Genomic DNA, 121,534 nt, shown 5'->3' with positions numbered 1-121,534 from the left:
ATGTATACTTGACAAAGACTCATCGCAAGTCGAAACGTCGTATTGCTTGTGAGCACAATAAAAGTTTGAAGACTCTTTAGAAGATTGGATGCTGTTGGACTTTCTTGTTTTTTCCGTTTATACACCCACCTACTGAGATAGTGGGCTCCAGCGTGCATCCACACATCGTGCCTATCTAGAGGGATCGTCTAGTGCTTCTGGATCTCCATTGATTGCTGAATACCTTAGGTATGTGTCACAACTGAGAGAAGAGTTGAAGAGCGCTTACCAGCTGGCTGAACAGGCCTCAAATCGCTCAGGCCAAAGGAACAAAGCTCGGTATGATAGAAGAGTTCGAGAGCACATTTTGCAGCCTGGAGACAGAGTCCTCATTCAACAATTGGGTCTGCATGGGAAACACAAATTAGCGGATCGATGGCGCTCAGAACCCTTTATTGTAGTGGAGAAATTGTCAGGCATCCCTGCTTATCGAGTGAAACCAGAGCGAAATAAAGGGACTACCAAGACTTACCACCGCCAGCATCTGTTACCTATTGGAGAAAATGTCTGTTTCAGAAGTCCTGTGACTGAGGAAGTACGGGGTAAAGCTAAGCCTCCAAGAAGGAGTAATCGGCTGTGTCAACCAGTCAGCCCGGTGATAAACCCTGAGGACAGTGAAAGTGAGTCTACTGATGACTGGGGACTGGATTACAGCTGGGTCGATGGCCCTTCTACTGTTGTGGAAGATGCTGAAGATTGGTCACCAGATGGGGATGAACCAATGGAATACTCCCCTGACTGTTCCCATCTTACATTGGGGGAGACTGTGGAAGAAAGGTTGCCTGATGAAGAAGCCACTGAAGTAGAACTTGACCCACAGCACGAAGTCCAAGAGTCAGGGGTGGGGGAAGGGACCCCCACAGTACACACTCGCCCCAAGAGAGATATTAGACCCCCCATGATGCTAACTTATGATGATATGGGTCATGCTATCGAGGTCCCTAGAATTATATCATTACACTCAAATAGCATAGGGTCCAACTGCAACCATGTGTGGCGTGGCAGTGATTGGGGTGTGCCTGAGTGTAGAGTTGGTCAGGACGCTTTAACTCTATTTCACTTTTCAGGTGGTGAGCCAACTTTTAGTGCTTCTGCACCCACGCTGGCTCCCCAGGGGGAGGATGTAACCCCTGGAGAGGATTTAGGGAGAACAGCAGGTGCAGCTTATAAGAGAGGCACACAAACTACATTTCCCATCTCTCCCTGGGACAGTGAGCTGAGGGGAGCAGGAAGTGATGCTGCGCTGGGAGGAAGAGGGAAAAAGACAGAGAGAGACAGTGCATGGTGGGCAGCATGGTCTGAGGAGAGGAGACCACCTCCTGTGCTGTGTCAGGGGTAACAGAGAGAGACCTGACAGCTAAGAGAGGAAGGACTGAGCCCAGACAGGACCCCCCAGCTCCTGTGTGTCCAGTGAGGAGAATCCTGCCACCCCCCCACTCCCTCTGTGAGATCCTTCCTAAATGCTGCTGCTCCATGTTGGAAACCTGGACTGAGCCTGGTGTGTAGATCAGCAGCAAAAGAGTGAGTAACCCTTTGTGTCCTGGCTGGTGAAGCTGTGGCTGGACAGTGACAATTAAAGAATCACAGCTTAGACCTTGTTGGAATCTGTTCTGTTCACAAGAGCTGTGACCTGGTGGATTGTTCAAGTTGCAACTCCTTTGTTATTAAGTGCACCAACAACTTCTAAAGCGCGCCAACGTCCGCGGCAACTGGGCCCCAGCGTATAGACATTTATCTTACTATATGGCTGCAGCCTGACTTATTACATATAGTCAGTGTGGATGTATGTGCCGGCCTGGTGTGCAGTGACTGTGTGTGATAAATTGTCAGAGTGCTCACACTAGTCACCCTGTTTACCGAACAACCCCCCTTCCTGCTGCTGAAGTGTTTCACTTTCAGGGGGAGAGTTCTGTGTTGCCACATTTATTTTTATATCATATCCATTCCCTGTTTATTCATACCCCATTGTCAAGCCCAGTATTGATTTTACCAAGCATTAAATTGGTTCCTGTTTCCATGTTACTTCTCTCTGTGAGTATATCACTTATAGTGTATTGAGTGTGTACCGAGCTAGGTGGGGGTTTCCTGAGTCAACCCCTGGCAGAAGAGTGACAACCTCCTGCATACCAAGCAAGCTCTTGTCAAGACTCAGGTGGAGGCACTGCGCTGAGTGAGAAGGTGAAACAAACCAAAAACCCCCTCCTTACACTGGAAGCTCCATTAGGGGGTGTTACATGTGCGTTCCAGCAGTCGGATCCAAAGTCTCAAACCCTAACAGGAAAATCTGTGAAAAACATTTATCTATAGATATCTGCCCGGCTGATGCCCCTGCTGTCTGTAATACCCCCCTGTGCCCCCGCAGCTCTCTAGACTGAACCGTCAGGAAAGGAGATTTTCTAATAATTTATTACAAAAGGAGAAGATGCAAATTCAGATGTGAGAGGCGAGGAATCCGTCGTGTTCATCCCATAGATAATATACAGGTCCCAGTGTGTATATTATATACAGGTCCCAGTGTGTATATTATATACAGGTCCCAGTGTATATATTATATACAGGTCCCAGTGTATATATTATATACAGGTCCCAGTGTGTATATTATATACAGGTCCCAGTGTGTATATTATATACAGGTCCCAGTGTGTATATTATATACAGGTCCCAGTGTATATATTATATACAGGTCCCAGTGTATATATTATATACAGGTCCCAGTGTATATATTATATACAGGTCCCAGTGTATATATTATATACAGGTCCCAGTGTGTATATTATACAGGTCCCAGTGTACATATTATATACAGGTCTCAGTGTACATATTATATACAGGTCCCAGTGTGTATATTATACAGGTCCCAGTGTACATATTATATACAGGTCTCAGTGTACATATTATATACAGGTCCCAGTGTGTATATTATATACAGGTCCCAGTGTATATATTATATACAGGTCCCAGTGTGTATATTATACAGGTCCCAGTGTACATATTATATACAGGTCCCAGTGTGTATAGTATACAGGTCCCAGTGTACATATCATATACAGGTCCCAGTGTACATATTATATACAGGTCCCAGTGTGTATATTATATACAGGTCCCAGTGTACATGTTATATACAGGTCCCAGTGTACATGTTATATACAGGTCCCAGTGTGTATATTATATACAGGTCCCAGTGTGTATATTATATACAGGTCCCAGTGTGTATATTATATACAGGTCCCAGTGTACATATCAGATACAGGTCCCAGTGTACATATCATATACAGGTCCCAGTGTACATATTATATACAGGTCCCAGTGTACATGTTATATACAGGTCCCAGTGTACATATCATATACAGGTCTCAGTATATATATTATACAGGTCCCAGTGTACATATCATATACAGGTCCCAGTGTACATATTATACAGGTCCCAGTGTACATATCATATACAGGTCTCAGTGTACATATCATATACAGGTCCCAGTGTACATATCATATACAGGTCCCAGTGTACATATTATACAGGTCCCAGTGTACATGTTATATACAGGTCTCAGTGTACATATTATATACAGGTCTCAGTGTACATATTATATACAGGTCCCAGTGTACATATCATATACAGGTCTCAGTGTACATATTATATACAGGTCTCAGTGTACATATTATATACAGGTCCCAGTGTGTATATTATATACAGGTCCCAGTGTGTATATTATATACAGGTCCCAGTGTACATATTATATACAGGTCCCAGTGTATATATTATATACAGGTCCCAGTGTACATATTATACAGGTCCCAGTGTGTCCAGTCATGTCCTTGGTTCAGAGCATTGGAGAATCCTTCTTGGGGTCCTGGTTGGCTTCGGGATCAGATTTCGGGGTGTCCGTCTTTGTGTTATTGGCCGGCAGGTTTTGCAGAAGGTTGAGGTTCATCAGGTCATAAGGGAACGGCACCAGGAAGGTTGCGGGTTTCTCAGACGTCATACATTGTAATGTGTGGAGATAGCGGAGCTGGACGGCGGTGGGCGACCCCGATAGACTCTCCGCCGCCACCTTCAGAGATTCTGACACCGTCTTCTCACATTCTGCTGCAAGAATCTGCACAAGATGAAAACATCCCGATATAATATGAAGTGTGTTATAATCTCCAGCATATAACGGTAGGAATGACCCCCACGCCCGCACCTTCACTTTGGCATGTCTCTGCGCCTCCGCTTCTGCCGCCATCAACTGCTTCACTTCTTCAGGGAGTTTAATATCCTTACTAAGGAGACAGCAAGGAGCACATGGTTACAGGAAAATATATATATATATATACCCACTGTATATACAATGTATAACAACTCACTAGTGAGGAATCAGGCGACATTGGAGGGGGGGGGGGGGGGCTGAAGCATTTACCCCATTATTCTGTCACACAGGAGAGGGTTTTGCTATAAGTCAGATTCCGGTCTCCTTATTACTTGTGACAAAAGTGGGCGGGGTTGTCGTGAGGGGGTGTGGCCTCTATGGACCAACCGATTTATTATAACATGCCATAAATTGGTGTAAACTGCTCAGATCACACCTACAGTTACCCCACATGCTACATATACACCTACAGTTACCCCACATGCTACATATACACCTACAGTTACCCCACATGCTACATATACACCTACAGTTACCCCACATGCTACATATACACCTACAGTTACCCCACATGCTACATATACACCTACAGTTACCCCACATGCTACATATACACCTACAGTTACCCCACATGCTACATATACACCTACAGTTACCCCACATGCTACATATACACCTACAGTTACCCCACATGCTGCATATACACCTACAGTTACCCCACATGCTACATATACACCTACAGTTACCCCACATGATGCATATACACCTACAGTTACCCCACATGCTGCATATAAACCTACAGTTACCCCACATGCTACATATACACCTACAGTTACCCCACATGCTGCATTCACACCTACAGTTACCCCACATGCTGCATATACACCTACAGTTACCCCACATGCTACATATACACCTACAGTTACCCCACATGCTACATATACACCTGCAGTTACCCCACATGCTACATATACACCTACAGTTACCCCACATGCTGCATATACACCTACAGTTACCCCACATGCTACATATACACCTACAGTTACCCTACATGCTACATATACACCTACAGTTACCCCACATGCTACATATACACCTACAGTTACCCCACATGCTACATATACACCTACAGTTACCCCACATGCTACATATACACCTACAGTTACCCCACATGCTGCATTCACACCTACAGTTACCCCACATGCTGCATATACACCTACAGTTACCCTACATGCTACATATACACCTACAGTTACCCCACATGCTACATATACACCTACAGTTACCCCACATGCTACATATACACCTACAGTTACCCCACATGCTACATATACACCTACAGTTACCCCACATGCTGCATATACACCTACAGTTACCCCACATGCTACATATACACCTACAGTTACCCCACATGCTACATATATACCTACAGTTACCCCATGTGCTTTATTAACACTTACATTTCTGTTCTTTCCACTTTAATTCCCCACTGACAGGTCACAGCGTCCAGCGCCACCTGGAAATAGGGGAAATCACATTTGCAACAAATATCCATCAGATACCAAGATTTTCCTGGTAATACTGTATATTTAATATGAGCTATAGGTGAGGATATAGTTAGTATCAGCTATAGGTAAGGATATAGTTAGTATCACTATCAGCTATAGGTGAGGATATAGTTAGTATGAGCTATAGGTGAGGATATAGTTAGTATCAGCTATAGGTGAGGATATGGTTAGTATCAGCTATAGGTGAGGATATAGTATGAGCAATAGGTGAGGATATAGTATGAGCTATAGGTGAGGATATAGTATGAGCTATAGGTGAGGATATAGTATCAGCTATAGGTGAGGATATAGTTAGTATCAGCTATAGGTGAGGAGATATTATCAGCTATAGGTGAGGATATAGTTAGTATCAGCTATAGGTGAGGATATAGTTAGTATCAGCTATAGGTGAGGAGATAGTATCAGCTATAGGTGAGGATATAGTTAGAATCAGCTATAGGTGAGGATATAGTATGAGCTATAGGTGAGGATATAGTATGAGCTATAGGTGAGGATATAGTATGAGCTATAGGTGAGGATATAGTTAGTATGAGCTATAGGTGAGGATATAGTTAGTATCAGCTATAGGTGAGGATATAGTTAGTATCAGCTATAGGTGAGGATATAGTTAGTATCAGCTATAGGTGAGGATATAGTATGAGCTATAGGTGAGGAGAGAGTATCAGATATAGGTGAGGATATAGTTAGTATCACTATCAGCTATAGGTGAGGATATAGTTAGTATCAGCTATAGGTGAGGATATAGTTAGTATCAGCAATAGGTGAGGATATAGTTAGTATCAGCTATAGGTGAGGATATAGTTAGTATCAGCTATAGGTGAGGATATAGTTAGTATCAGCTATAGGTGAGGATATAGTTAGTATCAGCTATAGGTGAGGATATAGTTAGTATGAGCTATAGGTGAGGATATAGTTAGTATCAGCTATAGGTGAGGATATAGTTAGTATCAGCTATAGGTGAGGATATAGTTAGTATCAGCTATAGGTGAGGCTCTGACCTTTACTTCCTCTCCGATGCTCTTCCTTTCTAGCAGGATATCTAGGAAGGATCTGTGTGCCAGAAGACGCTTGGTTGTACTCTGGATCAGCAGCTGTAGGGCACTGGAGACGTTGCTGACGCTGGTTAGGAATAAAGCGGCGTTCTCTAGGCGGTAGTAACAGATCGCATCCACCTCCAAGGTAACTAGATCTTTGGTGACAATCTAATAAAAGAAAGGAGAAAGCATTATGTGGGTGACCTGTAGGGGGCGAGCTGGGGAGTATCAGGGATATCTGTATTTATGCCTAATATAATGGCTGAGGTGATATCCTTAGTCCTGGTGGGCTGGTAGATAGTTGTAGTGGGATCTCTACAGTTGCCTGGATAGTTAGGCCTGTAGTGTGGCCTAGACGGGTCTGGGTTGTAGGCTTGGATGGAACAGTCTTAGAAGTATTGGAAGGAATATTGAAGGAGGTGGTGAGGACTATCCTGTAGCTGTGTTCAGGCGTCAGTGGAACGTTCAGAAACATCCAGAGACGTTAGTGCGGGCGCCTATATACCTGGTGGAAAGGAACCTCGAACGTCTTTATACGGAAGTCTAGTTTGATACATTTGTCCAGAACCGGGAGATAGAAGAAGATTCCTGCAAACAGAGAGAGATGATAGTGATATTACACAATAATGGAGGAAAGGGTTAATAGTGAGGAGATATAACAATGGCTGCCCATCACTGGTATCTGTATGGCCTCGTTCACACTCTCTCCCCCCCCTTAAGTGTGTCACATTCTGCAGTGATACATTCTGAGCCTCCAGAATTTGGCGCATCGGTTGTTTACAGATACATGTTGACAATACATGTAATGGTCGCCATCACTCGTCATCATCACTAGTTGTCGCCATCACTTGTCACCATCACTAGTTGTCGCCATCATTAGTTGTCACCATCACTAGTTGTCACCATCACTCATCATCATCACTAGTTGTCACCATCACTAGTTGTCACCATCACTAGTTGTCGCCATCACTCATCACTATCGCTAGTTGTCACCATCACTAGTTGTCGCCATCACTAGTTGTCACCATCACTAGTTGTCGCCATCACTAGTTGTCACCATCACTAGTTGTCGCCATCACTCGTCATCATCACTAGTTGTCGCCATCACTTGTCACCATCACTAGTTGTCGCCATCATTAGTTGTCACCATCACTAGTTGTCACCATCACTCATCATCATCACTAGTTGTCACCATCACTAGTTGTCACCATCACTAGTTGTCGCCATCACTCATCACTATCGCTAGTTGTCACCATCACTAGTTGTCGCCATCACTAGTTGTCACCATCACTAGTTGTCGCCATCAGTAGTTGTCACCATCACTAGTTGTCACCATCACTAGTTGTCGCCATCACTAGTTGTCACCATCACTAGTTGTCACCATCACTAGTTGTCGCCATCACTAGTTGTCACCATCACTAGTTGTCACCATCACTAGTTGTCGCCATCACTAGTTGTCGCCATCACTAGTTGTCGCCATCACTAGTTGTCACCATCACTAGTTGTCGCCATCAGTAGTTGTCACCATCACTAGTTGTCACCATCACTAGTTGTCACGATCACTAGTTGTCGCCATCACTAGTTGTCACCATCACTAGTTGTCGCCATCACTAGTTGTCACCATCACTTGTCACCATCACTAGTTGTCGCCATCACTAGTTGTCACCATCACTCATCATCATCATCACTAGTTGTCACCATCACTCATCATCATCACTAGCTGTCACCATCACTAGTTGTCACCATCACTAGTTGTCGCCATCACTCATCACTATCGCTAGTTGTCACCATCACTAGTTGTCGCCATCACTAGTTGTCACCATCACTTGTCACCATCACTAGTTGTCGCCATCACTAGTTGTCACCATCACTCATCATCATCACTAGTTGTCACCATCACTAGTTGTCACCATCACTAGTTGTCGCCATCACTCATCACTATCGCTAGTTGTCACCATCACTAGTTGTCGTCATCACTAGTTGTCACCATCACTAGTTTTCGCCATCACTAGTTGTCACCATCACTCATCATCATCACTAGTTGTCACAATCACTAGTTGTCGCCATCACTCATCACTATCGCTAGTTGTCACCATCACTAGTTGTCGCCATCACTAGTTGTCACCATCACTTGTCACCATCACTAGTTGTCGCCATCACTAGTTGTCACCATCACTCATCATCATCACTAGTTGTCACCATCACTAGTTGTCACCATCACTAGTTGTCGCCATCACTCATCACTATCGCTAGTTGTCACCATCACTAGTTGTCGTCATCACTAGTTGTCACCATCACTAGTTTTCGCCATCACTAGTTGTCACCATCACTCATCATCATCACTAGTTGTCACAATCACTAGTTGTCGCCATCACTCATCACTATCGCTAGTTGTCACCATCACTAGTTGTCGCCATCACTAGTTGTCACCATCACTAGTTGTCGCCATCACTAGTTGTCACCATCACTAGTTGTCGCTATCACTAGTTGTCACCATCACTAGTTGTCGCCATCACTCATCACTATCGCTAGTTGTCACCATCACTAGTTGTCGCCATCACTAGTTGTCACCATCACTTGTCACCATCACTAGTTGTCACAATCACTAGTTGTCACCATCACTAGTTGTCGCCATCACTCATCACTATCGCTAGTTGTCACCATCACTAGTTGTCGTCATCACTAGTTGTCACCATCACTAGTTGTCGCCATCACTAGTTGTCGCCATCACTAGTTGTCGCCATCACTAGTTGTCACCATCACTAGTTATCTCCATCACTAGTTGTCACCATCACTAGTTGTCACCATCACTAGTTGTCGCCATCACTAATTGTCGCCATCACTCGTCATCATCACTAGTTGTCACCATCACTAGTTGTCACCATCACTCGTCATCATCACTAGTTGTCACCATCACTAGTTGTCACCATCACTTGTCACCATCACTAGTTGTCACCATCACTCATCATCATCACTAGTTGTCACCATCACTAGTTGTCACCATCACTCATCACTATCGCTAGTTGTCACCATCACTAGTTGTCGCCATCACTAGTTGTCGCCATCACTCGTCATCATCACTAGTTGTCACCATCACTAGTTGTCACCATCACTCGTCATCATCACTAGTTGTCACCATCACTAGTTGTCACCATCACTCGTCAACATCACTAGTTGTCACCATCACTAGTTGTCACCATCACTCGTCATCATCACTAGTTGTCGCCATCACTACTCGTCATCATCACTAGTTGTCAACATCACTAGTTGTCGCCATCACTCGTCACCATCACTACTTGTCACCATCACTAGTTGTCGCCATCACTTGTCACCATCACTACTTGTCACCATCACTAGTTGTCGCCATCACTCGTCACCATCACTACTTGTCACCATCACTAGTTGTCGCCATCACTAGTTGTCGCCATCACTCGTCACCATCACTAGTTGTCACCATCACTAGTTGTCACCATCACTCATCATCATCACTAGTTGTCACCATCACTAGTTGTCATCATCACTAGTTGTCACCATCACTAGTTGTCACCATCACTCATCACTATCGCTAGTTGTCACCATCACTAGTTGTCGCCATCACTAGTTGTCGCCATCACTCGTCATCATCACTAGTTGTCACCATCACTAGTTGTCACCATCACTCGTCATCATCACTAGTTGTCACCATCACTAGTTGTCACCATCACTCGTCAACATCACTAGTTGTCACCATCACTAGTTGTCACCATCACTCGTCATCATCACTAGTTGTCGCCATCACTACTCGTCATCATCACTAGTTGTCACCATCACTAGTTGTCGCCATCACTCGTCACCATCACTACTTGTCACCATCACTAGTTGTCGCCATCACTTGTCACCATCACTACTTGTCACCATCACTAGTTGTCGCCATCACTCGTCACCATCACTACTTGTCACCATCACTAGTTGTCGCCATCACTAGTTGTCGCCATCACTTGTCACCATCACTACTTGTCACCATCACTAGTTGTCGCCATCACTCGTCACCATCACTACTTGTCACCATCACTACTTGTCACCATCACTAGTTGTCGCCATCACTCGTCACCATCACTACTTGTCACCATCACTAGTTGTCGCCATCACTCGTCACCATCGCTAGTTGTCACCATCACTCGTCACCATCACTACTTGTCACCATCACTAGTTGTCGCCATCACTCGTCACCATCACTACTTGTCACCATCACTAGTTGTCGCCATCACTAGTTGTCGCCATCACTCGTCACCATCACTAGTTGTCACCATCACTAGTTGTCGCCATCACTTGTCACCATCACTAGTTGTCGCCATCACTCGTCACCATCACTAGTTGTCTTCATCACTAGTTGTTGCCATCACTAGTTGTCGCCATCACTCGTCACTATCGCTACTTGTCACCATCACTAGTTGTCGCCATCACTCGTCACTATCGCTACTTGTCACCATCACTAGTTGTCGCTATCACTAGTTGTCGCCATAACTCATCAATATCGCTAGTTGTCACCATCACTAGTTGTCGCCATCACTAGTTGTCGCCATCACTAGTTGTCGCCATCACTCGTCACTATTGCTAGTTGTCACCATCACTAGTTGTCGCCATCACTAGTTGTCGCCATCACTCGTCACTATTGCTAGTTGTCACCATCACTAGTTGTCGCCATCACTAGTTGTCACCATCACTAGTTGTCGCCATCACTAGTTGCCATTTGTTTTCTATTAGAGCTACATGGCGGCTCTGGTGCACAGATGACATGACTACTGTTACACTGCCGCCCTACATACAGACATATAACACATATAATATATATGACAGTAAGTACCCGGCCCTCGTGCCCGTCCCCGCAGTAAGCGTCCCAGGCGGAATATAACAGCGCGTTCGTATTCCCTCAGAATCTGTAAGGAGAGAACAGAGAAGCGTCAATGAATCCTGACCAGCCTGTGGGATCTGAACCAGGCCAAGACACAGCGCCACCCCTGTCCTCAGGTTGTGTGGGGTATTTCAATTCAGTTTCATTCTCTTATATAGAATTGAGCTGCAATACCGCACACAAACTGAGGATCGGAGTGGCGCAGTTCTTGGGAGAAATCAGCTGTGTTGTTTTAATACTAGAGACCAGACACAGCCATAACATAACAAGTGGCGCTGTGTCTGGTAAGCAATGAAGGGGTGAGGTGTCATCCATCTGCTGGGAGCTGCGTACCTTACCCAGAACTCTTACCTTAATGCAGAACCAGATGGAGATGGGGAAGGTGAGGAGGGCGAGGAGCGTGCAGAAGATGGTGAGGAGGAGCTCACATAGCCTCAGGCTCGGAGACTTCATCGCTGGAGACACAAGAGAAGGAGAGCGGGGTCAGTATATAGGAAATATACACCGCAGCCGGAGCGCCTCCTACAGGGAAGAAGTATTATACACTGCGTTACTGCTCGACTGTTGTCTCATCCATTATTAGTTGTGGCTGCAGAATGTGAACAATAGTGGTGAATGGAGTGATGAGGAAACATCTGATCTCACTATCACTATTATTACACTGATCTCTGTCACTATCACTATTATTACACTGATCTCTGTCACTATCACTAATATTACACTGATCTCTGTCACTATTACTAATATTACACTGATCTCTGTCACTATCACTAATATTACACTGATTTCTGTCACTATCACTGTTCTTTGTCACTATTATTACACTGATCTGTCACTATCACTATTATTACACTGATCTCTGTCACTATAACTATTATTACACTGATCTCTGCCACTATCACTAATATTACACTAATCTCTGTCACTATCACTGTTCTTTGTCACTATTATTACACTGATCTCTGTCACTATCACTAATATTACACTGATCTGTCACTATCACTATTATTACACTGATCTGTCACCATAACTATTATTACACTGATTTCTGTCACTATCACTATTGTTACACTGATCTATGTTACTATCACTATTATTACACTGATCTCTGTTACTATCACTATTATTACACTGATCTGTCACTATCACTATTATAACACTGATTTCTGTCACTATCACTATTGTTACACTGATCTATGTTACTATCACTAATATTACACTGATCTGTCACTATCACTATTATTACACTGATCTTTGTCACTATCACTATTATTACACTCATCTCTGTCACTGTTATTACACTGATCTCTGTCACTATCACTATTATTACACTCATCTCTGTCACTGTTATTACACTGATCTCTGTCACTATCACTATTATTACACTGATATCTGTCAGTATCACTATTATTACATTGATCTGTCACTATCACTATTATAACACTGATTTCTGTCACTATCACTATTGATACACTGATCTATGTTACTATCACTAATATTACACTGATCTCTGTCACTATTATTACACTGATCTCTGTCACTATCACTTTTGATACACTGATCTATGTCACTATCATTAATAATACACTGATCTGTCACTGTTATTACACTGATCTGTCACTATCACTATTATTACACTGATCTCTGTCACTATTATTACACTGATCTCTGTCACTATCACTATGGTTACACTGATCTCTGTCACTATCACTATGGTTACACTGATCTCTGTCACTATCGCTAATATTACATTCATCCCTGTCACTGTTATTACACTGATCTCTGTCACTATCACTATTATTACACTCATCTGTCACTATCACTTATAACACTGATTTCTGTCACTATCACTATTGTTACACTGATCTATGTTACTATCACTAATATTACACTGATCTCTGTCACTATTATTACACTGATCTCTGTCACTATCACTTTTGATACACTGATCTATGTCACTATCATTAATAATACACTGATCTGTCACTGTTATTACACTGATCTGTCACTATCACTATTATTACACTGATCTCTGTCACTATTATTACACTGATCTCTGTCACTATCACTATGGTTACACTGATCTCTGTCACTATCACTAATATTACAGTCATCCCTGTCACTGTTATTACACTGATCTCTGTCACTATCACTATTAATACACTGATCTGTCACTATCACTAATATTACACTGATCTCTGTAACTATCACTAATATTACACTCATACCTGTCACTGTTATTACACTGATCTGTCACTATCACTATTATTACACTGATCTCTGTCACTATCACTAATATTACACTCATCCCTCACTGTTATTACACTGATCTGTCACTATCACTATTATTACACTGATTTGTCACTATCACTAATATTACACTGATCTGTCACTATCACTAATATTACACTTATCTGTCACTATCACTATTATTACACTAAACTCTATCACTATCATTACACTGATCTCTGTCACTATCACTAATATTACACTCATCCCTGTCACTGTTATTACACTGATCTGTCACTATAACTGTTATTACACTGATCTGTCACTATCACTATTATTACACTGATCTGTCACTATCACTGTTATTACACTGATCTGTCACTATCACTATTATTACACTGATCTGTCACTATCACTATTATTACACTGATCTGTCACTATCACTAATATTACACTGATCTGTCACTATCACTAATATTACACTGATCTGTCACTATCACTATTATTACACTTAACTCTCTCACTATCATTACACTGATCTCTGTCACTATCACTGTCATTACACTGATCTCTGTCACTATTATTACACTGATCTGTCACCTACAATTCTATCACTATTATCACATATCAGCATAATTACACTAGCAGAATAAGGCTGGGTTCACACTGCGTTTTTTGCAAAAATGAAATAAAAGGTCAACCACATTTCTGTAGACGCTAAAAAATAAAACAGAAACGGTTTCAATGTTTTTTAAGGCTTAGATTCACACTACGTATATTTCAGTCAGTATTGTGGTCCTCATATTGCAACCAAAACCAGGAGTGGATTGAAAACACAGAAAGGATCTGTTCACACAATGGTGAAATTGAGTGGATGGCCGCCATTTAATGGCAAATATTTACTGCTGTTATATTAAAATAATGGCCGTTATTTACTGTTATATGGCGGCCATCCACTCAATTTCACCATTGTGTGGACAGATCCTTTCTGTGTTTTTAATCCACTCCTGGTTTTGGTTGCAATATGAGGACCACAATACTGACTGAAATATATGTAGTGTGAACCCAGCTATAAGTAAATGGAAAACGGATCCTAAAAGATGGCATACAGCATAAAACGGACATGGCTTTGTTAAACGGACAGCAAAATCGCAGTGTGAACCCGGCCTAACATGCAATGATCAGCAGGTCTGGGTATTAGTGTTGCATGTCGCATTGCCTTTACATCATTCCCGTTACTTGGGATGGGCTGGGACCACCAAGACAGGACGTCCTGCCTCCTTACCGTCATCCTTCTGCTCGCCCTCCAGAAGAGCCATAACCTCAGTTTCCTCCTCTGAAGCCGCCACATCGTCCACATTCACCACAGCCGATACCTTTGTGTCATTCTTTATGGGGTCCCTCACCCTTCGGGGTCTCCCTGGATTCCCATTCTTTTCCCTCGGCTTGTGAGGAGGGTCTCTGGAGGAGCTGCGGGATCTTCTCTCAGTCATGGTGTGATAGCCGGGGAGGGGGGAGCGCTGTACTTATGGGCAGCTGACAGCTGGGATATGTCACCGACAGCAGGGAGTGACAGGCAAGGACGACGCATTCCAGGTTCTGCTTACAGGACATCACCATCCCGAGGGATAACACGGGGGTCCTCTATCCTGAGGGATAAAACGGGGGTCCTCTACCCTGAGGGATAACACGGGAGTCCTCTACCCTGAGGGATAACACGGGGGTCTATCCTGAGGGTTAAAATGGGGGTCCTCTATCCTGAGGGATAACACGGGGGTCCTCTATCCTGAAGTGATAACACGGGGGTCCTCTATCCTGAGGAATAACACAGGGGTCCTCTATCCTGAAGTGATAACACGGGGGTCCTCTATCCTGTGGGATAACACGGGGGTCCTCTATCCTGTGGGATAACACGGGGGTCCTCTATCCTGGGGGATAACATGGGGGTCCTCTATCCTGAGGGATAACATGGGGGTCCTCTATCCTTATGGATAACACCGGGGTCCTCTATCCTGCGGGATAACACGGGGGTCCTCTATCCTAAGGAATAACACGGGGGTCCTCTATCCTGAGGGATAACACGGGGGTCCTCTATCCTGAGGGATAACACGGGGGTCCTCTATCCTGAGGGATAACACGGGGGTCCTCTATCCTGTGGGATAACACGGGGGTCCTCTATCCTGAGGGATAACACTGGGTCCTCTATCCTGAGGGATAACACGGGGGTCCTCTATCCTGAGAAATAACATGGGGGTCCTCTATCCTGAGGAATAACACAGGGGTCCTCTATCCTAAAGGGATAACATGGGGGTCCTCTATCCTAAAGGGATAACACGGGGGTCCTCTATCCTGAGGGATAACACGGGGGTCCTCTATCCTGAGGGATAACACGGGGGTCCTCTATCCTGTGGGATAACACGGGGGTCCTCTATCCTGAGGGATAACACGGGGGTCCTCTATCCTGAAGTGATAACATGGGGGTCCTCTATCCTGAAGTGATAACACGGGGGTCCTCTATCCTGAGGGATAACACGGGGGTCCTCTATCCTGTGGGATAACACGGGGGTCCTCTATCCTGAGGGATAACACGGGGGTCCTCTATCCTGAGGGATAACAGGGGGGTCCTCTATCCTGAAGTGATAACACGGGGGTCCTCTAGCCTGAGGGATAACACAGGGGTCCTCTATCCTGAGGGATAACACGGGGGTCCTCTATCCTGAGGGATAACATGGGGGTCCTCTATCCTTATGGATAACACCGGGGTCCTCTATCCTGCGGGATAACATGGGGGTCCTCTATCCTGAGGGATAACATGGGGGTCCTCTATCCTGAGGGATAACAAGGGGGTCCTCTACCCTGAGGGATAACACGGGGGTCCTCTATCCTGAGGGATAACACGGGGGTCCTCTATTCTGAGGGATAACACGGGGGTCCTCTATCCTGAGGGATAACACGGGGGTCCTCTATCCTGAGGGATAACACGGGGGTCCTCTATCCTGAGGGATAACACAGGGGTCCTCTATCCTGAGGGATAACACGGGGGTCCTCTATCCTGAGGGATAACACGGGGGTCCTCTATCCTGAGGGATAACACGGGGGTCCTCTATCCTGAGGGATAACACGGGGGTCCTCTATCCTGAGGGATAACATGGGGGTCCTCTATCCTGTGGGATAACACGGGGGTCCTCTATCCTGAGGGATAACATGGGGGTCCTCTATCCTGCGGGATAACATGGGGGTCCTCTACCCTGAGGGATAACACGGGGGTCCTCTATCCTGAGGGATAACATGGGGGTCCTCTATCCTGAGGGATAACACGGGGGTCCTCTATCCTGAGGGATAACATGGGGGTCCTCTATCCTGTGGGATAACACGGGGGTCCTCTATCCTGAGGGATAACATGGGGGTCCTCTATCCTGCGGGATAACATGGGGGTCCTCTACCCTGAGGGATAACACGGGGGTCCTCTATCCTGGGGGATAACACAGGGGTCTATCCTGAGGGATAACATGGGGGTCCTCTATCCTGAGGGATAACACGGGGGTCCTCTATCCTGAGGGATAACATGGGGGTCTTCTATCCTGAGGGATAACACGGGGGTCCTCTATCCTGAGGGATAACACGGGGGTCCTCTATCCTGGGGGATAACACGGGGGTCCTCTATCCTGAGGGATAACACGGGGGTCCTCTATCCTGAGGGATAACACGGGGGTCCTCTATCCTGGGGGATAACACGGGGGTCCTCTATCCTGAGGGATAACACGGGGGTCCTCTATCCTGAGGGATAATACGGGGGTCCTCTATCCTGGGGGATAACACAGGGGTCCTCTATCCTGAGGGATAACATGGGGGTCCTCTATCCTGAGGGATAACACAGGGTCCTCTATCCTGAGGGATAACAAGGGGGGCCTCTATCCTGAAGGATAACATGGGGGTCCTCTATCCTGAGGGATAACACGGGGGTCCTCTATCCTGAAGGATAACATGGGGGTCCTCTATCCTGAGGGATAACAAGGGGGGCCTCTATCCTGAAGGATAACATGGGGGTCCTCTATCCTGAGGGATAACACCGGGGGCCTCTATCCTGAAGTGATAACACGGGGGTCCTCTATCCTGTGTGATAACAAGGGGGGCCTCTATCCTGAAGGATAACATGGGGGTCCTCTATCCTGAGGGATAACATGGGGGTCCTCTATCCTTATGGATAACACCGGGGTCCTCTATCCTGCGGGATAACATGGGGGTCCTCTATCCTGAGGGATAACATGGGGGTCCTCTATCCTGAGGGATAACATGGGGGTCCTCTATCCTTATGGATAACACCGGGGTCCTCTATCCTGCGGGATAACATGGGGGTCATAACTTGTGTACATAGGAAATGGCACCAGGATGCACTATGGGAAGGAGACAAGATGGTGGGGGCAGTGTGATGGGCAGTGTTCTGCAGGAGATCCTGTGGATGTTACTGTGACACCGACTACCTACCTGACCATTCTACACACCAAGTCCCTCCTTCATGGCAGCGGACCCCCTAATGGCAGCGGTCAGCAGTACGTAATAAAGAACTTATATTTACTGCTCCCCACGCCCGCGCTGCACTGCGTCCTGTTACAGGGGCACCTGTCGGCACTCTCCGGCTCTCCCCTCTTCCATGTCGTCCTGGTTGATGGGGCGGACACCACAGCAGTCACTGATTGGCTGATAAGGCATCTATCAGCCGGGTCACGCATTTCCCCCCTCCTTCTGGCGGGAGTCCGGGACCTTCTGGCACAACGACTCGCAGGCATGGGGGGAAGTCAGTAGTTGTTCCCCCAGCCGGATTATAAAATAAAAAATAAAAAAAACATGCTGGCCTTCTCCTTTAAGCAAAAGCCCCTCCCCCCCCCAAAAAAAAAAAAATTTACAGGAGAAAAAAATCGGGTAATTGTCGAAAAGAAATTGAACCTCACACACGGTGCAAACACAAAACCGAACGCAGCAAGTATATCCTGACGGGATTCAGGACGTGTAGTCGCTGCTATTCAAACAAAAACATGAAAAATAATAACCGTTTTCTGGTGTTTTTGTACTTTTTTTTATTTTTTTGGGGGGTTAAATAACACTGAATCCTGGCAGGGACTTGGTGGCGTCTTCGCTGCTTCCGATGCATTTCCCGGCTCAGGGCCGCTATATAACCTTTAGCTTTGGCTGTCCAGGCATGAAGGGAGTTGTAGTTTTGCGCCAGCTGAAGGGCCAAAGGTTCCCTGCCCCTGTACAGATGATGTGAGAAGATGGCGGATTCCTCATATTGGAGGCGCTGACCCGGCACAATGTCTTCACGTCTCATTACTCCTGGAGTCAGTGTTTGTCTATGGGGGAGGGGTGCGGGGGTCCGGCTGTGGGGGGCGAGTGATGTAAATTGCTGTGATGTGGAATCCATCCTCCTCCATCCTGACAGCGACATCAGCACAATCCGCTCATCTTCTCGGACAGTGACGTGGATTACAGGAGTCTCTGCCCCTCTACGAGGGAGAGATCAGACTCTGCGCACGGAGCAGTTACCATAGCAACCAATCACACTTTCAGAGCTGGGATCTGAGGGGTTGCTATGGTAACAGCTCCTCCACACAAGGTCTTATAGATCTCACCGTGTGTCTCAGCACCAGTTTTAGGCCCCGTTCCCACTGAGCAAAGGTAGCGGAATTACGCGACGGAATTGTCCGCCGCGGAATGCCGTTAGCCTCCCGCTCATAATGGGAGTCTATGGGAGGCGCGCGCTCCTGCTCTGTATGCGCTGAAGAATGAACATGTTCATTCTTCAGCGCGGACAGGGCAGGAGCGCGCGCCTCCCATAGACTCCCATTTTGATCGGGAGGCTAACGGCATTCCGCGGCGGACAATTCCGTCGCGGAATTCCGCTATCTTTGCTCAGTGGGAACGGGGCCTTAGAATACAGGCGCCGACTTCACATAGTTGTTTAGTGGATTTCGGTGATGACCTTCGACATAGATTTTGAGGACATAAAGGCCGGTTTCACACTACATAAAAAACACAACCGTATTTCATAAAAACGGCCGTGTTTGCACAAACAACTGCAGTTATTTGCAAAATAACGGCCGTTGTTCGAGCAAATACGGCCATTTTATGAAATACGGCCGTGTTTTTTGCGTAGTATGAACATAGCCTAACCCCTTAAGGATCGGGCCAACTTTTGCGGTTTCGTTTTTTCCTCCTCGTCTTCTAAGACCCATTACTCTTTTATTTTTCCCCCTACAGGGCCAGGTGAGGGCTTGTTTTTTTCAGGAGCAGGTGCACTTTGTACCTCTTTCAATCTGCCATAAAATGAATGATGGAACCCCCAAAATATCATTTATGGGGTGAATCTGGGTCAAAAAATGTGATCCCACGATTTTTTGGGGGGGATCCCTGTTTAGGTAACGCGCTTTACGGTAAAACTGGCATATATTTTCGTTATTCGACAGGTCGGTCTGAATACAGTGATGTGCATGGTTACTAGGTTTTCAAACGTTTTACTATTTTTATTAGCAGCAAAACTTTTTTTTGCAAATAAGTATATTTAAAATTTATTTTTTCACGTACAGGGTTGTATGGGGCATCATTTTTTGCGCCATGATCTCTAGTTTTTATCACTATTAATTTTTTTTGTACATAAAATGTAATTTAAAAAAAAGCAATCTCTGCGTATTTTTGTTCACGCCGTTCTCTGTGTGGAAATAGTAATGTTTTCTTTCATAAGATCCGAAGATTACGCATGCTACAGTATATTATATGTTAATCAACTTTATTATTTTTATGTGTTTATAAAATGAAAAGGGGGTGATTTTAACTTTTATTGGGGGAGGGGCTATGGGGCATTTTTTTAAACTTTAATTGATTTTTTTTTTACACTCTTTAGGTCCCCTTTTACATTACTACATTAGATTCAACACACTGATCACTGCTATGCCATAGCATAGTAGGGATCAGTGTAATCTGTGATCTTCTAGGACTTATCAACTGCTGTTTGTCCTGACTGCTCTCTGCTGCCACCTCTGTCCATGTCAGGAACTGTCCAGAGCAGCAGCAAATCCCCATAGAAAACCTCTCCTACTCTGGACAGTTCCTGACATGGACAGAGGTGGCAGCAGAGAGCACAGTGTCAGACTGGAGAGAATACACCACTTCCTGCAGGACACACAGCAGCTAATAAGTACTAGAAGACCGGAGATTTATTTATTTTTTAAATAAATCTCTGGCTCTTTCTGATTTAAAAGACAATTTTTTTGGTGAACATAATTTAATACTGTCATGTGACCATAGACAAAGCGAAATCTACTTACAGGGCAATCAGAATCTGCCACAAATCTGCAGCAGTGTGAACAGAGGCTGAGCTGGGACAGACACTGTGGCATTGGATTAATCAGCTTTATGTGAACACGGCTTAATGCACATCTGTACGGCCATGTTCAGACAGGCTGGATTTTCTTCCATTTTTCTTCACAATTTTGCATGTGGAAAATCTGTGAGTACAGATCTGTGAGTCTGTGAGAAAATCTGTGAGTACAGCAACACCAATATGAATGACCCCTATTATAGGCAGCAAGAATCGGAAAACGAGAACCAGAGAGTGAGAATCAGCGAGAATCAGAGAGCAAGAAAGAGTGCAAATCAGTGAGAGAGAACCAGAGAGCGAGAGAACCAGAGAGAGAGAGAACCAGAGAGCGAGAACCAGAGAGCGAGAATCAGAGAGAGAGAACCAGAGAGCGAGAGAACCAGAGAGAGAGAGAACCAGAGAGAGAGAGAACCAGAGAGCGAGAATCAGAGAGAGAGAACCAGAGAGCGAGAGAACCAGAGAGAGAACCAGAGAGTGAGAATCAGCGAGAATCAGAGAGCAAGAAAGAGTGCAAATCAGTGAGAGAGAACCAGAGAGAGAGAGAACCAGAGAGCGAGAACCAGAGAGCGAGAATCAGAGAGCGAGAGAACCAGAGAGAGAGAACCAGAGAGTGAGAATCAGCGAGAATCAGAGAGCAAGAAAGAGTGCAAATCAGTGAGAGAGAACCAGAGAGCGAGAGAACCAGAGAGAGAGAGAACCAGAGAGAGAGAACCAGAGAGAACCAGAGAGAGAGAACCAGAGAGAGAGAGAACCAGAGAGAGAGAGAACCAGAGAGTGAGAATCAGAGAGAATCAGAGAGCAAGAAAGAGTGCAAATCAGTGAGAGAGAACCAGAGAGCGAGAGAACCAGAGAGAGACAGAACCAGAGAGAGAGAACCAGAGAGAAACAGAGAGAGAGAACCAGATAGCGAGAATCAGAGAGAGAATCAGAGAGAGAGAACCAGAGAGAGAGAACCAGAGAGAGAACTAGATTGAGAACCAGAGTGAGAACCAGAGAGAGTCAGAGAGCGAAAACCAAGAGTGAGAATCGGAGAGAGAACCAGAGAGAGAGAACCAGACAGTCAGAACCAGAGAGAGAGAACCAGAGAGAGAGAACCAGAGAGAGAGAGAGAGAACCAGAGAGTGAGTCAGAGAGCGAGAATCAGAGAATGAGAATCAGAGAACGAGAACCAGAGAGAACCAGAGAGCGAGAATCAGAGAGAGAGAGAACCAGAGAGCGAGAATCAGAGAGAGAACCAGAGAGTGAGAACCAGAGAGAGAGAATCAGAGAGAGAGAGAACCAGAGAGCGAGAACCAGAGAGCGAATCAGAGAGCGAAAATCAGAGATAGAGAACCAGAGAGAGAGAACCAGAGAGTGAGTCAGAGAGCGAGAATCAGAGAGAGAACCAGAGAGAGAGAACCAGAGAGAGAATAAGACAGTGAGAACCAGAGTCAGAACCAGAGAGAGAGAACCAGAGAGTGAGTCAGAGAGCGAGAATCAGAGAACGAGAATCAGAGAACCAGAACCAGAGAGCGAGAATCAGAGAGAGAGAGAACCAGAGAGCGAGAATCAGAGAGAGAACCAGAGTGAGAACCAGAGAGAGAATCAGAGAGAGAGAAAAAGAGAGAACCAGAGAGCGAGAACCAGAGAGAGAATCAGAGAGAGAGAGAGAGAGAACCAGAGAGAGAGAATCAGAGAATGAGAATCAGAGAGAGAGAACCAGAGTCAGAACCAGAGACAGACAACCAGAGAGAGAAAACCAGAGACAGAGAGAACCAGAGAGAGAGAACCAGACAGTGAGAACCAGAGTCAGAACCAGAGAGAGAGTCAGAGAACGAGAATCAGAGAGCGAGAATCAGAGAGGGAGAGAACCAGAGAGTGAGAACCAGAGAGAGAAAATCACAGAGAGAGAGAGAGAACCAGAGAGCGAGAACCAGAGAGAGAATCAGAGAGCGAGAGAGAACCAGAGAGTGAGAATCAGAGAATAAGAATCAGAGAGCGAAAATCAGAGAGAGAGAACCAGAGAGCGAGAACCAGAGAGAGAATCAGAGAGCGAGAGAGAACCAGAGAGTGAGAATCAGAGAATAAGAATCAGAGAGCGAAAATCAGAGAGAGAGAACCAGAGAACGAGAATCAGAGAGCGAGAATCAGAGAGAGAGAACCAGAGAGTGAGAACCAGAGAACGAGAATCAGAGAGCGAGAATCAGAGAGAGAGAACAAGAGAGCGAGAACCAGAGAGCGTCCCCGGGCCAGAAGGTAAATGCAGAAAGCGTCACATGGTGCAGGAATCCTCACAGGAGCCGCCTCGTGGTGCCGCTTTATATGACCGTCACTTTATGCTGCAGAAAGGCGGAGGACGGCGATTATCCCCAAATCTGCAATAAAATGTCAGAAGCCGCCGATCTGCAATAAAACCTGCCGATCTGCAGCAAAATCTTTCCTTTTTTTTACACCAAATTTTTTGAGTTCTAGGATCTGTTCACACAGACTGAACGGCTGCAGAGTGTGACTGCCCACAGGGTTGGTTCACTCCACGTTTCTGCTGGTTGTTTAAAGTTATAGGGAGAAAAAAAAAGAGATGCAAGAACGTCCGCTGCTGTATACCTCGAACTGCACCAGCCATTCCCACTAAGACGGATCCAATGTTTTTTGACGTTCACATAAATGCAGGTGAGCATCTGTCACTGAAATGTAACGTATAGAAACTGCTCCCCATGTACCCCCCTCCTCTCACACACCCTGCTCCCCATGTACCCCCCCCTCACACACCCTGCTCCCCATGTACCCCCCTCCTCTCACACACCCTGCTCCCCATGTACCCCCCCCTCACACACCCTGCTCCCCATGTACCCCCCCTCACACACCCTGCTCCCCATGTACCCCCCTCCTCTCACACACCCTGCTCCCCATGTACCCCCCTCCTCTCACACACCCTGCTCCCCATGTACCCCCCCTCACACACCCTGCTCCCCATGTACCCCCCTCCTCTCACACACCCTGCTCCCCATGTACCCCCCTCCTCTCACACACCCTGCTCCCCATGTACCCCCCTCCTCTCACACACCCTGCTCCCCATGTACCCCCCTCCTCTCACACACCCTGCTCCCCAGAATGGTACGGCTCTCTCACACAGCCTGCTCCCCATGTACCCCCTCTCACACAGCCTGCTCCCCATGTACCCCCTCTCACACAGCCTGCTTCCCATGTAACCCCCTCTCACACCGCCTGCTCCCCATGTACCCCCATTTCACACAGCCTGCTTCCCATGCCCCCCTCTCTCACACAGCCTGCTCCTCTTGGTCCCCCTCTCTCACACAGCCCGCTCCCCATGTACCCTCCTCTCACACAGCCTGCTTCCCATGTAACCCCCTCTCACACAGCCTGCTCCCCATGTACCCCCATTTCACACAGCCTGCTTCCTATGCCCCCCCTCTCTCACACTGCCTGCTCCTCTTAGTCCTCCTCTCTCACACAGCCCGCTCACCATGTACTCCCCTCTCACACATCCTGCTCCCCATGTACCCCCTCTCACACAGCCTGCTCCCCATGGTCCTCCTCTCACACAGCCTGCTCCCCATGTACTCCCCTCTCACACAGCCTGCTCCCCATGTACTCCCCTCTCACACAGCCTGCTCCCCATGTACCACCTCTCTCACACAGCCTGCTCCCCATGTAACCCCCTCTCACACAGCCTGCTCCCCATGTACCCCCCTCTCACACAGCCTGCTCCCCATGTACCCCCCCTTTCACACAGCCTGCTTCCCATGCCCCCCCTCTCTCACACAGCCTGCTCCTCTTGGTCCCCCTCTCTCACACAGCCCGTTCCCCATGTACCCTCCTCTCACACAGCCTGCTCCCCATGTACCCCCCTCTCACACAGCCTGCTCCCCATGGTCCCCCTCTCACACAGCCTGCTCCCCATGTACTCCCATCTCACACAGCCTGCTCCCCATGTACTCCCCTCTCACAAAGCCTGCTCCCCATTTACCCCCTCTCTCACACAGCCTGCTCCCCATGTACTCCCCTCTCATACAGCCTGCTCCCCATGGCCCCCTCTCTCACACAGCCTGCTCCCCATGTACCCCCCTCTCACACAGCCTGCTCCTCATGTACCCCCTCTCTCACACAGGCTTCTCCCCATGTACCCCCCTCACACAGCCTGCTCCCCATGTACCCCCCCTCACACAGCCTGCTCCCCATGTACCCCCCCTGCTTTCACACACCCTGCTCCCCAGAATGGTACGGCTCTCTCACACAGCCTGCTCCCCATGTACCTCCCTCTCACACAGTCTGCTCCCCATGTAACCCCCTCTCACACAGCCTGCTCCCCATGTAACCCCCTTTCACACAGCCTGCTTCCCATGGCCCCCCTCTCTCACACAGCCTGCTCCTCTTGGTCCCCCTCTCTCACAGAGCCCGCTCCCCATGTACCCTCCTCTCACACAGTCTGCTCCCCATGTACCCCCCTCTCACACAGCCTGCTCCCCATGTACCCCCTCTCACACAGCCTGCTCCCCATGTACCCCACTCTCCCACAGCCTGCTCCCCATGGTCCCCCTCTCACACAGCCTGTTCCCCATGTACTCCCCTCTCACACAGCCTGCTCCCCATGTACTCCCCTCTCACACAGCCTGCTCCCCATGGCCCCCCCTCGCTCACACAGCCTGCTCCCCATGTACCCTCCCTCTCACACAGCCTGCTCCCCATGTACACCCCTCTCACACAGCCTGCTCCCCATGTACCCCCCTCTCACACAGCCTGCTCCCCATGTACCCTCCCTCTCACACAGCATGCTCCCCATGTACACCCCTCTCACACAGCCTGCTCCCCATGGCCTCCCTCTCTCACACAGCCTGCTCCCCATGGCCCCCCTCTCTCACACAGTCTGCTCCCCATAGTCCCCCTCTCTCACACAGCCTGCTCCCCATGTACCCCCCTCTCTCACACAGCCTGCTCCCCATGTACCCCCCCTCTCACACAGCCTGCTCCCCATGTACCCCCCTCTCACAAAGCCTGCTGCCCATGTACCCCCCTCTCACACAGCCTGCTCCCCATGTACCCCCCCTCCTCTGACACACCCTGCTCCCCAGAATGGTACGGCTCTCTCACACAGCCTGCTCCCCATGTACCTCCCTCTCACACAGTCTGCTCCCCATGTACCCCACTCTCACACAGCCTGCTCCCCATGTACTCCCCTCTCACACAGCCTGCTCCCCATGTACTCCCCTCTCACACAGCCTGCTCCCCATGTACCCCCCTCTCTCACACAGCCTGCTCCCCATGTACCCTCCCTCTCACACAGCTTGCTCCCCATGTACCCCCCTCTCACACAGCCTGCTCCCCATGGCCTCCCTCTCTCACACAGCCTGCTCCCCATGTACTCCCCTCTCACACAGCCTTCTCCCCATGTACTCCCCTCTCACACAGCCTGCTCCCCATGTACTCCCCTCTCACACAGCCTGCTTCCCATGTACTCCCCTCTCATACAGCCTGCTCCCCATGGCCCCCGTCTCTCACACAGCCTGCTTCCCATGGCTCCCTCTCTCACACAGTCTGCTCCCCATAGTCCCCCTCTCTCACACAGCCTGCTCCCCATGTACCCCCCTCTCTCACACAGCCTGCTCCCCATTGCCCCCCTCTCTCACACAGCCTGCTCCCCATGTACACCCCTCTCACACAGCCTGCTCCCCATGGCCTCCCTCTCTCACACAGCCTGCTCCCCATGTACTCCCCTCTCACACAGCCTGCTCCCCATGTACTCCCCTCTCACACAGCCTGCTCCCCATGTACTCCCCTCTCACACAGCCTGCTCCCCATGTACCCCCCTCTCTCACACAGCCTGCTCCCCATGTACCCCCGTCTCTCACACAGCCTGCTTCCCATGGCCCCCCTCTCTCACACAGTCTGCTCCCCATAGTCCCCCTCTCTCACACAGCCTGCTCCCCATGTACCCCCCTCTCTCACACAGCCTGCTCCCCATGTACCCCCCCTCTCACACAGCCTGCTCCCCATGTACCCCCCTCTCACAAAGCCTGCTGCCCATGTACCCCCCTCTCACACAGCCTGCTCCCCATGTACCCCCCCTCCTCTGACACACCCTGCTCCCCAGAATGGTACGGCTCTCTCACACAGCCTGCTCCCCATGTACCTCCCTCTCACACAGTCTGCTCCCCATGTACCCCACTCTCACACAGCCTGCTCCCCATGTACCCTCCCTCTCACACAGCTTGCTCCCCATGTACACCCCTCTCACACAGCCTGCTCCCCATGGCCTCCCTCTCTCACACAGCCTGCTCCCCATGTACTCCCCTCTCACACAGCCTGCTCCCCATGTACTCCCCTCTCACACAGCCTGCTCCCCATGTACTCCCCTCTCACACAGCCTTCTCCCCATGTACTCCCCTCTCACACAGCCTTCTCCCCATGTACTCCCCTCTCACACAGCCTGCTCCCCATGTACTCCCCTCTCACACAGCCTGCTCCCCATGTACTCCCCTCTCACACAGCCTGCTCCCCATGTACACCCCTCTCACACAGCCTGCTCCCCATGTACTCCCCTCTCACACAGCCTGCTCCCCATGTACTCCCCTCTCACACAGCCTGCTTCCCATGTACTCCCCTCTCATACAGCCTGCTCCCCATGGCCCCCGTCTCTCACACAGCCTGCTTCCCATGGCTCCCTCTCTCACACAGTCTGCTCCCCATAGTCCCCCTCTCTCACACAGCCTGCTCCCCATGTACCCCCCTCTCTCACACAGCCTGCTCCCCATTGCCCCCCTCTCTCACACAGCCTGCTCCCCATGTACCCCCCCTCACACAGCCTGCTCCCCATGTACCCCCCTCTCACAAAGCCTGCTGCCCATGTACCCCCCTCTCACACAGCCTGCTCCCCATGTACCCCCCTCTCACACAGCCTGCTCCCCATGTACCCCCCTCTCACACAGCCTGCTCCCCATGTACCCCCCTCTCACAAAGCCTGCTGCCCATGTACCCCCCTCTCACACAGCCTGCTCCCCATGTACCCCCCTCCTCTGACACACCCTGCTCCCCAGAATGGTACGGCTCTCTCACACAGCCTGCTCCCCATGTACCTCCCTCTCACACAGTATGCTCCCCATGTACCCCACTCTCACACAGCCTGCTCCCCATGTACCCCCCTTTCACACAGCCTTCTTCCCATGGCCCTCCTCTCTCACACAGCCTGCTCCTCTTGGTCCCCCTCTCTCACAGAGCCCCCTCCCCATGTACCCTCCTCTCACACAGTCTGCTCCCCATGTATCCTCCTCTCACACAGTCTGCTCCCCATGTATCCCCCTCTCACACAGCCTGCTCCCCATGTACCCCCCTCACACAGCCTGCTCCCCATGTACCCCCTCTCACACAGCCTGCTCCCCATGTACCCCCTCTCACACAGCCTGCTCCCCATGTACCCCCTCTCACACAGCCTGCTCCCCATGTACCCCCTCTCACACAGCCTGCTTTCCATGTACCCCCCTCTCACACAGCCTGCTCCTCATGTACCCCCCTCTCACACAGCCTGCTCCCCATGTACCCCCCTCTCACACAGCCTGCTCCCCATGTACCCCCCCTCTCACACAGCCTGCTCCCCATGTACCCCCCTCTCTCACACAGCCTGCTCCCCATGTACCCCCCTCTCACACAGCCTGCTCCTCATGTACCCCCCTCTTACACAGGCTGCTCCCCATGTACCCCCCTCACACAGCCTGCTCCCCATGTACCCCCCCTCCTCTCACACACCCTGCTCCCCAGAATGGTACGGCTCTCTCACACAGCCTGCTCCCCATGTACCTCCCTCTCACACAGTCTGCTTCCCATGTACCCCCCTCTCACACAGCCTGCTCCCCATGTACCCCCCTTTCACACAGCCTGCTCCCCATGTACCCCCCATACACAGCCTGCTTCCCATGGCCCCCCTCTCTCACACAGCCTGCTCCTCTTGGTCCCCCTCTCTCACAGATCCCGCTCCCCAGGTACCCTCCTCTCACACAGTCTGCTCCCCATGTACCCCCCTCTCACACAGCCTGCTCCCCATGTACCCCCCCTCACACAGCCTGCTCCCCATGTACCCCCTCTCACACAGCCTGCTCCCCATGTACCCCCCTCACACAGCCTGCTCCCCATGTACCCCCCTCTCACACAGCCTGCTCCCCATGTACCCCCCTCTCACACAGCCTGCTCCCCATGTACCCCCTCTCACACAGCCTGCTCCCCATGTGCTCCCCTCTCACACAGCCTGCTCCCCATGTACCCCATCTCTCACACAGCCTGCTCCCCATGTACCCCCGTCTCACACAGCCTGCTCCTCATGTACCCCCCTCTCACACAGCCTGCTTCCCATGTACTCCCCTCTCATACAGCCTGCTCACCATGGCCCCCGTCTCTCACACAGCCTGCTCCCCATGTATCCCCCTCTCTCACACAGCCTGCTACCCATGGCCCCCCTCTCTCACACAGCCTGCTCCCCATGTACCCTCCTCTCATACAGCCTGCTCCCCATGTACCCCCCTCTCACACAGCCTGCTCCCCATGTACTCCCCTCTCACACAGCCTGCTTCCCATGGCCTCCCTCTCTCACACAGCCTGCTCCCCATGTACCCCCCTCTCACACAGCCTGCTTTCCATGTACCCCCTCTCACACAGCCTGCTCCCCATGTACTCCCCCCTCACACAGCCTGCTCCCCATGTACCCCCCTCTCACACAGCCTGCTCCCCATGTACCCCCCTCACACAGCCTGCTCCCCATGTACCCCCTTTCACACAGCCTGCTCCCCATGTACCCCCCCTCACACAGCCTGCTCCCCATGTACCCCCCTTTCACACAGCCTGCTCCCCATGTACCCCCCCTCACACAGCCTGCTCCCCATGTACCCCCCCCTCACACAGCCTGCTCCCCATGTACTCCCCTCTCATACAGCCTGCTCCCCATGGCCCCCGTCTCTCACACAGCCTGCTTCCCATGGCTCCCTCTCTCACACAGTCTGCTCCCCATAGTCCCCCTCTCTCACACAGCCTGCTCCCCATGTACCCCCCTCTCTCACACAGCCTGCTCCCCATGTACCCCCCCTCACACAGCCTGCTCCCCATGTACCCCCCTCTCACAAAGCCTGCTGCCCATGTACCCCCCTCTCACACAGCCTGCTCCCCATGTACCCTCCTCTCACACAGCCTGCTCCCCATGTACCCCCTCTCACACAGCCTGCTTCCCATGTACCCCCCCCTCACACAGCCTGCTCCCCATGACTTCCATTAATGGTTTGGAGGAGGATACAGTAAACCAATCACTTAACAAAAAAACTAATGCTGCGTTTACACAGAGAGATTTATCTGACAGATTTCTGAAGCCAAAGCCAGGAATGGATTTGGAAAGGGGATAGATCCCAGTCTTTCCTCTATGACCTGTTCTCTGTTTAAAGTCTGTTCCTGGCTTTGGCTTCAAAGAACTGTTAGATAAATCTGTCTGTGTAAACGCAGCATAATGGTGCATTTACACAGACAGATTTATCTGACAGATTTTTGACGCCAAAGCCAGGAGCAGACTATAAACAGGGAACAGGTCATAAGGAAAGACTGAGGTTTGTCCTCTTTTCAAATCCATTCCTGGCTTTGGTTTCCAGAATCTGTCAGATAAATCTGGCTGTGTAAACGCACCATTACAAATAAGAAAATAGTCCTTCCAAGTAGATTCTGCAGTGACGTCACAGACCTAGCGCGGAGGAATAATCTCTATCTGTACCCGGGATCTGCGGGGGGATTCGACGCTAAGGTATGACGATGAGGTGGCGGAGGGATCTAATGCCGAGGAGTCGGAGGTAGCGAGGGGGATCTGACGCTGAGTCTACGCAGGCGGCGAAGGGATCCTACGCATAGGACGCGGAGGACGCGGAGGAGGCGAAGGGATCTGACGCTCAGCCTACGCAGGTGGCGGAGGGATCCTACGCATAGGACGCGGAGGTGGCGAAGGGATCTGACGCTCAGCCTACGCAGGTGGCGGAGGGATCCTACGCATAGGATGCGGAGTAGGCGAAGGGGGCGGAGGGATCTGACGGTGACTCTGCGCAGGGTGCGGAGTTGGCGGAGGGAGACGTGCTGTATCTGAACCGGAGGGGTTACCGAAGCGGGAAGTAAGCGGAGCGGATACTGAGCAGTTCATGTGTGTGAATTAGAGCCAGGGACAGAAGCCATTGTGCCCTCCTGGGTGTATGTGCGCCCGGGGTGGGAGGAGTCACGTGACGCGCCATTCTGTACAGTGACTGGTGTAAGGCTGCCTTCACATCATCAGATTTTGATGCGTTTTCTGAGCCTCAGTCTCAGTCCTCCTGTTACACATCCCTATGTCTCCTGCAGGTGTCCCTGCTGCTGTGGTGGATGTGGCTGCAGAGGCCTCCTGAGGTGTGTGTGGCCGCCATGTTGGATCCGCTGTGAGGCCGGGTGATGGGCGGCGCAGGTAGATGGCGAATGTGCACAGTGATGGCGGCGGCTCCAATCACCACATCCTGGGGCCGGGACATAGATCTGTATGTCAGTCACCTGCCGGGTATAGATGGTGTCCAGGTACAACAGCGGCAGCGTATAGAAGACGGCCGGCCAGGATGGAGAGCAGTTATGCCGGTGTGTAGTCGTAGTCAGACTGCCTGTGCTGTAGTCGTAGTCAGGCCCGCCTGTGCTGTAGTCGTAGTCAGGCCCGCCTGTGCTGTAGTTGTAGTCAGACTGCCTGTGCTGTAGTCGTAGTCAGGCCCGCCTGTGCTGTAGTCGTAGTCAGGCCCGCCTGTGCTGTAGTCGTAGTCAGGCCCGCCTGTGCTGTAGTCGTAGTCAGGCCCGCCTGTGCTGTAGTCGTAGTCAGGCCCGCCTGTGCTGTAGTCGTAGTCAGGCCCGCCTGTGCTGTAGTCGTAGTCAGGCCCGCCTGTGCTGTAGTCGTAGTCAGGCCCGCCTGTGCTGTAGTCGTAGTCAGGCCCGCCTGTGCATGTTTCAATCCGGAAATTACAGGAAAACTGCCAGTGGGTTGGTGCATATGATGGTCCCTGTACTGGCATAGCTGCTGATCCCTGTATATATGATGGTCCCTGTACTGGCATAGCTGCTGATCCCTGTATATGATGGTCCCTGTACTGGCAGAGCTGCTGATCCCTGTATATGATGGTCCCTGTACTGGCAGAGCTGCTGATCCCTGTATATATGATGGTCCCTGTACTGGCAGAGCTGCTGATCCCTGTATATGATGGTCCCTGTACTGGCAGAGCTGCTGATCCCTGTATATATGATGGTCCCTGTACTGGCAGAGCTGCTGATCCCTGTATATATGATGGTCCCTGTACTGGCAGAGCTGCTGATCCCTGTATATATGATGGTCCCTGTACTGGCAGGGCTGCTGATCCCTGTGCATATGATGGTCCCTGTACTGGCAGAGCTGCTGATCCCTGTATATATGATGGTCCCTGTACTGGCAGAGCTGCTAATCTCGGACCCTCACGCCTGCCGGCTTCTAAAGATCAGTATGATGACTGCGGAAGGAAGAGGAGACTCAGAAACAGCGGAGGAGAAAAGAGAATCGGTGCCAGGATCTGCAGCTCGGCCATCCCAGGATCAGATGTAGCGGCCAGCTGATCGCAACGTTCTGAGGAGGAGAACGTGAAAAATGGTCCAGTCCTTAAGGGGTTAAATACTTCCTAACAATTCTGGAGCAGTGCTGTGCTGTTTCCTCTGCTCTTCCTCCTGGAAAACTATTGATTGCTGAGGACGCTGTGTCCCTACACGGTCCCTACTCACCTGCCAGTGCCTGCACTGTCCCTACATGGTCCCTACACACCTGCCAGTGCTTGCACTGTCCCTACATGGTTCCTACACACCTGCCAGTGCCTGCACTGTCCCTACATGGTCCCTACTCACCTGCCAGTGCCTGCACTGTCCCTACATGGTCCCTACACACCTGCCAGTGCCTGCACTGTCCCTACATGGTCCCTACACACCTGCCAGTGCCTGCACTGTCCCTACATGGTCCCTACTCACCTGCCAGTGCCTGCACTGTCCCTACATGGTCCCTACACACCTGCCAGTGCCTGCACTGTCCCTACATGGTCCCTACACACCTGCCAGTGCCTGCACTGTCCCTACATGGTCCCTACACACCAGTCAGTGTAGTCAGTGTTTGCACTGTCCCTTCATGGTCCCTACACACCTGCCAGTGCCTGCACTGTCCCTACATGGTCCCTACTCACCTGCCAGTGCCTGCACTGTCCCTACATGGTCCCTACTCACCTGCCAGTGCCTGCACTGTCCCTACATGGTCCCTACACACCTGCCAGTGCCTGCACTGTCCCTACATGGTCCCTACACACCTGCCAGTGCCTGCACTGTCCCTACATGGTCCCTACACACCAGTCAGTGTAGTCAGTGTTTGCACTGTCCCTGTATGGTCCCTACACACCAGTCTGTGCCTGCACTGTCCCTGTACGGTCCCTACACACCAGTCTGTGCCTGCACTGTCCCTGTACGGTCCCTACACACCAGTCGGTCCTTGTGGAGGTGTTCGTTCATACCCCTCCAGAGCGGCGGTCCTCAGCAGGTGTACAGATAGTGAGCGAATATACTATGAGGGGATGATGAGGTTCTCACTGCTTCCTCCTTCCTTCTCTCCCAGACATGAATAAGGATCGGATCTTAGAGACGCTGAAGAAGGAGGTGCGCTCCCTGCTGATCGCCTCTAAGCTGGGCCTGAGCGTTCAGGAGCTGGAGCGGGACTACCGCACCATGGTGGGCTCCCCGCTCCCCCTCAGGGCCCTGGACTACAGGTCCACCATGGAGCTGCTGCTGGATATGCCTGACGTGGTGAAGGTCTGCACCGGGGTGGACGGCAGCGTGATGCTGTCAGGTGAGTGCCGCTACTGTACATCTCACTTACCGTTAGTGTTCATCATCATCATCATCATCCTTCCCATCCATTACCTTCCTACCTATGTGCTCTTAATCTTATATTTCAGCTGTGGTGAATGAGGAAACAAAGGACATGGCGGAGCTGGTGTCCAGACAGAAGATCAGCGTCAAGAGGAAAGGGATCTGCAAACGCCGCATCGGACGCCCCTTGTCCCATATGGACCTGGTGAGACGGGGGCGAGTGGCCCCGGTGCTGCCGGCAGCTGTCAAGGGCGAATTACGGGACCTGCTGTCCATCTCTCCGCTGCTGGTCTCCCAGTTGGAGTCGGCCTACTATAAGCGGTTTGGCCGCAGCTTCCAGTACACCCGCTACGGCTTCTACTCCCTCATAGAAGTGCTGAGGTCCGTGTCCGACTTTGTGCAGGTGCAGCAGACGAGAGCCGGATCCTTACTGATCCTGAAGACTCCGGTCACTTACAGAGCAATGCCGAGTGAGTACCCCATATCTCCAGTAGTATTATATATTATATCAGGTTATATAGGACTCCTCCTCCTCCTCTCCCAGGCTCCGGTCTCCAGTATTATTATATATGATATTAGGATTATATATGACTCCTCCTCCTCCTCCTCTCCCAGGCTCCGGTCTCCAGTATTATATATTATATTAGGGTTATATAGGACTCCTCCTCCTCTCCCAGGCTCCGGTCTCCAGTATTATATATATCAGGATTATATATGACTCCTCCTCCTTCTCGTCCTCTCCCAGGCTCCGGTCTCCAGTATTATTATATATGATATTAGGATTATATATGACTCCTCCTCCTCCTCCTCTCCCAGGCTCTGGTCTCCAGTATTATATATTATATCAGGATTATATAGGACTCCTCCTCCTCCTCTCCCAGGCTCCGGTCTCCAGTATTATTATATATGATATTAGGATTATATAGGACTCCTCCTCCTTCTCGTCCTCTCCCAGGCTCCGGTCTCCAGTATTATTATATATGATATTAGGATTATATATGACTCCTCCTCCTTCTCGTCCTCTCCCAGGCTCCGGTCTCCAGTATTATTATATATGATATTAGGATTATATAGGACTCCTCCTCCTTCTCGTCCTCTCCCAGGCTCCGGTCTCCAGTATTATTATATATGATATTAGGATTATATATGACTCCTCCTCCTTCTCGTCCTCTCCCAGGCTCCGGTCTCCAGTATTATTATATATGATATTAGGATTATATAGGACTCCTCCTCCTCCTCCTCCTCTCCCAGGCTCTGGTCTCCAGTATTATATATTATATCAGGATTATATAGGACTCCTCCTCCTCCTCTCCCAGGCTCCGGTCTCCAGTATTATTATATATGATATTAGGATTATATAGGACTCCTCCTCCTCCTCCTCCTCTCCCAGGCTCCGGTCTCCAGTATTATATATTATATCAGGGTTATATAGGACTCCTCCTCCTCTCCCAGGCTCCGGTCTCCGGTATTATTATATATAAATCAGGATTATATAGGACTCCTCCTCCTCCTCCTCCTCTCCCAGGCTCCGGTCTCCAGTATTATTATATATGATATTAGGATTATATATGACTCCTCCTCCTTCTCCTCCTCTCTCAGGCTCTGGTCTCCAGTATTATATATATCAGGATTATGTATGACTTCTCCTCCTCCTCCTCCTCCTCCTCTCTCAGGCTCCGGTCTCCAGTATTATTATATATGATATTAGAATTATATATGACTCTTCCTCCCCTTACTTTTCCTCCTCTCCCAGGTTCCGGTCTCCAGTATCCGGCTTCGGGGAATGTCCTCAGAGTGACCACCAGCGTTCCTGTAAATAAGAAACAGGATGCTCCTAAGAAAGCGCTCGTCCCAGAGAGTCCTCCACCGCCTGACGCTCCTCAGCCTTCGGGGGTCACAGCCCTGGATCGGCTCTTCATGGCAGCGGAGGCAGAATACTACACAAAAAACCCACCCGCCAGAAGCACCGCTGCAGACACCGGGAAGTCTGAAGGTGGAAATCCAGATAGTTTACCTTCAGGCCCATCAGCCATAGTGATGAGCACTGCTAGTGACTCGGACAGTGACCCCTCACCTCACACTGCTGGGGGTCCCGGCTCACATACATCTCCTCTGAAGACTGATGTAGCAGAGCTGAGCACGGAGCAGAGTGTACAGTGGCTGCAGGAGAAGGTAGGTGGATTCCAGCTTTATGGGCCTCTCTCTTATATCCTGAGGTGATGACCAGATGACCAGGATTTGGGGGTGGTGGAGGCTATTCCTTATTTAGAGGGGGGCTATACACTATCCATAGGGGTGCTATACACTATCCATGGGGGGGTGCTACTCAATAACCACGGAGTGCCATACATTATCTATCTATGGGGGTGATGTTCACTCTTCATTTGCATTGTCCATTGGGGGTCTCACAGGTGTGGTGTGTTATCCACATATACTCCACATACAGTGAGATTATAAGCTACAATGTGACATTACACCCAACCATGAAATATTATAGTGACTGTAAGTATGGGGGGTGTTGGATGCAGCCTGTACCTTTCTGATGCAAGTCTGGATGTGCGCCTGTGTTCTCTCTGCTGACGCCCGCCTGTATTCTCTCTGCTGACGCCCGCCTGTATTCTCTCTGCTGACGCCCGCCTGTATTCTCTCTGCTGACGCCCGCCTGTATTCTCTCTGCTGACGCCCGCCTGTGTTCTCTCTGCTGACGCCCGCCTGTGTTCTCTCTGCTGACGCCCGCCTGTGTTCTCCCAGCTGACGCCCGCCTGTATTCTCCCAGCTGACGCCCGCCTGTGTTCTCCCAGCTGACGCCCGCCTGTGTTCTCCCAGCTGACGCCCGCCTGTGTTCTCCCAGCTGACGCCCGCCTGTGTTCTCCCAGCTGACGCCCGCCTGTGTTCTCTCTGCTGACGCCAGCCTGTATGCTCCCCGCTGACAGCCACCTGTACTCTCCCCGCTGACGCCCACCTGTATTCTCCCAGCTGACGCCCGCCTGTATTCTCCCCGCTGACGGCCGCCTGTACTCTCCCCGCTGACGCCCACCTGTATGCTCCCCGCTGACGCCCGCCTGTATTCTCCCCGCTGACGCGCCCGCCTGTATTCTCCCCGCTGACGCGCCCGCCTGTATTCTCCCCGCTGACGCGCCCGCCTGTATACGACAGGCCGGTGTGGATTTCACCTCTCTCTGTTTCTGTTCAGTTTCAGGAGGATTTTAAGCTTTGTTTGTCACAGACCAGAGCGGGATTTGTTATCGGCAATGATCTCCGACAAGCCATAAAACATGTAAGTCATATAGCAGAGCTGTGCGGACAGGAGCAGCAGAGAAGAGTAATATATATATATATATATATATATATATATATATATATATACACACAGTGGTGCCTTGGATTATGAGTATAATCCGTTCCGGGACGGCGCTTGTAATCCAAATCCACTCTTACACTAAAGCAAATTTTCCTATAAGAAATCACTGATCTGCAGACAATTGGTTCCACCCCCCAAATATACTGATTATTTATTCTGAATAACATGTAGAAGAGATGAAACAAACAATGAGAAGCAGCTGAATCTGTGATATTTAGAGATGAGCAAACCTCAAGCATGCTGGAGTCCATCCGAACCCGATCGTTCGGCATTTGATTAGCGGTAGCTGCTGAAGTTGGATAAAGCCCTCAGCAGCCACCGCTAATCAAATGCCGAACGGTCGGGTTCGGATGGACTCCAGCATGCTCCAGGTTCGCTCATCTCTAGCGATATTATAAGTTACTGTACAGTATAGCAGCATGTGGTATATAATGTATAGTAACTGTATAACCCTGATAACACTGCAGCTGGATATGTGATATATAAGTTACTGTACAGTATAGCAGCATGTGGTATATAATGTATAGTAACTGTATACACCGATAACACAGCAGCTGGATATGTGATATATAAGTTACTGTACAGTATAGCAGCATGTGGTGTATAATGTATAGTAACTGTATAACCCTGATAACACTGCAGCTGGATATGTGATATATATGTTACTGTACAGTATAGCAGCATGTGGTATATAATGTATAGTAACTGTATAACCCTGATAACACTGCAGCTGGATATGTGATATATATGTTACTGTACAGTATAGCAGCATGTGGTATATAATGTATAGTAACTGTATAACCCTGATAACACTGCAGCTGGATATGTGATATATAAGTTACTGTACAGTACAGTATAGCAGCATGTGGTGTATAATGTATAGTAACTGTATAACCCTGATAACACTGCAGCTGGATATGTGATATATATGTTACTGTACAGTATAGCAGCATGTGGTATATAATGTATAGTAACTGTATAACCCTGATAACACTGCAGCTGGATATGTGATATATAAGTTACTGTACAGTATAGCAGCATGTGGTGTATAATGTATAGTAACAGCATGACCTTGATAACACAGCAGCTGGATATGTGATATATATGTTACTGTACAGTATAGCAGCATGTGGTGTATAATGTATAGTAACTGTATAACCCTGATAACACAGCAGCTTGATATGTGATATATAAGTTACTGTACAATATAGCAATCAGCATGTGGTATATAATGTATAGTAACTGTATAACCCTGATAACACTGCAGCTGGATATGTGATATATATGTTACTGTACAGTATAGCAATCAGCATGTGGTGTATAATGTATAGTAACTGTATAACCCTGATAACACAGCAGCTGGATATGTGATATATAAGTTACTGTACAGTATAGCAGCATGTGGTGTATAATGTATAGTAACTGTATAACCCTGATAACACTGCAGCTGGATATGTGATATATAAGTTACTGTACAGTATAGCAGCATGTGGTGTATAATGTATAGTAACTGTATAACCCTGATAACACAGCAGCTGGATATGTGATATATATGTTACTGTACAGTATAGCAGCATGTGGTGTATAATGTATAGTAACAGCATGACCTTGATAACACAGCAGCAGTTTGTAGATACAGGATGGAACTGCAGATCCCCATAATGCAGTAGCGTAGAACAACAGGCTAGAATAGAGAAGCAGAGCTGAATCACAGAGCTGTGCTGGAGGACAGTGACAGAATCTTTTCTATACAGCAGTGTGAATGGCTGAGTGTGAGTGAAGACGCATTATAGCAGCAGTGTGTACAGCTGAGTGTAAGTGCAGGCACATTATAACAGCAGTGTGTATAGTGGAGTGTGAGTGAAGACACATTATAGCAGCAGTGTGTACAGCTGAGTGTAAGTGCAGGCACATTATAACAGCAGTGTGTATAGTGGAGTGTGAGTGCAGGCACAATATAGCAGTGTGTATAGCAGAGTGTGAGTGCAGGCACATTATAGCAGCAATGTGTACAGCTGAGTGTGAGTGCAGGCACATTATAGCAGGAATGGAAAGGATGAGAAACACAAGGGCAGACAGACTGTAGGGAACATAAAGTAGGAAGGAAGTGGATCTGCCATGATTTACAAGGTGAGGGAGACTTCATGGGTAATCAGAAACCGCAACCCCCCCCCCCTCCCCCCCGAGGAGCTGGATGACTGAGGCCGCCCTATATATACTGGCCGATCAGTAGCCGCTCACTGCTATATAATGTGCCGCTGGCTTTTCGCCAGTAATCATATGTGCAGTAGTAAATCTGTTAAAAAGCTTTATTCCATGTTACCGTTCTATGTGTAACCTCTCTTACTTCTTACCCAGGTTGTGTGTGAGCACCCGGACGGGCTCCCCGTGTTACACCTGCTGGCTGCGTATAAGGTGAGAGTCTCCGCCCAATGACAACCTGAACAATATGACCTCTGACCCCACCCCCCAACCCTGAACTTTAGTAAGCTCTGCTACATTGCACTCAGTTATAGTCAGACAGTCGGACACCATGTGGAGTTCTGGGAGCCGTATTCCATCCACGACCACTCAGCTTTTTCCCTTATTTTTCAGTGCATGTGCTGGAAGCTTCCATTGCCCGTGGCTTATTCCATCAGTGATCAGGCCGCTGGGACAGTGGCGACTATACCTGGGGGGGGTCTGTCATTCTCATTATCATAAGATTCTTGACTTCTCCTGAAAACAATGAGAAACGATCATGTGTCATGTCTGGGATATAGTCTGAGAGCCTCCTTACTTATGGTTCCTATCTTGTGTCTGTTCTCAGCAATACACAGGGAAGGACCTGCCCTTTCAGGAGATGGGGTTCATGTCTGTACTGGACCTCGTAGGAGCCTTGGGGGATATGCTTTACTTAGAAAACGACAACGATGAGCAAGAATGGCGTCTTTTTGACATTGGGTCCAAAAGAAAGAAAGATGTCGATGGTGAGAGAACTGGTAAGCTTATCTAGTATCTCTCTAGAGAGAGAGAGAAGCAGTATCTATGCTGAGACTACTCTTCATTAGACTCCCCTGACAGGAGGCGTTTGGTGAAATATGGTCTTAGTTCTTGTATTATTAAGGGTCCCAGTAGTCATACATTTTACCATCTACCACACAGGGTCAGTCCACCATGGACATGTAATGCTACCTTACCAGCAGTATTCCTTCAGTGTAATCTGTTTCATCCCAGCTCTGCTGCATTCATCAGTATTAAGCTTTTATTATTGCAACTGGCTCATGCGCTGATGGCTCGGAGCTCAACTAAATCATGTGATCAACCATTCCAACCTGTGCCTTTCCAGTTGTTGTGATATTATAATTCCCTGCATGCCGGGGAAGATAACAGCTGTTAGGACATGCTGGGAGATGTAGTTTTACAACAGCTGGAGAGCCACCACTGCCTTTAATATGTACACAAGGTATAGTCACTCCTGTGTTGTCTTCCTGTGATATGACCTATATTCCTCCTGGTAATTCTCAGACCCCTCCCCCTTCACCAAGCTCCTCCCTCCTTTACACTGGTCTTACCGCTTGTGAGAGCTTACAGGGAGAAAACACCTAACAAGCAGACAGACTGAAGCTGCAACTTATAGGAATACAGGGAGACAGACTGAAGCTGCAACTTATAGGAATACAGGGAGACAGACTGAAGCTGCATCTAGTAGGAATAGAGGGAGACAGACTGAAGCTGCAACTCATAGGAATACAGGGAGACAGACTGAAGCTGCAGCTCATAGGAATACAGGGAGACAGACTGAAGCTGCATCTCGTAGGAATACAGGGAGACAGACTGAAGCTGCATCTCGTAGGAATACAGGGAGACAGACTGAAGCTGCATCTCGTAGGAATACAGGGAGACAGACTGAAGCTGCAGCTCATAGGAATACAGGGAGACAGACTGAAGCTGCAGCTCATAGGAAAACAGGGATACAGACTGAACCTGCAACTTATAGGAATACAGGGAGACAGACTGAAGCTGCATCTCGTAGGAATACAGGGGGCATGTTTTATGTCTTTAGTCTCTCATATGTTCCAGATTTGACTTGGAGAAAAGTTAGTGCAGTAATGCAGTCAGAGGCATCATGGGAAATGTCGGCTAAGATAACAATATATCTGGGTTAGATAGAATTAAGATGGCTGACAACCTATAAATGTCACATCAACTAAAATAGGCTATTATTCTCTATTTTGTAAGGGTGACATGTTCTAGGCTCATGCTAGACATCGCTGTCTTCTGTTCCGGGTTCACCCTGATAGCTCTGGGATATGCAGTGTGCTATGTATACATGGCCATAGATAGACTGTGCGTCCTGTGTTCTTTCCTTCAGATGATAAGGAGCTCCCTGACACCGATGGCCTCATCACCACATGGAGCGTCACCACCCAGAAACCTGAGCGGCTGAAGCCACCGGTGATCATCTCTTCATCAGATGGGCAGAGCCTGGTATTACTGACTCTGTGCTGCTGTAGTGTCTAGGGGAAGGTTCACACCAGCAGATTGTGGTTTTTGACCTTTTTATTGACATCAGTGAGTGAGTCAAAATCTGCATCAAATCCGCAGCACATCTGAACGGTCCCTTAAAGTGACACTGTCGCCTCCTTTTTGCATTCTGACTTCTCTACACAGGTGTAAAGGGTAAATTTAGCGGTTTTCATACCTTATTTTATATCATACGTCATGGTGCTTGTTCTAGTAAAAAGTCACCATTTATCAACTGCAGATTGTGTTAAGTGGACGGGGCCTCGCGGCATTAGCGCCACTTAGCCCCGCCCACAACGCCACCGTTGGCCCCGCCCCCTCGTCGGCCATTGAAACAGGCAGGCCGAAAGGTCTAGACCCCACCCCTTTACGTTGGCCAACCAATGGGCGTCACGGGGGTGAGGCCAATGGTGCAGTTTTGGGCGGGGTTAAGTGGCGCTAATTTCACGAGGCCACGCCCACTTAATACAATCTGCAGTTGATAAAAGGACACTTTTTACTTGAACAAACACCATGACGTATGATATGAAATAAGGTATAAAAAACACTAAATTTACCCTTTACACCTGTGTAGAGATGTCAGAATGCACAAAGGGGGACAGTGTCACTTCAAGGGTAGACAATTACTCCTGCACCACTCTGACACCCGCCCAGCCATCACAGCATCGCACACATCTTTTCTCCCCCACCCCTCCCTCTCGAGTGACCTCTGCCACCGTGCCTGGTCTCCTGTGCTGGGAGGTGAGCCAACAAGGTCAATGAAGACCTTCTCCAGGGGCCACACACAGGCCAGAGGGGGCTAAGGAGCCCCTGGGAGGCCAGTACATTACTAAGATATAGAGTGACTAAGAAATTTTCTCCATCTATAATACATGGATGGGAAAACCCCATGCCCTTTGGCGGGAGTCCTGAGTAGGGGCTGCCCACTACAGCCACCATATTCCCTGACAGAGAGGAGTCCTGAGCAGGGGAGGGCTGCCCACTACAGCCACCATATTCCCTGACAGAGAGGAGTCCTGAGGGGGAGGGCTGCCCACTATAGCCACTATATTCCCTGACAGAGAGGAGTCCTGAGCGGGGGAGGGCTGCCCACTACAGCCACCATATTCCCTGACAGAGAGGAGTCCTGAGGGGGGGAGGGCTGCCCACTACAGCCACCATATTCCCTGACAGAGGGGAGTCCTGAGGGGGAGGGCTGCCCACTACAGCCACCATATTCCCTGACAGAGGGGAGTCCTGAGGGGGGGAGGGCTGCCCACTACAGCCACCATATTCCCTGACAGAGGGGAGTCCTGAGGGGGAGGGCTGCCCACTACAGCCACCATATTCCCTGACAGAGAGGAGTCCTGAGGGGGAAGGCTGCCCACTACAGCCACCATATTCCCTGACAGAGGAGAGTCCTGAGGGGGAGGGCTGCCCACTACAGCCACCATATTACCTGACAGAGGAGAGTCCTGAGGGGGAGGGCTGCCCACTACAGCCACCATATTACCTGACAGAGAGGAGTCCTGAGGGGGGGAGGGCTGCCCACTACAGCCACCATATTCCCTGACAGAGAGGAGTCCTGAGGGGGAAGGCTGCCCACTACAGCCACCATATTCCCTGACAGAGGGGAGTCCTGAGGGGGAGGGCTGCCCACTACAGCCACCATATTACCTGACAGAGAGGAGTCCTGAGGGGGGGAGGGCTGCCCACTACAGCCACCATATTCCCTGATAGAGGGGAGTCCTGAGGGGTGGAGGGCTGCCCGCTACAGCCATCATATTCCCTGACAGAGGGGAGTCCTGAGGGGGGGAGGGCTGCCCACTACAGCCACCATATTCCCTGATAGAGGGGAGTCCTGAGGGGGGGAGGGCTGCCCACTACAGCCACGATATTCCCTGATAGAGAGGAGTCCTGAGGGGGAGGGCTGCCCACTACAGCCACCATATTCCCTGACAGACAGGATTATGGGATGCTGAGATGATGTCGGGGTGATCGGTCAGGTTTTGGATTGGTTTAGTGGATGCCGAGCACCATTCTAATCCCTTATTTTTTCCCTACAGTGGCGCCCCCCGGATCTTCCCATCTCTGATCAGCAGATCCCACCCGATGCCGTGAGGAACCACAAGCTTTTTGCTTTATCTCGTATGAAACGTGGCTTCATGATGGGGGTTTATGTGGAGAATGTGACTTCCCCGAGTAACTTCTACATCCGCTGTTACAGTAAAGACACCTCCCAGAAGCTGGAGGACATGATGATAGAAATGAGGTGAGACGCCAGGGTCCCCCAACATCTTACACCGCTACAACTCCCATCATGCCCTTCAGGTTTTTATTTTTATAAAGCTGTTTAAAAAAATTGGAAGAAAAATGGATCATACATAGTTTGTGATCCGGCGTAGTGTACAATCTCCCATCGGGGGGAATCCATTGTTATAGTCCATCACAGCCGTCTGCTTAACCCTTTAGCGTCCCATGACGTACGCCGGGACCCCGCTCTGAACGGCACCGATCCCAGCTGCAATCTGCAGCCGGGCAGTGCCTCTATTAGCCGGCGCGGGTCCCGTTGCCGCGCCGGCTAATTAAGCACTTCAATGCAGCTGTCAAGCCTGACAGCTGCATTGAAGTGCTTTGTACTGCACGTCCCTGGTGTCTAGTGGGACGGATCTCCCCCCGGCGATGCGATCGTGGGGGGGAGATCCGTTCTTCTGCCCGTGCCGGGCCTCAGCGTCGGAATGACGCTGATCCCGGCTCGGCAATAGATTGCTATGGCCTGCAGCAGGTCATAGCAATCTATCACCGATTACAATGATCTTTGCTGTGTATATACACAGCATTGATCTCTATGAGAGATCAGTGCTGTCTATATACAAGTCCCCCGGGGGGCTTCTAGTTAATGTAAAAAAAAAAGTAAAAATGTGTTTTTATTAATAAAAAATCCCCTCCCCTAATAAAAGTCCAAATCACCCCCCTTTTCCCATTTTATAAATATAAATTAATAAATAAACAAATAAACATATTTGCTATCGCTGCGCACGTAATCGCCTGAACTATTAATTAATCACATTACTGATCTCGCACGGTAAACGGCGTCGGCGCCCAAAAAAATTCCAAAGTGCAAAATTGCGCATTTTTGGTCACATCAAATCCAGAAAAAAATGTAATAAAAAGCAATCAAAAAGTCGTATATGCGCAATCAAGGTATCGATAGAAAAAACACATCATGGCGCAAAAAATGACACCTGACACAGCCCCATAGACCAAAGGATAAAAGCGCTATAAGCCTGGGAATGGAGAGATTGTAAGGAACATATATTTGGTAACAATGGTTAGAATTTTTTACAGGCCATCACATAATATAAAAGTCATACAAGTTACATATCATTGTAATCGTAACAACTTGAGGAACATGCACAACAAGTCAGTTTTACCATAGGCCGAAATCAAAACAAATTCGTTTTTTTTTCTATTTGACAGCGCAAATGATTTTTTTCCGGTTTTGCAGCATATTTTATAGAAAAATAATGCCTGTCATTACAAAGTACAATTGGTTTTGCAAAAAATAAGCGCTCATATGGTGAAAAAATGCAAGCGCTATGGACTTTTAAACATAAAATGGGAAAAGCAAAAGCGCAAAAATGAAAATTGGCTTTGACCTTAAGGGGTTAAAGAGGTTGTTCACCAAATTGTTTTTTTGTCAAATCAACTGGTGCCAGATATTTGTAAATCACTTCTATTAAAAAAGCTTCAGTCTTCCAGTACTTATCAGCTGCTTTATGTCCTGCAGGAAGTGGTGTATTCTCTCCAGTCTGACACAGTGTTCTCTGCTGCCACCTCTGTCCATGTCAGGAACTGACCAGAGCAGCAGCAAATCCCCATAGAAAACCTCTCCTGCTCTGGACAGTTCCTGACATGGACAGAGGTGGCAGCAGAGAGCACTGTGTCAGACTGGAGAGAATAAACCACTTTCTGCAGGACATACAGCAGCTGATAAGTACTGGAAGACTAGAGATTTTTAATAGAAGTAAACAATTAATCTCTGGCACCAGTTAATTTTGTAAGAAATTTTTTGGGGTGAATAATCCCTTTAATGTTCGCTCTTCATGGAGTCTGGAAGGTTAAACTACAGGGATATGACTGAAATCACATGCTGGCAGATACTAGTGTCATGTGTAATACACTGTACCATACCAGTGCTTGTCGTGGTGCATGGGAGCGCACTCGGCATAACCCCCCCCAGCCCTTAACCACCCTTCAGTAACCAATAAAGACACAAGACAATTCAAATGTAACCTGTGGAATATCTGGCCACCATGTTTACTTTCACACATAAACTATTTAACGCTTCTCTTATAACTCATAAAAATCATAAATATGTAAATATTAATTAACAACCAGTCCATAGCTAAATATTGTCCACCCCAACAGCAGTGACATCCCCAAACATGCTGGCTTAGCCGAGCATACCCCAAACGGGGCCACGGCCTATTCCACAAGCACCTGTAACCCCTAATTGAAAATATCGAGCCTGATGTCCGAAAGATGGACACCATCAGCCCTATACAGTCCAGCCAAGGAACCTTTGAGATCACAATGGTGGTAAGACAAACCACCGATGGAACTGAGGAATCTTGCTACCCCTCTATTAAGCCTACGCCTGATGTGCTCAGGATATGAGAAACCGTGGTAAGACCAAATTAATCCAGGCACAACTTCAGAGAAGGCCGGGGTGCAATGAGGCAACAAACTGTGCAAAACATTAAAAGTTAGTTTACTATAACGAGATACCAGATTATTTTGTCTCCCCCCAATGTCATTGCCTCCTGCGTGTACTACAGTGACATTTGGAGGAGGCCACACACCATTCTTCTCCTCAACCAACCCCAATAACTGATTCCAACGTAACCCGCGCACTCCACCCCAGTAAACGGCTTCCTCAGGAGACAATCCCAGATTAGGTGTGTATACTCCGATAGGCCAAGTACACATAAGAGTGCCCGAGTACCCAGACAACAATAGAGGAGCGACCTAAAAGAAAACAAAATTAAAAACATAAGTGGGGACGAATGTACAACTTAAACCTGCAGATTTCCATCTACCCAATCTCATAATGTTAGTGGGTGAAAGACCAGACCTATAGGTCTCTGTGGCCGCCCCAACCCGGAAAGAATGAGCGCTGAAGGTACTACCATCAATATCCAGCTTCCACAAGCAACACTAAAAAAGAGTTGAGAATTGGAATCTAGACAATGATGTGCCATCCGAATGAGCCAAAAAAGAATCCGAAATGCAAGGTCACACACTCAAATAATCTAAAACCGTCTGAACAGGGCTACAGTAAACCGAATGAAAAGGGCTACAGAACCCAGTACCCGATTTAAAGCAACAACAACTCCTTTACCCAAACAATCCGTCTTAGAACGCCGCACACAAATACGTAAAGAAGTAGGGGTGCAAGAAACATCAAAAAGCAACAATGGAGACCGGGACCAGGTATTAACTTCCACCAATTCACCTAAGCGAAAAGCACCAAAAAGGCTAAAATGTAAGCTGTACCAAAAGCTGAACCTCATAGGCGGAAGAACAGAGGTCACCACAAACATCCAACAAAGCAAGCAATACTTAAAGGTAACAGGTCGCCTCTTGTCCCGAACTACAGTAGTCTGACGATAACCCTTCAACAACGCAAGAAAGAGATAGCAGAGACAATCTTACTGCCGAATAAGAAAGATTCTCACTGAACAAAAGACGACACAATGATAAACAAATCAGAGCAAGAGGCGAGTACCTTACAGCGAACACAGAATGACTCCCAACGCCTCCACGCAGCCGTATATGATGACCACGAGGAACAGGCAAAGAATTCCTCCCTTAAACACGTGGTCAATCTGATGTGAGAATAAGCAGATCTCAGACCCCTCGTAGCCAGGTATTGGGAGTGAGAGAAATCCTTCCCCATGGGAATGACTCGGACAGCAAAAACCAAATTCCTAAGCAAACACTGCAACTTCTTCTTAGGCAAAGCACTAGATATCAAGGCTCAGATCTTCAGCACTTTAGATGTAGGCAAACAAAACTCCATTGTCCCGGGATCAATAACCATTCCAAGGGATTCCAATCTAGTGCAAAGCTCAATAGTCTTATCGAGAGCAAGAAGAACCCCGAAATAATCACAGACTGAAAAGTATGTAACAGGAAAGAACATTCATCAGTACCCCCCCCCGACCCCACAAATATAAAATCGTCGAGGTAATGTAAAGTAGGGGAAACACCAGCTTCCGACTGCAAAACCCATTCTAAAAAAGAACTGAAGGCTTCCAAATAGTAACATGAAAGGCTAAAGCCCATAGGCAGGGACTGACCATCCAACATAAAACCAAGGGAGTTATAACCGAAGGAGAAACGGAGCAGACGGAACACAGCTTTTACATCAGCTTTGGCCTACAAAGCGTTACGGCCTTTCAGGCTGACCAACTCCAGGGAACTATAGGAAACAGAAAACATAGCGCAACCAGCAGAATCATTAAAGGGGTATTCCAGGGAAAATCAATAATTTAGCAAAGGAAAGGGTTAACCAAGGTTAACCCTTTCCTAATATACTTACCTGTTGTTTTTTGGCCCCCCAAGGAGATCTCCGGTCCGGTCACGTGATCTTGCAGCTTGTGGCTCGGATCCTCTTCTCCTTCCGGTTCGGTGACGTCACCCAGCCGGCGTTGCTCTCCGTCTCATTAGCAGCAGAGCACTGAACCCTGACTGGCTTGGTAGCGTGCAGCCAATCAGGGCTCAGTGCTCTGCATCCCCACACGCTTCAGAGTGGGGGTCCCCTGAGGCTGCAGTAAATTATCAGGGGTCGTCGGGCTCAGTGCCGGTCACCAGTTACATGGGCCGGCACTGCACTACAGCAGGTGAATGCGGGGTCTGGCGTCAGTCATCACTCCGCAGACCCCCCCCCCCGCGTCAGCAATGCCGACCGAGTCCCGGGAGGGGATGCGGCGGGCGGCATTACTTCATTCATAGCTACCAGACACCCGGCTGCCCGCCGCATCCCCTCCCCCCAGGGACTCAGGGTCGGCATCGGTGGGGAAGTAATATGTATTTGCTGCTGATCCCCCCCCCGGCCCCCCTCCCTGTGTCCCTGTCAGAGATCGCTCACCCCCACCCCCGGAGCGTGCTGCTGGCCCCGATCTCTGCACTGGTCTGAAGCACCTGTACTCAGCTGACAGGCTCTGTGTACGGAGCAAGAAATCTCTCCTGCCTCACTCACACAGAGCCTGTCAGCTGAGTACAGGTGCCTGAGACCAGTGCCGAGATCGGGGCCAGCAGCACGCTCCGGGGGGTGGGGGTGAGTGATCTCTGACAGGGACACAGGGAGGGGGGGCCGGGGGGGATCAGCAGCCGATACACATTACTTGCCCACCGATGCCGACCCTGAGTCCCTGGGGGGAAGGGATGCGGCGGGCAGCCGGGTGTCTGGTAGTTATGAATGAAGTAATGCCGCCCGCCGCATCCTCTCCCGGGACTCGGTCGGCATCGCTGACAAGGTGGGGGGGGGGGGTCTGCGGAGTGATGATTGATGCCAGACCCCGCATTCACCTGCTGTAGTGCAGTGCCGGCCCATGTAACTGGTGACCAGCACTGAGCCCGACGACCCCTGATAATTTACTGCAGCCTCAGGGGACCCCCACTCTGAAGCGTGTGGGGATGCTCTGCTGCTAATGAGACGGAGAGCGACGCCGGCCGGGTGACGTCACCGAACCGGAAGGAGAAGAGGATCCGAGCCACAAGCTGCAAGATCACGTGACCGGACCGGAGATCTCCTTGGGGGGCCAAAAAACAACAGGTAAGTATATTAGGAAAGTGTTAACCTTGGTTAACCCTTTCCTTTGCTAAATTATTGATTTTCCCTGGAATACCCCTTCAAGTAAACCAGCCTTTGGGTACGACAAGTGATCAATAGGACGGTGAGAATGCGGTTCCTCCTTGGGAACTAAACCCAGTGGGGAAAGCTGGAAATTAGGGGAGGGAGGGGAATCAAACAGAACCTCCACTCTCCCTTCACCAATCTCCTTACGAATCTTCTGTCGCACAACGTGTGAGTCTAAGCCGCGCAGATCTAAGGTTACTCACTCACTGACAGCCCATCCAACTCAGGCACCATAAAGCCATCAACAAAACTGGACAACAACAGCTCAGCCATCTGAGGCCTTGGGTACATTTCGAGCCATGGGAGCATTCTTGTTACTATCACCGGTGTCTAGGCTCTTTAACCCCTTCACGTCAGCAATCTGTATATATACGTTCCTATTGCACATGCCCCGTGCAGTAGGAATGTATATATGCGTTCCTGCTTTGATGGGGCTTTATGATGAGAGCAGGATCGCTGCAGAGATAGCAATCCCGCTCTCATCTGAGTACAGCACCGGAGATAATGAGAATCAGCTGCGATCCTGCAGCTGACCCCCATTAACCCCTTAGTTAATGGGCTGGTATTGCCACTGTATTTCATCTCCCCCCACCGTGAATCCACGGTGGGGGGAGATGAAATAAGTAAAATCAGACCCCAGATCAGCCCCCCTAGTGCCCCGATCACTAACCCTCCCTCCTTGCGGCGGCCATCAGATCCAAGATGGCCGCCGCCATCACTGTGAACAGACTGTCTGTTCACAGTGATCAAACAGAAAAATGAATGAAACACCCATGCTCTCCGCCACCGGAGGTAGCGGAGAGCATGGGGCAGTGATCGGGGACTATATACTATATACCGCTGATCGCTTGTGCCATGTGCTCCCGGCACTTTTTATCCCCTGTCACCATAAATGATTGGTGACAGGGGATAAAAAGTAACCCCCCCCAGATTGCACGTAACCACCGCACGTCGCCTCTGACCACCGCACGTTGCCTCTGACCACCGCACGTTGCCTCTGACCACCGCACGTTGCCTCTGACCACCGCACGTTGCCTCTGACCACCGCACGTTGCCTCTGACCACCGCACGTTGCCTCTGACCACCGCACGTTGCCTCTGACCACCGCACGTCGCCTCTGACCACCGCACATCGCCTCTGACCACCGCACCTTACCTCTGACCACCGCACGTCGCCTCTGACCACCGCACCTTACCTCTGACCACCGCACGTCGCCTCTGACCACCGCACATCGCCTCTGACCACCGCACCTTACCTCTGACCACCGCACGTCGCCTCTGACCACCGCACCTTACCTCTGACCACCGCACGTCGCCTCTGACCACCGCACATCGCCTCTGACCACCGCACCTTACCTCTGACCACCGCACGTCGCCTCTGACCACCGCACCTTACCTCTGACCACCGCACGTCGCCACTGACCACCGCACCTTGCCTCTAACCATCGCACCTTGCCTCTAACCACTCCAAATTGCCAGTGACCCCCTCCAGATTGCCCGTAACCACGCCAGATTACAGGTACCCACCTCAGATTACCTATTAGCACTTCAGTTTATCTGTAACCATGGCAGGTTGCCTGTAACCACCCCAGATTGTCTGTAACCACCCCAGATTGTCTGTAACCATACCAGATTGCCTGTAACCACCCCAGATTGTCTGTAACCACCCCAGATTGTCTGTAACCACCCCAGATTGTCCGTAACCACCCCAGATTGTCCGTAACCACCCCAGATTGTCCGCAACCACCCCAGATTGTCCGCAACCACCCCAGATTGTCTGTAACCACCCCAGATTGTCTGTAACCACCCCAGATTGTCTGTAACCACCCCAGATTGTCTGTAACCACCCCAGATTGTCCGTAACCACCCCAGATTGTCCGTAACCACCCCAGATTGTCCGTAACCACCCCAGATTGTCCGCAACCACCCCAGATTGTCCGTAACCACCCCAGATTGTCCGTGACCACCCCAGGTTGACTGTATCCACCCCAGATTACCCGTAACCACCTCCAGATTACCCGGAACCATCCCAGACTGTCCGTAACCACCTCCAGATTACCCGTAACCACCCCAGACTGTCCGTAACCACCCCACATTACCTGTAATCTAATTTTTTTATTTTATTTTAGTAACTGCGCTATTCTAATATCCGATACTAGCTGCGGTTTTGCTCCAGCAAATTGGCGCTCCTTCCTTTCTGAGCCCTGCTGTGTGCCCATACAGTGGTTTATGCCCACATATGGGGTACCGTTGTACTCAGGAGAACCTGCGTTACAGATTTTGGGGTACTTTTTTTCTCCTGTTCCTTGTGTAATTTAGAAATTTCAAACTAAACCAACATATTATTGGAAAAATTCAAGTTTTTCATTTTTACTGGCCAATTTTGAATACTTTCCTCTAATACCTGTGGGGCCAAAATGCTCATCCTACCCCAAGATGAATTCTTTGAGGGGTGTACTTTCCAAAATGGGGTGACTTTTGGGGGGAATCTATTCTGTAGACACTACAGGGGCTCTGCAAACGCACCTGGCGCTCAGAAACTTCTTCAGCAAAATCTGCATGGAAAATGCTAATTGGCGCTCCCTTCCTTCTGAGCCCGGCTGTGTGCCCATACAGTGGTTTATGCCCACATATGGGGTACCGTTCTACTCAGGAGAACCTGTGTTACAGATGTTGGGGTGAATTTTCTCTCCTGTTCCTCGTGAAATTGAGAAATTTCAAACTAAAGGAACATATTATTGGAAAAATTTGAGTTTTTCATTTTTACTGTCTACTTTTGAATACTTTCCTCTAATACCTGTGGGGTCAAAATGCTCACCACACACCAAAATAAATTCTTTGAGGGGTGTACTTTCTAAAATGGGGTGACTTATAATGAGATTTTACTCCGCTGGCACTACAGGGGCACTGCAAATGCACCTGGCGCTCAGAAACTTCTGCAGCAAAATCTGCATTGGAAAAGCAAATTGGCGCTCCTTCCCTTCTGAGCCCGGCTGTGTGCCATACAGTGGTTTATGCTCACATATGGGGTACCATTATACTCAGGAGAACCTGCGGTACAAATTTTGGGGTACTTTTTTTTCTCTTGTTCCTCGTGAAATTGAGAAATGTCAAACTAAACGAACATATTATTGGAAAAATTAAGAGTTTTTCATTTTTACTCTCTAATTTTGAATACTTTCCTGTAATACCTGTGGGGTCAAAATACTCATCCTACCCCAAGATGAATTCTTTGAGGGGTGCACTTTCCAAAATGGGGTGACTTATGGTTTTTTTTCTCTCTGCGGACACTACAGGGGCTCTGCAAACGCACCTGGCGCTCAGAAACTTCTTCAGCAAAATCTGCAATGGAAAAGCTAATTGGCGCTCCCTTCCTTCTGAGCCCTCCTGTGTGCCCATGCAGTGGTTTACGCCCACATATTGGGTACCGTAGTACTCAAAAGAACCTGCGTTACAAATTTTGGGGTGCTTTTTCTCTCATGTTCCTTTTGAAAATGAGAAACTTTAATCTAAACGTATATATATTATTGGAAAATTTTAATTTTTCATTTTTTTACGGCCTAATTGTGAATACTTTCCTCCAGCCCCTGTAGGGTTAAAATGCTCATTATACCCCTAGATTAATTCTTTAAGGTGTGTAGTTTCCAAAATGGGGTCACTTATGGGGGTTTCCAGTATACAAATCTCCTAAATCAACTTAAAAAAAGAACTGGCCCCTAAAAAAATCAGTTTTGGAAACTTTCACGAAAATGTGGTAATTTGCTGATAAATTTCTAAGCCCCATAACACCCTAAAATAGTAAAATATGTTTATGAAATGAGGCCAGAATAAAGAGGACATATCGGTAATGTGACTTAGTAACTAATTTATGTGCTACGACTTTCTTTTTTTAGAAGCAGAGAATTTCAAAGTTCATAAAATGCTAATTTTTTTTAATTTTTCATATTTTGATGTTTTTCACAAAAAACACACAAAGTAGTGACCAAATTTTGCCACTAATATAAAGTGCCATATGTGACGAAAAAACAATCTTAGAATCGCTAGCATACGTTAAAGCATCACTGAGCTATAAGCGCATAAAGTGAGACAGGTCAGATTTTGAAAAATGAGCCTGGTCTTTTAGGTGCAAATAGGCCTGGTCTTGAAGGGGTTAAAAAGCGCCTCTTAAAGGACAACTCCCGCGGGACCCCCCCCCAAAAAAAAAACAGACACACACAGACACCATACTCACCATCTCTCCGGTGACGATCGCCACTCGATTCGCCCGCCGTCCGCCTCTCCGTCGCCGCCGTCCGCCATCCAGCGATGTCTCCGACTTCCGGGTCCAGGGGATGGAAAAGGCTGCCAGTGCGCTTGCGCACCGGCAGCCTTTTCATTGGCTGGAGCGCATCACATGGCTTCCAGCAAGCTCAGCCAATCAGGGCTGAGCAAGCTGGAAGCCATGTGATGCGCTCCAGCCAATGAAAAGGCTGCTGGTGCGCATGTGCACCAGCAGCCTTTTCATCCCCATTCACTTTGCATGAAGACGCCGAGGAGGAAGAAGACCCGGACCGCCCCTCGGCTCTGACGTCGTCGTCATCAGATGCCGCCCCGGAGAAGAGGACCGTGACGATCGTAATAGGTAATGTATACATTCTTTAACTTCCGGGGTGGGGGGTCGGGGGTCCGAAAGTGGGGGAAGGGGGCCAGGCTGGGTATTTAACCACATTACAAAGTTATATAACTTTGTAATGTGTGTTAAATGAGCAAAAAAAAATTTTTGTGGGAGTTGTCCTTTAAGGGAAGCTGGTTGTTGAGAGGTTTGGGCGATGCGCTTAAAGCACTTTGAAACTGGGTGTGCCCTTTCCCTTATGTCCTCCAGTCAGCATGGTGCCAGCTTGGGGTCTAGTGAAGGCTATCTTGGTACTTGTAGTACCCCCCACCTAAGGAGCAGACATACTGCAATACATCTCAGTACAGTAGTACAGCCACACGTCTTTTACTGTAGCCAGCGCCCGTGAGTGGCTGCAGTACTGTCCCTGATGCTTGCATTGCTCAGGCACGGACTCTGTTACTGTTTATTTGCATATAGGGCAAGTGCTGTGCAGGAGAGGAAGCTGGATGACATGGGCACATGACATCCAGCTTCCTACTATGCAGAGAGCAGTCGCATGCCTGGGAGGAGTCACACCAAGTATAGGACTACAAGAGGTTAATACACTATAATATAGCTGTGTGTAGCAGAGCTGGGTGGGTATAGTAGAGATGTGTATGTGTGTGTGTGTATAGTAGCAAAGCTGAGTATAGTAGAGTTGTGTGTGTAGTAGTAGAGCTGGGTGGGTATGTTAGAGATGTGTATGTGTGTATAGTAACAGCGGGGTGGGTATGGTAGAGATGTGTATGTGTGTGTATGGTAACAGCTGGGTGGGTATGTTAGAGATGTGTATGTGTGTATAGTAACAGAGCTGGGTGGGTATGGTAGAGATGTGTATGTGTGTGTGTGTATAGTAACAGAGCTGGGTGGGTATGGTAGAGATGTGTATGTGTGTGTCTATAGTAGCAGAGCTGGGTGGGTATGTTAGAGATGTGTATGTGTGTGTATGGTAGCAGAGCTGGGTGGGTATGGTAGAGATGTGTATGTGTGTGTATAGTAACAGAGCTGGGTGGGTATGGTAGAGATGTGTATGTGTGTGTATAGTAGCAGAGCTGGGTGGGTATGGTAGAGATGTGTATGTGTGTGTGTATAGTAACAGAGCTGGGTGGGTATGGTAGAGATGTGTATGTGTGTGTCTATAGTAGCAGAGCTGGGTGGGTATGTTAGAGATGTGTATGTGTGTGTATGGTAGCAGAGCTGGGTGGGTATGGTAGAGATGTGTATGTGTGTGTATAGTAACAGAGCTGGGTGGGTATGGTAGAGATGTGTATGTGTGTGTATAGTAACAGCTGGGTGGGTATGGTAGAGATGTGTATGTGTGTGTATAGTAACAGAGCTGGGTGGGTATAGTAGCAAAGCTGAGTATAGTAGAGTTGTGTGTGTAGTAGTAGAGCTGGGTGGGTATGGTAGAGATGTGTATGTGTGTGTATAGTAGCAGAGCTGGGTGGGTATGTTAGAGATGTGTATGTGTGTGTATAGTAGCAGAGCTGGGTGGGTATGGTAGAGATGTGTATGTGTGTGTGTATAGTAGCAGAGCTGGGTGGGTATGGTAGAGATGTGTATGTGTGTGTCTATAGTAACAGAGCTGGGTGGGTATGGTAGAGATGTGTATGTGTGTGTATAGTAGCAGAGCTGGGTGGGTATGGTAGAGATGTGTGTGTGTATAGTAGCAGAGCTGGGTGGGTATGTTAGAGATGTGTATGTGTGTATAGTAACAGAGCTGGGTGGGTATGGTAGAGATGTGTATGTGTGTGTATAGTAACAGAGCTGGGTGGGTATGGTAGAGATGTGTATGTGTGTGTATAGTAACAGAGCTGGGTGGGTATGTTAGAGATGTGTATGTGTGTGTATAGTAACAGCTGGGTGGGTATGGTAGAGATGTGTATGTGTTTGTATAGTAGCAGAGCTGGGTGGGTATGTTAGAGATGTGTGTGTGTATAGTAGCAGAGCTGGGTGGGTATGGTAGAGATGTGTATGTGTGTGTATAGTAACAGAGCTGGGTGGGTATGTTAGAGATGTGTATGTGTGTGTATAGTAGCAGAGCTGGGTGGGTATGTTAGAGATGTGTATGTGTGTGTATAGTAACAGAGATGGGTGGGTATGTTAGAGATGTGTGTGTGTATAGTAGCAGAGCTGGGTGGGTATGTTAGAGATGTGTATGTGTGTATAGTAACAGAGCTGGGTGGGTATGGTAGAGATGTGTATGTGTGTGTATAGTAACAGAGCTGGGTGGGTATGTTAGAGATGTGTATGTGTGTGTATAGTAGCAGAGCTGGGTGGGTATGTTAGAGATGTGTGTGTGTATAGTAGCAGAGCTGGGTGGGTATGGTAGAGATGTGTATGTGTGTGTGTATAGTAGCAGAGCTGGGTGGGTATAGTAGAGATGTGTGTGTGTGTGTATAGTAACAGAGCTGGGTGGGTATGGTAGAGATGTGTATGTGTGTGTGTATAGTAGCAGAGCTGGGTGGGTATGGTAGAGATGTGTGTGTGTGTGTATAGTAACAGAGCTGGGTGGGTATGGTAGAGATGTGTATGTGTGTGTATGGTAGCAGAGCTGGGTGGGTATGGTAGAGATGTGTATGTGTGTATAGTAACAGAGCTGGGTGGGTATGGTAGAGATGTGTATGTGTGTGTATAGTAACAGAGCTGGGTGGGTATGGTAGAGATGTGTATGTGTGTATAGTAACAGCTGGGTGGGTATGTTAGAGATGTGTGTGTGTGTGTATAGTAACAGAGCTGGGTGGGTATGGTAGAGATGTGTATGTGTGTGTGTATAGTAGCAGAGCTGGGTGGGTATGGTAGAGATGTGTATGTGTGTGTATAGTAACAGAGCTGGGTGGGTATGGTAGAGATGTGTGTGTGTATAGTAACAGCTTGGTGGGTATGGTAGAGATGTGTGTGTGTGTGTATAGTAACAGAGCTGGGTGGGTATGGTAGAGATGTGTATGTGTGTGTGTATAGTAGCAGAGCTGGGTGGGTATGGTAGAGATGTGTATGTGTGTGTATGGTAGCAGAGCTGGGTGGGTATGGTAGAGATGTGTGTGTGTGTGTGTATAGTAACAGCTGGGTGGGTATGGTAGAGATGTGTGTGTGTATAGTAACAGAGCTTTGTGTGTTCATGTACGTATGTTAGAAAAAGCTGTGAATGTGTTGGTATATAGATTAAAAAAAATAGTCTCTACCTAAAGAACAAAACAAAAAAAAACCCATTGAGGTTCTTAGAAGACGAGGAGGAAACAATGAATCCGCTGTCAGTAAATATGGCCGTGATGGGACGTGGTTATCCGGGCAACCATACATCCTATATATCCATATGTATAATGTGCTCTGCTCCGCAGATGCTGTTACTCCAATGAACACGTGTCCAGACGATACATTGTGCCTGAGGAGCAGGTGATGGTGGGGGAGATCTATGCGCTAAGAGTGGACGAGGATGTGTGGTGGTACAGAGTCATCGTGCACGCCATCTCCTCTCCTCACGAGGTTCAGGTCTTCTATCCGGACTTTGGGACTTTGGCCACAGTGAAAAGATGTTGGCTGCGATTTCTCAAGTAAGAATGAGAAATGGGGCGCTGAAGTGTGGTGTCTCATCTCCTGTCTGGTGTGTGTGATGTCTCCTCTCCTGTCTGGTGTGTGTGATGTCTCCTCTCCTGTCTGGTGTGTGTGGTGTCTCCTCTCCTGTCGGGTGTGTGGTGTCTCCTCTCCTGTCGGGTGTGTGTGGTGTCTCCTCTCCTGTCGGGTGTGTGGTGTCTCCTCTCCTGTCGGGTGTGTGTGGTGTCTCCTCTCCTGTCTGGTGTGTGTGGTGTCTCCTCTCCTGTCTGGTGTGTGTGGTGTCTCCTCTCCTGTTGGGTGTGTGTGGTGTCTCCTCTCCTGTCTGGTGTGTGTGGTGTCTCCTCTCCTGTGTGGTGTGTGTGGTGTCTCCTCTCCTGTGTGGTGTGTGTGGTGTCTCCTCTCCTGTGTGGTGTGTGTGGTGTCTCCTCTCCTGTCTGGTGTGTGTGGTGTCTCCTCTCCTGTCTGGTGTGTGTGGTGTCTCCTCTCCTGTCTGGTGTGTGTGGTGTCTCCTCTCCTGTCGGGTGTGTGTGGTGTCTCCTCTCCTGTCGGGTGTGTGTGGTGTCTCCTCTCCTGTCGGGTGTGTGTGGTGTCTCCTCTCCTGTCTGGTGTGTGTGGTGTCTCCTCTCCTGTCTGGTGTGTGTGGTGTCTCCTCTCCTGTCTGGTGTGTGTGGTGTCTCCTCTCCTGTCTGGTGTGTGTGGTGTCTCCTCTCCTGTCGGGTGTGTGTGGTGTCTCCTCTCCTGTCGGGTGTGTGTGGTGTCTCCTCTCCTGTCTGGTGTGTGTGGTGTCTCCTCTCCTGTCTGGTGTGTGTGGTGTCTCCTCTCCTGTCTGGTGTGTGTGGTGTCTCCTCTCCTGTCTGGTGTGTGTGGTGTCTCCTCTCCTGTCTGGTGTGTGTGGTGTCTCCTCTCCTGTCGGGTGTGTGTGGTGTCTCCTCTCCTGTCGGGTGTGTGTGGTGTCTCCTCTCCTGTCGGGTGTGTGTGGTGTCTCCTCTCCTGTCTGGTGTGTGTGGTGTCTCCTCTCCTGTCTGGTGTGTGTGGTGTCTCCTCTCCTGTCTGGTGTGTGTGGTGTCTCCTCTCCTGTCTGGTGTGTGTGGTGTCTCCTCTCCTGTCGGGTGTGTGTGGTGTCTCCTCTCCTGTCTGGTGTGTGTGGTGTCTCCTCTCCTGTCGGGTGTGTGTGGTGTCTCCTCTCCTGTCTGGTGTGTGTGGTGTCTCCTCTCCTGTCTGGTGTGTGTGGTGTCTCCTCTCCTGTCTGGTGTGTGTGGTGTCTCCTCTCCTGTCGGGTGTGTGTGGTGTCTCCTCTCCTGTCGGGTGTGTGTGGTGTCTCCTCTCCTGTCGGGTGTGTGTGGTGTCTCCTCTCCTGTCTGGTGTGTGTGGTGTCTCCTCTCCTGTCTGGTGTGTGTGGTGTCTCCTCTCCTGTCTGGTGTGTGTGGTGTCTCCTCTCCTGTCGGGTGTGTGTGGTGTCTCCTCTCCTGTCGGGTGTGTGTGGTGTCTCCTCTCCTGTCGGGTGTGTGTGGTGTCTCCTCTCCTGTCTGGTGTGTGTGGTGTCTCCTCTCCTGTCTGGTGTGTGTGGTGTCTCCTCTCCTGTCTGGTGTGTGTGGTGTCTCCTCTCCTGTCTGTCGGGTGTGTGTGATTGGAGTGTTTGCTGTGTGCCACATGCTTTTCGACCCTGTGATATCTGTCACACATACCTGTCTCTTCCACACATTTCCTTCCTTCCTTCTCTTCCCTTTGTCTGTCTGTCTCTCTTTCTCTTGTACACGCTCTCTCCCAATCTCTTTCTCACACACACTCTCTCTCCCTGTCTTTTTTCATCCCTTCTGTCTCTCTCCCACTCTCTCTCGCTCTCCCTCTGTCTCTTCCCCCTCTCTTCTGTCTGTGCCCTCTCGGTAGTTCTCTCTTTTTTCTTTCCTCTCTACCTCTTCTGCCTCTCCCCTCTCAGTGGTTCTTCTCTCTTTCTCTGTCAATTCCCTCTGTTGCTCCTCTGTTGGTGGTTATCCTCTTTTCTCTTTCCCTCTCTCCTCTCTGTGGTTCTCCTCCCTGTCTTTCCCCTCTCTCTTCTGTCTCTTTCCCCTCTCTCTTCTGTCTCTTTCCCCTCTCTCTTCTGTCTCTTTCCCCTCTCTCTTCTGTCTCTTTCCCCTCTCTCTTCTGTCTCTTTCCCCTCTCTCTTCTGTCTCTTTCCCCTCTCTCTTCTGTCTCTTTCCCCTCTCTCTTCTGTCTCTCCCCTCTCAGCAGGTGGCGCTATCTGCGGCACTATTGGCGTTCTGGGTCAGGATACCCTCCCTCATACAGTGTGAATGCAGCCTTGTCCTTCCTGCTGCTTTGCTCTCCATGTTGCTCCTGTGCTTTTCTCTTCCAGGTCATGTTACATGACATTACCCGCCCAGGCGGTGCCCGCTACGTTGGCGTGTCTGAACCCAGTTGGGGTAAGTAATGTGACAGAGGATTTTGTAGCGGTTACTCCGACCATTCTTGTGTCAGGCTTTTCATTGTCTTTTATGTTCTTTTGTAGGATCGGTGGTCAGCTGAGGCTATAAAGGTTTTCCAGATGCACTGTGCCCGTGGCCCCCTGGTCGGGGTGGTCCTGCAGTACATCTCAGACCACTTGTGCCTGTTCCTCTGTGATACGTCATCTGATGAGGACGTTTACCTGCACCAGGTCCTGATCAACGCAGGACATGGCAGCCTGGCCCAGGAGCCCGGATCTTACCTTGTAAGCGAGATTGCTGAACTAATAAAAACTCCACAGGAGCGGCCTCAGTGCAGGGATATAACACAGGAGCGGCCCCAGTGCAGGGATATAACACAGGAGCGGCCTCAGTGCAGGGATATAACACAGGAGCGGCCTCAGTGCAGGGATATAACACAGGAGCGGCCTCAGTGCAGGGATATAACACAGGAGCGGCCTCAGTGCAGGGATATAACACAGGAGCGGCCTCAGTGCAGGGATATAACACAGGAGCGGCCTCAGTGCAGGGAGGTAACACAGGAGCGGCCTCAGTGCAGGGATATAACACAGGAGCGGCCTCAGTGCAGGGATATAACACAGGAGCGGCCTCAGTGCAGGGATATAACACAGGAGCGGCCTCAGTGCAGGGATATAACACAGGAGCGGCCTCAGTGCAGGGATATAACACAGGAGCGGCCTCAGTGCAGGGATATAACACAGGAGCGGCCTCAGTGCAGGGATATAACACAGGAGCGGCCTCAGTGCAGGGATATAACACAGGAGCGGCCTCAGTGCAGGGATATAACACAGGAGCGGCCTCAGTGCAGGGATATAACACAGGAGCGGCCTCAGTGCAGGGAGGTAACACAGGATATAACACAGGAGCGGCCTCAGTGCAGGGATATAACACAGGAGCGGCCCCAGTGCAGGGATATAACACAGGAGCGGCCCCAGTGCAGGGATATAACACAGGAGCGGCCTCAGTGCAGGGATATAACACAGGATATAACACAGGAGCGGCCTCAGTACAGGGATATAACACAGGAGCGGCCCCAGTGCAGGGATATAACACAGGAGCGGCCTCAGTGCAGGGATATAACACAGGAGCGGCCTCAGTGCAGGGATATAACACAGGATATAACACAGGATATAACACAGGAGCGGCCTCAGTGCAGGGATATAACACAGGAGCGGCCCCAGTGCAGGGATATAACACAGGAGCGGCCCCAGTGCAGGGATATAACACAGGAGCGGCCCCAGTGCAGGGATATAACACAGGAGCGGCCTCAGTGCAGGGATATAACACAGGATATAACACAGGAGCGGCCTCAGTACAGGGATATAACACAGGAGCGGCCTCAGTGCAGGGATATAACACAAGAGCGGCCTCAGTGCAGGGATATAACACAGGAGCGGCCTCAGTACAGGGATATAACACAGGAGCGGCCCCAGTGCAGGGATATAACACAGGAGCGGCCTCAGTGCAGGGATATAACACAGGAGCGGCCTCAGTGCAGGGATATAACACAGGATATAACACAGGATATAACACAGGAGCGGCCTCAGTGCAGGGATATAACACAGGAGCGGCCTCAGTGCAGGGATATAACACAGGAGCGGCCTCAGTGCAGGGATATAACACAGGAGCGGCCTCAGTGCAGGGATATAACACAGGAGCGGCCTCAGTGCAGGGATATAACACAGGAGCGGCCTCAGTGCAGGGATATAACACAGGAGCGGCCTCAGTGCAGGGAGGTAACACAGGAGCGGCCTCAGTGCAGGGATATAACACAGGAGCGGCCTCAGTGCAGGGATATAACACAGGAGCGGCCTCAGTGCAGGGAGGTAACACAGGAGCGGCCTCAGTGCAGGGATATAACACAGGAGCGGCCTCAGTGCAGGGATATAACACAGGAGCGGCCTCAGTGCAGGGATATAACACAGGAGCGGCCTCAGTGCAGGGAGGTAACACAGGAGCGGCCTCAGTGCAGGGATATAACACAGGAGCGGCCTCAGTGCAGGGATATAACACAGGAGCGGCCTCAGTGCAGGGAGGTAACACAGGAGCGGCCTCAGTGCAGGGATATAACACAGGAGCGGCCTCAGTGCAGGGGGGGTAACATAGGATGTGGTAATACATGTATGTTCTATTTTTTTGTGTAGCCACATGTATGTTATACTGCTTTATAGTCACATGTATGTTATACTGCTTTATAGCCTCATGTATGTTATACTGCTTTATAGTCACATGTATGTTATACTGCTTTATAGTCACATGTATGTTATACTGCTTTATAGCCTCGTGTATGTTATACTGCTTTATAGCCTCATGTATGTTATACTGCTTTATAGCCTCGTGTATGTTATACTGCTTTATAGCCACATGTATGTTATACTGCTTTATAGTCACGTGTATGTTATACTGCTTTATAGCCTCATGTATGTTATACTGCTTTATAGCCACATGTATGTTATACTGCTTTATAGCCTCGTGTATGTTATACTGCTTTATAGCCTCATGTATGTTATACTGCTTTATAGCCTCGTGTATGTTATACTGCTTTATAGCCACATGTATGTTATACTGCTTTATAGTCACATGTATGTTATACTGCTTTATAGCCTCGTGTATGTTATACTGCTTTATAGCCTCGTGTATGTTATACTGCTTTTTAGCCACATGTATGTTATACTGCTTTATAGTCACATGTATGTTATACTGCTTTATAGCCACATGTATGTTATACTGCTTTATAGTCATGTTATAGTCATGTGTAAATCTTCTCCTCTCTTTGGGTGATTTGCAGACACGTAATGCCTTCATGCAGTACCTCATCCATTCTTCAGATCTGCCGCAAGAAATCTCCCAGGATACTCCAGAGCTGAATGACCGTGTCCTGGAACAGTCTGGGGACGTTCTCCTGCAGGAGCCGGTGTTACCCATCAGAGTACGTGTCACATGACGTGATCAGACTGATGGCAGGCACATAGGGAAAGATCTATCACACTGGTGTCAAGTAGAATTGTCAGACTCAACTTTTCATTCTACTCAGATTCCTTGAAAAATGAAAGGTGGAATCTGATTGGTTGCTAGGGGCAACGAAGAGAATTCCACTTTACATCAGTTTGATAAATCTCCGCCATAGTGTTCTAGGTTGAATTTATTTTGGTTTGTATTTTTTTCTGTTGTTTATGAAGCTGTGACTGCAGAGATATAGCGGGATCCTGCAGCCGCGCACTCTGTATATCAGTCGGCGACATAGTGGGCAAATCTGTCCAGATACCAGGAACACAGAGCAGAACATGTATTGTACAATAAATGCAATAAATTGTGTGATTCCAGGTTCTCGCAGCTCATCACTCATCACGAATGAAATCTGTAGCCAAAACATTGTACACAATGCCTATAGCGCCGCCCTTCCTTCTGGTATTTATAGCGCCGCCCTTCCTGTCTGGTATTTATAGCGCCACCCTTCCTGTGACATCTGGTACTTATAGTGCGCCACTTCCTGTCTGGTATTTATAGCGCCGCCCTTCCTGTTTGGTGTTTCTAGCTCCACCGTTCCTGTGACATCTGGTAATTATAGCGCCGCCCTTCCTGTCTGGTATTTATGGCTCCACCCTTCCTGTCTGGTATGTATGGCTTCTCCCTTCCTGTCTGGTATGCATGGCTCCGCCCTTCCTGTCTGGTATGTGTGGCTCCGCCCTTTCTGTCTGGTATGTATGCCTCTGCCCTTCCTGTCTGGTATGTATGGCTCCGCCCTTCCTGTCTGGTGTGTATGGCCCGCCCTTCCTGTCTGGTATGTATGGCTCCGCCCTTCCTGTCTGGTATGTATGGCTCCGCCCTTCCTGTCTGGTATGTATGGCTCTGCCCTTCCTGTCTGGTATGTGTGGCTCCGCCCTTCCTGTCTGCTATGTATGGCTCCGCCCTTCCTGTCTGCTATGTATGGCTCTGCCCTTCCTGTCTGGTATTTAAAGTGCCGCCCGTCCTGTCTGTTGTTTATAGCGCCGCCCTTCCTGTGACATCTGGTATTTATGGCTCCGCTGTTCCTGTCTGGTACTTATAGCGTTGCCCTTACTGTGACATCTGGTATTTATGGCTCCACCCTTCCTGTCTGGTATTTCTAGCTCCGCCCTTCATATGACATCTGGTACTTACATCAACGCCCTTCCTGTCTGGTATTTATACCGCTGCCCTTCCTGTCTGGTATTTATAGCGCCGCCCTTATTGTGACGTACTTACATCAACGCCCTTCCTGTCTGATATTTATACCGCTGCCCTTCCTGTCTGGTATTTATAGCGCTGCCTTTACTGTGACATGTGGCATTCATAGCGCCGCCCTTCGTGTCTGGTATTTGTACTGCAGCCCTTCCTGTAAAATCTGGTATTTATAGCGGTGCCCTTCGTGTCTGGTATTTATAGCGCCGCCCTTCCTGTCTGCTATTTATAGCGCCATCCTTCCTGTCTGGTATTTATAGCGCCGCCCTTCCTGTCTGGTATTTATAGCGCCGCCCTTCGTGTCTGGTATTTATAGCGCCGCCCTTCGTGTCTGGTATTTATAGCGCCGCCCTTCCTGTGACGTCTGGTATTTATGGCTCCGCCCTTCCTGTGACGTCTGGTATTTATGGCTCCGCCCTTCCTGTGACGTCTGGTATTTATGGCTCCGCCCTTCCTGTCTGGTATGTATGGCTCTGCCCTTCCTGTCTGCTATGTATGGCTCCGCCCTTCCTGTCTGCTATGTATGGCTCCGCCCTTCCTGTCTGCTATGTATGGCTCCGCCCTTCCTGTCTGCTATGTATGGCTCTTCTCTTCCTGTCTGGTATTTAAAGTGCCGCCCTTCCTGTCTGGTGTTTATAGCGCCGCCCCTTCCTGTGACATCTGGTATTTATGGCTCCGCTGTTCCTGTCTGGTACTTATAGCGTTGCCCTTACTGTGACATCTGGTATTTATGGCTCCACCCTTCCTGTCTGGTATTTCTAGCTCCGCCCTTCATATGACATCTGGTACTTACATCAACGCCTTTCCTGTCTGGTATTTATAGCGCTGCCCTTCCTGTCTGGTATTTATAGCGCCGCCCTTACTGTGACATCTGGTATTTATGGCTCCGCCTTTCCTGTCTGATATTTATACCGCTGCCCTTCCTGTCTGGTATTTATAGCGCTGCCTTTACTGTGACATGTGGCATTCATAGCGCCGCCCTTCGTTACTGGTAGTTATAGCGCCGCCCTTCGTGTCTGGTAGTTATAGCGCCGCCCTTCGTGTCTGGTATTTGTACTGCTGCCCTTCCTGTCTGGTGTTCATATGACATCTGGTACTTACATCAACGCCTTTCCTGTCTGGTATTTATAGCGCTGCCCTTCCTGTCTGGTATTTATAGCGCCGCCCTTCCTGTGACATCTGGTATTTATAGCGCCATCCTTCCTGTCTGGTATTTATAGCGCCGCCCTTCGTGTCTGGTATTTATAGCGCCACCCTTCGTGTCTGGTATTTATAGCGCCATCCTTCCTGTCTGGTATTTATAGCGCCGCCCTTCGTGTCTGGTATTTATAGCGCCGCCCGTCGTGTCTGGTATTTATAGCGCCGCCCTTCCTGTGACATCTGGTATTTATAGCGCCGCCCTTCGTGTCTGGTATTTATAGCGCCGCCCGTCGTGTCTGGTATTTATAGCGCCGCCCTTCCTGTGACGTCTGGTATTTATGGCTCCGCCTTTCCTGTGACGTCTGGTATTTATGGCTCCACCCTTCCTTTCTGGTATATTTATACCGCCAAACTTCCTGTCTGGTGTCTATAGCTCCGCCCTTCCTGTCTGGTATTTATACCGCCAAACTTCCTGTCTGGAATATATAAAGAATATGCTAATATTCTTTATACACAGATCAGGTGTGTGTTAGGTGACAATTTGGGCTAGTGAACAGCCACCACTTGGAGTTGATATTGAGTACTTTAGGAAGTACAAGGATCTGAGCGACTGTGACCAGAGCTGAATAGTGTATGGGTCTTTGGTATGTACCGACCAATAGTATCACATAGGATCACAGGGGCAAGGAAGGATGGCCAGGGACAGGAGCACAGGGGCAAGGAAGGATGGCCAGGGACAGGATCACAGGGGCAAGGTAGGATGGCCAGGGACAGGATCACAGGGGCAAGGTAGGATGGCCAGGGACAGGATCACAGGGGCAAGGTAGGATGGCCAGGGACAGGATCACAGGGGCAAGGTAGGATGGCCAGGGACAGGATCACAGGGGCAAGGTAGGATGGCCAGGGACAGGATCACAGGGGCAAGGTAGGATGGCCAGGGACAGGATCACAGGGGCAAGGTAGGATGGCCAGGGACAGGATCACAGGGGCAAGGAAGGATGGCCAGGGACAGGGGCAAGGAAGGATGGCAGGGACAGGAGCACAGGGGCCTTGGAAGGATGGCCAGGGGCAAGGAAGGATGGCCAGGGACAGGATCACAGGGGCAAGGAAGGATGGCCAGGGACAGGAGCACAGGGGCAAGGAAGGATGGCCAGGGACTAGAACACAGGGGCAAGGAAGGATGGCCAGGGACAGGATCACAGGGGCAAGGTAGGATGGCCAGGGACAGGATCACAGGGGCAAGGTAGGATGGCCAGGGACAGGATCACAGGGGCAAGGAAGGATGGCCAGGGACAGGGGCAAGGAAGGATGGCAGGGACAGGAGCACAGGGGCCTTGGAAGGATGGCCAGGGGCAAGGAAGGATGGCCAGGGACAGGATCACAGGGGTCTAGGAAGGATGGCCAAGGACAGGATCACAGGGGTCTAGGAAGGATGGCCAGGGACAGGATCACAGGGGTCTAGGAAGGATGGCCAGGGACAGGATCACAGGGGTCTAGGAAGGATGGCCAGGGACAGGATCACAGGGGTCTAGGAAGGATGGCCAGGGACAGGATCACAGGGGTCTAGGAAGGATGGCCAGGGACAGGATCACAGGGGCCTAGGAAGGATGGCCAGGGACAGGATCACAGGGGTCTAGGAAGGATGGCCAGGGACAGGACCACAGGGGCCTAGGAAGGATGACCAGGGACAGGACCACAGGGGCCTAGGAAGGATGGCCAGGGACAGGACAACAGGGGCCTAGGAAGGATGGCCAGGGACAGGATCACAGGGGTCTAGGAAGGATGGCCAGGGACAGGACAACAGGGGCCTAGGAAGGATGGTCAGGGACAGGACCACAGGGGCCTAGGAAGGATGGCCAGGGACAGGACCACAGGGGCCTAGGAAGGATGGCCAGGGACAGGACCACAGGAACAAGGAAGGATGGCCAGGGACAGGATCACAGGGGTCTAGGAAGGATGGCCAGGGACAGGGTGACAGGAACAAGGAAGGATGGCCAGGGACAGGGTGACAGGAACAAGGAAGGATGGCCAGGGACAGGGTGACAGGAACAAGGAAGGATGGCCAGGGACAGGATCACAGGGGCAAGGTAGGATGGCCAGGGACAGGATCACAGGGGCAAGGTAGGATGGCCAGGGACAGGATAACAGGGGCAAGGTAGGATGACCAGGGACAGGATCACAGGGGCCTAGGAAGGATGGCCAGGGACAGGATCACAGGGGCCTAGGAAGGATGGCCAGGGACAGGATCACAGGGGCAAGAAAGGATGGCCAGGGACAGGACCACAGGAACAAGGAAGGATGGCCAGGGACAGCATCACAGGAACAAGGAAGGATGGCCAGGGACAGGATCACAGGGGTCTAGGAAGCATGGCCAGGGACAGGAGCACAGGGGCAAGAAAGGATGGCCAGGGACAGGACAACAGGGGTCTAGGAAGGATGGCCAGGGACAGGACAACAGGGGCCTAGGTAGGATGGCCAGGAAAGGACCACAGGGGCAAGGAAGGATGGCCAGGGACAGGATCACAGGGGCAAGGAAGGATGGCCAGGGACAGGATCACAGGGGCAAGAAAGGATGGCCAGGGACAGCATCACAGGAACAAGGAAGGATGGCCAGGGACAGGATCACAGGGGCAAGAAAGGATGGCCAGGGACAGGACATCAGGGGTCTAGGAAGGATGGCCAGGGACAGGCGGATGGGATCCGAGGCTCATTGATGTATATTGGAGGGGGTGGGTGAAATCTAGCCCACAGAAGAGCTGCTGTAGCGCACACTGCTGAAAAACGTCCTGCTGTCTAGAATAGAAAGGAGTCCGATGACACAGTAAATGGCAGCTCACCGTGTATGGGGCCCCGCTGACCGATCAGAGCCTATGTGACCCCGCTGGCCGATCAGAGCCCATGTGACCCCCGATCACCCCCAATAGTGTCATCAGAACAGGAGGAATGGTAGAAGGCGTCTGGTCTGATGGGTCGCGTTCTCCATCTTGTAGATAAGACCTTAGGTGAGGCTGGACAACCACTTTAATGCATATTGTTATAGGGAACCTGCAGTGCTGTCTACTCTCTCAGCACCATGCTACAGAGCAGATTGCTATAGATCTTTATGGGAATAGACTCCATATAACCATGGAGTCACCGCCAGCATAAAAAGATTAGGGATCTTAACTAAGATGTTATACTAAAATATATCCACAAACCAGCTTTCCCGCTGTAGAATATTCTGCCATTAGTTGATATATCATCCCCATGGTGTCAGGTCTCTTGTCATTTAGTGAATGTCCTCACCATTGTAATGGTTATAGATAATGCTTGTAGTGCCGCACCGGTAATACATCACAACATCACAATGTGCCGCCTAAACATCTGATGAGTATGCATCGCGACCACCTGGACTCCCACCTATCATGGGGACAGGGGTCTTCAGTGCTCTGGTGTGGCGCAGTACGTGCTCGCCGCTCCAGTCCCCTCTATGGTTCTAAGTAGAATGATCAGCTAGCGAAGAAACAGATCGCTGATCTCAGGGAGACCAGCCAAACGACAACACCGCCGGCTGCTAGTGAAAGCGCTCAAAGCAGTGAAGTCCTAGGCGCATCGCCGGGTCCTTCCCGGAGGGATATCTGGCTAGTTCTGTGTTTGGAGACTCTTTGATGAGGCTCCACAGGCTCTTCTTCAGCTAGAGAAGAGGCAGTGCTGCCATGTGCAGTAAGCAGGGCACTCAAGCCCCGTTCTCATGATCGTAGGGGGTACCACAATCACCGATCACCTGCCCTGGGGATCTTGAGTAATCTTGGGATAACTCTTGTAGGTAGGAAGACATTGTTATAGTTCTGCTCTTATATATATATATATATGTGTGTAGGTCAGCGAGGAGGCTGATCCTAAGTTGCCCTACTTAGAAGCTTTTCCTATTGGTGAAGACGTGTGGGATGAAGTGTGGTCCTTCTCCGGGAGCTTGGCATCTCTGAAAGTAGCCACAGAACCTTCACAGAACCTCTGTACAAGTCGGGAGGAGAAGCCAATACCTGAGGTATGTTACTATTAGTCTGGTCTAGTTGGGGGTCTGGAGAGTAGCCGGTGATTGAGGTGCATAGCTGTAATGCCTGTCTCTGGGGGTCCACAGGAGAAGCCAGCGCCGGAGGTGTGTAGCTATAAGTCTGGTCTAGTCGAGGGTCTGCAGGAGAATCCAGTGCTAGAGGTGCATAGCCGTATTGCTGGTCTCTCTGGGGGTCCGGAGGAGAAGCCAGTGCCGGAGGTGTGTAGCTATAAGTCTGGTCTAGTTGGGGGGGTCCTGCACTGGAGGTGCGTAGCTGTAATGCTGTTCTCTTCGAGGGTCTGCAGTACATAGTGCCCTGAATGACTGCTACACTTTGTTTTTTTACAGCATGTTACACATAGAAGTGATGGAGAGGGTCTGCACCAACCTCTAGAGGAATTTTACATCTCTCTCATTGAGTCGACAAATGTGTTGGAGAAATCTCCACAGTCCCCTCCAAGGAAATGTGAGGAGTCTGAGAACGCCATTCAGCCTGCGGCAGATCTTCTTGGTAAGAAGCTTACGTAGGAGTCAGGGCTCCCATACACCTTAGCATTGTTGGTCAAACATTAGTTTGTTTGGCAGCCGTCTCTCCTGATCCCACCATGCTAGTGATGAGCGGACCCATGGTTGGGTTATAGCAAACATGAAAAAATAAAAAAGGTTTAACAACACAGATCTAAACCCAGACCCCAACCCAATTGATATCAATAGGGACCCAAATTTTTGGGGCCAAAAATGGCTGTAAAAAGGGGCAGAGGAGGAGAGTTACCCACACAGTGCTGGGGCAAATATTTCACGAGTTTAAGTGACACAAATTATGCTCATTCAAGTAAAAAGTGATCTTTTATTATTTGCGGATTGTGCCACTTGGGCGGGGCTTCTCAACTGAAGCGCCACTTAGCCCCACCCACAATGCCTTTGAAGACCCAGACCCTCTGTGTTGGCAGAGCAGTTTAGACCCTGCCCTCTTAACGGGCTGACCTAAAGATCTAGGCCCACCCCTTCTAGGTTGCCCATACCAATGACCGCTGAGGAGGCGGGCCTATGCGCAGACAGCATCACGGAGGAGCGGGCTCGATGGGGGCGAGAAGCCCCGCCCAGGTAGCACATTCCGCAGATGATAACAGATACCTTTTTACTGGAACAAGCACCATGATGTATGATAAAATAAGGTATGAAAACTGCAAAATGTACCCGTTACACCTTTATAGAGAAGTCAGAATGCAAAAGGAGGGGACGGTGTCACTGTAAGTATTGAGTGCTGTGGCTAATAATTTGCAAGAGCCTGGTGGTGACCCTCCTCCTAATTATGGCCAAGATCCTGGTGGTGACCCTCCTCCTAATTATGGCCAAGATCCTGGTGGTGACCCTCCTCCTAATTATGGCCAAGAGCCTGGCGGTGACCCTCCTCCTAATTATGGCCAAGAGCAGCCTGCTGGTGATCCTCCTCCTAATTGTGGCCAAGAGCCTGGTGGTGACCTTCCTCCTAATTGTGGCCAAGAGCCTGGTGGTGACCCTCCTCCTAATTGTGGCCAAGAGCCTGGTGGTGACCTTCCTCCTAATTGTGGCCAAGAGCCTGGTGGTGACCCTCCTAATTGTAGCCAAGAGCCTGGTGGTGATCCTCCTCCTCCTCCTAATTGTGAGACGAGAGACCGGCGGTTACACTCCTCCTAATTGTGAGACGAGAGACCGGCGGTTACACTCCTCCTAATTGTGAGACGAGAGACTGGCGGTGACCTTCCAAACAAATTGTCAAAGTAAATTGAAACTATTTTTATTAAATTTGAATTTCCACTGGAAAACTGCAGCAAGTGACTGATCCAAGGTGCAAATAGCTGTGGCTTTCTGCAGTGTGGAGAACGTCTAGGAGGGCCGCCGTGATGAGGCAAAAGAGACCCACAGCCGAGACAACTAAGGAGGAAACCCCCAGCCGGGACAACTAAGGAGGAAACCCCCAGCCGGGACAACTAAGGAGGAAACCCCCAGCCGGGACAACTAAGGAGGAAACCCACAGCCGGGGCAGCTAAGGAGGAAACACACAGCTGGGACAACTAAGGAGGAAACCCCCAGCCGGGACAACTAAGGAGGAAACCCACAGCCGGGACAACTAAGGAGGAGACCTACAGCCGGGACAACTAAGGAGGAGACCCCCAGCCGGGACACCTAAGGAGGAGACCCCCAGCCGGGACAACTAAGGAGGAGACCTACAGCCGGGACAACTAAGGAGGAGACCCCCAGCCGGGACACCTAAGGAGGAGACCCCCAGCCGGGACAACTAAGGAGGAGACCCCCAGCCGGGACAACTAAGGAGGAGACCCCCAGCCGGGACACCTAAGGAGGAGACCCACAGCCGGGACAACTAAGGAGGAAACACATAGCCGGGACAACTAAGGAGGAAACACACAGCCGGGACAACTAAGGAGGAAACCCACAGCCGGGACACCTAAGGAGGAGACCCCCAGCCGGGACAACTAAGGAGGAGACCTACAGCCGGGACACCTAAGGAGGAGACCCACAGCCGGGACACCTAAGGAGGAGACCTACAGCCGGGACAACTAAGGAGGAGACCCACAGCTGGGACAACTAAGGAGGAAACCCACAGCCGGGACACCTAAGGAGGAGACACATAGCCGGGACAACTAAGGAGGAAACACATAGCCGGGACAACTAAGGAGGAGACCCACAGCCGGGACAACTAAGGAGGAAACCCACAGCCGGGACACCTAAGGAGGAGACCCACAGCCGGGACACCTAAGGAGGAGACCCACAGCCGGGACAACTAAGGGGGAAACACACTGCCGGGACAACTAAGGAGGAGACACACAGCTGGGACAACTAAGGAGGAGACCCACAGCCGGGACACCTAAGGGGGAAACACACAGCTGGTACAACTAAGGAGGAGACCGACAGCCGGGACAACTAAGGAGGAGTCACACAGCTGTGTGTAATGTGACTGGTGTGTGTGTATATGTGATGTGACTGGTGTGTGTGTGATGTGACGTGTGTGTGTGTGTGTATGATGTGACTGGTGTGTGTGTGTGTGTCTGTGTGTGTGTATGTCTGTGTGTGTGTGTGATGTGACTGGTGTGTGTGTGTGTCTGTGTGTGTGTATGATGTGACTGGTGTGTGTGTGTGTCTGTGTGTGTGATGTGACTGGTGTGTGTGTCTGTGTGTGTGTGTGTGTGTGTGTGATGTGACTGGTGTGTGTGTGTGTGTCTGTGTGTGTGTATGTCTGTGTGTGTGTGTATGTGTGTGTGTGTGTGTATGATGTGACTGGTGTGTGTGTGTGTCTGTGTGTGTGTATGTCTGTGTGTGTGTGTGATGTGACTGGTGTGTGTGTGTGTCTGTGTGTGTGTATGATGTGACTGGTGTGTGTGTCTGTGTGTGTGTGTGATGTGACTGGTGTGTGTGTCTGTGTGTGTGTATGTGTGTGTGTGTGTGATGTGACTGGTGTGTGTGTGTGTGTGTCTGTGTGTGTGTATGTGTGTGTGTGTGATGTGACTGGTCTCAAGGGAGAAGAACCTGACAGTTGGAAGATGTGACCTGAGGGAAGAAGAAGGATGAGCTGAGGGAAGTCTGGAGCGGCCATTTTGAGAGGGCTGGCTGTAGTAGATGTATACTGAGACCTTACACCATCTATGTGAAGCGTATATCTTCTGGGCCCCCCAACTGCTGTGGAGAGCAGCCATACTAGTCTGTGACTGGGTCCTGTTGAGAGATTCGCTGAGCATAGGAGCTGTTGTGAAGAGAAGAGAAACGACCACCATCTTATCTACAGAACTTTGGCAAGAGGGGCCCCCTCATTCAGCAACCATCTAAAGGAGACCCGGGTCAGTAGCGTGCACGCCAAACTTTCCAGGACAGATATTGGGCCTGTAGATAGTTTAGTCAGGGCTATTGTCTGTGACAGGCCGCATTATATTGTGTAAGCAACGTCCCAGCATACTCGGCCATTTGTCTTGTTATATTGTTATTTGTGGTTCGATAACAGTGTAAGTAGCTTATAAGATTTTGAGCTGTTGTGCTACACCGCAAACGCCCCTGAGTCCCCCCACACACACATTGGTCCCTGTTTATTCTGGGGATTAGTAGGTATATGGCAGCCGCCCTATCTGAGCTCGCTGGTAGGTCAAGTTTCTGTGTGTATCATACAACATATTTCCGGGCCACACATTGTGTAGCACAGGGGTCTCAGCTTAAGCCTGATTGTATATAATTTTGTTATATTTGAGTTGCTAGGACCTTTGGTACCTTAGTATGTTTCAGTAACGTGCAGTAACCTGGCGTTGGAGGCGCTTTCCTCATTCGTGACATCACTGTATCCTGGGGAGCGCATCCTGGTACACGGCTTACATGTGTATGATATGTTTGATGTATGTGTGATGTGTGGTGTTAATGTGATACGTGTGTGATCCATGTGTGACTGTAATGTATGTGTGTATGATGTGTGTGTGATGTATGTGTGTGTGTGATGTGATTGTGATGTATGTGTGTATGATGTGTGTGATTCGGCTTCTGCTTTGTTCTCTTGGTAAGATTCTTGCAGTATATATATAATTCGGATATGTATATTCTTTTGGTTGCAGGCTGTGTCCCTGTCTATGGGATGCCAATGCTGAATATTTGCTTTTTCCTTCTTTCTTCTCTAGATCCCTGTTCACATTTATCTCCAGTAGATGAGAAGCCGTGGTGTCTGGCTGATCGCTGTCTGTTCCTGGAATCCTCCAGTGTCGCTCAGACAGTATCGTGCGGCTCTCTTGCAGGGTTCCCGAAATTTCAGATCCCCAGGAGTTCAGCGACCGCGGCCCTAGGACCTGCTGCCCGGTTACTGGCGGCTCCTGGAAGCCTCTTACACTGGATGACAGAGCCGGGGAAGGTGTAACCATCATCCTCTATGGGGACTGAGCCGGGGAAGGTGTAACCATCATCCTCTATGGGGACTGAGCCGGGGAAGGTGTAACCATCATCCTCTATGGGGACTGAGCCGGGGAAGGTGTAACCATCATCCTCTATGGGGACTGAGCCGGGGAAGGTGTAACCATCATCCTCTATGGGGACTGACCCGGGAAAGGTGTAACCATCATCCTCTATGGGGACTCTGGGTGACTGAGCCGGGGAAGGTGTAACCATCATCCTCTATGGGGACTGACCCGGGAAAGGTGTAACCATCATCCTCTATGGGGACTGAGCCGGGGAAGGTGTAACCATCATCCTCTATGGGGACTCTGGGTGACTGAGCCGGGGAAGGTGTAACCATCATCCTCTATGGGGACTGAGCCGGGGAAGGTGTAACCATCATCCTCTATGGGGACTCTGCGTGACAGAGCCGGGGAAGGTGTATCCATCATCCTCTATGGGGACTGACCCGGGAAAGGTGTAACCATCATCCTCTATGGGGACTGACCCGGGAAAGGTGTAACCATCATCCTCTATGAGCACGTTCTGCGCATGGTTATACTTTGCAGTAGATGATACTGCTATATTGTCACGTGGAGAATTTTTCTGTTTTGGGGTCATAATTTGATTTAGTTTTAGTGTCTATTTCTCTTCTAATACTTTGGTTGTGCTTCAGGAACATGAATAGTATGAGGACAGGTCACCTCTCTAAGTGATCTAGTCCCTGCTTTCCTTACCATGATACAGTGACCGATCCTCCTTAGGTCTGGTTCCCACCACAATGACTTCTCACCAGGATTCAGCCCCTGAAGGTTTTTGGCGAAATGTTAAAATGTCACTTTGTTTGTATTTGAGTTTGTATTTCTTTTGATTATTAAACCTCTCTTTTGTTTGCAGTGTGTTATGTGATGGCCTTTGGTTCTGCCGGTTCAGCGCTTAGTTCCTCAGTCCATAGGACTTCATAGGCCGCTTTCCCACAGGTTAGCACAGTTTTGGTGCTGCGCTTTAAAGAGATATTCCATAAATAAAATTGTTCTTTTTTAAAGGGAAGCGGTCAGTACGATTGTGCTGATATGGTTCCCTGCAGTACAGTAGAGCTCCGCTGTGCAGCTCCTGGACAATATACCAGCCGCGGCTGCAGAAGAAGCTTTATTGCTACTGAGGAAAAAGATGTTGTATTATGCCGCGCAAGGTCAGGAGAAGGTCGGCAACTAGTCATCTGGGTGGGGAGCCTCTCGTGACCAGTCATGGCTCTGTCTGTCAGCACACAGATGATTGACAGGCAGAGAGACCCGTTAGTGGCTTCCATTGACAGGCAGAGAGCGGTGACTAGTAACAGGCAGCTCCCCACACAGATGACTACTTGCCGCCCCTCTCCCGGCTTTGTGTGGTGTAAAACAACATGATGTAAAGCTATTGCTGCAGCCATGGCTGCTATGGCAGGGGAGCTGTGCAATTGTGCTGATTGATTCCCTTTAGGGTGCGTTCACACCTACAGGATCCGCAGCAGATTTGATGCTGTGTTCAGTTATTTAAATGAAACCTGCTGCGGATCCGGTAAGTGTGAACGTACCCTTAAGTAAACTGTAAATTTATTACTATTATGATCTATTTGTTTACACTGAATGGCAGCAGTAAGGGGTGGTACTGCCTCTCTGCTGCCACCAGTGGCTGCGTTGGGAACTTCAGGGCTCCTCAGGTGTCCCATTTTTGTCCATTTTAATGCATATTGGGGAAGCTGTCTGTGTCTCTGTAGATTGACAGTTCTTCCTGCTCTCGCTCTGCTACATTGTACCACGGCTGTGACACTCCTGTATCAGACAGCTAAGGGACCCTCTGGTGTAGGCGTCCCCAGTACCGGAAGAGCGGGCTGTCTTTAGTCTACCTTTCAATGAACTGGGCACCATGTTATGTCCATAATAAGATCCTATATCTGATATTATACGAGAAAATCTTCTGTCTTTCTGACATGCCCCCCCCACCCTCATTATTAGCGTGTTCCCCCTTCCCCTCTCGCTATTAGCGTCTTCCCCTCTCACTGTTAGCCTGTTCCCCCCCTTCCCCTCTCACTGTTAGCCTGTTCCCCCTTCCCCTCTCGTTATTAACGTGTTCCCTACTTCCCCTCTCATTAGCCTGTCCTACCCCCTTCCCCTCTCGTTATTAACGTGTTCCCTCTTTCCCCTCTCATTAGCCTGTTCCCCCCCTTCCCCTCTCATTAGCCTGTCCTACCCCCTTCCCCTCTCGTTATTAACGTGTTCCCTCTTTCCCCTCTCATTAGCCTGTTCCCCCCCTTCCCCTCTCGTTATTAGTGTTCCCCTCCTTCCCCTCTTGTTATTAGAGTGTTCCCCTCCTTCCCCTCTCGTTATTAGCCTGTTCCCCCTTCCCCTCTAGCTGTTAGCGTTCCCCCTTCCCCTCTCGTTGTTAGTGTTCCCCTTTTCCCCTCTCGTTATTAGCGTGTTTTCCTCCTTCCCCTCTCGTTGTTAGTGTTCCCCCCTTCCCCTCTCGTTGTTAGCGTGTTCCCCCCTTCCCCTCTCGTTGTTAGTGTTCCCCCTTCCCCTCTCATGTTAGCGTGTTCCCCCTTCCCCTCTCGTTGTTAGTGTTTCCCCTTCCCCTCTCGTTGTTAGTGTTCCCCCTTCCCCTCTCATGTTAGCGTGTTCCCCCTTCCCCTCTCGTTGTTAGTGTTCCCCCTTCCCCTCTCGTTGTTAGTGTTTCCCCCCTTCCCCTCTCGTTGTTAGTGTTCCCCCTTCCCCTCTCGTTATTAGCGTGTTCCCCCCTTCCCCTCTCGTTGTTAGTGTTCCCCCCTTCCCCTCTCGTTGTTAGTGTTCCCCCTTCCCCTCTCGTTGTTAGTGTTCCCCCTTCCCCTCTCGTTGTTAGCGTGTTTTCCCCCTTCCCCTCTCGTTATTAGCGTGTTCCCCCCTTCCCCTCTCGTTGTTAGTGTTCCCCCTTCCCCTCTCGTTGTTAGTGTTCCCCCTTCCCCTCTCGTTGTTAGTGTTCCCCCCTTCCCCTCTCGTTGTTAGCGTGTTTTCCCCCTTCCCCTCTCGTTATTAGCGTGTTCCCCCCTTCCCCTCTCGTTATTAGTGTTCCCCCTTCCCCTCTCGTTGTTAGTGTTCCTCCCTTCCCCTCTCGTTGTTAGTGTTCCCCCTTCCCCTCTCATGTTAGCGTGTTCCCCCCTTCCCCTCTCGTTGTTAGCGTGTTTTCCTCCTTCCCCTCTTATTATTAGCGCGTTCTTTAGGGAATAAGGAAGAATTCCGATCAGATGTGACATACGATGGACTTCAGATAAGTAGAACGTAACACTTCCTTTGTTATACTTCACCTCAGTGATAAAATGCCTCCGGCCCCTGGGATGTGATTTCGGCCCCTACATGCAGATTTGCACTGTACAATGAACCTGGGAACACTCAGTCCACCATCCACCACTAATAGGGTGAGCCGCAACTGGCCCAGGCCCAAAGGCCCATTTCATGGACACACAGCTATATGTATGTAGTCCAATACTAACATGGGATTGTGATATTCGGCTTAGTGGATCGGCACTGGTGGGACTTTGTTCAGTTTGTTCATTCATTTAAACAAAGAATCCATGAGAGACGAAGTTCCACCAACTCATCACAGAACATAGTAGTAGTACACAGAACATAGTTATGGCCTGTCACCATGGCTATGGGCCAGTGCTCGGGAAAAGACCAGTGCCAAGTGCAGGAACCGGGCACCATTTCATAAAAAGGACCACGGGGATCCCCATGCCGGCACCAATCAAATAAGGTCAAATAAAACATTGATGAACCTGATGGTACATTCACTTTATCCCCTTCATCGATACACGGATGTCCAGGTCACATTGAAGCAGTGTTTCAAAACCGTAACGCTTTTATTTTTCCAGCTACAGGGCTGGTTGGGAAGTGATTGTTTTGTACCATGACCCAAAGCTTTTCTTGGTGATATATTGGAGTAAAAGAAAATTTTAGATTTTTTTTCCCCCCCCCTGATATATAATTAACCCCTAGACGACCCTGGACGTAGGGTTACGTCATGGAAGTCTGTCCCCAGACGACCCATGACGTAACCTTACGTCCTGGGTGTTTCTCCAGCTATGAAGCGTGCTCCGGAGCGGAGCGTGCTTCATAGCAGGTGGGGGCCGGCTGCAAACAGCAGCCGGGACCTCACCGGTAATGACACGCTGCAGAGATCGCGCTGCCGCGTGTCATTAACCCCTCAAACGCCGCGATCGCGGCGCAACCGCGGCGTTTAAGTGTAAGTGACAGGGGGAGTCCCCTGTCACTTACCGATCGGGACCCCCGCAGTGTGACTACGGGGGTCCCGATCGTTGAAACGGACTGCCGGAGGTCTCTCACCTGCCTCCGTGCGGTCCGATCGGCGCTCTGCTACACTGAGCCTGCACAGGCAGGCTCAATGAGCAGATCGCCGATAACACTGACCAATGCTATGCCTGTGGCATAGCAATGATCAGTGTATAAATCAAAGTACTGTATGTAAAAGTCCTCCAAAGGGACTTCAAATGTGTTAAAAAAAAAGTTCAAGACACTAACACACTACCCCAAAACCCCTCCCCCAATAAAAGTCTAAATCACCCCCCTTTCCCATTATATAAATAAAACATATAAAAATAAATAAATGGATAAACATATAATATACCGTAGCGTGCGTAATTGTCCGATCTATTAAAGTATAACAAGCGTCATTGTGATCGGTAAACGGCGTACACGAAAAGAGGGGAAAAAGTGCGCAGATTACCGATTTTATGTTACATTATATATTAAAAAAAATCAATAAAAAGTGATCAAAACGTCCGATCTTCACAAATATGGTATTAATAAAAACTAGAGATCATGGCGGAAAAAATGACACCCCATACAGCCCCGTAGGTGAAAAAATAAAACCGTTATAAGCGTCACAATAGTCCCATTTTATTTATAATTAATTGCCAAAAAAAAGGATTTCATAAAAAAAAATATATATATAACATTAGAGAATCTGTGTAACCTGCATATGGTTGTGTTCGGGCTGACCTATAGAATAATAGTGTCATGTCACTGTTACCATATAGTGTATTACGTAGACACAGGAACCCCCCAAACGTTACCATATTGCATTCTTTCTTACGATTTCACCTATTTATATCTTCATAAATAATATATTTGGAATTCCATCATACATGTTATGGTAAAATGAATGACGCCATTACAAAGTACAACTATTCCTGTAACAAACAAGCACTTACATGGCTTGTAGATAGAAAACTGACAGTGCTAGAGCTCTTAGAAGGGGAGGAGGGAAAAACGAAAGCACTAAGATCAAAATTTGCGCGGTCCACTGGGTCATTTTGGGCCTGGTCCTCAAAGGGTTAAAAGAAAAATCAATCCTGGTGTTTTGTTTCTCTTATCGTTTACACTTTTCACCATGCAGGAATAAAAATGGTATATTTTAATAGATGAGACAATTCTGTATGTTATGATACCAAATATATGATATACGGGGGGAGGGGGGGCACTATTTAGTCAGCCACCAATTGTGTAAGTTTTCCCAATTGAAAGATGAGAGCAGCCGATGTATGTGACATCATTCATGACCTCAACTGTCACCTGTTACCTGTAGTAATGGCTCCTCTGTCCTCACAGGGAGCTGAGGATGAAGCATGTAACCTGCTGATATGTCCTATAGAGCACGGGGAGCTGAGGATGAAGCATGTAACCTGCTGATAGTTCCTATAGAGGGGGGAGCTGAGGATGAAGCATGTAACCTGCTGATATGTCCTATAGAGCACGGGGAGCTGAGGATGAAGCATGTGACCTGCTGATATGTCCTATAGAGGGGGGAGCTGAGGATGAAGCATGTAACCTGCTGATATGTCCTATAGAGGGGGGAGCTGAGGATGAAGCCTGTAACCTGCTGATATGTCCTATAGAGCACGGGGAGCTGAGGATGAAGCATGTAACCTGCTGATATGTCCTATAGAGCACGGGGAGCTGAGGAGAAGCATGTAACCTGGTATGTTCTATAGAGCACGGGGAGCTGAGGATGAAGCATGTAACCTGCTGATATGTCCTATAGAGCACGGGGAGCTGAGGATGAAGCATGTAACCTGCTGATATGTCCTATAGAGCACGGGGAGCTGAGGATGAAGCATGTAACCTGCTGATATGTCCTATAGAACACGGGGAGCTGAGGATAAGGCATGTAACCTGCTGATATGTCCTATAGAACACGGGGAGCTGAGGATGAATCCTGTTACCTGCTGATATATCCTATAGAGGGGGGGAGCTGAGGATGAAGCATGTAACCTGCTGATATGTCCTATAGAGCACAGGGAGCTGAGGATGAAGCATGTAACCTGCTGATATGTCTTATAGAGTACGGGGAGCTGAGGATGAAGCATGTAACCTGCTGATATGTCCTATAGAGCACGGGGAGCTGAGGATGAAGCATGTAACCTGCTCATATGTCCTATAGAGCACGGGGAGCTGAGGATGAAGCATGTAACCTGCTGATATGTCCTATAGAGCACGGGGAGCTGAGGATGAAGCATGTAACCTGCTGATATGTCCTATAGAGGGGGGGGGGAGCTGAGGATGAAGCATGTAACCTGCTGATATGTCCTATAGAGCACGGGGAGCTGAGGATGAAGCATGTAACCTGCTGATATGTCCTATAGAGCACGGGGAGCTGAGGATGAAGCATGTAACCTGCTGATATGTCCTATAGAGGGGGGGGGGGAGCTGAGGATGAAGCATGTAACCTGCTGATATGTCCTATAGAGCACGGGGAGCTGAGGATAAGGCATGTAACCTGCTGATATGTCCTATAGAGCACGGGGAGCTGAGGATAAGGCATGTAACCTGCTGATATGTCCTATAGAGCACAGGGAGCTGAGGATGAAGCATGTAACCTGCTGATATGTCCTATAGAGGGGGGCTGAGAATGAAGCATGTAACCTGCTGATATGTCCTATAGAGCACGGGGAGCTGAGGATAAGGCATGTAACCTGCTGATATGTCCTATAGAGGGGGGGGGGGGGAGCTGAGGATGAAGCATATAACCTGCTGATAAGTCCTATAGAGGAGGGGGGGGGAGCTGAGGATGAAGCATGTAACCTGCTGATATGTCCTATAGAGCACAGGGAGCTGAGGATGAAGCATGTAACCTGCTGATATGTCCTATAGAGCACGGGGAGCTGAGGATGAAGCATGTAACCTGCTGATATGTCCTATAGAGCACGGGGAGCTGAGGATGAATCCTGTTACCTGCTGATATGTCCTACAGAGCACGGGGAGATGAGGATGAAGCATGTAACCTGCTGATATGTCCTATAGAGTACGGGGAGATGAGGATGAAGCATGTAACCTGCTGATATGTCCTATAGAGGGGGGGGGCTGAGGATGAAGCATGTAACCTGCTGATATGTCCTGTAGAGCACGGGGAGCTGAGGATGAAGCATGTAACCTGCTGATATCACCCTATAGAGCACGGGGAGCTGAGGATGAAGCATGTAACCTGCTGATATGTCCTATAGAGTACGGGGAGATGAGGATGAAGCATGTAACCTGCTGATATGTCCTATAGAGGGGGGAGCTGAGGATGAAGCATGTAACCTGCTGATATGTCCTATAGAGAGGGGGGAGCTGAGGATGAAGCATGTAACCTGCTGATATGTCCTATAGAGCACGGGGAGCTGAGGATGAAGTATGTAACCTGCTGATATGTCCTATAGAGGGGGGAGCTGAGGATGAAGCATGTAACCTGCTGATATGTCCTGTAGAGCACGGGGAGCTGAGGATGAAGCATGTAACCTGCTGATATGTCCTATAGAGCACAGGGAGCTGAGGATGAAGCATGTAACCTGCTGATATGTCCTATAGAGGGGGGAGCTGAGGATGAAGCATGTAACCTCCTGATATGTCCTATAGAGGGGGGGGGGGAGCTGAGGATGAAGCATGTAACCTGCTGATATGTCCTATAGAGCACGGGGAGCTGAGGATGAAGCATGTAACCTGCTGATATGTCCTATAGAGCACGGGGAGCTGAGGATGAAGCATGTAACCTGCTGATATGTCCTATAGAGAGGGGGGAGCTGAGGATGAAGCATGTAACCTGCTGATATGTCCTATAGGGTACGGGGAGCTGAGGATGAAGCATGTAACCTGCTGATATGTCCTATAGACGCTGTTTTCTGTCTTGTCAAGAGGAGACAATTTACTCCTGTTTTCTCTGGTACATTGCCTCCAAACCTCTAGCTGGATTCCCTCAGTAAGAACCAATATCCTGAGAGATTTCCCTGCAGTGTTATACAAGGATGTCCTGATAAAAAATATTCTTAAAAAACATCCCACACAAGGTAACATTCAGGGAGTTTATTGTGTTAAGATGCGATTTTAAGAAGAGAGGAGAACATTTGGAAACAATCGGTAAAGATGATTGAAAAAAGTGTCAGGAAATTAGAAAGATCGACAGGTTTCTCCTGTGTCGGGTTCATCAGGGTTGTGATCCTGAGGTCCTGTAGGGTATAAAGGTGCATATGTTGGATGATATAAGTAACATGGTGTCTGGAGTTACCAAAGCTGATGTCACAATCATTGAGGATAGTATCAGGATACTAAGATACATGTCACACCTTGTTTCTCCTGCCCTTTCCTTTATCAGCCTGGAATGTTCCCAGCACATAAATGCATAGACACTGGACCTGGTAGTATATGTTGTGTCCAAACTGCAATCTGCTGACCTGCTCTATATTGGGGTGTGCCGGAATATCTATAGGGCAGGACCGGTTTTGCTTTTCACAATAGAAGCCGTGGTCACACCGTATACAGATGTAGCAGAATTACCCCCACCAGACTATCCCTGCGTATACCTCTGATGGAGACCATGAGACGCAGAGTGAGAGTCACATACAAGAGAGAGAAATATCACCATGAGGAGAAAGAGATTTCACCTATGATCCCACTGAGGTGTTTTACGAGGATTTTACGTCTTCAGGCGTCATTACACAGTCTGTTTTTTTTATGCATCGGCTGTGATTTTGTTTTATTTAGTTAATGTTTTTTTTACTGTGATTTGTGGAATTTTGGCTTACTTTCAGAAAATCATAAATGCATAAAAAGTTGCAAAAATTGCAGCATGCGACTGCAGGATATTCTTACTGGGCCTAGGTCCTCGATGCAATATACAGTCTGTGCACAGAGAGTATACTGCGGACCGGATCTCTCAAACTGGTAAAGTATTTGCACTTTTCAGACACGCTGTATAGACCTAGGGCACTATTACTTGGTTAGGATGGTGACCTGCTCTGTCGGATCACTGTAGTGTAGGTATAGGGCACTATTACTTGGTTAGGATGGTGACCTGCTGTCTGATCACTGTAGTGTAGGTATAGGGCACTATTACTTGGTTAGGATGGGGACCTGCTCTGTCTGATCACTGTAGTGTAGGTATAGGACACTATTACTTGGGTAGGATGGTGACCTGCTGTCTGATCACTGTAGTGTAGGTATAGGGCACTATTACTTGGTTAGGATGGGGACCTGCTGTCTGATCACTGTAGTGTAGGTATAGGGCACTATTACTTGGTTAGGATGGTGATGTGCTCTGTCTGATCACTGTAGTGTAGGTATAGGGCACTATTACTTGGTTAGGATGGTGATGTGCTGTCTGATCACTGTAGTGTAGGTATAGGGCACTATTACTTGGTTAGGATGGTAATGTGCTGTCTGATCACTGTAGTGTAGGTATAGGGCACTATTACTTGGTTAGGATGGTGACCTGCTGTCTGATCACTGTAGTGTAGGTATAGGGCACTATTACTTGGTTAGGATGGTGACCTGCTGTCTGATCACTGTAGTGTAGGTATAGGGCACTATTACTTGGTTAGGATGGTAATGTGCTCTGTCTGATCACTGTAGTGTAGGTATAGGGCACTATTACTTGGTTAGGATGGTGATGTGCTCTGTCTGATCACTGTAGTGTAGGTATAGGGCACTATTACTTGGTTAGGATGGTGATGTGCTCTGTCTGATCACTGTAGTGTAGGTATAGGGCACTATTACTTGGTTAGGATGGTGATGTGCTGTCTGATCACTGTAGTGTAGGTATAGGGCACTATTACTTGGTTAGGATGGTGACCTGCTCTGTCTGATCACTGTAGTGTAGGTATAGGGCACTATTACTTGGTTAGGATGGTGACCTGCTGTCTGATCACTGTAGTGTAGGTATAGGGCACTATTACTTGGTTAGGATGGTGATGTTCTCTGTCTGATCACTGTAGTGTAGGTATAGGGCACTATTACTTGGTTAGGATGGGGACCTGCTGTCTGATCACTGTAGTGTAGGTATAGGGCACTATTACTTGGTTAGGATGGTGACCTGCTGTCTGATCACTGTAGTGTAGGTATAGGGCACTATTACTTGGTTAGGATGGTAATGTGCTCTGTCTGATCACTGTAGTGTAGGTATAGGGCACTATTACTTGGTTAGGATGGTGATGTGCTCTGTCTGATCACTGTAGTGTAGGTATAGGGCACTATTACTTGGTTAGGATGGTGACCTGCTGTCTGATCACTGTAGTGTAGGTATAGGGCACTATTACTTGGTTAGGATGGTAATGTGCTCTGTCTGATCACTGTAGTGTAGGTATAGGGCACTATTACTTGGTTAGGATGGTGATGTGCTCTGTCTGATCACTGTAGTGTAGGTATAGGGCACTATTACTTGGTTAGGATGGGGACCTGCTCTGTCTGATCACTGTAGTGTAGGTATAGGGCACTATTACTTGGTTAGGATGGTGACCTGCGCTGTCTGATCACTGTAGTGTAGGTATAGGGCACTATTACTTGGTTAGGATGGTAATGTGCTGTCTGATCACTGTAGTGTAGGTATAGGGCACTATTACTTGGTTAGGATGGGGACCTGCTGTCTGATCACTGTAGTGTAGGTATAGGGCACTATTACTTGGTTAGGATGGGGACCTGCTCTGTCGGATCACTGTAGTGTAGGTATAGGGCACTATTACTTGGTTAGGATGGTGACCTGCTCTGTCTGATCACTGTAGTGTAGGTATAGGGCACTATTACTTGGTTAGGATGGTGACCTGCTGTCTGATCACTGTAGTGTAGGTATAGGGCACTATTACTTGGTTAGGATGGTGACCTGCTCTGTCTGATCACTGTAGTGTAGGTATAGGGCACTATTACTTGGTTAGGATGGTGACCTGCTGTCTGATCACTGTAGTGTAGGTATAGGGCACTATTACTTGGTTAGGATGGGGACCTGCTGTCTGATCACTGTAGTGTAGGTATAGGGCACTATTACTTGGTTAGGATGGTGACCTGCTGTCTGATCACTGTAGTGTAGGTATAGGGCACTATTACTTGGTTAGGATGGTGACCTGCTGTCTGATCACTGTAGTGTAGGTATAGGGCACTATTACTTGGTTAGGATGGTGATGTGCTCTGTCTGATCACTGTAGTGTAGGTATAGGGCACTATTACTTGGTTAGGATGGTGACCTGCGCTGTCTGATCACTGTAGTGTAGGTATAGGGCACTATTACTTGGTTAGGATGGTGACCTGCTGTCTGATCACTGTAGTGTAGGTATAGGGCACTATTACTTGGTTAGGATGGTGACCTGCTGTCTGATCACTGTAGTGTAGGTATAGGGCACTATTACTTGGTTAGGATGGTGATGTGCTCTGTCTGATCACTGTAGTGTAGGTATAGGGCACTATTACTTGGTTAGGATGGGGACCTGCTGTCTGATCACTGTAGTGTAGGTATAGGGCACTATTACTTGGTTAGGATAGTGACCTGCTCTGTCTGATCACTGTAGTGTAGGTATAGGGCACTATTACTTGGTTAGGATGGTGATGTGCTCTGTCTGATCACTGTAGTGTAGGTATAGGGCACTATTACTTGGTTAGGATGGTGATGTGCTCTGTCTGATCACTGTAGTGTAGGTATAGGGCACTATTACTTGGTTAGGATGGTGACCTGCTGTGTCTGATCACTGTAGTGTAGGTATAGGGCACTATTACTTGGTTAGGATGGTGATGTGCTCTGTCTGATCACTGTAGTGTAGGTATAGGGCACTATTACTTGGTTAGGATGGGGACCTGCTCTGTCTGATCACTGTAGTGTAGGTATAGGGCACTATTACTTGGTTAGGATGGTGAACTGCTCTGTCTGATCACTGTAGTGTAGGTATAGGGCACTATTACTTGGTTAGGATGGTGATGTGCTCTGTCTGATCAATGTAGTGTAGGTATAGGGCACTATTACTTGGTTAGGATGGTGATGTGCTCTGTCTGATCACTGTAGTGTAGGTATAGGGCACTATTACTTGGTTAGGATGGTGATGTGCTCTGTCTGATCACTGTAGTGTAGGTATAGGGCACTATTACTTGGTTAGGATGGTGACCTGCTGTCTGATCACTGTAGTGTAGGTATAGGGCACTATTACTTGGTTAGGATGGGGACCTGCTCTGTCTGATCACTGTAGTGTAGGTATAGGGCACTATTACTTGGTTAGGATGGTGACCTGCTGTCTGATCACTGTAGTGTAGGTATAGGGCACTATTACTTGGTTAGGATGGTGATGTGCTCTGTCTGATCACTGTAGTGTAGGTATAGGGCACTATTACTTGGTTAGGATGGTGACCTGCTGTCTGATCACTGTAGTGTAGGTATAGGGCACTATTACTTGGTTAGGATGGGGACCTGCTCTGTCTGATCACTGTAGTGTAGGTATAGGGCACTATTACTTGGTTAGGATGGTGACCTGCTGTCTGATCACTGTAGTGTAGGTATAGGGCACTATTACTTGGTTAGGATGGTGACCTGCTGTCTGATCACTGTAGTGTAGGTATAGGGCACTATTACTTGGTTAGGATGGTGACCTGCTGTCTGATCACTGTAGTGTAGGTATAGGGCACTATTACTTGGTTAGGATGGTGACCTGCTGTCTGATCACTGTAGTGTAGGTATAGGGCACTATTACTTGGTTAGGATGGGGACCTGCTCTGTCTGATCACTGTAGTGTAGGTATAGGGCACTATTACTTGGTTAGGATGGGGACCTGCTCTGTCTGATCACTGTAGTGTAGGTATAGGGCACTATTTTTTTTTTTTAATCCAAATTATTTTTATTGAAATATTTGCATTTTTCATTAACAAACAAAAACTCCCCAGAGGGCATACCCTCCGACCCCAACCCTCCCTAGCCCACCCCCCATTCCTCAGTTCTGTCAGTTCCACAGTCCTTGTTGAGCATGCATAAAAGTCTGCAGACCATGATTCTCGACCTCCTCCCACCATGTGAGTGGGTCTGCAATTGAAGAATGTTCACCAAAGACAAATAAAGGTAAAGCACGTCCAAGTAGCTTAACTGAGCCCAGTCCTGCACACCTCTCATCAGCCAGCGGAGACAGGGTACTAGCAATGATAGCATAGATCATTCCTCCACCCCGCCCACCTCACCTCCCAGCCTGTGTATGAGACCCAGCTGACCCTAGTCCAGGGGTCAGGTATAGGGCACTATTACTTGGTTAGGATGGTGACCTGCTCTGTCTGATCACTGTAGTGTAGGTATAGGGCACTATTACTTGGTTAGGATGGTGACCTGCGCTGTCTGATCACTGTAGTGTAGGTATAGGGCACTATTACTTGGTTAGGATGGTGACCTGCTGTCTGATCACTGTAGTGTAGGTATAGGGCACTATTACTTGGTTAGGATGGTGACCTGCTCTGTCTGATCACTGTAGTGTAGGTATAGGGCACTATTACTTGGTTAGGATGGTGATGTGCTCTGTCTGATCACTGTAGTGTAGGTATAGGGCACTATTACTTGGTTAGGATGGTGACCTGCTGTCTGATCACTGTAGTGTAGGTATAGGGCACTATTACTTGGTTAGGATGGTGACCTGCTGTCTGATCACTGTAGTGTAGGTATAGGGCACTATTACTTGGTTAGGATGGTGACCTGCTCTGTCTGATCACTGTAGTGTAGGTATAGGGCACTATTACTTGGTTAGGATGGTGACCTGCTCTGTCTGATCACTGTAGTGTAGGTATAGGGCACTATTACTTGGTTAGGATGGTGATGTGCTCTGTCTGATCACTGTAGTGTAGGTATAGGGCACTATTACTTGGTTAGGATGGTGATGTGCTCTGTCTGATCACTGTAGTGTAGGTATAGGGCACTATTACTTGGTTAGGATGGTGACCTGCTGTCTGATCACTGTAGTGTAGGTATAGGGCACTATTACTTGGTTAGGATGGTGACCTGCTGTCTGATCACTGTAGTGTAGGTATAGGGCACTATTACTTGGTTAGGATGGTGACCTGCTCTGTCTGATCACTGTAATGTAGGTATAGGGCACTATTACTTGGTTAGGATGGTGATGTGCTCTGTCTGATCACTGTAGTGTAGGTATAGGGCACTATTACTTGGTTAGGATGGGGACCTGCTGTCTGATCACTGTAGTGTAGGTATAGGACACTATTACTTGGTTAGGATGGTGATGTGCTCTGTCTGATCACTGTAGTGTAGGTATAGGGCACTATTACTTGGTTAGGATGGGGACCTGCTCTGTCTGATCACTGTAGTGTAGGTATAGGGCACTATTACTTGGTTAGGATGGTAATGTGCTGTCTGATCACTGTAGTGTAGGTATAGGGCACTATTACTTGGTTAGGATGGTGACGTGCTCTGTCTGATCACTGTAGTGTAGGTATAGGACACTATTACTTGGTTAGGATGGTAATGTGCTGTCTGATCACTGTAGTGTAGGTATAGGGCACTATTACTTGGTTAGGATGGGGACCTGCTCTGTCTGATCACTGTAGTGTAGGTATAGGGCACTATTACTTGGTTAGGATGGGGACCTGCTGTCTGATCACTGTAGTGTAGGTATAGGGCACTATTACTTGGTTAGGATGGTGACGTGCTCTGTCTGATCACTGTAGTGTAGGTATAGGGCACTATTACTTGGTTAGGATGGGGACCTGCTCTGTCTGATCACTGTAGTGTAGGTATAGGGCACTATTACTTGGTTAGGATGGTGACCTGCTCTGTCGGATCACTGTAGTGTAGGTATAGGGCACTATTACTTGGTTAGGATGGTAATGTGCTCTGTCTGATCACTGTAGTGTAGGTATAGGGCACTATTACTTGGTTAGGATGGTGACCTGCTGTCTGATCACTGTAGTGTAGGTATAGGGCACTATTACTTGGTTAGGATGGTGATGTGCTGTCTGATCACTGTAGTGTAGGTATAGGGCACTATTACTTGGTTAGGATGGTGACCTGCTGTCTGATCACTGTAGTGTAGGTATAGGGCACTATTACTTGGTTAGGATGGTGACCTGCTCTGTCGGATCACTGTAGTGTAGGTATAGGGCACTATTACTTGGTTAGGATGGTGATGTGCTCTGTCTGATCACTGTAGTGTAGGTATAGGGCACTATTACTTGGTTAGGATGGTGACCTGCTGTCTGATCACTGTAGTGTAGGTATAGGACACTATTACTTGGTTAGGATGGTGACCTGCTCTGTCTGATCACTGTAGTGTAGGTATAGGGCACTATTACTTGGTTAGGATGGTGACCTGCTGTCTGATCACTGTAGTGTAGGTATAGGGCACTATTACTTGGTTAGGATGGTGACCTGCTCTGTCTGATCACTGTAGTGTAGGTATAGGGCACTATTACTTGGTTAGGATGGTGACCTGCTCTGTCTGATCACTGTAGTGTAGGTATAGGGCACTATTACTTGGTTAGGATGGTGATTTGCTCTGTCTGATCACTGTAGTGTAGGTATAGGGCACTATTACTTGGTTAGGATGGTGACCTGCTGTGTCTGATCACTGTAGTGTAGGTATAGGGCACTATTACTTGGTTAGGATGGTGACCTGCTCTGTCTGATCACTGTAGTGTAGGTATAGGGCACTATTACTTGGTTAGGATGGTGACCTGCTCTGTCTGATCACTGTAGTGTAGGTATAGGGCACTATTACTTGGTTAGGATGGTGACCTGCTGTCTGATCACTGTAGTGTAGGTATAGGGCACTATTACTTGGTTAGGATGGTAATGTGCTCTGTCTGATCACTGTAGTGTAGGTATAGGGCACTATTACTTGGTTAGGATGGTGACCTGCTCTGTCTGATCACTGTAGTGTAGGTATAGGGCACTATTACTTGGTTAGGATGGTGACCTGCTGTCTGATCACTGTAGTGTAGGTATAGGGCACTATTACTTGGTTAGGATGGGGACCTGCTCTGTCTGATCACACTATTACACTAAGGCACTATTACTTGTGGTGTTTAGGAACAATATATACTTAATGTACTTATTGCATATTACTCTCCTCTGTCCTCTGAGTGTAGACTGTGACTAATAGACAGGGAGGAGACATAGTGACTGATCAGCGCTGCTGTCCTGTTTCCCGGCCTGGTCACTTATATCACTTTCCCCCTCAGGTATATACTGTATTCTCTCTATACACATCGCTGATACCTCACAGACTGATCTGGGGCATTTGCTTCATACTTACACAGTACCACAGCCGCGTTATGTTTTCTTTTCCTCTTCTATCCAGCAATATTCAGAAGTTTGATGCCGCCGCCACCCAGCACATCTTTCACAACACCCGTCTGTTAAGGAAATCCATATATTTTGAATGAAAAAGTGAAATGATCTTATCTTTCTATTATTATAATAAGTAATGCTCCATATGTATAAGGAAAGGTGATGGCAATGTGTACAGTGTGTGTATGTATGATGTGTACGATATGTATGATGTGTACGATATGTATGATGTGTATGTATGATGTGTACGATATGTATGATGTGTACGATGTGTATGATGTGTACGATATGTATGATGTGTACGATATGTATGATGTGTATGTATGATGTGTACGATATGTATGATGTGTACGATGTGTATGATGTGTACGATATGTATGATGTGTACGATATGTATGATGTGTATGTATGATGTGTACGATATGTATGATGTGTACGATGTGTATGATGTGTACGATATGTATGATGTGTACGATATGTATGATGTGTATGTATGATGTGTACGATATGTATGATGTGTACGATATGTATGATGTGTATGATGTGTACGATGTGTACGATGTGTACGATGTGTACGATGTGTATGATGTGTACGATGTGTATGATGTGTACGATGTGTATGATGTGTACGATATGTATGATGTGTACGATATGTATGATGTGTATGTATGATGTGTATGTAGTGTGAGATTATGTACAGCATGTCTGTGTTCATTACTAAATCTAATACTATGGATCGATCAGACATTTTAATGGATTATAACTTATATCTTTGTTGTCCAAAACAACAACCATCTTATCTCCTACTTGTACAGCACATTCCAGCAGTCCTCAGCCCGGTCACTTTCCTCACAGGTTATGGGCTCCGTGTTCCCACCATTCTGTCCCCAATACCCCATAAAGATCTGTGACAACAGGATGGTAGAAATATTTATAATCCCAACAGCAGTTACTATTATTAGATGAAGCCCCTCTGGCAGTAATTCCGCCTCCAGCCTTCTTGGCTCAGAGGCCACGGTGCAGCAGAGATGTGTTTGTCTATTTTTCCAGATCTGCTCCTCAACACCGTCCTATCTCTGATCTCTACAGGCAGCTCTTTCCTCCTCCACACAGTCCTGTCTCTGGGCTCTACAGGCAGCTCTTTCCTCCTCCACACAGTCCTGTCTCTGGGCTCTACAGGCAGCTCTTTCCTCCTCCACCACACAGTCCTGTCTCTGAGCTCTACAGGCAGCTCTTTCCTCCTCCACACAGTCCTGTCTCTGAGCTCTACAGGCTGCTCTTCCCTCCTCCACACAGTCCTGTCTCTGAGCTCTACAGGCAGCTCTTTCCTCCTCCACACAGTCCTGTCTCTGGGCTCTACAGGCAGCTCTTTCCTCCTCCACACAGTCCTGTCTCTGAGCTCTACGGGCAGCTCTTTCCTCCTCCACACAGTCCTGTCTCTGAGCTCTACAGGCAGCTCTTTCCTCCTCCACACAGTTCTGTCTCGGAGCTCTACAGGCAGCTCTTTCCTCCTCCACACAATCCTGTCTATGAGCTTTACAGGCAGCTCTTTCCTCCTCCTCACAGTCCTGTCTCTGAGCTCTACAGGGAGCTCTTTCCTCCTCCACACAATCCTGTCTCTGAGCTCTACAGGCAGCTCTTTCCTCCTCCTCACAGTCCTGTCTCTGAGCTCTACAGGGAGCTCTTTCCTCCTCCACACAATCCTGTCTCTGAGCTCTACAGGCAGCTCTTTCCTCCTCCTCACAGTCCTGTCTCTGAGCTCTACTGGCAGCTCTTTCCTCCTCATGGCTTGGTGCTTGCTGTGATGAATTGTCAGCTGTGAGCCCTTATGTAGACAGAGGGCGGAGTCTCTCCAGATTCCATCCAATCAGCTGAATTTACCACTGGTGACTCCAGTCAAGGAGTACAAACATCTTTCAAGGGAAAACTTCATCTATTTATTTTTATTTTAGAACAAGGAGCAACATAATAAAGTGAGATACATGAACGGGTCTGAGGACGAGGCCTCGCATTAGTTATACAGGAATCAGCTGGCTCTTAGCGTAGGACCAGAGTGATTCAGACTGGGACCGATCAGCCGACATTGTGCCTTTCATTGTGAGAAATGATTATAGGCAGGAACTGTAATCGGGCAAGTACGGCCGATAATCGCTTCATGTAATACGGCCCTAAGACAGACATCGTCTACAAGGACCTGATATAAACCCACCATATTATCCATACTCACCACTGTGCATAATAAGCTGGACACAACTGGACCGACTGCGGGGAGTCCCTGTAATATCACAAGTGTATAAGGAGACAGGATTAGCAGTGATGAAGCGTCATATTAATGAAGTCCTAGAAGTCCAGCTCCATTACCTTCACTGTCTCTATGAGGTTCCTCAATGCGGGAGTGAGGCTTTCACCGAGGACTGTACTGAGCTTTTCCTAGAAAGAGTAACATAAGTTACAGATGGCGGTATATTCTCTGGTGATAGGAGTGATCACATAATCCATAGGTTACAGAGTCCTATAATCCCTCATTATACATTTCTCTATGATGTTTACGGATCCGATGATCTAATGTTTATGATACTCTATAGGCTAAGACCCCCTCCCTCTCCTCTCTATTCAGGACAGACGCCATCTATAGGGCCATCATCCGCATTGGTATCATAGCCCTGGATGAGTGAAATAGTCCATATGTAGTGTCAGGGCCTACGGCTGATGACAAGTCATGCGTATATAGAGACTACTGTGATGTCCCAAACAAGTGGAGTGTGCACTCATATGTATGGCCAACCAAGTGGAGTGTGCACTCATATATGTATGGCCAACCAAGTGGAGTGTGCACTCATATATGTATGGCCAACCAATTGGAGTGTGCACTCATATATGTATGGCCAACCAAGTGGAGTGTGCACTCATATATGTATGGCCAACCAAGTGGAGTGTGCCCTCATATATGTATGGCTTGGGGTGTTTCCGCTCTGCCACTGTCTGGCTAGAACTGGAGTGGTACAGAGGTCGGACCCCCTGCAATCTCCTACATTTTCCCTATCCTGTGTATATGAGAAAAGTGGATTTTTCCTGGATTACCTAATTAACATCACAGGGCGTTACAATGTGGAGTTCTCCAGGATTGGTTCATCTTAATGAACGTGAACCTCTCTACACTGAGGCAAAACAGCCTTGTTCTCCTTGGTGGCACAGTAGACCCTGCCACACTGAATACCCTCTCCGAGGCAACGCTGCTGGCTGGGCGAGTTCTGCCAGTTGTGGCCTGGTGTAGAGTGAAGGGATTATGGATAACTCTTTACACCTGCGCTTTTACAGTAGTCTACTGTAATATGTGCCGCCATTTTGGAACAAGTTAGTACGAACTTTGGAAAAAGTTCCCTTGTGTAACAAGTCAAACTTTTTGCAACATCCGTAATGAACTTTGGTTTGTGAAGTTCAGTTTGCTGATCTCTAATTACAGCCGGACCTAGGGATCTAGTCTGTTTTCTTTTACTACTTTAGCCTAATAGAAACCAATAATAATAATAATAATAATCACATTGCAAGAGCCTCTATGGGTCAGACCAGTAACTGCAGCCATGGAGGAAGAAGCCTGGACCAGATGGCAGGGAGATGGTTATTGTGGCCTGGTATTGGTGAGGGATACAATAAGCTGTACGGATATTTGGTTTCTTTGGTGCAACTGCCACCAACACCGCCACCACGAGGTCTACCGCTACTGCCACCATCAATAATAAACAAAGGAAGAAAAAAGCTGGACACACTATACAAGCGCACACCACAAGTATGAAGTATGAAAAAATGTCAAATTTTATTTAAGCAAAACACCAAACATTGAATTAAAAACATCTAAAATGTTCCAATGAGGAACACAAAAGTAATCCAGGTTGACCCACATACAGTATAAATAGCGGGTCTAAACCTTACAGGGGATTAGATGCACAAAATAATGCAACCATGACCGGAGCTGCCAAACATATAGACAAATATTAAATGAACAACAAGCCTGCACATGTACAGATAGAAAAAGTACAGGAAAAAACCATGGTATTAAATACTACAATACTACCTTAAAATCATGTGTTAAATACAAAGCAATACTGCCACCATCAACACCACCACGAGGACTAGCGCTACTCCCCCACAGAGAAGACCCAGAAAGCTCTCTGTATGCTATGTCCTCCTCCTCTCCTCTGTTTTTCTTTACTGCAGTATACAGATAGACATACAGGGGGAGGGACATGAGGAACCAGCACTGCAGGACAAGACATAAAGGAGACACCAGCAACACTGTAGCAGACAGAAACATATACAGACATTGTAAAGCCTCAAGGGGCAGTACCAGTACCGTACACTGTCTCAAGGGGCAGTACCAGTACCGTACACTGTCTCAAGGGGCAGTACCAGTCCTGTACACTGTCTCAAGGGGCAGTACCAGTCCTGTACACTGTCTCAAGGGGCAGTACCAGTCCTGTACACTGTCTCGAGGGACACTACCAGTCCTGTACACTGTCTCGAGGGACACTACCAGTCCTGTACACTGTCTCGAGGGGCAGTACCAGTCCTGTACACCGTCTCGAGGGGCAGTACCAGTCCTGTACACCGTCTCGAGGGGCAGTACCAGTCCTGTACACCGTCTCGAGGGGCAGTACCAGTCCTGTACACCGTCTCGAGGGGCAGTACCAGTCCTGTACACTGTCTCGAGGGGCAGTACCAGTCCTGTACACCGATCTTTAAAATAATTTCTACTGATTTTCCAGAAGTTAAAGACTGAAGAATCTTACCAATGTTTTATCATCAATGCCCAGCAAGGCACCCCCCAAACAGCCAATGTCTCCCTAATAAAAACAGAGAATAAAGTTGACCATTAACATATGTATTTTTAGCTTCTCAGGGTCACCACGTAATAATCCTACCTATACCACTACCTATACCTACCTATCACCAGCAGGTGTAACCATACCTATACCACCAGATCACCAGTAGGTAACCATACCTATACCACTAGTTACTACTAACCCTACATATACCACTAGGTAACCATGTAGTAACTCTACCTATACCACTATGTCACCATGTAGTAACCCTACCTATACCACTATGTCACCATGCAGTAACCACACCTATACCACTAGGTCACCATGTAGTAACCCTAATTATACCACTAGGTCACCATGTAGTAACCCTACCTAAACCACTAGGTCTCCATGTAGTAACCCTACCTATACCACTAGGTCTCCATGTAGTAACCCTACATATACCACTATGTCACCATGTAGTAACCACACCTATACCACTAGGTCACCATGTAATAACCCTACCTATACCACTAGGTCTCCATGTAGTAACCCTACATATACCACTATGTCACCATGCAGTAACCCCACCTATACCACTAGGTCACCATGTAGTAACCCTACCACTAGGTCACCATGTAGTAACTCTACCTATACCACTATGTCACCATGTAGTAACCACACCTATACCACTAGGTCACCATGTAGTAACCCTACCTATTCCACTAGGTCACCATGTAGTAACTCTACCTATACCACTAGGTCACCATGTAGTAACCCTACCTATACCACTAGGTCACCATGTAGTAACCCTACCTATACCACTAGGTCACCATGTAGTAACCCTACCTATTCCACTAGGTCACCATGAAGTAACCCCACCTATACCACTAGGTCACCATGTAGTAACCCTACCTATACCACTAGGTCACCATGTATTAACCCTATTTATACCACTAGGTAACCATGTAGTAACCCTACCTAAACCACTAGGTCTCCATGTTGTAACCCTACCTATACCACTAGTTCTCCATGTAGTAACCCTACATATACCACTATGTCACCATGTAGTAACCACACCTATACCACTAGGTCACCATGTAGTAACCCTACCTATACCACTAGGTCACCATGTAGTAACCCTACCTATACCACTAGGTCACCATGTATTAACCCTATTTATACCACTAGGTAACCATGTAGTAACCCTACCTAAACCACTAGGTCTCCATGTAGTAACCCTACCTATACCACTAGGTCTCCATGTAGTAACCCTACATATACCACTATGTCACCATGTAGTAACCACACCCATACCACTAGGTCACCATGTAGTAACCCTACCTATACCACTAGGTCACCATGTAGAAACCCTACCTATACCAGAAGATCCCCATGTAGATACACAGTGGGACACTGCACCAACAAAATGTCAAATAAACTGTATTAAAGTCATTATAACTGCAGAATGTACCTGTAATAAATTCTAAACATTTGATAAACTTTTCCTTACCAGAGTCTTTATAGTGGCAGCTGTATCCAGTGTTTTTTGTTTTGCCTAGAATAGAAAAGACTAAAAATCAGGAACCAGCTCTAATAAAATATTACTCATCTGTAAGAGGAAAGGTAAAGAAGGAGACATCTGTAAGAGGAAAGGCAAGGAGGACAAATCAGCAAGAGGAAAGGTAAGGAGGGAGACATCTGTAAGAGGAAAGGTAAAGAGGGAGACATCTGTAAGAGGAAAGGTAAGGAGGGAGACATCTGTAAGAGGAAAGGCAAGGAGGACAAATCTGTAAGAGGAAAGGTAAGGAGGGACATCTGTAAGAGGAAAGGTAAGGAGGGAGACATCTGTAAGAGGAAAGGTAAGGAGGGCACATCTGTAAGAGGAAAGGCAAGGAGGACAAATCTGTAAGAGGAAAGGTAAGGAAACACATCTGTAAGAGGAAAGACAAGGAGGGAGACATCTGTAAGAGGAAAGGCAAGGAGGACAAATCTGTAAGTGGAAAGGTAAGGAGACACATCTGTGAGAGGAAAGGAAAGAAGGTAGATATATGAAAGAGGAAAGGTAAGAAGGTAGATATATGAAAGAGGAAAGGTAAGGAGGGAGACATCTGTAAGAGGAAAGGTAAGGAGGACACATCTGTAAGAGAAAAGGTAAGGAGGGACACATCTTTAGGAGGAAAGGTAAGGAGGGAGACATCTGTAAGAGGAAAGGCAATGAAGGAGACATCTGTAAGAGGAAAGGCAAGGAGGGAGACATCTGTAAGAGGAAAGGCAAGGAGGAAGACATAACAATTCTATTAGTACATAGTGCTGAGGTTTCATTGCAAATTTTTACCAGACAGAAGAGTTGTTTCAAGTTGTTGGATATTCCAGGTATATCAGTCTGAAAGATTTGATTTCAGGAATAGTTCATTACTGTTGAAGTTTACATTAATCACATCTTTTATAGCTCCCATAAGGCTTAATATTGAACTTGCCATATGTCTAATTCTCATAGTAATGAAAGTATCTGTTTTCATTCGACTTTCCTAACAAGATGGAAAATTTTTTAATTGTTAAAATAAATACATTTTTTGCCCTGTTCCGGCATCAAGTATTAGCAAATCCGTAGATATTTGTTTATTTTTTACATCTCATCCACATTTTTTACATCACATCCACACTACCCCGTTAAAAACAATGAGAATTAGATATTAGAGTCTATAAAATAATAGAATAAAGTAGTAAGTGAAAAACAAATGTTGTATATTTTGGAGACTTCACAGCATTTCCTGCAAAGACTCGATATTTACCGATAAATAGCAACAAGAAGAAAAGATTTTTTGGGCCATGGATGTAAAACCAGTGGAAATCTGTACTTTAGTTTGATAAGTCAAAATTTGAGATTTCTATTTCCTAACACCGGAAGCAGAGCAGGTGAGTGGATGGTTTGTACACGTGTGGAGGAGTGATGGAGCCGTGCTTTGCTGGTGACACTTTCATTTGTTTGCACCATCATTTGACTCTAAGCATAACTCTGGGCTATGGTTTTGACCAAGAAGGAGAATGCTTCCTCAGCTGACCTGGCCTCCACAGTCGCTCAAACTAAACCCAGTTGGGATGGTTTGGGATGAGTTGGAGCTCGGAGCAAAGGAGCCAACAAGAGCCCAGAACCTCTGGGAAACCCTTCAAGATTGATGGTAAACCATTAATGGTGACTAACCCATGAAATTAATCGAGCGAATGCCAAGAGTGTGCAAAGCCGTCATCACAGCAAATGGGGCAACTGTGAGGACTCAAAAAAGGAAAAAAGTGTAATTGTGCATTTATATTCTCTTGGGTGTACCATAAAGTCCATATACCAACGCTCCATGAAGTCCACTTACATTGGTGATATGTGCCACACACTTGGAGGTAAAAAGCCCACACAGCTGCCAGAGAAAAGAGAGATTATTAAGCTGCAATAAAATGAGCCCACAATGCTGCCCGATACAGTAATGCTGCCTGATACAGTAATGCTCTTTCTTGTCTGTTATCATCATCAATACTATTGTCTGGATCACTATATCATTTATCATACTGCAATTTGTGTTTCTGTGAGAAACAGAAGAAGATGTAGTAAGTTTGTGCGGTGGAGAGGTCTCTCCGATACTCCCAGGATGTAGCTCATTGCTGACATGTGATGTCCAACCTTTTCATTATCTTCAATTATAAAATCAGAGAAGAAAGTCTCTTACCAGGTCACACACCAAGGTTGCAACTGGTGGAGCTACACCTACAGCTGTCTGCAAAATAAAGGAAACGTGTCGCAATTAACGGAAACTCTGACGCAGTATAAGAGAAATTATATCACCAGAGCATTTATGTAGGTTCCACTGTTCCTGACAGCAGTGGCCACAATATCCACCAGCTTTATGAAGTCAAACGACAGATTTTATATAAATATATATATATATATATATATAACACAAGTATCAATATATTCCGACACAGATGTGCTAAGCAATACAGTGTATTCAGACAGACTTCAGAATTGAGATGTGAGAACAGGTGGTATATATAGTTATTATCACTACATCTATAATCACTCTGAGCTCTACAGGCAGCTCTTTCCTCCCCCACACAGTCCTGTCTCTGAGCTCTACAGGCAGCTCTTTCCTCCTCCACACAGTCCTGTCTCTGAGCTCTACAGGCAGCTCTTTCCTCCCCCACACAGTCCTGTCTCTCAGCTCTACAGACAGCTCTGTCCTCCACCACACAGTCCTGTCTCTGAGCTCTACAGGCAGCTCTTTCCTCCACCACACAGTCCTGTCTCTGAGCTCTACAGGCAGCTCTTTCCTCCACCACACAGTCCTATCTCTGAGCTCTACAGGCAGCTCTTTCCTCCACCACACAGTCCTGTCTCTGAGCTCTACAGGCAGCTCTTTCCTCCTCCACACAGTCCTGTCTCTGAGCTCTACAGGCAGCTCTTCCCTCCTCCACACTGTCCTATCTCTGAGCTCTACAGGCAGCTCTTTCCTCCTCCACACAGTCCTGTCTCTGAGCTCTACAGGCAGCTCTTTCCTCCTCCACACAGTCCTGTCTCTGAGCTCTACAGGCAGCTCTTCCCTCCTCCACACAGTTCTGTCTCTGAGCTCTACAGGCAGCTCTTTTCTCCTCCACACAGTCCTGTCTCTGAGCTCTACAGGCAGCTCCTTCCTCCTCCACACAGTCCTGTCTCTGACCTCTATGGGCAGCTCTGTCCTCCTCCGCACAGTCCTCTCTCTGAGCTCTACAGGAAGCACTTTCCTCCACCACACAGTCCTGTCTCTGAGCTCTACAGGCAGCTCTTTCCTCCTCCACACAGTCCTGTCTCTGAGCTCTACAGGCAGCTCTTTCCTCCTCCACACAGTCCTGTCTCTGAGCTCTACAGGCAGCTCTTTCCTCCTCCACACATTCCTGTCTCGGACCTCTATGGGCAGCTCTGTCCTCCTCCGCACAGTCCTCTCTCTGAGCTCTACAGGCAGCTCTTTCCTCCTCCACACAGTCCTGTCTCTGAGCTCTACAGGCAGCTCTTTCCTCCTCCACACAGTCCTGTCTCTGAGCTCTACAGGCAGCTCTTCCCTCCTCCACACTGTCCTATCTCTGAGCTCTACAGGCAGATCTTTCCTCCTCCACACAGTCCTGTCTCTGAGCTCTACAGGCAGCTCTTTCCTCCTCCACACAGTCCTATCTCTGAGCTCTACAGGCAGCTCTTCCCTCCTCCACACAGTTCTGTCTCTGAGCTCTACAGGCAGCTCTTTTCTCCTCCACACAGTCCTGTCTCTGAGCTCTACAGGCAGCTCCTTCCTCCTCCACACAGTCCTGTCTCTGACCTCTATGGGCAGCTCTGCCCTCCTCCGCACAGTCCTCTCTCTGAGCTCTACAGGAAGCACTTTCCTCCACCACACAGTCCTGTCTCTGAGCTCTACAGGCAGCTCTTTCCTCCTCCACACAGTCCTGTCTCTGAGCTCTACAGGCAGCTTTTTCCTCCTCCACACAGTCCTGTCTCTGAGCTTTACAAGCAGCTCTTTCCTCCTCCACACAGTCCTGTCTCTGAGCTTTACAGGCAGCTCTTTGCTCCTCCACACAATCCTGTCTCTGAGCTCTACAGGCTGCTCCTTCCTCCTCCACACAATCATGTCTCTGAGCTCTACAGGCAGCTCTTTCCTCCTCCGCACAGTCCTCTCTCTGAGCTCTACAGGCAGCAATTTCCTCCTCCACACAGTGCTGTCTCTGAGCTCTACAGGCAGCTCTTTCCTCCTCCACACAGTCCTGTCTCTGAGCTCTACAGGCAGCTCTTTCCTCCTCCACACAGTCCTGTCTCTGAGCTCTACAGGCAGCTCTTTCCTCCTCCACACAGTCCTGTCTCTGAGCTCTACAGGCAGCTCTTTCCTCCTCCACACATTCCTGTCTCTGAGCTCTACAGGCAGCTCTTTCCTCCTCCACACAGTCCTGTCTCTGAGCTCTACAGGCAGCTCTTTCCTCCTCCACACATTCCTGTCTCGGACCTCTATGGGCAGCTCTGTCCTCCTCCGCACAGTCCTCTCTCTGAGCTCTACAGGCAGCTCTTTCCTCCTCCACACAGTCCTGTCTCTGAGCTCTACAGGCAGCTCTTTCCTCCTCCACACAGTCCTGTCTCTGAGCTCTACAGGCAGCTCTTTCCTCCTCCACACAGTCTTGTCTCTGAGCTCTACAGGCAGCTCTTTCCTCCTCCACACAGTCCTGTCTCTGAGCTCTACAGGCAGCTCTTTCCTCCTCCACACAGTCCTGTCTCTGAGCTCTACAGGCAGCTCTTTCCTCCTCCACACAGTCCTGTCTCTGAGCTCTACAGGCAGCTCTTCCCTCCTCCACACTGTCCTCTCTCTGAGCTCTACAGGCAGCTCTTTCCTCCTCCACACAGTCCTGTCTCTGAGCTCTACAGGCAGCTCTTTCCTCCTCCACACAGTCCTGTCTCTGAGCTCTACAGGCAGCTCTTTCCTCCTCCACACAGTCCTGTCTCTGAGCTCTACAGGCAGCTCTTTCCTCCTCCACACTATCCTGTCTCTGAGCTTTACAGGCAGCTCTTTGCTCCTCCACACAATCCTGTCTCTGAGCTCTACAGGCTGCTCCTTCCTCCTCCACACAATCATGTCTCTGAGCTCTACAGGCAGCTCTTTCCTCCTCCGCACAGTCCTCTCTCTGAGCTCTACAGGCAGCTCTTTCCTCCTCCACACAGTGCTGTCTCTGAGCTCTACAGGCAGCTCTTTCCTCCTCCACACAGTCCTGTCTCTGAGCTCTACAGGCAGCTCTTTCCTCCTCCACACAGTCCTGTCTCTGAGCTCTACAGGCAGCTCTTTCCTCCTCCACACAGTCCTGTCTCTGAGCTCTACAGGCAGCTCTTTCCTCCTCCACACATTCCTGTCTCTGAGCTCTACAGGCAGCTCTTTCCTCCTCCACACAGTCCTGTCTCTGAGCTCTACAGGCAGCTCTTTCCTCCTCCACACATTCCTGTCTCGGACCTCTATGGGCAGCTCTGTCCTCCTCCGCACAGTCCTCTCTCTGAGCTCTACAGGCAGCTCTTTCCTCCTCCACACAGTCCTGTCTCTGAGCTCTACAGGCAGCTCTTTCCTCCTCCACACAGTCCTGTCTCTGAGCTCTACAGGCAGCTCTTTCCTCCTCCACACAGTCCTGTCTCTGAGCTCTACAGGCAGCTCTTTCCTCCTCCACACAGTCCTGTCTCTGAGCTCTACAGGCAGCTCTTTCCTCCTCCACACAGTCCTGTCTCTGAGCTCTACAGGCAGCTCTTTCCTCCTCCACACAGTCCTGTCTCTGAGCTCTACAGGCAGCTCTTCCCTCCTCCACACTGTCCTATCTCTGAGCTCTACAGGCAGCTCTTTCCTCCTCCACACAGTCCTGTCTCTGAGCTCTACAGGCAGCTCTTTCCTCCTCCACACAGTCCTGTCTCTGAGCTCTACAGGCAGCTCTTTCCTCCTCCACACAGTCCTGTCTCTGAGCTCTACAGGCAGCTCTTTCCTCCTCCACACTATCCTGTCTCTGAGCTCTACAGGCAGCTCTTTCCTCCTCCACACAGTCCTGTCTCTGAGCTCTACAGGCAGCTCTTCCCTCCTCCACACTGTCCTATCTCTGAGCTCTACAGGCAGCTCTTTCCTCCTCCAAACAGTCCTGTCTCTGAGCTCTACAGGCAGCTCTTTCCTCCTCCACACAGTCCTGTCTCTGAGCTCTACAGGCAGCTCTTCCCTCCTCCACACAGTTCTGTCTCTGAGCTCTACAGGCAGCTCTTTTCTCCTCCACACAGTCCTGTCTCTGAGCTCTACAGGCAGCTCCTTCCTCCTCCACACAGTCCTGTCTCTGACCTCTATGGGCAGCTCTGTCCTCCTCCGCACAGTCCTCTCTCTGAGCTCTACAGGAAGCACTTTCCTCCACCACACAGTCCTGTCTCTGAGCTCTACAGGCAGCTCTTTCCTCCTCCACACAGTCCTGTCTCTGAGCTCTACAGGCAGCTCTTTCCTCCTCCACACTATCCTGTCTCTGAGCTCTACAGGCAGCTCTTTCCTCCTCCACACAGTCCTGTCTCTGAGCTCTACAGGCAGCTCTTTCCTCCTCCACACATTCCTGTCTCGGACCTCTATGGGCAGCTCTGTCCTCCTCCGCACAGTCCTCTCTCTGAGCTCTACAGGCAGCTCTTTCCTCCTCCACACAGTCCTGTCTCTGAGCTCTACAGGCAGCTCTTTCCTCCTCCGCACAGTCCTCTCTCTGAGCTCTACAGGCAGCTCTTTCCTCCTCCACACAGTCCTGTCTCTGAGCTCTACAGGCAGCTCTTTCCTCCTCCACACAGTCCTGTCTCTGAGCTCTACAGGCAGCTCTTTCCTCCTCCACACAGTCCTGTCTCTGAGCTCTAGAGGCAGCTCTTTCCTCCTCCACACAATCCTGTCTCTGAGCTCTACAGGCTGCTCCTTCCTCCTCCACACAATCATGTCTCTGAGCTCTACAGGCAGCTCTTTCCTCCTCCGCACAGTCCTCTCTCTGAGCTCTACAGGCAGCTCTTTCCTCCTCCACACAGTGCTGTCTCTGAGCTCTACAGGCAGCTCTTTCCTCCTCCACACAGTCCTGTCTCTGAGCTCTACAGGCTGCTCCTTCCTCCTCCACACAATCATGTCTCTGAGCTCTACAGGCAGCTCTTTCCTCCTCCGCACAGTCCTCTCTCTGAGCTCTACAGGCAGCTCTTTCCTCCTCCACACAGTCCTGTCTCTGAGCTCTACAGGCAGCTCTTTCCTCCTCCACATAGTCCTGTCTCTGAGCTCTACAGGCAGCTCTTTCCTCCTCCACACATTCCTGTCTCGGACCTCTATGGGCAGCTCTGTCCTCCTCCGCACAGTCCTCTCTCTGAGCTCTACAGGCAGCTCTTTCCTCCTCCACACAGTCCTGTCTCTGAGCTCTACAGGCAGCTCTTTCCTCCTCCACACAGTCCTGTCTCTGAGCTCTACAGGCAGCTCTTCCCTCCTGCACACTGTCCTATCTCTGAGCTCTACAGGCAGCTCTTTCCTCCTCCACACAGTCCTGTCTCTGAGCTCTACAGGCAGCTCTTTCCTCCTCCACACAGTCCTGTCTCTGAGCTCTACAGGCAGCTCTTCCCTCCTCCACACAGTTCTGTCTCTGAGCTCTACAGGCAGCTCTTTTCTCCTCCACACAGTCCTGTCTCTGAGCTCTACAGGCAGCTCCTTCCTCCTCCACACAGTCCTGTCTCTGACCTCTATGGGCAGCTCTGTCCTCCTCCGCACAGTCCTCTCTCTGAGCTCTACAGGAAGCACTTTCCTCCACCACACAGTCCTGTCTCTGAGCTCTACAGGCAGCTTTTTCCTCCTCCACACAGTCCTGTCTCTGAGCTTTACAAGCAGCTCTTTCCTCCTCCACACAGTCCTGTCTCTGAGCTTTACAGGCAGCTCTTTGCTCCTCCACACAATCCTGTCTCTGAGCTCTACAGGCTGCTCCTTCCTCCTCCACACAATCATGTCTCTGAGCTCTACAGGCAGCTCTTTCCTCCTCCGCACAGTCCTCTCTCTGAGCTCTACAGGCAGCTCTTTCCTCCTCCACACAGTGCTGTCTCTGAGCTCTACAGGCAGCTCTTTCCTCCTCCACACAGTCCTGTCTCTGAGCTCTACAGGCAGCTCTTTCCTCCTCCACACAGTCCTGTCTCTGAGCTCTACAGGCAGCTCTTTCCTCCTCCACACAGTCCCGTCTCTGAGCTCTACAGGCAGCTCTTTCCTCCTCCACACTATCCTGTCTCTGAGCTCTACAGGCAGCTCTTTCCTCCTCCACACAGTCCTGTCTCTGAGCTCTACAGGCAGCTCTTTCCTCCTCCATACAGTCCTGTCTCTGAGCTCTACAGGCAGCTCTTTCCTCCTCCACACATTCCTGTCTCGGACCTCTATGGGCAGCTCTGTCCTCCTCCGCACAGTCCTCTCTCTGAGCTCTACAGGCAGCTCTTTCCTCCTCCACACAGTCCTGTCTCTGAGCTCTACAGGCAGCTCTTTCCTCCTCCACACAGTCCTGTCTCTGAGCTCTACAGGCAGCTCTTTCCTCCTCCACACAGTCCTGTCTCTGAGCTCTACAGGCAGCTCTTTCCTCCTCCACACAATCCTGTCTCTGAGCTGTTGTGAACCCAACCGATTAGGGAGGGTGCATGTGGACTGCATGTGCCAGTCTCCTTAGTTAGGTAGATTTACAGTTTATTGCCGCCAGGAAAGGGTTAAGATAGGGTGGTTATTGGAGGTTCATTTCATTTCATTCCCTCCCCTTTCCCTTTCTGACAGGATTGCAGCCAATCTGGTGGCCTCGCGGTATTTTAAGCCTATCAGGGGAGCTAATGGTTAAGGGGGAGGGTACCTGTTATATATGGCGCCTTCCGGTAGTTCCGTCACTGCACCACTGAAGCGGTTTGTGTGGTGTCCTCCATGGCTGCATCTGATGACATTCTAATGGCCACGCTCCAGGCGCGCGCCGCTACGGAGGGTGAGGGCTGGCTCAGCAGGTTTCTTGCTGGGATCAGCCCCCCTCCGGTTAAACCTCCCCCCGTGCAGTTCTGCGCGGCGCCTGCGGGCTCCCGAATGACTCAGTCCCAGCACGTCACTTCCAACTTCCGGTCGGGCGTGTGGTAAGTCCCGCCAAGCCAGTGCCTCAGTCTCTGTCCCAGTGCCACCCCAGCAGCAGCTCAGCTCCTGCCCGTCCTCCCCTCAGCAGCATCATTCCACTCTCCCCCTCTCACATCCGCCACCGCTGCTGTGGCTGCAGGGGCACCCGGAGAGTTCCCAGCAGCATCATTGGCCCCCGAATCCTGCCGGCAGTTAGTCCAGCCCGCCAGCCCCCTCAACATAGTACCGGCTGCTAGCGCCCCTTAGCTGTCTGCCCAGCATATTTTCGGCAGCCAGGCCGTTACTTACCCCTGGTTCAGCATGGGCAGCAGGGCTAGTGTGTCTTCAGATGACTCCCCCTCCCCTCAGAATAGCCGGCGGCCATTAACCCTTCGGGGATAGCCCCTTCTAGTACCCCAGCCGGCCAGGAGGCTGCTGCCGCTTCCTCAGCGGTCCAAATTGCCCTCACTGACGATGGTTCCCCCCCAACTGACCCACCTACAGCCTTGACCCTGGCTGTCTCTCTGCCTGCCGGCAGCTCCGTGGCTCCCCCTGCAGAGGCAGTATTATGGTGCCCTCCTGGTCCCAGTTCTGTGAGTCGCATAAGTACTTTGAGTCAGCACAGGTCCCGCTCATCTTCTGCTTTTCAGAGCCCGCGGTGGTAATACTACCTTCCTCCGGATACGTTGTCTAAGTTGAGTGATTTGATTGATGGTTTCCTAGCTGTTTCCAAGGTTACCCTTAAGCAGATGCAATCATTATTGGGCCCTTTAGTTTTTGCCTGCCGGGTGATACCCATGGGCCGAATTTTTTCTAGACGGCTGTCGCTGGCCACAAAGGGCGCACGTATGCCGAAACATTGCATAAGAGTCACTGGCATTTTGAAGGCGGACCTCAGAGTTTGGAAGGAGTTTTTGGTTTCTTACAATGGTCGCACTTGCTTAATGGGTATGAGAATGTCTAACAATGAATTGGCTTTATTTACGGATGCTGCAGGGGCTTCTGGTTTTGGGGCTTACCTGGGGAATGATTGGTGCGCGGACTCTTGGCCGGTGGAGTGGAGTGAACAGGGTCTCTGTAAGAATTTGACCCTCTTAGAGCTTTTCCCCATTGTGGTCGCTGTCGAGATTTGGGGTCCTCTTCTCGCCAACCACCATATATGTTTTTGGATGGATAATTTGGGGGTAGTTCGTTGTATCAGTTCGTTGTATTGTTTGCTGAGACACTTGGTTTTGCGTTGTTTGGAATATAATATATATTTTAGATCTCGCCATGTCCCTGGAGTTCATATTTCTGTTGCTGACACCTTGTCCCGATTTCGCTGGCACTCATTCAGAGCGCTCGTGCCTGGAGCCGAGGAGGTGGGCAGGCCGTGCCCGGGGCTGTTATGGAATCTCGTGGACCTCAGATGATGGAAATGATATCCTCATCAGTGACGCCTGCTACGTGGAGACTTCATGGTAAGGCGTTGGAGGAGTGGTGCTCCTTGGTACGAGGAAGAGATGCCGGGGGTAATGAGTCCGCAAGGTTGGAAATGACGGTGGAATTTCTGTTGGCTATTATGGCAGCCGGTGCTTCGGGTTTTGTTTCACAGCACAAGCTGGCCGGGGTTTCCTTTTATTTTAAGCTTAGTGCAGATGATTCATTTTTGCCCAGACAGTGAGCATCTGAGTGAAATTGGGACTGACATTTTCCTATCTGGCTTGCAAGATGGAATTGAACAAGCCCTCTTTCTTCTGGGTGGAGGTCGTAGCCCTGTGTAGGGGTCACAGGGCTCCTTCTTGGCCTGAGTGTTCCTAGTGATGGTGTTGGTAGCAGCCAGACATGTACGGTGGGAGTCCGTCGGTGGCATACTACAGGCAGCTCTTTGCTCCTCCACACCATAGGCAGATTATAATGAGGGCAATCCTGCCACCAGGACCAGGTAAGTGAAAGAATCTAGGCCAGGGGTCCTCAACTGGCGGACCGCGGTCCGAACCCGGACCGCGGAGGCCAGCTGTCCGGACCCCTGGTCAGACCTCCTAACCGCCCCGGATCCGGTCCGTCCCGGGGCGGTTAGGAGGTCCTGCTCCCCACCGCACTTCCTCCCGCCCCATAGGTGTACTGTCCTGAGATGTCAGTACGCCTGTGGGGCTGGGGGCACTGCCGGTCCGGCCCCCGGCTGATACGCGCTCTGTAAGGATGTCCCGGGATTCCCCAGCAGAGCGCGCACCACTGACCTCAGTGTACGCCGCCGGCCTGCTCTACCGTAAGTACAGGACGGCGGCGTACACTGAGGTCACTGGTGCGCGCTCTGCTGGGGAATCCCCGGGACGTCCCCAGAGAGCGTGTATCAGCCGGGGACCGGACCGACAGGAGAAGAAAAGAAGACAGGCGCAGCGGGGGAGCGAGGTGCTAGGTGAGTTGTGTTTTTTTTTTTTTTTTGTCTGGGGGCCATCTATAAGGGGAGAGCGCACAAGGGGGGCTATATACTACTGGCGGGAGCTCATAGGGGGCTATATACTACTGGGGGGAGCTCACAGGGGGCTATATACTACAGGGGGAGAGCACAGGGGGCTATATACTACTGGGGGAGCTCACAGGGGGCTTTATAGTACAGTGGGGCTATATACTACTGGGGGGAGCTCACAGGGGGCTTTATAGTACAGTGGGACTATATACTACTGGAAGGACCTCACAGGGGGCTATATACTACAGGGGAGAGCACAGGGGTGCTATATACTACTGGGGAAAGCTCACAGGGGGCTATATACTACAGGGGGAGAGCACAGGGGTGCTATATACTACTGGGGAAAGCTCACAGGGGGCTATATACTACAGGGGGAGAGCACAGGGGGGTTATATACTACTGGGGGGAGCTCACGGGGCTATATACTAGAGGGGAGAGTGCTATATACTACAGGGGGAGAGCACAGGGGGGCTATATACTACTGGGGGGAGCTCACAGGGGGCTATATACTACAGGGGGAGAGCTCACAGGGGGGCTATATACTACTGGGGGAGCAACAGGGGGCTATATACTACTGGGGGAGAGCGCACAGGGGGCTATACACTACTGGGGGAGCAACAGGGGGGGGCTATTTACTACCAGGGCAGTCACCCCCTTTGTACCTAATATCAAAGGGCTGCTGAGAGAGAAAAAAATGCAAGTTTTCCCGCTAATAAGCAGCAATTCTGTATATAAATAGTTAAATGTTTGTGAAAAGTAACAAAACACGTTTCCTACTGATGTTCAGCGAGGACCTTCACCTGACAATAGACCCCGGTAAGTGGACCCTCACCAAAAGTTGTTGAGTACCCCTGATCTAGGCCTTCATCCCCCTCCCCCATGTGTACTATTTATTTATTTTTGGTAGGAGCCATCTTCAGTCACTCTGTATCTGTGAAGACGATTCCCTCCCTGCAGCCTCAGTGCCCCCCGACCCCTGTAGTGGGAGCTGCAGCTGCATGGCAGGGGATAGAGGGAAGCTAGCAGGGACATCAGGGACATCCTGGCTTGGTGTTGGATCTGCTGAATTGTCAGCTGTGAAACCTTTTATAGGCAGAGACATAGTGGACGCAGTGGAGGAGTCTGAAGACTTCCTGAACGCCTTGTACTTATCTCTGTTTCTATTCTATCTTATAATCAGGTTCTGAATTGTACTTTTTTTGCAATTAAAATAGAACCAAATAACTCACCAAAGTTTCTGCAACAAATGTTGCTGCGTCTCCCGTCACTCCACCCGCGGCCGCTCCAGTTTCTCCCTTTAAGAAAGGGAAATTTACATAACATAACTTCTTAGTTCTATAAGTTGAGCTCAGCTCCCCCAGAGCACCGACACGTGGAGAGCAGCTCCAACAATCCAACACTCCGGTAGATTCCCAGTAAGTTCTATCCTGCCCAGCATCCAGAACACTGGTCCCATTTAAAAAAAAAATCATTTTCTAATCTGTCTCTTTATGATTGTGATGTTATTATTTCACTATTCTGTGTATTATTGTGGGGAAACCATCTAGTCTGAGCTTTATTGATATGCGTTACAGTAAACCCCACAGACATTAGACCATTATCTAGTCTGGGAGAGTTTTCTAGGCATGCTGTGTGACCTGTGCAGGGATGGGGGAGGGGCTGACCTCTATTCGCTGATGTCACTTCTTTCTGTATAGATAAGGAGCAGACCACAAAGAAGTGACGTCTACAGAACAGGAACTGTCAGCGTATTATGAGGCTTATTAGTAGTGGAAACTGCAAAAATACTTTTTTGTTCATTATAGAAATATTAAAATGGAAAATTAGAAAATCAAAATAGCCAAAAATTCTTAAAAAATAAATTTAACATAAAAATGTCATTCACACAGGTCATGATCTGATTCCTTTAACCTCTTTCTTGCTGGGTGTTTTGCATTAAATTTTTTTTTAAAAATGAACAAATTAAACTTAAAACCCCAAAGGTCAGATAATAACTTACCACGAGTTCTTTCAGTCCCACGATCCCACCGATCTCACAGCCGCTACATTTCTGCCAGGTGAATAGAAGGTTCAGTGTTATAGTCAGAACAATCCACCAGTATAAGCGAGGTATGGTAACCCCATGACCCACGGGATGGAGACCAAAAGGTATGGACACCCGAGAGATATGGCCGCCACCCCAGGGCCCCGCTTAGTATTGTGCATTTAAAGGTCACTGGTCATATACAAATTCAGTGTACAAGCTGAGTTATTGGTATACACAGAAAGTAAGTGAACCCCTTGGAATCTCCATCCTTGGGATTTATCTCAGAGTCCCCGTTATAGACAAATACAATGGGGGAAGATTTACTAAAGTCAAACTAACAGATTTCTCGTATGGCCGAGCTCCAGAATTTTAAAACAACTCAAGTAAACCTTCATTTTGTAATTGGTTTCCTCAGAAGGGGCGTGTCTATGGGCGTGTCCTATAAACCATAGATGTTGCATCTAACCCTGCACTTAATATTGGCTTTAGGGTTTTTAGAATCCACTCAAAAAGTTGGTCTATGGAGCTCTATATAGATTCTTTACTGTAAGAGCACTGAGACTATGGAGCTCTATATAGATTCTTTACTGTAAGGGCAGTAACACTATGGAGCTCTATATAGATTATTTACTGTACGAGCAATGAGGCTATGGAGCTCTATATAGATTCTTTACTGTAAGGGCAGTGATATTATGGATCTCTCTATAGATTCTTTACTGTAAGGGCAGTAATACTATGGAGCTCTATATAGATTCTTTACTGTAAGGGCAGTAACACTATGGAGCTCTATATAGATTCTTTACTGTAAGGGCAGTAACACTATGGAGCTCTATATAGATTCTTTACTGTAAGGGCAGTAACACTATGGAGCTCTATATAGATTCTTTACTGTAAGGGCAGTAACACTATGGAGCTCTATATAGATTCTTTACTGTAAGGGCAGTAACACTATGGAGCAGTATATAGATTCTTTACTGTAAGGGCAGTAACACTATGGAGCTCTATATAGATTCTTTACTGTAAGGGCAGTAACACTATGGAACTCTATATAGATTCTTTACTGTAAGGGCAGTAACACTATGGAGCAGTATATAGATTCTTTACTGTAAGGGCAGTAACACTATGGAACTCTATATAGATTCTTTACTGTAAGGGCAGTCACACTATGGAGCAGTATATAGGTTCTCATTTACCCAGAAACTCATTCTGTTCGTCATTTCTTCTCTATAATGAATGACTTCTACCTCATTGGATTTCTTTTTTTTTGTTTTTTTGCCTTCCTCTGGATCAACACTATAGGGTCATAGGTTAAACTGGATAGAGATCTGTCCTTTTTCACGCTTACAGACTTTGTCCTTGTGTTACTCTGAGTATTGCAGGGTGTTCATTATTCTATACCACACCCCCACACGTCTCCTGTATTGTCTATGGGCATGTCAGTGTCAGGATTTGCCCGCTGCCTGTAGGTCACACGTTACTCTTACCACTATTTCGATGATTTCATTCTTAGCTGCCAGATGGAATTCATCCGCTCTGTTAGCCTGTAGGGTCACAAAGGGAACGACAGCTCGATAAGCAGAAAATATGGAAATAGTACATCAGTCAGGACACAGATCAGGTTAGGGAGAATTAGTTTTTACAATTAAAGGGATAGTCCACAATTTCTTCCATACTTATTATCTATTCAGTCTCCTTCCCCAAGTTCGGAGCTGCTACTTTCTGCTGAAGACACAAAAATCTGTGTGAGTTTTTCTCTATGTCTCCCCCTCCTCCCCCTCCCTTCTGAGATGGCTGATATAAGCTGATATAAAAGTCCCTGGCAGGCTTTATCTGCAACTTTGTAGCTTCTTTGTAAAGAAGTGTTAATCTGAAGTCAAGTTGCTGATGAACTCACTGTGAATATCCCTCCCAGCATTACAAAGAAGCTACAAAGTTGCAGATAGGGACTTGTGTCAGAAGGGAGGGGGAATAGTGGGACACAAAGAGAAAAGCTCACACACACATTTTTGTGTCTTCAGTAGAAAGCAGCAGCTCAGAACCGGGAGGAACAGGAGACTGAATAACAAATATGGAAGGAATTGTTAGTCTCACCATGGGCAGCAACATATCAAAAGTTATGTTTAAGTGGAATACCCCTTTAAGGCAAACAGTATTTTATACCCAGGACTATATCTATAACACAGAGGCGCTCCGTATTTCTAGAGGAAAGAAGGGATTCTTTACTATAAGTGGAAGATGTCATGGTGAATGGAATACAGGAAAGAATAAATGTATATAGAGTGATAATATTACAGGTTATAATGACTAGAGGAAGGCGGGTACCAAGAGGGTTCCTTATAGAACAACTAGGCAACTCCATTAACAAATACTGGGGTGTACTTTAAGTGTTCGTAAATGAGATACAATGCATTGAAATCTCATGTCTATGGGGCTTGGGATGAACAATAGTCCTATCGGACGCTGGAGGCTGCTAGATGTGCTAGATGTCGATGCGTATATCAAAGGAAAGATTTACTTTACCTCGTTCCGCTTAAATTTGCAAAACACATTGTTTAGGGCTAGTAGAAGTTGTGGAACGTTCTGCAAACAAAATACAAAGAGGTCCCAGGTTAGTAGTACTGAGCGTAACGTCATCTGCTATACATGAAGGGGTGTTCCTGTCCGGGACATTACCGTCTGGTAGCTCTGGGTCCCACCTCTCCACTCGTTCCCTGCCTGGAAGATAGTGGGCGGCTGGGTGGGACCTCCATTATGGGGATAGGTCTGGTGTCTTAGAAGGGGAACCTCATATTTAGTCATTAATAGTATATTCCGCAGAGTCTAAGGTGGGAATACCCCTCCATGGATGAACGCTCTATATTTTGTATACATATAATTATACAGACCCTCTGTAGCAATCTACAGTTACTATACCTCTTATAGAAATCTATAGGAATCTACAGAATTTTACCTCCAGTGCATGTTTCAAACAGGCATCATCTGTAGAAAAGTTATTTTTATTTGGTGTATCACACTGGAAAGATGAAGGTGATGGCTGTCCACCAAGACCTGATGATGATGATCCACAACCTGTGGGTGGCTGGGGTTTGGGTTGGTTGCCATCATTATCTAAAAAACACAGAAGAATAGAAGTTAAGTAAATCCCTAGAAAACCTGTAGTAAATACTGTATATATGTTCCTGTCCGGTACTTACCCTGGCAGACACTGACACCAGCCAGTGCGAGGAGTATGAGGATCTTCATGGTGCAGGTAGTTGGGTTCAGCACAGATGTGGAGCTCCATCTCGTGTGTCCGCACTCTTATAGTGTGAGGATCAGAGACACCGGTAATGGCCAATTATGGCTTTACACTTTACACTTGGTTTGGTCTCTGGCAATTGTTACACGGAAGGTATCCAAAATGTTGGCAGCAGAAGAACTAGAATGCGCCAATGTTCTCTCTCCTAATAAGAGTAAACATTCATTATGTAACTTTCCTTATGTAACCTTGTCTAACAGTTGCAAAGGCGGATAACCACATGGCTACTGCAGGTTATACAACTGGTGGCCACAAAGTCTACATATTAAAGGACGCGTCTTCTCCCGGCTCGTTTTCCAGATCGGTACGGGTGTGAACACTCAGACCTGGACTGCTCAAAACTTTTGACATGTCTCTTTGATGTCTCTATGACATGTCACTTTAAAGGTTGATACTCTGTTTTAAGCGAATGTACCAGTTGGAGCAGTGATTTTTTTTTCACTACCTGGTTGGTGCTGCAGTGGAGATCACTTCTATTCTATCACCTTCCATTTTTCAAAACACTGCCTGGGTCCCATGATCTTCCCCAGTTTCTTCATGTGCATCATAGAGGTGAGGGGATATTGTCGCACTGGGCGGCGCTGATTTCATAGGGCCGGGCCAGTATACGGGAAAAGAATGCTGGTGAGTGTGGGAAATGGGCAGCGTTTAGAAAAAAGCATGTGTGGAGTCCCACCATGGGGCTTTCTTGTAATACACCTGTCGCAAAAGCCCTTTACTTAAAGGCAGGTGGTGATGAAGGTATTTATTGGTTTCACCACTAGATGTCAGTGTTTTGTAGGTATGCTTTTACTTATTGCACAGCTATAGTGAACAAAGGGTTACTGCTCGTTCTACCTTATGTATTTTATAGTCCAATAGAGATACTCTTACTATCTAACCTATCACCTTCCTTCTCTTCTCACACATTCTTCTCCACCACTCATAGGGCTCTTTACACACCCCTGTAGGAAGTAGTCACTTGGTGGGAGGAAGTTTAGTGTAGTCTTACACAGATTCTCGTGGGAGGAAGACACACCGAGTAGGCATCCCGGCTGTAGTTAAGCCAGGGCCTGGCTTTGCCAGGACAATTCAGTGTGTTGGAGAGTAAGAGACCCACGTGTATGAGGCAGCCAGAGACTCTCAGTTCTTCTAGTCTACCTATATTCACTATGCAGTGCTAGACACTACAAGGAGAACTAGTCAGAGATCATCCCAGCCACGCTGGGACCTCTATACACAGTGCAGGGCAGTATCCTAGGACAGAGAAACTGACCCAGATAGAGCAAAGCTACTGTAATGAAGGTCTAAGTACTCTATCTCGCAGCGCAGGTAAAACCAGAAAACTTCGGATGCCCAGGTAACCCCAACTGGGGCTTGTGTCACCCTAATAGGACAGGTACCCCGACACTGTAGGGCAGAAGGTGGTTAGACATAGTCTAAACACAGGCTCAAGTATTTCTCTCTCTCAAATATCTATCAAGTATTCTTCTCTCTAAAGTTCCAGCAGAGCACAGTACTACATTGGGTTGGGACCCTCTTGACAAATTCCTCTTCTCTTCACTGCTCAACTCTAAACTCTACAAGCACCGCTATATCTACCTCTTATATCAGCACTTACAAGTATCTCTCAGCACAGATCCAGTGAACACTAAACTTTGTATCCAGATAAGCTATTTGCTGCCAAAGTGTTCTGTATTTCCAAGAGATTGTTCAGTAAAGCTGTTATATTTATTCTACTGGGTCATCTCTTCCATAGCACCAGCACCTATCCACCTCCACCATACACCTTGGACATTTTCTTCTTTCTGTGGGTGGTGGTACCAACAGTCCGGGTGGATTCTCCACTCCTACCGTGACAGGAGCCCAAGGGACCCATCACAGCCTGGCAGGTCAGCTCAGCTGGATGGTAGATTGTCATGACGCCAGTGCTGACTTAGCACACAGGTATGGAGGCACACCTGCTTTTAGTTTTTAGACTGGCTATACCCTTTCCCCTGTGGTCGGTGACCACTTATCACGGTTGTCCGGAGTGGAGTTATGACCCACCCGGATTGTCGGTACTGCCACCCACAGAAAGGGGAGATGACCCAAGGACGGTGTAACTTCTGTGAAGGTCCTTGAGCAATAACTACTGAGTCCCGTTATAATAAGTAAACTCTTCTTTCAGAGTTCAGAGTAGAGAAAATGAGCTTGCCTTGAGAGTTCAAAGTAGTGGAGAGGAGTTTGCCTTGAGAGTCCCAACCCAATTTAGCACTGTCCTCTGCCGGAACTTTAGAAGAAGAAGAAGTAGAACATTTGAGAGTACTTGAGAGTAGAAGAATACTTGTGCCTATGTTTCGAACTTTGTCGCTTTTGCCCTGCAGTGACTGGTGACCCGTCCTAACAAGGTGAAACAAGCCCCAGTCTTTGTTACCTGAGTTGAGCAAGGTGGCCAAAATTATCTGGTTACACCTGCGCTGCAAGATAGAGTACGAAGGCTTGTAGCAACTTTGCTTTATCCAGATCAGTTCCTCTAGCTTTAAGATACTGTCCTGCACCTTTAAAGACGTTCAATGGCGTGGGCTGGGGTGATCCCTGAAAAGAGTCTCTGCGTTTCCCATGTAGGTACACTACAGCTGGCAGAGCCAGGCTCCTGGCTAAACTCTGCAGGAGACTCTGGTCTGTGTGTCTTGCCTCTACAAGAACCAGAAAAAAACTGACTAGTGTGGGTGTACAATCCCTCTCCCCATGTGACAACTTCCTACAGGGTGTGTAACAACTCCTGTGAGTGGTGGTAAAGAGAATGCAAAGAGAAAGGAGAATAGAGATAGGTGAAGAAGAAGAATAGCTCTCATTGGTGCACAGATCAAACAAACAATAACCCCTTGCTCACTACAGCTGTGCAATATACAAGTATACATATACATACTAGCGACATCTAGTGACAAAACTTAGGCATAACTTTGTTACCACTTGACTTTGAGTACGGGACACCACAGATCCGCTAGACCACCACTAGCAATGGTGTAAGCCGCACCAGGGAGCGGAGTCTAAGGGGCTGCTTGTTTTCACCAGTGCCCAGTGCAAGGCGGAATAGACCTGCTGGGGAAGGTGACCCCCAGGTTCCTACCCCTGGCTTGGTTTGCTAGCGGTGGCAGATGAGGTGCAGCTGGAGACACATAGGCAGGCAGGCTGGGACAGAGCAGGACACACGGCTGGAATCACAGGCAGCTGGGACCACACGCTACGAGAAACATGCAGAGGTGACAACAGGGAATGTTTATTTATAGGGGAGGTGATTGGTGCAACTTGGGTAGGTACCACCTGTCCCTGCAAGTCACCATTAGCTAGCGCGTGCACCATAAGGTGGGGATGCACGCAGTAGCGGTCTTGGGCACCACGCATCCCACGCAATTGCGTGGGGCCCCCGACATCCAGGGGGCCCCGCTCTGGTGCCCAAGACCGCTGCGGCTAACTATGTGCGCTCATAACGAGCGCACATAGTTACAGGCAGCAGCGGCACTCAGTGGCGGATTATAATGTGGGCGGTATGGGCGGCCACCTGGGGCCCGAGGCTCTGGGGGGGCCCATGCCGCCCACATTATTACTGTGCATGAGGTTACACAGCAGCACATCACTTTCGGGGCACAGTGGGCTGTCCCTGGAGTCCGCGCTCCCCGCCCCCCGCCGCCAGCGCCGGATTGGCAGCAGCCGCAACCTCTGACCCCTGGCCTGGCCCACAACATACATTGGCCGCCTTTAGTGAGCGGTACTTGAGGGCGCAGCGCCAGTGACGTCAACCGTGCACCGCGGCCGTCCGCCGCGGTGCCAAGCTCCTGCCCAGCCCAGCCTCGCTCCTGGAAGTCTCCCCGCAAGGTCCCTCCCCGCCGCGCTTCTTCACCTCAGGGCAATCATGCTCAAGTGAGGTAATGTATGTGTGTGTGTGTGTGTGTATGTGTGTGTGTGTGTGTGTGTGTGTGTTTGGGGGGGGGGGGGGGGGGTCAGGTGGTGTTGTATGCTTGTATGGAGGGGTCTGGTGAGGTTGTGTGTTTGTGGGGGGATGAGGGTCAGGTGGGGAAGTGTGTGTGTGTGTGGAGGGGGGTCAGGTAATTGCAGGCAGGAGTACAGCATTGGAGTACAACTCCTATCATGGAAGTGGCTGTCAGCAAATGATGGGGAAGTAGTCCAGAATCAGCTAATGGATCAGGATGGACTATGCACAGTACTATCAGCGCACAGAATTAAAACAGTCCGATGTGCTGTTTGTTTGGTGAAGTTTATAACAAACAAAAAGCACATCGGACTGTTAATTCTGGACTACTTCCCCATCATTGCTGACAGCAACTTCCATGATAGGAGTTGTACTCCAATGCTGCTAAAGGGTGATCTTTGCTCTCTTGCTAATTCATTCTGTACTTTCATATATATTGTTTTTAATTTCTGTATTTTTTTTATTTTAATACATTAAGGGTATGTTCATATCTCGTTTTTAGCCGCACGTCGGGCTACACGGCAGAAATCAGTGAAAAAAGGATGCTGCTGTGCAGCCCGACGTGCGGCCGACGGCCACATGACGGCCACAAATGAGCAGAACACAGTCACATAATGACTCCGTCCTGCTCATTAAAGTCAATGTGGCCGTCATGTGGCCGTCGGCCGCACGTCGAGCTGCACAGCAGCATCCTTTTTTCACTGATTTCTGCCGTGTAGCCCGATGTGCGGCTAAAAACGAGATATAAACATACCCTTATACGTGTTCAGTAATTACAATGATGTTTTGGTGTGAAGTATTAATTCTTAGTTACAGTGGGGTGGGGGGGGGGGGGGGGCCCAAGCTTGGTGAACAGCCCGGGGCCTATGGTAAAGTTAATCCGCCCCTGGCGGCACTGACAGGGCAGGAGCCATTGGCTCCCTCCCTGTCAGTCACTCTTGTGGCCGCAGGAAGTGTTTTCCCTGCGGTCACAAGAGGCTGCTCTGTGTCTCTGGTGCCGGCGCTCGAGGCGTCACTGGAGCGCCGATGCCATGACAACGGGAGAGCGGCCTTATGTGACCACAGGGGAAACACTTCCCGCGGCCACAAGAGGGAAGAGAAGAGACGAGAAGAGAAGAGGAGATGCCGGTCCCAGGTGAGTAAAAATGTTTTTTTTTTGTTTTTTTTTGTGGGGGCCTATATAAAACAGGAGGAGCGCACAGGGGGGCTATATAAACGGGGGAGCGCACAGGGGGCTATATAAACAAGGGGAGCGCACAGGGGGGCTATATAAACGGGGGGAGCGCACAGGGGGCTATATAAACGGGGAAGCGCACAGGGGGGCTATATAAACGGGGGGAGCGCACAGGGGGCTATATAAACGGGGGAGAGCACAGGGGGGCTATATAAACGGGGGAGCGCACAGGGGGCTATATAAACAAGGGGAGCGCACAGGGGGGCTATATAAACGGGGGGAGCGCACAGGGGGCTATATAAACGGGGAAGCGCACAGGGGGGCTATATAAACGGGGGGAGCGCACAGGGGGCTATATAAACGGGGGAGAGCACAGGGGGGCTATATAAACGGGGGGAGCGCACAGGGGGCTATATAAACGGGGGAGCGCACAGGGGGGCTATATAAACGGGGGGAGCGCACAGGGGGCTATATAAACGGGGGGAGCGCACAGGGGGCTATATAAACGGGGGAGCGCACAGGGGGGCTATATAAACGGGGGGAGCGCACAGGGGGCTATATAAACGGGGGGAGCGCACAGGGGGCTATATAAACGGGGGAGAGCACAGGGGGGCTATATAAACGGGGGGAGCGCACAGGGGGCTATATAAACGGGGGAGCGCACAGGGGGGCTATATAAACGGGGGGAGCGCACAGGGGGCTATATAAACGGGGGAGCGCACAGGGGGGCTATATAAACGGAGGGAGCGCACAGGGGGCTATATAAACGGGGGAGCGCACAGGGGGCTATATAAACGGGGGGAGCGCACAGGGGGCTATATAAACGGGGGGAGCGCACAGGGGGGCTATATAAACGGGGGGAGCGCACAGGGGGCTATATAAACGGGGGAGCGCACAGGGGGCTATATAAACGGGGGGAGCGCACAGGGGGCTATATAAACGGGGGAGCGCACAGGGGGCTATATAAACGGGGGGAGCGCACAGGGGGCTATATAAACGGGGGGAGCGCACAGGGGGGCTATATAAACGGGGGGAGCGCACAGGGGGCTATATAAACGGGGGGAGCGCACAGGGGGGCTATATAAACGGAGGGAGCGCACAGGGGGCTATATAAACGGGGGAGCGCACAGGGGGCTATATAAACGGGGGGAGCGCACAGGGGGCTATATAAACGGGGGGAGCGCACAGGGGGGCTATATAAACGGGGGGAGCGCACAGGGGGCTATATAAACGGGGGAGCGCACAGGGGGCTTTATAAACGGGGGAGCGCACAGGGGGCTATATAAACGGGGGGAGCGCACAGGGGGCTATATAAACGGGGGGAGCGCACAGGGGGCTATATAAACGGGGGGAGCGCACAGGGGGCTATATAAACGGGGGAGCGCACAGGGGGCTATATAAACGGGGGGAGCGCACAGGGGGCTATATAAACGGGGGGAGCGCACAGGGGGGCTATATAAACGGGGGGAGCGCACAGGGGGGCTATATAAACGGGGGGAGCGCACAGGGGGCTATATAAACGGGGGGAGCGCACAGGGGGCTATATAAACGGGGGGAGCGCACAGGGGGGCTATATAAACGGGGGGAGCGCACAGGGGGGCTATATAAACGGGGGGAGCGCACAGGGGGCTATATAAACGGGGGGAGCGCACAGGGGGCTATATAAATGGGGGAGCGCACAGGGGGGCTTCATAAATGGGGGAGCACACAGTGGGGGTCTATATAAACGGGGGAGCACACAGGGGGGCTATATAAACAGGGGAGCACATAGGG

General features: G+C 49.1%; 3 protein-coding genes across 14 annotated transcripts; 1 reads left to right on the top strand and 2 right to left on the bottom strand.

Annotated features, from left to right (window-relative positions):
- Positions 1-1,541: 1,541 nt before the first annotated feature.
- On the top strand, positions 1,542-75,346 carry TDRD5 (tudor domain containing 5). 9 transcript variants are annotated; one of them, XR_011364206.1, is made up of 18 exons: positions 31,258-31,279; positions 33,898-34,128; positions 34,238-34,621; positions 35,905-36,323; positions 37,345-37,428; positions 39,871-39,927; positions 40,322-40,493; positions 41,867-41,982; positions 44,064-44,269; positions 57,895-58,107; positions 60,462-60,528; positions 60,615-60,815; positions 63,359-63,499; positions 69,770-69,937; positions 70,031-70,162; positions 70,292-70,454; positions 74,596-75,066; positions 75,145-75,346. XR_011364206.1 is itself a non-coding variant. In XM_069979658.1 (17 exons), exons 2-17 carry the CDS (start codon positions 33,900-33,902, stop codon positions 74,826-74,828), a joined length of 2,985 nt encoding a protein of 994 aa, XP_069835759.1. In that variant the 5' UTR covers positions 1,542-1,560; positions 33,898-33,899; the 3' UTR covers positions 74,829-75,345. The 9 variants fall into 9 exon arrangements, 8 of the variants coding, with proteins under 8 accessions (XP_069835759.1, XP_069835757.1, XP_069835758.1 ...); XM_069979658.1 differs by lacking the exon at positions 31,258-31,279 and adding an exon at positions 1,542-1,560 and having other exon boundaries at positions 74,596-75,345; XM_069979656.1 differs by lacking the exon at positions 31,258-31,279 and adding an exon at positions 31,123-31,181 and having other exon boundaries at positions 74,596-75,345.
- NPHS2 (NPHS2 stomatin family member, podocin) lies at positions 3,766-15,384 on the bottom strand. The gene is made up of 8 exons (XM_069979941.1): positions 15,177-15,384; positions 12,014-12,117; positions 11,615-11,687; positions 7,277-7,359; positions 6,736-6,939; positions 5,630-5,685; positions 4,224-4,302; positions 3,766-4,136 (listed from the first exon to the last, which is right to left on the bottom strand). Exons 1-8 carry the CDS (start codon positions 15,382-15,384, stop codon positions 3,861-3,863), a joined length of 1,083 nt encoding a protein of 360 aa, XP_069836042.1. The 3' UTR covers positions 3,766-3,860.
- Positions 75,347-83,196: 7,850 nt separating the features above from the next.
- On the bottom strand, positions 83,197-114,640 carry LOC138798990 (uncharacterized). Of its 4 annotated transcripts, XM_069979649.1 has the most exons (15): positions 114,532-114,640; positions 114,288-114,445; positions 113,858-113,917; positions 112,822-112,878; positions 111,311-111,361; positions 110,541-110,606; positions 99,951-99,998; positions 99,600-99,644; positions 98,570-98,617; positions 97,745-97,789; positions 96,220-96,273; positions 93,794-93,862; positions 93,660-93,707; positions 91,398-91,497; positions 83,197-83,354 (listed from the first exon to the last, which is right to left on the bottom strand). In XM_069979649.1, exons 1-14 carry the CDS (start codon positions 114,578-114,580, stop codon positions 91,435-91,437), a joined length of 861 nt encoding a protein of 286 aa, XP_069835750.1. In that variant the 5' UTR covers positions 114,581-114,640; the 3' UTR covers positions 83,197-83,354; positions 91,398-91,434. The 4 variants fall into 4 exon arrangements, with proteins under 4 accessions (XP_069835750.1, XP_069835752.1, XP_069835751.1 ...); XM_069979651.1 differs by lacking the exon at positions 96,220-96,273; XM_069979650.1 differs by lacking the exon at positions 98,570-98,617.
- Positions 114,641-121,534: the final 6,894 nt, after the last annotated feature.

Source organism: Dendropsophus ebraccatus, chromosome 8 (genome assembly GCF_027789765.1).
Source record: "Dendropsophus ebraccatus isolate aDenEbr1 chromosome 8, aDenEbr1.pat, whole genome shotgun sequence".
Taxonomy (NCBI): domain Eukaryota; kingdom Metazoa; phylum Chordata; class Amphibia; order Anura; family Hylidae; genus Dendropsophus; species Dendropsophus ebraccatus.
Note: the sequence above shows the minus strand (reverse complement) of the source record. Positions and strands in the feature narration are given on the sequence as shown.

Excerpts from the sequence above, each read along its gene's own strand:
- NPHS2 (XM_069979941.1), bottom strand. The coding sequence starts at position 15,384 with ATGACTGAGAGAAGATCCCGCAGCTCCTCCAGAGACCCTCCTCACAAG. Across the intron at positions 12,118-15,176 it reads GGGCGAGCAGAAGGATGACG|CGATGAAGTCTCCGAGCCTG; the intron begins GTAAGGAGGCAG and ends TTGTGTCTCCAG. Across the intron at positions 11,688-12,013 it reads CCATCTGGTTCTGCATTAAG|ATTCTGAGGGAATACGAACG; the intron begins GTAAGAGTTCTG and ends CTCTCCTTACAG.
- TDRD5 (XM_069979653.1), top strand. Across the intron at positions 58,108-60,461 it reads TGTTGGCTGCGATTTCTCAA|GTCATGTTACATGACATTAC; the intron begins GTAAGAATGAGA and ends TTTCTCTTCCAG. Across the intron at positions 70,455-74,595 it reads GCCTGCGGCAGATCTTCTTG|ATCCCTGTTCACATTTATCT; the intron begins GTAAGAAGCTTA and ends TTTCTTCTCTAG.
- LOC138798990 (XM_069979649.1), bottom strand. The coding sequence starts at position 114,580 with ATGAAGATCCTCATACTCCTCGCACTGGCTGGTGTCAGTGTCTGCCAG. Across the intron at positions 99,999-110,540 it reads CATTTGTTGCAGAAACTTTG|ACAGCTGTAGGTGTAGCTCC; the intron begins GTGAGTTATTTG and ends TTTATTTTGCAG. Across the intron at positions 97,790-98,569 it reads TGAAACAACTCTTCTGTCTG|GCAAAACAAAAAACACTGGA; the intron begins GTAAAAATTTGC and ends TTTCTATTCTAG.